Source organism: Chroicocephalus ridibundus, chromosome 4, assembly GCF_963924245.1.
Source record: "Chroicocephalus ridibundus chromosome 4, bChrRid1.1, whole genome shotgun sequence".
In the NCBI taxonomy this organism is placed as follows: domain Eukaryota; kingdom Metazoa; phylum Chordata; class Aves; order Charadriiformes; family Laridae; genus Chroicocephalus; species Chroicocephalus ridibundus.
Window position 1 is genome coordinate 72,371,583 of NC_086287.1, and position 122,525 is coordinate 72,494,107.

At 54.0% G+C, this 122,525-nt stretch overlaps 6 protein-coding genes across 22 annotated transcripts; 3 read left to right on the forward strand and 3 right to left on the reverse strand.

Moving 5' to 3' along the window:
* Positions 1–17,369: 17,369 nt before the first annotated feature.
* CFAP263 (cilia and flagella associated protein 263) lies at positions 17,370–30,421 on the reverse strand. Of its 7 annotated transcripts, XR_010070944.1 has the most exons (10): positions 29,475–29,590; positions 28,980–29,106; positions 27,508–27,669; positions 26,420–26,575; positions 25,901–25,981; positions 25,197–25,361; positions 24,433–24,540; positions 23,715–23,870; positions 22,065–22,204; positions 17,370–17,609 (listed from the first exon to the last, which is right to left on the reverse strand). XR_010070944.1 is itself a non-coding variant. In XM_063334133.1 (9 exons), exons 2-9 carry the CDS (start codon positions 29,070–29,072, stop codon positions 22,142–22,144), a joined length of 984 nt encoding a protein of 327 aa, XP_063190203.1. In that variant the 5' UTR covers positions 29,073–29,106; positions 30,322–30,421; the 3' UTR covers positions 21,968–22,141. The 7 variants fall into 7 exon arrangements, 6 of the variants coding, with proteins under 6 accessions (XP_063190205.1, XP_063190204.1, XP_063190206.1 ...); XM_063334133.1 differs by lacking the exons at positions 17,370–17,609; positions 29,475–29,590 and adding an exon at positions 30,322–30,421 and having other exon boundaries at positions 21,968–22,204; XM_063334130.1 differs by lacking the exon at positions 17,370–17,609 and having other exon boundaries at positions 21,968–22,204.
* A 7,487-nt stretch (positions 30,422–37,908) lies between these two features.
* On the forward strand, positions 37,909–65,698 carry CSNK2A2 (casein kinase 2 alpha 2). Of its 3 annotated transcripts, XM_063333938.1 has the most exons (12): positions 37,909–38,126; positions 38,395–38,506; positions 49,074–49,175; positions 50,024–50,074; positions 56,239–56,298; positions 58,421–58,504; positions 59,530–59,640; positions 59,851–59,952; positions 60,274–60,374; positions 61,064–61,212; positions 61,414–61,507; positions 64,961–65,698. In XM_063333938.1, the coding sequence occupies exons 1-11, from the start codon at positions 38,023–38,025 to the stop codon at positions 61,488–61,490; spliced, it is 1,053 nt and encodes a 350-aa protein (XP_063190008.1). In that variant the 5' UTR covers positions 37,909–38,022; the 3' UTR covers positions 61,491–61,507; positions 64,961–65,698. The 3 variants fall into 3 exon arrangements, with proteins under 3 accessions (XP_063190008.1, XP_063190006.1, XP_063190009.1); XM_063333936.1 differs by lacking the exon at positions 64,961–65,698 and having other exon boundaries at positions 61,414–62,941; XM_063333939.1 differs by lacking the exon at positions 64,961–65,698 and having other exon boundaries at positions 38,050–38,067; positions 61,414–62,941.
* A 6,191-nt stretch (positions 65,699–71,889) lies between these two features.
* CFAP20 (cilia and flagella associated protein 20) lies at positions 71,890–82,950 on the forward strand. 2 transcript variants are annotated; one of them, XM_063334059.1, is made up of 6 exons: positions 71,893–72,127; positions 78,538–78,617; positions 79,653–79,764; positions 80,123–80,311; positions 81,488–81,598; positions 82,473–82,950. In XM_063334059.1, exons 1-6 carry the CDS (start codon positions 72,044–72,046, stop codon positions 82,476–82,478), a joined length of 582 nt encoding a protein of 193 aa, XP_063190129.1. In that variant the 5' UTR covers positions 71,893–72,043; the 3' UTR covers positions 82,479–82,950. The 2 variants fall into 2 exon arrangements, with proteins under 2 accessions (XP_063190128.1, XP_063190129.1); XM_063334058.1 differs by lacking the exon at positions 82,473–82,950 and having other exon boundaries at positions 71,890–72,127; positions 81,488–81,607.
* A 6,636-nt stretch (positions 82,951–89,586) lies between these two features.
* MMP15 (matrix metallopeptidase 15) lies at positions 89,587–95,513 on the reverse strand. The gene is made up of 10 exons (XM_063333941.1): positions 94,755–95,513; positions 93,418–93,566; positions 93,044–93,166; positions 92,624–92,931; positions 92,228–92,389; positions 91,884–92,107; positions 91,603–91,741; positions 91,220–91,370; positions 90,986–91,101; positions 89,587–90,725 (listed from the first exon to the last, which is right to left on the reverse strand). Exons 1-10 carry the CDS (start codon positions 94,887–94,889, stop codon positions 90,274–90,276), a joined length of 1,959 nt encoding a protein of 652 aa, XP_063190011.1. The 5' UTR covers positions 94,890–95,513; the 3' UTR covers positions 89,587–90,273.
* A 298-nt stretch (positions 95,514–95,811) lies between these two features.
* On the reverse strand, positions 95,812–101,309 carry USB1 (U6 snRNA biogenesis phosphodiesterase 1). 5 transcript variants are annotated; one of them, XM_063333942.1, is made up of 8 exons: positions 101,181–101,309; positions 100,895–101,046; positions 100,587–100,770; positions 100,050–100,103; positions 99,705–99,889; positions 98,771–98,876; positions 97,835–97,918; positions 95,877–97,553 (listed from the first exon to the last, which is right to left on the reverse strand). In XM_063333942.1, exons 1-8 carry the CDS (start codon positions 101,276–101,278, stop codon positions 97,454–97,456), a joined length of 963 nt encoding a protein of 320 aa, XP_063190012.1. In that variant the 5' UTR covers positions 101,279–101,309; the 3' UTR covers positions 95,877–97,453. The 5 variants fall into 5 exon arrangements, with proteins under 5 accessions (XP_063190016.1, XP_063190013.1, XP_063190012.1 ...); XM_063333943.1 differs by lacking the exon at positions 97,835–97,918 and having other exon boundaries at positions 95,873–97,553; XM_063333944.1 differs by lacking the exon at positions 99,705–99,889 and having other exon boundaries at positions 95,882–97,553.
* Positions 101,310–101,411: 102 nt separating this feature from the next.
* Positions 101,412–111,145, forward strand: ZNF319 (zinc finger protein 319). 4 transcript variants are annotated; one of them, XM_063333949.1, is made up of 2 exons: positions 101,412–102,134; positions 103,994–111,145. In XM_063333949.1, the coding sequence occupies exon 2, from the start codon at positions 103,995–103,997 to the stop codon at positions 105,657–105,659; it is 1,665 nt and encodes a 554-aa protein (XP_063190019.1). In that variant the 5' UTR covers positions 101,412–102,134; position 103,994; the 3' UTR covers positions 105,660–111,145. The 4 variants fall into 4 exon arrangements, with proteins under 4 accessions (XP_063190019.1, XP_063190017.1, XP_063190018.1 ...); XM_063333947.1 differs by having other exon boundaries at positions 101,412–102,124; XM_063333948.1 differs by having other exon boundaries at positions 101,413–102,134; positions 103,622–111,145.
* Positions 111,146–122,525: the final 11,380 nt, after the last annotated feature.

Consider the following 122,525-nt stretch of genomic DNA (forward strand, 5'->3'; position numbering starts at 1 on the left):
AGGGAAGGGATGCCATCCAGAGGGATCTTGACAGGCTGGAGAGGTGGGCCCAAGCAAACCTCATGAAGTTCAACAAGACCAAGTGCAAGGTCCTCCATCTGGGTCAGGGCAATCCCAAGCACTGATACAGGCTGGGCAGTGACTGGCTTGAGAGCAGCCCTGAAGAAAAGGACTTGTGGGTGCTGGTGGACAAGAGGCTCAACATGAGCCGTCAGTGTGCACTGGCAGCCCAGAAAGCCAATCGTATCCTGGGCTGCATCAGAAGAAGTGTGGCCAGCAGGTCGAGGGAGGTGATTCTCCTCCTCTACTCTACTCTGGTGAGACCCCACCTGGAGCACTGCGTCCAGTTCTGGAGCCCCTACTACAAGAAAGATATGGACGTGCTGGAACAGGTCCAGAGAAGGGCCACGAGGATGATCAGAGGGCTGGAGCACCTCTCCTATGAAGACAAACTGAGAGAGTTGGGGTTGTTCAGTCTGGAGAAAAGAAGGCTCCAAGGAGACCTTGTAGTGGCCTACCAGTATCTTAAGGGGGCCTACAAGAAAGCTGGGGAGGGACTTTTTAGGATGTCGGGTAATGGTAGGACTAGAGGGAATGGATTAAAACTAGAGCTGGGTCGATTCAGACTGGACGTTAGGAAGAAGTTCTTCACCATGAGGGTGGTGAGACACTGGAACACAGCCCAGAGAAGTGGTGGAAGCCCCATCCCTGGAGGTGTTCAAGGCCAGGCTGGATGGGGCTCTGAGCAACCTGCTCTAGTGGGAGGTGTCCCTGCCCAGGGCAGGAGGGTTGGAACTAGATGATCTTTAAGGTCCCTTCCAACCCTGGCAATTCTATAATTCTATGATTCTAAGCCAGCAATCACCCTCTGTCAATACAGTGTAGATACTGTTTTCTCTATCCGTGTCATTCAGCGTCATCCCATCAGTGTTGCGGGCCTGCACCTGGCATCAGCGGCATCTCTGCTGCAGCTGCATCTCTGCGTTCTCTTTACTACCACATTATTGGTTCTGAAGGGAAGCTTAGAGTCCCTGTGCTTCTTTATACATGAGGTTAATTTATGGTGGGGACTCAGTGACGTGCTGGTCATTGTTCCGTGCAGTCACAAGAGGATGTACATGCCCCATGGCCTGGGAATGGTCTTCATAAAGCCCGAGTCTCTTGCTTAAGATTCATATATCTACACAGGTTCCAACAACATGGTGACTCCCATCTATTTCCCAGCACAGCTAGTGAAACGGTGACGAGGTATGCCCTGATACAGCTCCCAGAATTCCACAGAACAAGCTGGGGTCTGAATGTTAGAGCAGATTGGTTTTTCACTAGACTTTACACACAAAAATGATGGGGTGTTTCCCTTCTTTCCTCCCAGACTTGTACTGCTAGCCCCTGTTCTTTGCTATCACTTGGATTTCCCAAGAAATTCACACTGCAGACATCATTAAGAGGCTCCTGGAAGTGGTAAGACAATGACACTACACCTAAACCTGTCAGCTTCTGAGGCTCTCCTTGGACAGTAACACTTCTTGTGTTGCACCATGACATTCGCACTGAGGTTTACGTAGCTCCTGTGGATACTGACGTTACAATTGTGTCAAACATCACCTTATCACACGGGCATGTTTCTCCTGACATTTGACAAGAAGCGGGAAGCTATTTCTGATATTACAAAACTATTTTCTTAACTCGACCGCGCCCTGGTGGAATAAACAAATGTCCCGCAGACTGCATGTGCACGCTGCTAAAATTGCAGCAATCATCAGAGCTGTCTACGTTTTTTTTTCCTTGTGTTTAAGTCCAACAGTGATGCAATTATGTTGTGAAATAATGGCAATTTCAGGCATCACACAGTGGTATTTTGCTAATTGTGGGGATTTGACAGTCCTTTCTAATCCCTCTCCCCTTTTTGAGGATATTTGAATGGAAGTTACCATTTGATCATCACGGATTAACCTTTAAAGGGGCTCTTGAAGGAGCTGGCAATTTCCTGGAGGTGATGTGAAGTCAGTGGGACTCTCACCTCCTGGCAATGAACAAGACTAAATGAAGTTCCCTGGTCTAGCAGCTCGTCACAGATGCATTGGCCCAGCCCGGCAAGGCTGAGCGTGGTCCGTTGTCATGTGCGGGGGGGGGGGGGGCATGCTCTGAAACACCCGCTGTGAGAAGAGTTCTTGCAGTAAGATGTTGACATCTCGTGTTAGAGTTGGTGATGTGCTGGGAGGTGCACCAGCCTCCGAGACCTTCACGGGGCGGCTGCAGCGTAAGCGATTTCAGTGTCAGTTAATTACACTTGAAGACGTTGTGGTGGTTGCGGTGTCTAAACACAGAATAGACAGAGATGTGGAGTGACGCCTCAGGACGCGGTGACTTTAGTGGGAGGGAATCAATGAAGGGCTTTGAAGTCTCTCCTTGGTTTCTTTGCAGATGTTTCTCTTTCTTCTCATACCGGTGCTGTTTCAACAGGTGTCGGGTTTTTGTTTAATGTTAAAACCCAGGGATTCAGTTGTCACATATAACAAGGACTGCTGGGATGTAGTTCTTAGCACCTACCATTATAGGACAGTTATGGCTGACCTGCGCCACTTTATTCTCCTAACCGCCTCTGCCACTACCTTAATGCTTATGTACCGTAGAAATGGCTCACTTTATCATATCTGTATTTATCCTCATCTCCTTAAACACAGCAGCTGCCCCACAGGTGACAATTCCAGTGCCTGCTCAGTGTAAAGAAAGGGCAGGGAAGACACTGGGATTGGGGGTGCTGCCTGTCTCATTTTACGGCCTGCTAGATCACCCTTTGCATCTCTGCGTCTGTTTTCTCTTCCCTGTGAAAGGTTGTAACTTCTTAAGGTACTTTGGGATCTACGGAAGAAAAGCTTTGTACCTGTGTTAATAAAAATAATTATTTCCCATACTTCCCATGGCAGTCTCCCAGCAGCTGTAACGCAGCTTGCCCAGGATCCCCTGCAGAATTTCTCTAGAACCCTTTCCGCCAGCAGCGTGGGCAGCTGAGAACAGTAAGGAAATATCTGTTTAAAGATTTTGGGGGGGTATAAAAGTATATTTTTCATGCCAGTATAAGTTCGATATGGTCCTCATAAAGCCCTCGCTGTAATAAAGCACTTCCAGTCGCTCTCCCTGCAAGCTGTTCGCTTCAGCTGGCAACCTTTTTCACGCACGAGGGTGTGCTGTGGATGCTCCTCTCTATTAATACATCCCAATGGAACTGGTTTTGTGCCTTTCTGTCCCAGGTAGAGAAGGCTGGAGGACTTTGTCCTGCTGCCATTGGCCCATCCTGCTTATACAAGGGGATCTCAATGGCGCAGGCTTTCCCATGGTCCGCGGGGCAAAGGGAAAGAGCCACCCGTGGGCCATCAGCTGTTTGCCAGCGCCAGCACCTCATCAGGCCGGATGGGCTCACGTGCAGCAGAGACTTGCAGCTGTGTTTTCTCATCATAGCGGACACAAAATAATGGGTCACTTCACAGGGTCTTCCAGCCAAAACTGTGTGTACCTCCGTTGCTCTCCATTTTTTCTTTCAGTTGGTTTTACCAAATATACGTTAATCAATGAAGCTTATAAATGCAAGCAAATAATGCCTGTTTATTTTCTTTGAGCATATTCTACTTCGTATCGTTGCTAGAGGTAACGCTCTAGTCTATTTCATTTATTTCTGCAGGCAACGGAGTCTGCCTTGCTTACAGAATACATCTGGAAATCAGCAGCAAGGCCAATCTACATGCTTTTTGTTGAACGGCTGGTCAGCTGTATGTTTCTTAGAGAGTACATCTTGTAACATAAAGCAAAGGAGGCCGAGGAATGAAGCGCGTTAGTTTTTTTCCCTTCTAAATGCCGTCAAATACCATTCATTGCGCTTCGTGGTAGCGTTACTGAAATGCCTTCGTACAAAATACCGGTATGAAAACCAGTGGATTTCATGGAGTCTCTGCTTAGTGTCTCCTGTGAGAATCATTACTTTGGGTAGGGATTTTCATCAGTTTTGACAGGGGGGCAGCGAATCAAAAGGGCTTGAAGAGGTATCAGTCCTTTGCACTAGAAATGCTTTTTTGGAGTATTTTGCAGTGTTTCTTAAAACGTGCCCTGGAACTTAATTCCCTCGTTGGAAAGCGTTTCATTTCCAGCTCTTCCCTGGCTTCTTTTTGGGCTATTGTCTCCTGGAAGTGTAACCCTTCAGTGGCTTGGGAGTCAAAATGGGATATCTGATACAGCACTGTTGTATGCCTTGCAATGGTCCAAAGGAAGGAGACTTTAAAGTGCCCTGCCTAAGCTGGGTGGTGGTGGGCTGCACTGGCTGGAGCACGTGCCCCACGCTCACAGCCAGCCCCACGCAGTGACTTGTGACACAGCCTGGAAGAGAACACACAGAGTCAGGGCTGAGAAGAAGCAGCAGCATTTCTTAGAGTGGGAGAGAAAATCCCAGCACTATCTAGGAGCCATGTCCCTGCTCCAGACACTTGTGCAGGAAGAACCATCCCACACCTGAGGGAACCACGTGTGTTATTTCCTTCTCCTCGATTTTTATTCTGCCCTGTTCAGTCATGTCATTTGCCCAGCACGAAGCGTCTCAGCAGTTCCCCAGCTGCTGGCACCATTCTTCCTGGGTCTGCAACCGTTACGTGGTAATTTATGAACGAAGCTGCTGCTCAGGAGGAGTAAGGGATCTTCTGCTGCTGCACCTCTGAGCCCTGGTGGCCTCTGTGGCAGTTGATTGCCCTCACAATCATTTGTATTATTTTAAGTGGACTTGGGCCCAGACTCAACAACCAATTTAATCTCTGACCTTCCTGCTGAAATTAGTGGGCCGCAACAGTCATATTGACTTTAGTGGGATTTATCTCCTGTGATTCTTTCATCACTCTTCTCTGGATCTGAGCCTTTTCTGTTCCATATGACGTGTACAGGGAATGAGCCCAGCTCTGCCATCCCTGCTTGTTGCACAGTGCTCTCTGCACACCCTTAAGGTGGTTAAATTCCATGGTATTTGTGAAAGAGTGCTAACAGCTAGGAGTCTGCGTTGAGGGCACGTAGGAAGGCGTGCAGGCTGCATGCCGTGCTCTGGAAAGCTGCCAGACGTTGAATTCACACGTGGCGTCTTCCCTGGGTAAGCCTCCATCACCTGCTACCCCTGTCGCAACGGGAGGACTAATTTATAGGTGGCCTAGGTAGAGCCCTTACACGATTGTCCTGACTCTTAAGGCAATCCCAGCTTTTACACACAGGTGTGAAGACAGAAATAACTGGCACTGAAGGGTTGCAGTTTGCCTTGGAGAGCTGCAGGTCTTCTGTGAACAAGTCTTGTTGATTTGGGGGAAGCAGCTGCCACCGTTGGCTTGCCTACCCCACTACCTTGGGTTTACCCCACTACCTTAGTTTTATGCCACTACCTTTTACACCGCTGTCAAGACAGGAGAACTGACTCGCATTTGTGTGCCCTAACGTGCCGATGGGATTCAAAGGAGCTAATGTTCTCGTTGTACGTATGTTTTCACCACTAGGTTGCATCTGATTCCCGTCGCTGCTGCCTGCCTTTCAAGCTGTGCACGTACAGCGGATCACAATGCCAACAAAATCCAGACCTGTCGTTGTATGAAGGTTGAGCCGGGTGCTGTATCCATCAACAGGTTTTCTGAGAACGTGTAGTCAACGGTCTCTGAGAGAGCCTAGTCAATGGTGGTGCCAGGCAAAAGAAGCGAGAGCACCTTGTTTCACATCAGTGTTTTCTCTGACGGCATCCGCCCACCTGCACGTTTGCTTTAACAGTGCAAAGTGCACCTTGATATCGCATCCGATTGTGTTTCATTATTTTCCTCGCCCCAGCGCAATGCTTCAGCTTGCTTATGGCTGGACTCAATGATCTCAAAGGTCCTTTCCAACCATGAAGATTCTACGATTCTGTGATTCCAGGGGAGGTGGTGGTAGGACGGATACCTAACGCTCTCTTTTCTGAGGGCTGCGAGGAGCAGCTTTTACCATTTGTTGTTTTCTTAAACTGTTAGTCTTACAGTGAGGGTCTGGCAGATGTTTCCTCTCTGCAGTTTGCCTAGCTTTTTCCTCAACTCCAGCTCGCTAAATTCCTTTCTTTACTCTGCCTGAGACATGCAGCAGAGGACCCTGCCCAGCCCCGCAAAGGGCAACACCCTTCACAGTGTCGCAGTTTGATTTTAGTGGTGTTTTCCCCTTATCTGAAGGATTTTCCTGCTCCTGTGTTTCTGCTGAAATACTAGGTGGTGTTTATCACTCTTCTAATCATGGCAAGTTTACGGTATCTCTCCTTGTTCGCTTCCTTGCAGTTTTGCAGCGTTTAACCTTTTAATTACATCTTTCACTATTTTTGTCCGTGCCAGGATACCACAGGATGTTACGATGGCTGGTAAAGTCGCTTTTCCAGATTGCTGGCTTGTCATGGCGTTAGCCTCTTGTGCCTTAGAACATGCGCCTTGTGTTGAAAGTGCCCTTTCCGTATCTCTGCTTTTTTCTTTTTTTTTTTTTTTTTATTTCAGCCAATGACAAGATCATTCCCCGTTTAGCACAGAAGCAGAAAATTGCAAACCCTTTCAGTGTATTCCGAGGAGATAGCCAGCATCTCAACACAGCAAGGTGCGGAGAACAATGTGCCTGCCCCAGCCATGCCTGAAGCCTGCCAGACACGCACCAGGTCCAATTAATCCTGCCTTACACAGCGCTGAGCTCAAGCTAATGTCACCTCTTGGCTCAGGCTGGCTGTGACTTCCAAGTTTGCCCTGCTTTGGGCAGGACACGGGGCCCAACATCCCCCAAATTGTCCCATGACTCATTGCCATGCTTACACGGCTGCGTGACTCCCAGGCAGACTGTGGCTTGTGTAAACTCTCGGGTCATTATCTGAGAATGGGCAATCTCTTGAAAGAAGGTTCAAAAAAGCACCCAGGGAATTCCTGTCCGATCCAGAGATGTGTCAAGGGAATTACCTGGAAGCTGGAGTTTAAAGCCCAAAGGCCCAATACCTCCATTTGCCTTTCCTCTGAAACCATTTCTAAAATGGGTTTTGTACTATTTCTTATATCCCTCTGCATGTATCAGCAATACTGGCATACAAGTAATATCTTTAGTCTTGTGTACCAGTGTTCATGCTAGGAGTTACAGTGGTATATTTCATGATAACGAAAGTGTTACAACTTTTACACGCAGGCGAGGTTTGGCTGGATAGCACTTACCGAATGTAACGCTATGTTCAATATACTAACATTTCCGTACTGAAGGCCCTGGGCAGATGTGTTTGCCATTAGCCGGTTCACTTCATTGAGGCCTTTTCTACTTGAAATTGCAAATTCCGTACCCATTTGCCGTCACCACAGGGCATCCCCCTGTCGTTCATGGCTGGAAAAGGGGGCTGAGGCACACGGGCAGAGAGTGAAGCCGCCTTCCCTGGCCTTCTGCCCTTGAGGGCTCTCTGTTCCTCTCCCTTCCAAAATTATCTCGTTACACACCACAGACCCACATAGCCTCGCAATTTACTCTTAGGACCTTGCCCTCTACTGGTCTGTGAACTTATTTATATCTGAACCATTTTTGTTTGTCATATTTTATATTCATGTCGTATTTAAAAGCTTCTCGTGGTGCTTGGCCTGCAAACGGATGCTTTAAATCAAGCTGAGGTAACTCTCTCTGTAAGAACAGTTGCTCTGGAAAGGGGCACGTTTATATTAGATTATATTAAAACTGTGCTGAAGGTGTGGAATTGAACCAAGAGGGAAAGTTTCTTTTTGTTGCCTGTTTCTCCTATAAGTGGCAAATCATTTCACCTGGCTCATTATTTATTTTTCTTTATCGGTACTTTCGCTCCTGCCTCCATTGCCTCGCAGCATTGCCGCAATTTGGAGACTGGCAATTTCGTCATGGTAGGCAGTAAGGTGTCTTTCACCTCTTGCGAAAAAGAGCGTGCTGCTGCTTCGTTTGGGATGAAGCTGCTAGGTGACGTGTTTTAGGTTCGTTAAGAACCGTAAACCGGTCTTCAAACAAGAACACTGGTTAGCTGGTACAGCGTGGTTTGACAGATCTCTAGCATGACTGAACGCTGCCTTAGAATTTAACAAGTCAGATTTGGTGGGTAATGCACGTTTGGCCAAAGCAGGATAAGGCTTTCAGAAGAAGAAGTCACGCGCCTTGTGTATCTCACATTTGGCATTGTCATTTGCGTTGCTGCAGAGAAGATCCTAAACGTTACTGAGAGGGTGACAATGGCTGTGTACGTATCGTGGTATAAATGGCTTCAGCTAATACACGTTGTTCGCGTTAGGCATAAGAATTAACTTTTGCTATCAATACTGTTTCCTCAGAAATAGACGCTTGATCTATGCAAGTAAGGTATGGACAAGATCCAAAAACCCTTCCCTTTTTAGCTGGGTGCATAATCCTGCACCTGGTACTATTTTAGACTCTGTTTCTTTTTTTCCATTTGCATCCCCATACAAGGAGGTAGATCCGTGAAAAAAAGTGACAGAAGACTCTAAATGAAGTTTACATTTTTAGCCTTTGCTGGATTTTCTCTAATGTGAGCTCCTCTTCCAGCCTAATTGGCTATGAAAAGCCAGACATCTCGGTATGACTAACAGGTGATAAGGAGTCAGCAGCTAAACGAAAATGAGCGTACATCCAACTGCCGATTCCTCGGCTGGAGCTGAAGTCATTCAGAAGCCTACTGCGTTTCACGTTGGGAAAAGCCACTTGCGATAGAAAGTTTTTAAAAAAAAAACCAAACCCCAAGACAACACTTTCTCAAAAATTCATTTTGGTTGCCCTTGTCATCTGTTTGATTTTGAAACGTTTATCTAATTTTCGAGTGAACATTTGTGTCTTCTTTAGGGGTAGCTGAATTCATTAGACTTTTATACTTTAGCCAATAAAATGCCATTAATATATGTTAATGCTGTTTGCACCTATATGTACAACATGTATTATGTATTTATACATTCTTTACATACATATTTACCTCCTGTATCACTAATTGGTCTATTGAAAAAAATATATTAAAACATTAAGTGTTGATGGCACAGATGATGTAATGTGGGTTTCCACAGAGAACAGGAACATATATTGACCTAAAACGGGAACAGGATCTGTAATGCATTAAAGGAACGGGGTTTGACCTGAGATTAGATAGATATGGATATTTATGTAAGACATGATGTTAACAAAGTTGATTTTGTTCTCTCAAGCAGTGTCGCATTAGTCGAGAATGCTGCCCTTTGCTTCCAAATGCCGTTAAAAAATTGTAAAATGCATTCAACCTGGTTAATACGTAATGTTGATATTGCGGTATGATTACTTTATATGACAAATAAACCCCAGGTACAGCTGCAGCGGGTGATGGGCCGGGGCAGGGTGCAGGCCGGAGCTGCCCCACTCCCCAGCCGTGGGGCAGCGGGATGGGGCCGAGGCGGGAGGAGGGGAACGCTGTGCCGAGGCAGCGGCGGTCGATGGGATGCTGCTCAGGACATCTTAGGCTGTGTCACCACTGTTCCGTCGTTTTCCAGGGTGCAGTGAGGAGCTCTGTGTCCTTGCTGTATGCTCTAAGCCAAATAGATACCAGGTGTTAGCGTCTGCTCTCCGGGGATGTTTGCTAATAGAGCGCTCTCCAGCTGGTTGCCGATGGGTGACTTTTAAAAATAACTGCAACACAGGACGTCACAGAATCCATTAACTTCAGGATTTGTTATTATCCCTAAAACAACAAACATTTTAATGAGCTAAATTACAGCTTTGACAACGATGTATTTTAGAAAATAATGACTTGAGCCCTAAAAGTCATGAAGCTGGCTTAGAAGGCATAGATATTTTTTTCAGCAGGTCTTAAGATTATTTTTTTTTAATTTTCTTCTGATGCCTAATTCTTAACAGTTTTTAAGTTTTCAAAAAGTACTAAATTTTTTTTTCCCCCTACTGAAGCACGGCACCAGAGCTGGAGCTTTAAGGAAGCCAGTAAATATTGCAAGATGGAAACACACCGCGGTCTTCTAAATCCTGACTGTTCATTATTGAGGCAGTATAAATTAAAGGTAAATTTCTGATACAGACACAGCGTCTAGAAGAACTGCAAGATTATAGTCCCCAGAGTATGATCAGGAGGTGCTTTGTTTGGATGCTTCATCCTCTTTCACCACTGAAAGCATTGTCAGGAAGATTAAGCTTTTACGTTCCTGCAGAGGCAATGACAAGGCATTGTGTGCTGGTACCTCTCATCTAGCAGACGTTTGTCACCTTGACTGATGAACCATTCTGGTTCTCTCAGGCTGCCACAACTTAAAAGGGAAGCCGGGACTGGTGCCATTTAAATTACAGACTCTGAAACCTTCAGCCCGACTGTCGTGCTCCGCGGCGGCGGCACCAAACGCACACCACAGGTTAGGCATGCCTTCAGCCAGGCGCGGGGGCTGCCGAGAGGCATTTCCTTTTGTCCTTCTTGGGAATACCTACAGCCAGCAGCTAATTTCCCTAACACTTTCCAGCACCTGATTTTGCTGAATTCTAAAGCTGACAGTTTTTAGGGGTTTTCTCTTGGTGCCCCGGACGTCAGTCGTGCCTTCATAACTAAGCCTGATACACCTCCGTGGCCGAGAAGGGCCAAAAATTATTTACCAGCTTTAACTTAGGTGATTTACCACATCAACACTGTAGCTGTTATCTTGTGTTTGAAGTCATGGTCTCTAGATAAATATGGAAAAAAGAGGGGATACGACTATAGGAACACTGACATTCAAATTGGCGCGGTTCACAACAAACAGCAAGCGCTGCCTTCATTCCTGGCTTCCAGGGTGGCTGGGAATCCGGCGTGCATACAGGAAGGTTTTCAGCTGGGCTGTCGTAACCCACCCACAAGCAATTTGATTTTTAATGCACCTTTATCTCACCCATCCATCCATCCATCCATGTCCATCCGGTAGGATGGGTGTGTGTTTTCTCTGGAGCTACGTAACGAAGCCTGTTTTTACTCCTCCTCTCCTGGCAGGAACACAGACTCATGCTTGCAGCTGTGGCCCAGGTGGGACACCCCAGCCCACAGGTGGCTGGGCAGGTACGACACCGGCTTCTGCACGCGCCGGTCACCAGGCTCTGTGTTTGAAAGATGAAATACTACTGCTGGCAAATCAATAACATTAATCATCATCATCATCATCTTTTTTTGTAGGATTAACTTGCTGTGGGTATGTCTGTCTGTCTGCTGTGTGACTCTGAAAGGCTGGCTGGCTTGAAATTTGACTTGGAGGCATCGTAATTAAACCTTGACATCTGAAGCAATTAATGAGCAAGCTTTACATTTTAGCACAGTCTCAAAGGAAGAGCAGGGTGCTGACAGAAATGAAATAACTTTGTTAATTTAAAAGCATCAAACTTTCTGTAAGCGTGTAGCTTGCACTGCTGGGGACAAGCTCTTCAGAAACAGCACCGTAGCCCTGGTAGTCTGAATCTTGGCCCTTCTCTAAGGAGGGAGTGAAGGGGGGAGTCTCACTGCAGGAAACCGAGGGCAGGAGATAGTGTTCCCCACCAGGGAATGCATCTTACATCACCATCTCTGCCTCTTCCCCCAAAGTCTAGGGAAGGTCCCGCAAGCCCAGGCTGTGTGAGCATCTCCAGGAGCTGTCTGGGAAGGAGGCAGATTCCAAACCACTGCTTAATGTTCCAGCTGGAAACTGGATCTTATTTACACCTATAAATAGCCAGGATATGTTTCTTTCCATTAGTGCCTCTGGGAGACTGTTCCTCGTCACATGTGGATTCAGAAAGGTAAAGAACGATCACGTGTTTTAGCCCAAAAGCCTCCAGGAGAGAGACATGGTCACCTGCCACCCAGCGACGGCCGGCAAGGGGGTACACGAGTCAGGATTGCTGCCGTTGTACTGCTTAAGCAGTGTTGAAAAGGCAGCAGCGTAAATACCGAGCCTTTTAAGTGACAAGGTCAGGACTGGCAGTGTCTGTGACACTCTGATGACGACTCACTCCCTACAAAGTCACAAGCATTTTCTGGAGGACCCTTGCGTCAATCACGTGGTGATAAGAGCTTTTGCTGAGCTTAAAAGAGTAGTTCATAAAAATCAGGGTCCTGAGGCCAATAAATTGGAAGCCAAATAAATGGCCTCAGATGTTTTCATGGCATCCAATAAGTACTCAGCACTCACGAAAACCAGGAGCAAGTTGCGTGTTTTCAGTGCCCTCAGTATGGACAGGGAGCCTAACTTAAGAAAGCAGTTTTTCAAGTTCTCCTCCTCCTGTATTTCCGCTGCGTGCAGAGGAAGAGGTGCAAAGGGGGGGTTAAAACAGATCTTGTATCAAAGCACACAGGTCTAGGCAGCACGGGGAGGTTTAGGCTTCGTTTCAGGTGGCAGTTCAGAGCAGCCTCCTCCTCAGCTCCATCGCTCAATGCCAAGGTCTAAGAAATGGACGGCATCTCCACAAGTCACCCAAGCTGTTGTGCAAGATGCTCCCCCAACTCGTTTGTGTGTGCATTTGGAGCAACCCCTTCGCCTTTAGAGGGCTGGTGGATATTAACTGCGTTATCTTGCTCCGTGCAATTAATCCTGATGTTAATGACTTAGCAGTGCACTTGGAACAATTCATCGAGCTTCTTCCCGTTTTTCTGTGCTCTGTGAACTGACATGTCTACAAGCCTCTGCTGCATCCCTATTGACAAGTGGCAGGCCAGGCTGGATGCATTCCTTCTCTCGGCATGTTTCTGTGAGGTAGGTCACAGTAGAAGCCATCCTGGTCATAGCCGTGACCTCTTATTCATGTAAACTCAGAGCTTTGTGTGAAGCAGCTCAGATTTTGAGATTCGCTCTAGTTGCCTACGGATCCCCACCTAAGTTGGGTGCCATGTGCTGAGATGGGCGCCTAGACCAAGGGAATAAGGTTTGGGGCTGTGAGTTAGCTAGCAAATGGTTTTAAATACTGATGTGAGTTCTAGTGAGAGGAGTCACATTGCAAAATAACACTCGAGCTTCACGGACTGATTAGATTAGCACTCCAGCATGCTTGTGTTAGCAGTGCTGAGTGGCCAGGTCCACGCTGCATTAGTAGCTTGAGTGCTTTCAGTTCTTGATCTTCTGCCCATGCTGACAGTCTGCTAGCTTGGGTTCAAAGTAAGCTTTGGATTAACCTAGAAATGTCAATGGTTAGAGGAGAGACCTTTAGCTGACCTTTGAAGTAAATTTTTAGTTTCCCAGGACCTGGGAAACAGTGGCTGGGAAACGGCGTGGGGTCAGTTAAAAGGTAAGTACGCCTGGGTGAAGGTGGCGCTGCGGCAGTTCAGCAAATGTGAATAGGCTGTGCCACACTCTGCCTCCCATGGCAAAGGAGCCGGTACCCAACGGCGGAGAGATGTTCCCCAAAGTATCTGTGCACTGCGTCTTGGCCCTGGCCAGCTTTCTGTCACAGGCGATTAAGTGTGACCCTATTCTGCAGTGCAAACCATTGCTTTAGTCATCGGATGCTCTATCAGTCATCCATGTCTTCAGATATCCTGCAGCTTTGCAGGTGGTAGAACAGCCCAATTCCCCTCCCAGGGATTAGGGATACATCACGCAAGAAAATTTAGGGAGCTCTCACATCCTCACGTGAGGCTGTGAGACGAGGCAGGGATGTAGGCAGGGATGAAGGCAGAAACTGGAAGGGCCATCGGTCTGCATGGCATCTCCTCCTCCTAGGACAGAAGAATTTGTAGCACAAATTACACCACCACTGAAACCAAGAACATCGCCTTGTGACTTCCAGCTATTGCTTTGGGGGAGCCCCGGGAAGCCAGTGGTGCCCCGGTCCAAGGCAGAGGGTTAAGGAGTGTTAAGGAGACTTCTCTTTGTATACTCCTGGTCCTTGTTGTTTAGACCAAGGTGATGGGACCATCAGAAAAAAGAGATGAACATAGCTGGAAAAATCACACTTGGGACAGACATCCTGGCTGGCCAGCTCAGGTTTGCTCCACTCGGTGGGAACAGTGCCATAGGCTGGTGGCCCGACAGAAGCTGTGAATCTCAAGGCTTTCCTTCCCCTTTTAAATTCCTTTTAACTTGTGTTTCACTCCAATATGAAGAAATGAAGTTGCACTAGCACCGGGTCCTTCATGCTCACTCAGCTGCGCCTCACCTGCTATTGCCAATAACAGACATGATCACCCAGGACAGATCAGACAGATCTGGATCTTGTCTTTTCCAGTATCTAATTGCCATCTCACTGAAGACGTTCCGGTTTGGGATGTTTACCGCTATGCTATCTCAGGTATGGATAGATGGACATTAAAGAGGGGAATCTGCCAGCAAACATAGATCTATCAGGCCACTGATCACAGAGCTCTTGCTACTGTTATTTTAATGATATTTAATGATAAAGCACAAAAACTGTAGTTTTAGGCTGATAGTTAAAACTGTTAATACTGATTTTCTGACATGAATAAGACAGGCAAGACCGTGAAGGATGGGTTTCAGGATGGAGCGCTCCGTGGCATTATCATTCCTGCTGCATCGCGAAGAGCATCCTCCGTTTCTGTCACAAAAACCAGCCGAGCATCCAGCATCCCTTGTTTGTAAGTCCATCAGGATGGCACCTCCTTGTTCTCTGGAGGCTTTGTCTAACCTCTAGAGCTGCTGGAGAGGTGAGAAAACATAATCAGATCTTTGAGCCACTTGTACCTTAACTTCAAGTCTCAGTGAGTGAGACCCGAGCCAGCAGGGTTTTGTAACCAGCCCGGTGAGGGTGGACTGGGTCACCCAAACCGCGATGAGCCCACCGCTAATTTGAAAGTTTCTGAGCATCGTCTGGGGACAGATTTCCTCAGTGCAACAATCTGTCAACCAGCGATGATTTCTGAGCGCAAAACCTGTGGCCACCTGCAATCCTTCCCAACTAATCTCCTCCAGCCTTTAAAAATAATTTCAAACTCTTTCCATTCCCACGATGCCTGTAAATTTGGCAGCTCTTGGCCATGTGGGAAGGGAAGGACCCTTTCTTTCTCCTTTCTGTGCTAGCCTGGTAAAATTTTAGCATTAATGTTGGTTTTAATTTTTTTTATTACGAAGCAGACAAACACAGAGCCCTTTGGCAAGGGCACCCTTTAGAAATAAACTGAGTCATCATCCTTATAATAGAAAAGCTAATTCAGTATGGATCTGTCCTCCAGTTAAGGGCATGCACATCCCTTAGAGAATGGTATTACCGACTGGCCAACTTCTGCTAGGAACCGCTTTTTGCTTTTCCTGACAGATCTCACTGTCGAAATGGCTTTTCGTGACCGCTGCAGTAACACACTCGTGCGGGATCAGCCTGGCCCTGGGCCTTCTGATGGTGCCGCTGTTCTTCTGGGACTACCACACCATCCGCTGCCAGAAGCCAGCTTGGAGACTGTTTGTCCTCTGACCTGCCCAGAACCTATTTGCCCACTGCTTTCTGTCTGCCTTTCTGCACAAAACACAGCTGGCAACAGAACCCCAGATTTAAAGTACCCTTATCCTTAGTATGGAAGAATCTACCGAGGCTGTAAAACTACCAGCTGGTTACAGAGAGAAGAATAAAGAACTGCAGGTTGGTGTCTGTCCATAGTGAAGGTGAGGGAGCTGAGCAGAGTTGTGAGAGCTGCAAGGATCTGTGTCTTGGTCACTTCTCATGTGTGAGTGGCTGAAGGTTGGCTGATACCTGATCTGGAGTAAAGCCTCCCGGTGAAACATTAGCCCACTGACCCATGTAAGCAAATCTGAGCTAGTGAGGTGGGTTTATCCTGGATCAGATCTTTGCACCATTGTTATAATGTTGAACAAAGGCCTCCTCAGACCCTTCCTCTTCTGATATGGCTTTCTTAATACCTTCCCTCTCTTTTTATTTGCCATCCTCTGTTCTTATTGGGAGGGAGGGATTTCGTGTGGGACACCACGGGAAGGGGTTTTAAGGGTCTGCTGATTCCAGTGTCCTTCAAAAGGTATTGAACCAATTCACAAAATGTCCCTTGGGTCACTTGGTGCCCTCTCCATCACCAGGCTGCTCCGTGCAAACTCTGGCCAAAATGCTCCACTAAGCTGCTACAGCCCATGCACTGGGGCACCCCGGGTCAGGCCAGGGAACAGTGCCCTGCCACAGCTGCTACAGGCAACAGCCTCAATGGTCTTTGCGTGTGCTTTGGTAAAAAAGCAAGGTTCCCATCCAGAGATATGTTCAAGCCATGGAGCTGGCTAAGTAAGCTGTGCAGCAGATCTCCTGTGTAACAGCTCTACTTGCCTGGAGTCAATCACTGCTGCCCGCAAACAGTCCCAGGCCACCTTCTCTGAGGATGGCGAACACCATCGTCTCTGGGTGTTAGATGGGTTTGCTCATGTTCTCACTATCTGCTGAAATGAATTCAACCAAGAGGAACATGCTGGTGGCCTCGTTCTGCGATGTGTGCTGGTACCTGACCCATCCAGACCACGCGTGCCTTTGGCGTGGGAGCCTCCATTGCAGCTGCTGCTTCCAGCACAGAACTAAAACCATCCATCACAGCCTTGGAAGTCTTATAGGATTACTCATATGTGGTTCAAGTCTTGCCTTGGAGACAAATCTTCAAGACCTGAAGGCACTAGTGGCCAAAAGTTGTTTTCCGACAGAGTTCCTCAGCAAAGACAAGGTGCATCGTTCCTGCTGGGCAGCCAGCCAGAAGGGTTATCACCAGAAGCCAGGAACCAGGACATTAGTGCTAAGGCCGGCAGCAAGGGGAGCAGTGTGGTCTGGAAACACAAAAGGAGAAGCACAAAATGCCAAGGAGATGATTTCAGAGACGTGTCATTGCACAACAGGGAACCGGGCTTGGGGAAGGAAGCGGCACTCAGCTCTCACACATCTCACTGTGCGTTGGTAACGCAAGCTTTGATGGAAGCCTGTGCACCGGCGGTGTTGCAAGTACCACACAGCATTTGTTTTTTCTAGGTGGCAAACTGAATGGACGTATTCCAAAGGCTGCGAAGGTCGTGTTCTACAGACTGGTTTGGCTGGGTTAGTGTTTCACTGCAGTCAGTAGATGTTTATCAGATGCTTTTACTTGTTAAATTTTCCTTGGTAGTGGGAACGATCCAGCAAATAATATAAATGATGGAGCACGAGGAGACATGCAGCCAAGGAGATCAGTTGTTTGGCTGGATCCCCTCCTGCACAAGAGAGGCTTTGTGCAAGCTCACAGGAGCCCCGTGTTCAGCTCGCTGTGGGCAGAGCTGGAGGCAGGCTTTGGGCTTTCTCTCCATGCAGAGTCAGGCTGGCTTCGTTAACCATGGGGCTTAAAACTCATTAGTTCCGAGGTTGCGGCCAGGCTGCTGGGAGGCTGTGGTTTCTCACGAGAGGTGACCGTCTCCCTGCAGCAGTGGCAAGGAGGCAGCTGGTCATTTGGGAAAACAGAGAGGCTCATCTGGCCTGAGCGAGGGTCCTGTGCTGCCCGTGAGAGCTGCCATGGGGGTCATGCGTCTCTGGCAGTGCTGACCTCCTCTGAGACGTGCAAAGTGGGAAGGGACCAGTGTCACCAAGCTGGCTGACAAACAGCCCATGGGTCAAGGACATGGGTTGGTCACGGTTCCACCAGCATCTGGTCTCATTCAGGTTGTCTTTGACCCCTGTCGATCCAGATAACATGAAATAAGTCAAGTCGTGCTCACAGTGAGGCAGGTACCAGGCACCTCTGGCTCAGCCAGCGTCACTGTCAGCTGCCAGCGTCACCTTTGGAAACCTGTTTGCATCATGTTGGAACAGCCCAGCTGGTGACCAGGCACCGGCCTCAGAGCAACACCCTCACGGGGAGGGCAGGGTGAAACCCACCTCCCCGAGATGTTTTCCTGGCTCTTGCAGGGTTAGGTGGCCCCTTCTCAACTACAAACGGGCCTTGGGATCATCAGCTGCCTCCCAGCTGCTTCCCGTGGCGTTTCAAACACAGCATCACAAGAGCCAGGGATAATACACACGAAAGGCCCTTCTCAGTGGGACCAGAGAAGCACTAACAGAGTTATTGTAGGAACACAGAGGAAGTACTGAGTTTCCTATATGCAGGACTGGCTATATCTAGGGAGAAGAGAACCGTAAAAAAAACATCCAAGGTTTCCCTGGGATGCCCATCCTAAACATGCCACAGCATGCCCTTGCTAATTCTGCATATAATGAACATGTATTCAAATGCTGGGAAGAAATCAGTTGAGCTAACGCTGCCCTAGTCTACAGAGATTTAGACAAGCACTCAAACCTGGATTTCCCGCCAGCCTTCTCCCCGCACTGTTTCCCTTCTCCTTGGCTGTCCTTATCCCCAGTACTCCAGAGGGCACCCAAGGCCATGGTCTGGGCACGTGCATCTGCAGCCACCACACATCTCACCGGGGAGAGGAGCCATCCAGGGATAACCTGCTGGGAGCGTGTCAGCCCTCCAGGATCCACAGTGACGTTCCTTTCTGCCCCTTGCCAGCTCCTTTCACTCATAGCTATTAATTGCATACAACAGGGTGCTGCAATTTCTCTTTCTCAACAGTTTTCTCATCCTTGATGAGAAGAAGGAGTTTTCACATCCTTCACACCATCCCACCTTCTCTGTCCTGCTTTCCAAAGGCACACCTGGTCTTTCATGAGCTGGGAAGGGCCTTCTTGTCCCCGCCGGGACCTGCTCACGGGAAAGGCCAGCTGCAGGCAGCTGTGGCCCGGTGGTGCCCCTGTAACAGCTCCTGCTGCCCTCCAGGTTCCCTAAGCCCCCTCCCCATGCATTTTGGGGTCCTTCAGTTTTTTATAAATCCCCTTAAGCAGCAACAGAGCTCCTCCTGCCTCTTGCTGCCCTTGCTTCTGCCTGCAAGTGGGACCAGGGCAGGCAGAGACCCCAGTGGGCACGTGGAGAGGAAGCTCCTGAGCAGGAGAGGCTGTCCCAGGGAGAAACGATGCAGCAGCACCCAGGGCAGGAGGAGCTGTGCCTCAGAGACCCTTGCTGTGCGGGCAGATGCACTGTGAGAGCCTCCAGCAGCCCCTCCGCTGCGCAAGGAATGCCAGCAGGGCACTGCCAGCTGGGCTGAGCTCATGGAGCAGCTTGTACCACATCCCGCTGCCTGGGCACCCCACAGCATCGGCATCCCAAGGCAGGGGGCAGCACGGGGCCAGCAGGGCATTGGCGGGGGCATGATGGAGCAGGCAGAGTGCAGCAGGATGAGGCCCGTGGAGAGGGAGAGGGTGGTAGCCAGGAAGTTAGGGATGGGCCCATTGCACCTCCACGTGTCCCTGCCTGCTGGCAGGGTGCTCGGGGTGCGCAGCACCCACGACTAGTGCAAGGAACCAGCCCAGCGCACTCAGCATGAGCGTGACAAGCACCTCCGGGCCAGCTGCCAGACAGCACCCTGCACACTGTTTCCCCCTCTCCCCGCAGGCAGGCAGAGAAAGGGGGACCCCGGCTCCCTGGCCCCAGCTCTTTGCCCAGCTGGGGCAGTGTGAAGCCTCACGCTGTGTGTCTCCGTGCCGTCCCAGCATCTGGTGAGAGAGGTGGCAGGACGTGACCCTCACGCACCATGCACCATGCCACTGGCTCGGCCCCATAGGTGAGTGAGCCTGGGCAATGCTGCCATCAGTCCTAGGCAAGGTTAAAGCTCCGGACAGCTGCACCAAGGGACAAGGGGGCATTGGAGGGAAGAGGGGGGGCGGTGGGAGAGCACAGGGCCAGGTGCACCCAGTGACACGCCCCCTGTTTCCCTGCAGCCTGCAGGACACAGGCCAGCCTGTCCCCCTGGAGATCAGTGCAGGAGTTTGTGGCCACAGACCAGTTCCCATGGGTGGTAGTGCAACCTCCTGGCCTTTGGCTCCATCCTGAACGAGCACTGGATCCTCAGCGCTGCATCCAGCCTGCAAAACTGGTCTGTGCCCTTCAAGGGGCCCTGCATCACCCTGGGCAAGGCTTGGGAATCAACAGGGAATAACACCACCTCCCAGTGCTCAGGAGGGTCTTGTCACTGCCTGGCAGCTGGGTGAGCATCCTTCAATGAGAACAGGGGGCAGGCAGCACTTGCCCCAGGCTTTTCCTTGCACCCAGTTCCCTCCATCCCCCCGCTGCAGGCAGCAGGTGCTGGCCTTGGGCTGAGCACTGTAAAGAGGCAATCAGAGGGCCAGCCCCAGAATGCAGCCAGCCGTTGTCATCCCCCACGAGGACGTTGGCAAGGTGACACTCTACAACACCGCTCGCTGCAGTTCAGCCCACCTGCTTCCCCCACGGAAGCCTCTCTGCCTGGGGCCTCATGAACTGCTGGGTCTCGGGCTGGATCCGTCCCACTGCAGGTCACCTCTGGCTCCTCTGGCAAAGAGCTTCCTCTGGCAGGGCAGAGAGCCGTCTTCCTTCTCCCTCCTGGCAACAGTTCCAAGGGGAGGAAGGGGAACAGGGCTTGTCCTTGGAGGAAGAAGCACACACTGGTCACCCACCCCTGTTTTTTGGAGGCCAAGGGCTGCCCAGAGCCACAGGCTCATGGTGGTCCCTCGGCCAGGCAGGGGAAAGAGCTGCAGCGACTTCCTGAGGATGCCCTCCGTGGTGGACGTGAATCCCTGCCTGCCGATAAGGATTGCTGCAACCACATGCTGCAGCCACAGGGACGCCAACAAGTGGCAAGCTGTTTAGTAAGGGATGCAGAGCATCAGCCCAGACCAGGCAGACATTTAGCCAACCTGCCTCCTCCTCATTCTGCTTGTCTCCAACTCCCGGCTGGGAGAGCAGCCAAAACACTTGTTGGGGTTCTCCTGCTCAGTCCTTACGGGAAAAGATCCCTTCCGCACAGCTTGCAAACAACAGGCATGGGAGACTCTCTGAATGTGTGACACCCGTCTCTGCGTGACCTGTGGGGTGACAGTCTCCCTGCAGGGTGGTGGTGCTCCTGGGGCCTCCAAGGGCCTTTGATGTGGCCAGGGTCAAAGATGCTCAGGAGGCAAAACCGAGAGGGGTTCCTTGTGGTACGTACCAAAGGATCGGGCGTGGGGCTGGGCTGATGGAGGCATGGGCAGCCACAGGGAGCAATGCTGGTCACTTCATCTGGGACACACAGGGACATCATCAGCCCAAAGGCAGCCAAGCCCGCTGAATCAGTGGTGCTGTGCTTCCAGTGATGATAAAGGACTGAACTGCTGTGTTCTGCTCTCCTCTCAGCCTGGTGAAGCCCACAGCCACTGAGAGCCATGGCAGGAGGGACACTGCTGAGACACAACCCGGCCTGTTTTGTCTCTCAAAAGGGTGATGCTGGCAACCCTGTCAACGTGCCAGATTAGAGGGACTGAGAAATGGGGTCCTGAAAAGCATTCTCAGTGAGGGCAGCATGAGATGCCACAGACCGTTCCTGTACAGCCCACTGTCCTCCTGCAGCAACCGCATCTTGGCCACCACCGAGAGGACAGGGCCTCCTGCATTCCCCATGCTAGTCAGGGCGCGAGCTGATCTGCAAGCTCCACCCAAACAGTGGGAAAAGGCTTCCAGACCAGCGGTGAGGCTATTTCAGGAAGTTGGTTACAACCCCAAGAAGGGACAGACAGACCTGAACTCCTCTGAGGCTTGCCCCGGGTGCTTGGGAAAGGGGTAGCTGCTCCCTTCTTGCTGTTTTGTTTCTTTAGGTAAATGAAGTATCCTTTTGCAATCAGAAAGCCTGCTTAGTTCATGTATGCCACGTTGAAATGATTTGCCCTATATGCTCACACTGCTCCGCTCTCTCCTATTGTCGGCGCACGCTTGGAGGTGTTGAACTCTCACATCTCCCAGGGACAACCAGGGACCCTCTGGTTGTTCCCGCACTAAGTGATCACTAGGGCTTGCCCAGGGAGAAAGGACGGTTCCTATGAACATGTCAGATTTGATCACCAGAGAATAACTGCTTGTGGTGACGGAGGGAGGGGGCAGCACCCAGAGCAGAGCTGGCTGACCTAGCAGGGCCTGCGAAGGGGCCAGGCAGCTAAGCCTGGTAGAAGGCACCACATGCTGGGACAGATCAAAGAGATGGCCTCACAACAGAGCCATGGGTTTCTTTATCATTTCATGCAGAAGTGGTTTCATCTCACTGCAGCTTGCAGGGTGCTACATTTACCCACTCGACAGCAAACATCCCCACAGGGCTGGCTCCTTCTGCAGCTTCCACTGCCTGCCTTGCAGCATCGGAGAAGCCTACTGCTGGTTACCAGACATCTTGACCTGGTTCCATGCTCTGCGGTAGCTTTGCAAGGTCATCTGCAAAAGGAGAACAAGGAAGGCCTTAATACATTCAGACAGCAGTGATATGTTGTTGAGAAAGTGGCAAGGTTGGAATCTAGCCTGGCCTGAGCTTCTGTACTGCTTGCCCCTTCATCCCCTGCTGCTCCCACCTGAGATTGGTGCTCGCTGTGGCACGCTGAGGAGAGCTCCTGCAGGTCTACACCAGCTTTGGTTTCTCCCTTGAATGCCACAGGAAGCCTGGAGACCACACACAACAGCACTGTATAGAAACCTACAGCCCCTTGCATGGCAGCAGGGGCGTTGGACATGCCCTGCCACAGAGGGGCCAGCAAAGAAAACAGGTTTATAGCCTCTCTCTTATTCCAGGGCCAGCTACAGGTTCCTTCTTTAGCCCCTTGAGCCCTTGCTGCTCTCCAGCTCCCAGAGGCTGGCAGGACTCTGGGCACTGCTGCATGGGCAGCAGGCAAGCCAGAGCCTGGGTCTCCCAGTCAAGGGGAGCAGCTGGGCGAGAAGGGATCTGCTTGCACAAAGACAGGCCAGCAGGCAGGCTGCCCACCGGCTCTGGGGCAGTCACAGCCGGACCACTATTTCTGACCTCACAGCACTGGCGCTGATGGATCAAGCCCAAATCCACACAGTTCTGACCCCTGAGAAAGGCTGGACAACATAAGCCCTGCCACCCGACTGGGGTGCTGGGGGGCTAAGTGCTGGACGGGTGCAAGCCCTGAGCCTTCCCTGTCACAGCCACAGCTAAGCCCATCTCTGCTCGAGGGCGAGCAGGTGTCAAGGTACAGGACCACACTATCTGTCCCGTCCAACTCAGCCACTTCTCTCCCCACGCTGCTGTGCACATGGGGCAGGGGTACAGACACGACCTGCTACTTCCAGGCTTTGACTACACTCCTCTGTGTTATCTCTTCATCTCCTCCCAGGCTGCAGGAGTTGGGGCAGGAGGAGAATCAAAGATATTCTTGCAACTTTGCCATGCGCTCATGGGTCTTGGCTAGCCTTTCCTTATCAGGGAAGCATCAAGATAAAAGGGAGTAAGAAATGTCTGAGACCATCAAAGATGACTAAAAGCACTGGGGAGCCATCGGGGGTGCTGGAAAAAGCCGGTGCAGCTTACATATGCGGAGCTGGAAACGTACCGGGCTGTCATACGTCCCCCTCTCCTTACACCCACGAGAGGTTTCAGTATAGCAAGAGCCCAATGGTGCTTCCTGTCCAATTACAAGCTGTGTCCTTGCCTTGGCTTCCCCTCTGAGCCCAGTCATTAAAATTCAGCCTCCGTCCTCAGGGTAGGGAGCAATCGCTGCTCCGTAAACAGGAAGAGCCTCTGGCTCTGCCAGGCACCAGTGAAACCACCACGCAAGAACGCAGGTGTGGCTTCCCGGGGGGTCAGGAGCGAGCACTCCGGTCCTCAGGGTGGCTGCGGGTGGGCAGGCACAGATGCAGCTCCACCGGGACCCAGCACCGGGCTGGCACATGGTCCGGACTCCCGCACACCCAGCCCGGTCTCACTCACCTCGGCAACTGCCGCCTTCCTCTCCCAAGCCTTGAGGCTGTTTTTGAGGTCAGTAACAGCCACCTTCTTCTGCACGTAACTCAGCACAGAGGGGACGCTGTAGTCTGAGAGCTGCTTCCGCAGCTGCCAGTTCACGCTCTCAGCTTCAGCTCGTTGCTGCCAGAGGAATAGCGACAAAGGGCAAGGAGATCCCAGGGAAATGTCCCTCTGCCAACTGGTGGACAGAGGGACCAGAACTCCGGAGGAGCAGGCAGGCAGGATAAATTAAACCCTCAGCACTGCAGGGGGAGCAGTGGCATGCACCCACCAGTGCCTCCATCCCTGCCAGGCAGCACTGCTAGGGAGCCCCTTGAACCCGCTTCCCAAAGCTTTGGTGTCCCCACCAGGCTGTGTGTCCCCAGACTGCATGACAGCAGTGCCGCTTCTCCCTGGGGAGGACGCTGCTGATGAAAAGTTCAAGGAAACAGAATTTCAAGAAGGTAGGGGCATGTCCCTGTGGAGCCAGGGCCAAAATCCACAACGTGACCTGTTCTACAAACTTGCCCGTGCTCCCTGGCACCGGCAGGAGCCCTGGGACTTGCTCAGATCCAGAAAGGCACACAGGTATCTAGGTAGGTGCTGGGCCTCGAATGGGCATCAGTATCCAACATACCACAAAAAGTACCCCCAAAAAGTCCTCCCAAGTGAAGTCTCAGTGCTTCCCAAATCACTCCCTTACCTCCTCCACCAGAGCAGCTTCTCTTTCAATTTTCCCCAGCAGTTCCTTCCTCTGGGAGATGTCCTTCATCAGAGATGTGGACATTTCCATGGCATCCTGCAGCTTCCTCTGGAACATGAGAGCAGGACGGCATCAGCAGGCACAGCGGCAGCTCCCAGCCACCTGCAATACTCCTCCAGCTTGGTCTCAGGGGAGCTCTGCGGCACTGCTTGTCCCCCGCAGAAGGCAGCCTCGTGCCCTGGTCATACAGCCACTGCTTCGTTATATCCTCTGTGACACCCTGCGGCACAGCCCGTGGCACAGCAGCCAGGGTTTAGGACTTGGCCAGACAGAACGGCCGATCAGAGAGAAGCAAATACACCCAGCTGAGAAGCACTTTTCACTGACAAGAGCAGAGACTCAGAGTGATGGCTGCAGCTCATGACATCTTTTCAAATGTCACAGGTTATGTAAGAAATGTATTTTCCTATGCAAGTCAGCACCAAAGCTCTTCCCTACTAGGATTTTCCCCTGGGGTGTAAAATAACCATGCTGCAAAGCATCAACCCCGTTATCAGGCTGCAGCCAAACATGAACGAGGGCATCACTGCGTTTGGTGTGTCAGGCAAACCCCTCAACCAAACTGCTAAGTCAGTGGGAAGGCAGAGAGGTGCTCGGCACCCTCTGACCGAGAAAGGGAAAGATGCAGGAGCTGTTAATCAGCTCACGTGTGACCTTCAAAAAGAGGAGAAAGGCAAAACAGAGGTCCTGGGAGGTTCACTCACTTTATAGAAGTTGAGGACTTGGACAGTCTTCCCTGAGGTTAGTTTTAGCTGCAGCAGCTCCTGGTTCTTCTCATCAATCTTCTCCTGGTACTGGGCATTTCTAACCTGCAGCTGCTGCAAACGGACCTCACAGAGTGTCTCTCCCATCTGCTCCTTCTGCAAACCCTAAGGAAGTAGAGCTGTAGGTTGCCGACCAAAGCTGCATCCCAAGGGAGAGAGCTTTGCTCTGTGGGGAAAGCAGACCTGAAGAACACAGTCTTCAAACCTGTCTGCAAACCTGGGGCTTGGGGAGAAACATGAGACACAGTGTGCCACTGAGCAGGTGCTCTGTGTCCTGGCTTAGAAGGTCCGAGCAGCGCAGACAAGTCCCCTCTGGTGAGGCTTCTGCCATGCCAGCAGCAGCCAGTCCCCAGGGAACTGCTCTGATCCACCATACATTTTTTCCACAGCACCAAGGGCACAAAGAGATCTGCCAGCTTCCACTCTGTGAGACTTCTGGTCTCATCCCGTGCACGCAGACACGTGCCAGGTCAGAACCTGGGCAGAAGATAAAGGCAGCAAGGCCAGGAGCAAAGGAGGAAGGGGAGGAGGAGAAGGGCCATGCACGTCTACACAGAGCATGCCCTGTGTCTTCACTGGGCTGTACTCCTTTCATTCTTCAAGGGCCCATCTAGTTCCTGCTTCTCCTCAAGGGCTGCACACACCTGCCTGAGCTGCTGCTGCAGCTTCTTCTTGTAACCCTTGAGCAAATAATTTTTCAAGCACAACTTCTCTCTCAGCAGATCCTAAGGAAAGACAGCAGATTAAAGTGGAATAGTAGAGCCTGGGAGGAGAAAGAGCACCCAGACCCCACTCCTTATGGTGCGGTTCCCCTTCACCTCATCCGCATTGTAGCCTTCACCGCTGGCTTAGAAAGGAGCCCAGCGAGAAACACTGCTCAGCATCACCCTGCCCCAAACACAGGGACACAGCCATGCCCTTTCCCAGGCTCGGCTAAGAGCCCTGCATCACCTGTGCTCGCAGCTGTGCTGCAGCTCAGCAGCCTGACGAGCACCTGGGCTATGTAGCGCCTGACAAGCATGATAAGGGCTGTCCAAAGGAACTTGCTAAGACAGTCTGAAAACCTGCTGTAGGCCACACAGGAGTATGGGAACTAGCATGTTCCTAACCAACATACTTGTTAAATGACAGACCAGCCTCAAAATTTGCCATGGTGGACTGACCCTCTGGCGGTTCTTCTCCTCCATGTATCTCAGCAGCTTCTCAGAAGCTATGATACTCCCTTTCTTGCTGGAGATGGTGCTGATGATGTCTTTCTCAAAGTCACTGATGGCTTTCTTAACATCAGCCCACCAAACATCTGCTTCTTCTATGACTGCCTGTAGAAATAAAGACACGTAACAGTCCAGAGGTGCTAACTTCCCTTGTTCAAACAGCTTCGGGAACAGAGAACAGCAGAAAGCAGCAGGCATGCTCTCTGCTAGCATTACTAGCATTTCTCCTGTGAGAGCACTGAGCTTCACCCTGTGCAGCTTGGGCACATGATGCAGGCTCACGCAGCACCACTACTTCACTGACTCAAAGAGAACGAGAAAAAAAATCTTTCACCTGCCTGAACTTCAACATCTATTGCTCCATCCTGTCCCACAAACATCGCCAGTCTGACAAAGCCAACATAAGACAAATTACCACCCTTTGTTTACCGCGTATGCCCTGTGGCCACACAGAGGGACAGGTTGCCTGCTTCAACTCTCCTGGCCACTGCAGGCAGCATCAGTGGTCTGAACTGAATGTAGAGGTCTCTCCTTCCCCGAAAGCTCCCGAGCATCTTGACTAGGAGGAGGTCTCGGCAGCCAGCACAGGGCAGGCAGAGATGGCGATACAGCCACAAGGAGCCTGCAGCAGGAACGCAGTCTTGGGGACTTGGAGCGCTCTCTTAAGAAATCCCAGAGACAGCAGAAAGGCAGACCCCGGAGAGGACTGCATGGAGCCCAGCCAAATTGGGGAGCTTCTGGGAGCTTCTGGAATGAAAAATATGCCTGGCACAAATGGCACACCTTCAAGAAGGTGACAAAAAGGAGATTTTTTCTTTCAAGCATTGATTTCTTCATCTCGCACAGCAGGTCTGAGCTTCTCTACCTAACAATATTCCCTTCGCCTGTATTATTGCTAGTTCCTGCTATAATAAGATCCATCTTTAAAGACCGGGCACCTCTGATCTCTGCTGCTGTACTTGCCTTCAAGACAGTTCTGACTCCCACTCTCTGTCTTACCACACCTTGGTGATCATAAGGGTCCTGGACAGCCATACCTCCAGGTCCTGCAAGGTCTGCTCCGAGTCGTCCTTCAGCCTCTGAATCTCATCCTTCATCTCAGCCAGCTCCCGCTCAGCCAGCTCACATTTCTGCTCCGCTGTCAGGCCTACAAAATAGTCCGTCGCCCCATGCAACTTGGATTTGTACCTGCCACGTGTCTGCAACAACCAATGAACAACGCAGGTGCCATTAGAAAGCCCGCATTGGCCAACTGTTGCTGCATTTTCCTGTATTCAAAAAGAAAATAAGCTCAACAGTCACATTAGAGGGATTTCAGCTTACAGCAACGACAAGGAGGCCTCTCCAGAGGAGAGGTAACTCAGGGCCACACCTGGGCTGACCCCATCTGTCCTCTCATCTGCCCTCAAAGCCCTCCTATGTAAGCACTTTCGGTTCAATTCAACAGGCAAAACCAGGACTAGAGGTTAAAGCCAATGTGACAGCTTCACGTGGGCAGGTAAAACACCTCTTTGTGGCCATGATGCTGATTGCTGTGTAGGACAGATGGGATCTCCGAGCACTGCCTGGGTCAGACGCCCTAAGGAGCTGAGCTTCCTGCTGGAGTGTGCTCTCGGAAGAACTGACACCGCTCTGGAGCAATTCCCAGTGCTGTGGGGACACATCAAGGCAGGCACTGCTTTTCAGAGGGCAAGTGAACCTGGCCCAAGGCAAAGTTTCTAAGGGCTCAGCCTGGTACTATCCAGAAAGCAGCTACTTTGGACTCAGGCAGGTGCTAAAACCCAGCACAGGATGCTGGCTGAAAGGAGCTCCGCGGCAAAGACTCCAGAGCTTCTGTTCACTGTGCCTCTGGCAAAAAGGTGATGTTTGGGCCAGGAGGTGAAAATCTGCTCCAAAAGCCCGTTGACGGCTCCAGCGAGAAGGAAGAGAGCAGTAGGACCTCAGTGGAGGTACCCGAGTGTGGATGCACACCGCTCTGGGCACGCATAGACTTCCCCAGGAGGGAGGAGAGCATCTTGTCACAGACCTGGCACAGCCTTGGCCAAGTCTCCTGCTTTCTCGCGACCAGCCTCCCTATTTGTTTAACTTCTACTCCAAATTATGCTTGGCGGGGCGGGGGGGTTAACTCATTCCAGATCTCCCTGGCACTCGATGTTCAGGAGGGCACACACAGGGAAGGGACAGCATCAGGTGGAGGAGGAGAAACCAGAAGGCAGCCTGGCCTTTGCAGAGTGCAGGCAAGGCCTAAACTCTTACACCCGCAAGTCCAGAAGCACCGTTTTGCAAGCAGGTGTCTGGGTTAAGGGCTTGTCGCTGTGAAGACCAAGCGCAGAGGGCTGTCGGGGGACTTTCTCCACCCCATGTCAACGCGGGGAGCTTGCCTGCTGACCTCCCGTCAGATGAGCGCCGAGATCAGGAGCTCAGAGGGGCTGCGGAGGGAGGAAGCACGGCGACAGCCAGACCCGAAAACCCAGTCCCTGCAGTCGCGCAGCCGGTGTCCTGCCGGTACCTGCGTCAGCTCCGGTGGGGCATCGGGCGCCTCCGTCAGCAGCGGGAGCAAGGGGCCGGAGGGCTCCATCTTGCAGTACCATTTCTCAAACATTTCCACCTCAGTTCGGAGCAGGGCATTGGCGTAGCTGCGAGGAGAAGGGGGTCAGGCTGAGCCAAGCGCCGTGTCAGGGGGGATGGCTGAGCCAAACCGGGCGACCACAGGCAACAGCGGCCGGCCCGACGCGGGTGGGAGGGCCTGAACCAGGTCACCCCGGCCAGGACACAGGGGCTCGGCCAGACCCGCTCCTTCCTAGACCCGAGGCAGCCGGCAGAGCCCAGGGCGCAGCGTGCGTCCCCCCCGGGGGTCTGGGGCGGGAGAGCCTGGGCGCAGACCGACCGTGGGGACCACCGGCGCCTCTGGGGACGGTGCCCAGCGCGGGGGCTGCCGGGGGCACCCTGCCCGGCCCGGCCCGGCCCGGACCCCCAGGCCCCGTCCCCCCCCGGCCGCCCGTACCGCGCTTCCCGGAGCTGCGCCCGGAGCTGCGGCAGCGGCAGCGCCGCCAGGCCCCGCTCCGCCATGGCGTCTCCTGGCAACGGCCGGCGGGGGAGGGCACGGGACACGGGGGCGACGCGGGGACACGGGGCGGACGTGGGACATGGGGACAGGAGGCGTGGGACGTGGGGGGACACGGGGCACAGGCCCAGGGGGGCATGGGACATGGGGACTCATGGGGGATGGGGGGACAGGGGGCGTGGGGACGGGGGGGACAGGGGACGTGGAGGGGTCATGGGACACGGGAACACGGGCGGGCACGGGACATGGGACATAAGATATGGGGGAACACAGGGACAGGGGGAATGGGGGGACATGGGGACAGGGGGCATGGGGATACACGGGCACGGGACAGGGAACACGGGGACATGGGGACAGAGGGACAGGTGTATGGGGGGACACAGTGTCACAGGGACAGAGGCGGGACATGGGACACAGGGCATGGGGGAACATGGAGACGGGGGAATGGGGGGACACGGGGATAGGGGGCATGGGGCGACATGGGCCCATGGAGACACGGTGGGACATGGGACACAGGCCATGGGGGGACAAAGGGACAGGAAGAATGGGGAAACATGGGGACAGGGAAGCATGGGAAGATACAGGCATGGGAATAGTGGGCATGGGGACACAGGGGGACATGGGGACACTGGTGGACATGGGACATAGGGCACAGGACATGGGGAGACATGCGGGGGGGCACAGGAGACATGGGGACACATGGACACACATATGGACACACATGGGGTCTCATGTACACACACATGCACACGTGCCAGGACACATGCACACGCACATGTGCACGCACCCCACGCAGGGTCCGGGGGGTCCTGCAGCCTCCAGGGAGGGGGAAGGTGCTGCTGGAAGGGTGCAGGGGGAGGCAGCCCCAGTGACACAGATGTCCCCTGCCCGAGGGGCTGCAGCAGGTGGGGGCGGGGGGCGGTCCCTGAGCCCGTGGGGAGGTGCCTGCGGTACAAACGCATCTGCAGGGGGCTGGCCAGAGTGACACAGGGGGGTGTGATGACGAAGGGGCACCCCTCCAGGGGTCTCCTGGGGTGCACATCGCTCCTGGTCCCGCAGTGCCCATTCCCAGAAGCTCCTGGTCAGGCGCTGCCTCCCAGCTCCTCCTCTCCGGACACGCTGGACAGGATCTGATGGTCAGCCGGGTGGCAAACCCTCTGGAGCTCACTGGGGGCACCTGCACCACGATGGGGCTTTCTCTGCCTGTGACGCTGCAATCTGCCTCTTACACGCTCTGCTTTATCACAGCCTGGCTGTAAAACCGGGGGGGGAACAGTAGCGCCGGTCTTGAAGACAGCCGCCCAAAAGGAAAGCCTAATTTTAGGAGCTTTGGGAGCATGTGGAGCATAGTTTCGAAGTGTCCCTGTGGCTGGATCCAGACCACGGCACAGCGATGTGCTTTGTCTTCCTTGCGCTGGATGCTCAGGACCAATTGAGGCGGGTGGCAGGTCTGTTTAAATGTGCAGCTCTCCCCTGAAAGTTGGTGGTGTGGCCAGTGATGCATCTCCACTGCTTTTCTGGGATGAGGGATGCAAGTCAACCTAATTATATAAACGGGGGAAAAATCAATGCCCTGGCAATGCCAGTCCTATTTCTGGCCAGAATATGTCAAAACTCATCTTCAAAATGCATCTTGAGTCATAACCGCATCCAATTCACGGGAGGAACCATGCTTAACAGCCTCCTCGGGTGCAGGGACAGACACACCTCACTGCAGGATCTTCATCGCATACAGAACTCAATGCCAGAAGTGAGGCATTTCAAGACAAGGAGGAGGGGACAGCACGTATGTGGCACAGCCTGGAGGTCCTCTTTGCGTGCAGGGTGGGACGGGGATCCCATGAAAAAGCTTAACACGGGGTCATGAATTAAAACCTTTGTTAAAAGCAGTGCGTGTGTGAGGTAGCTGATTAAGACCACCAAGTTAATCGTAACACCAGGCTGTTGGTCTCTGCACCAGCCCACACTTTGTGAAGCTCCAATATGAGGCAGACAGTATTTCATTGTTCAGCTGAGTGGGGAGAGGCAGCTGAGCGGCCCAGAGCAGCCATGGTCAGGGATGGCATTTCTGAAGAGTTCAGCAAAGTTGTGACGGAGGTTTTGCAGCTACAGGAAGGTGGGGGGACGATTTTAAGATGTTTATACCTCCGTCCAGCTGCACAACGCTTTTCAGAGGTCAGCAGGAGACTCAGCATTTCTCTGCCAGAAGGTCTGGCCCTTGCCAAACACCAGGCTCCAAAGTACTTTCAGGACAAAATCTCCAGGTGTTTTTAATGGCTGAAAGCATATTTTCCCTGACTTTGCTCTGGGAAACAGCTGGACCTTTCTGGCCAGATTTGAAAACAGTAATAATAATAATAATAATAATAATAATAATAATAATAATAATAATAATAAAAACCAGCTCACTAGCATTTCAGAGAAAGTAGGCAAAGCTTGGCAAACTGCCCTGAAACTGCAAACAGGGCTATTTTGCTGCGGGAAGTGCCAGGCAGCATCAGAAACCAGCAGTCAGCCCCGTTTGCCCCAGACGGGCGGCCAGGGCACCAGCTGGAGGAGCTGGCAGAAATCAGGCTGGCACGCCGGTTCGGTAGCCTGCCTGTGTCCCAGTGGTAAAGCACCGAGGAAGATGTCACCGGTGACAAAACTGCTGACAACCTGATGTACTCCACCAGGAAAATGATCCTGCAGAAAAACGTTAGCCAACTCGATGTCTGAGCGGCACACTGTGGAATGCAAATCTCCCTTTTAATGCAGGGTTTTACCCAGGTGCTATGCAGAATTTACCAGGGGAGAGGAAGGCAGCCATGCAGCGCTGCAGGTCCAGCCGTCTTGCTCTGCGAAAAAGCCATACACACACGCCAGTATCATGGCACCACTTCAGACCTGTGACTCAATGCCATTGCATACACTGTCATTAAGTCTAATTTATGCAAGGGCTGACTGCTTTGCTGATCTCTTCCAGGTGCTAGATGATGTTCATCTTCACTCTGTGGTCCTGATAGGAAAAGGCCAGTAAGCTGGACTCCAGACATGGCAGACTTCCCCAAATCTATAAGCTCTTCAGAAGGGATAGGCAAGGAAGGAGAGGCGGGAGTGTGGCTCTGTACATTAGGGAATGTTTTCATTGTATAGAACTAGATTCCAGTGATGATAAAGTTGAGTGTTTATGGGTAAGGATGAAGGGGAAGGCAAATAAGGGAGATCTTGTGCTGGGAGTATGCTATAGACCACCCAACCAGGATGAGGAGACAGATGAAGTCTTCTATAAGCGGCTGGCTGAAGTCTCGCAATCGCCAGCCCTTGTTCCAGTTGGGGACTTCAACCTGCCGAGTATCTGCTGGAAATACAACACAGCAGAGAGCAGGCAGGCTAGGAGGTTCCTCAAGTGCGTGGGAGATAACTTCCTGACACAACTGGTAGGTGAGCCTACCAGGGGAGGTCCCTCGCTAGGCCTACTGTTCACAAACAGAGAAGGACTAGTGGGAGATGTGGTGGTTGGAGGTTGTCTTGGGTTTAGTGATCATGAAATGGTCAAGTTTTCAATACGTAGCGATGTAAGGAGAGGGGTTAGCAAAACCTCCACCCTGGACTTCCGGAGGGTGGACTTTGGCCTGTTCAGGACACTGGTTGAGAGAGTCCCTTGGGAGACAGTCCTGAAAGGCAAAGGGGTCCAGGAAGGCTGGACGCTCTTCAAGAAGGAAATCTTAAAGGCCAGGAGCAGGCTGTCCCCAAGTGTCACAAGATTAAAGGTGGGGAAAAATGGCCAGCCTGGATGAACAAGGAACTTCTGATGGGACTTAGGAATAAAAGGAGGGTTTACCACCTTTGCAAGAAGGGACAGGCAACTCAGGAGGAGTACAGAGATCTTGTTAGGTTATACAGAGAGAAAATTAGGAAGGCAAAAGCCCAGCTGGAGTTCAACTTGGCTACTAACATAAAGGACAACAAAAAAAGTTTTTATAAATACATCAACAAGAAGAGAGTCAGGGAGAATCTCCATCCCTTACTGGATGCGGGGAGGAAAGTTGCAACCAAGGACGAGGAAAAGGCCGGGATACTTAATGCCTACTTTGCCTCCGTCTTCAATAGTCAGAGCAGCTATCCCCAGGGGGTTCAGCCTCTGGAGACAGAACATAAGGATGGAGAGCAGAACAACCCACCCATAATCCAGGAGGAAGTAGTCGATGATCTGCTTCTGCACCTAGACGCACATAAGTCTATGGGGCCGGATGGGATTCACCCAACAGTACTCAGGGAGCTGGCGGGAGAGCTCACCAAGCCTCTCTCCATCATTTATCAACAATCCTGGTCAACAGGGGAGGTACCAGATGACTGGAAGGTGGCTAATGTGATGCCCATCCACAAGAAGGGTCAGAAGGAGGATCCAGGGAACTACAGGCCTGTCAGCCTGACCTCGGTACCAGGAAAGATCATGGAGAGGATCATCTTGAGTGAGCTCTCACGGCAAGTGCAGGGCAGCCAAGGGATCAGGGCCAGCCAGCATGGGTTTAGGAAAGGGAGGTCCTGCTTAACCAACCTGATCTCCTTCTATGACCATGTGACCCGCCTTCTGGATGCAGGGAAGGCTGTGGACATTGTCTATCTGGACTTTGGTAAGGCCTTTGACACCATCCCCCACAGCATTCTCCTGGAGAAGCTGGTGAATCATGGCATAGACAAGTGTACTCTTCGCTGGGTTAAAAACTGGCTGGATGGCCATGCCCAGAGAGTTGTGATTAATGGGGTGAAATCCTCTTGGCGGCCTGTCACCAGTGGTGTCCCTCAGGGCTCAGTTCTGGGGCCAGTTTTGTTTAACATCTTTATCAATGATCTGGATGAGGGGATTGAGTGCACCCTCAGTAAGTTTGCAGATGACACCAAACTAGGTGGGAGAGTTGATCTGCTTGAGGGTAGGAAGGCTCTACAGAGGGACCTGCACAGGCTGGATGGATGGGCCAAGGCCAGCTGTATGAGGTTTAATAAGGCCAAGTGCCAGGTCCTGCATTTCGGTCACAACAACCCCAAGCAACACTACAGGCTTGGGGAAGAGCGGCTGGAAAGCTGCCCGGCAGAAAAGGACCTGGGGGTGCTGGTGGATGGCCAGCTTAACATGAACCAGCAGTGTGCCCAGGTGGCCAAGAAGGCCAACAGCATTCTGGCTTGTATCAGGAACAGCGTGGCCAGCAGGAGTAGGGAAGTGATGGTGCCTCTGTACTCGGCACTGGTGAGGCCTCACCTCGAGTGCTGTGTTCAGTCTGGGCCCCTCTGTACAAGAGGGACATTGAAGTGCTGGAGCGTGTCCAGAGGAGAGCTACCAGGCTGGTGAGGAGTCTGGAGACCAGGTCATATGAGGAGAGGCTGAGGGAGCTGGGCATGTTAGGGGAGACTTCATTGCCCTCTACAATTACCTGAAAGGATGTTGTAGAGAGGTGGGTGTTGGCCTCTTCTCCCAAGTGAATAATGACAGGACCAGAGGAAATGGTCTGAAGTTGCGGCAGGGGAGGTTTAGATTAGATATTAGGAAGAATTACTTTACTGCAAGAGTGGTCAGGCACTGGAACAGGCTGCCCAGGGAGGTGGTTGAGTCACCATCCCTAGAGGTATTTAAGAAACATGTAGATTTGGCACTTCAGGGCATGCTCTAGTGACAGAGATTGTAGGGGTTGTTGGTTTTTATTTTGGTTTTGTTTGGTTGGTTGGTTTTGGTTTTTGTGTGTGTATGCTTGGACTCGATGATCTCAAAGGTCCTTTCCAACCATAAAGATTCTATGATTCTAAGGACAGCTGATTTTCCTCTCACTTTGCTAAGACAGGTTAGGCAGGAGTCGGTGTCGGGCTTGCCCTGTCTCTCGAGTGCCCTGGGGGAGTGAGCATTTTGAACACATCCTCCTCATTTCCCAAAGAGCCTGCGGAAGTCTTACCTGGACTGCATTTGGTTGGGACCCAGAGTATAAATTCTTGTTGGGTTTTCTCCTCATTCAGCCTCAGGTACCTGGAAGGCTCACTGGTTTTTGCAGTGCACAGTTGACTCCGTCTTTCCAGGGATACTTTCCATTGGTTTCCCCAAAGCCTCGAAGCCCAGTCCTCACATCAGCTTTAGCCCTATGAATCCAGAGCCCTGTGGGTCCTTTTCCTTTCTTAGCACCCAAAGGAAAAGAAAATCATCTCTTTATGTGCTTCCATCAGGGAGAGCAGCCTAAGGCTTATCTCCTCTGTCTGCCGAGTGCTGCTGTTCCCATTAATAGCAATACCAAGCAAAATAGCAAAATCTACACACAGTTTGAAGGCTCCAACCTCACCTTGGTTTTGACTTAAAAGTGCACACCTACAGAAAAGGAAGGACAGTGGTGGCCCTGTGACCTGATGGCTGGAAAGGCTCCTCAGCAGCCAGCATGAAACTTGCCTGGAGCCAAGTCTAATTTCCAGCTGAGCCTAAGCTGATGTTTGGAGGCCAGCCAGGAGCAGCACCAGAGGAAGACCAAGCAAGCGGTGTCCCGAGCTCTGCTCTGTCACCTCATGGGCTAGTGGCTGGTGCTGAGCCCTGGCTGCACCTGGCTGGCGTGGGCCTGGGGAAGGGCTGGAGTTGGCAGCTCCCCTGGGACGCACCAGGGAGATGAGGGCGTAAGGTGGGTTCAAAAGCGGCCCAGAGGGTGGTGACTAGTGGCACCAAGTGTAGTTGGAGGCCGGTCACTAGCAGTGTATGCCAGGGTCCAGTCCTGTTGGGAAGGAGCTTTTCTGAAAAGGCCCTGGGGGTCCTGGTGGACACCAAGCTGAAAAGGAGCCAGCAACGTGCCCTTGCTGCAAAGAAGGTGAATGGCCCTCTGGGCTCTGCATTAGGTAAAGGCCAATACATTAGGCCAGTCCAATCATCTTCATTAATGATCTGGGTGATGGGGCAGGGCGCACCCTCAGCAGGCTGGCAGATGACATCAAAGTGGGAGGAGTGGCTGGTACTCCAGAGGGTCATGCTGCCATCCAGAGGGGCCTGGACAGGCTGGAGAAATGGGCTGACAGGAACCTGCTGAAGTTCTCCTGAACTAGTAGAGGTGCAAAGTCCTGTCCCTGGGGAGGAACAACACCAGGCACCAACATACAATGGGGGCCACCCAGCTGGGAAGCAGCATGGCTGAAAAAGACCTGAGAGTCTTGGTAGACACCAAGCTGAACATAAGCTGCAAAGAAGACTAATGCTGTCCTGGGCTGCTTTAGGCAAAATATTGCCAGGAAGCAGAGGGAGGGGATGTTTCCCTTCTGCTCAGCAATGGTGGGCCAAACCCTGGGGTGCCATGTCCAGTGCTGGGCTCCTCATTATAAGAGAGACAGGGACATACTAAGGAGAGCCCAGCGAAGAGCCATGAAGATGACTGAGGGACTGGAGGGAGGGTACAAAGAAGATAAAGCCAGGCTCTTCCATGACCAGAGGCCATGGGCACAAACTGACACACAGGAGGTTCCCTCTGAACATCAGGAGGCACTTGCTCTGTGAGGGTGACCAAGCACTGGTGCAGGTTGCCTGGAGAGGCTGTAGAGTCTCCATCCATGGAGGTATTCAGAAGTCATCTGGGCACAGTCCTGGGCAGACAGCTCTGGGTGGCCCCACTAGAGCACGTGGTTGGACCAGATGACCTTCAGAGGTGCCTCCAACCTCAGCCAGCCTGTGGTTCCATGAAGTCCCTCCAGAGGAACACGAAGCCTTTCCTCCATCCAAGGTCCCACCTTGGGAGTGACAAGAGGTGATGGAGCCACAGGGGGAAATGATGGACAGCGACAGTGGCTGAGGCAGGTGATGGCGAGGGTGACGGTGCAACAGGGGACTGACCGGGGCTGTGACAGGACTGGTGGGGGGGCGTGACGGGGGCAGCGGAGGTGACAGTCTGCGATAGGGTGTGAGGGGGTGACAAGGGGGTGACAAGGGGGTGACAAGGGGGTGACAGGGTGCGACGAAGCAGCGCTGGGGACAGGAGAAGGTCGGGCGGGTGGCAGGGGATGGCGAGGGGCTGGGTGGCGGGTGACACGAGGCGGGAGGAGGAGCGGGGACGAGGGCCTGGCGGGGGAGCGACACTTGCGGTGGTGGCGGGGGGCGTGACGCGGCGTGACGCTGCGTGACGGCAGCCGCCCGGCGAGCGGGCGCCGCGGGGCCGGACCTCCGCGCCGCCGGGGGGCGCTGCTGCGCGGCGGGCGGTGGCGGGCGGGCGCCTCTCGCGGCGCCTTTTCCGGGTTGGCTGCGCGGCGCTCGGGGCCGGCCCAGGCTGCAGCCGCCGCCGCCGCCGGCACCGGGCCCGGGCCTCGGCACGCTCCGCGCGGGCCCCGCGCCCGCCGCCCCCGGGCCGGCCCCGCCCCGCCCCGCCCCGCCCCGCCCCGCTCCGGCCTGGCCCTACCGCCGCCCGCCGCCGCCGCCCTCCTGCGCGCCGCGCCCCGCCTCGCCGGCCCCTCGCGCCGGCCCCGCGCCCTCCTCCTCCTCCTGCAGCCGCCGCCCGGCGCCGCCATGCCCGGCCCGGCCGCCGGCAGCCGGGCGCGGGTGTACGCCGAGGTGAACAGCCTGAGGAGCCGCGAGTACTGGGACTACGAGGCGCACGTCCCGAGCTGGGGGTAAAGCGCCCCGCGGGGAAACCCACCCCCCCACACACCCTTCACAGGGCCGGCGGCGGCCTCGCACCCTCCCGCGGGCCTCACGGGAAGGGTTCCCTGCCCTTCCCCCTCCCCCCATCCGTTCTGGAGTGTCCCCGGGGGGCTGAGGTTGGCTGGGTGTGGGGGGGAGGGGGCTGGGAGAGGGTCCCCCTTCCTCCACCCCGCCTCCCTCCCGGCCTGCTGCCCTGTCAGTCATCCTCCTCCTCCTCTCTCCCCTTGGTGCCCGCAGTAATCAGGACGACTACCAGCTGGTTCGCAAGCTCGGGCGGGGGAAGTACAGCGAGGTCTTCGAGGCCATCAACATCACCAACAACGAGAGGGTCGTCGTGAAGATCCTCAAGGTGAGTGTCCCGTTGATGGTGTAGGGGCTTGCGGTGGCTGGAATGCTAGGGAGAGAGAATCTGGGTTAGGCAGGGCCAAAGGGCTGTTGTATCTTCTCCTTCTCCCCAAAACTCCCCGATGTCTCGTTAAGAACATTGGGACAGTGGGCTTGGAAATGGATGTGGTGTCCCATGTGCTGTAGTGATGTTTTGATGTCTCCACCCCTCCTGCCCTGCATAGCTCTGGGCTGAGAGCTCCTCTGGAGGAGGAGAGTGGCGAGTCCTGACATTTGAACAGCGTTGCATGTGCTGCCTGCATTTGGTAAATCGTATCTGGCAATGCCTGTCTAAAACAGCCCAGGGACTGCCATGTCAACAGGAATGTGAAGCCTGGAGGGGGGAATCCTTCTGTTAACCTCTAGACATCTGGCATGTGGCCCTTTCAGAGCCAGGCTGTGGGATGCTCAGCAGTCAAAAAAGCAGGCAAAATTTTATATTCAGTCTTTTAGAGGATCTGACATGGAAAAGAACTTCACTGCCGGCAGGCCGAAAACACTGTGGAAACTTGAGGAGACTGAGTGAGGCTGGCTGAAGTTTGGCAGCGTTGGTGGCCTGTATTCTGGTGTGTTGACCCTGGTGGGGTCAGGCTGCAGGGACCTTTGTGCAGCAGTAACAGGTTGTCATTTGGGGTGGCTGAATGCATGGGTTAGCCCCTGCAGGGCATGACTTAGTGTGTTTGGTGTTGAAGCAGCAGGCTCACAGCGAGCTGTGATAACTGTCCAAGCAGCAATCTGCGTTGGTGACCTATGGGTTGGCAGGGGTGATAAAAAAAAGGTAACTGAAAAGCTAGAGTAGAGGTGCTTTTGGTTTTGGCTTGGCTGACACTTGAGTCTGTCACTTGTTGGACTAGCAACATGTGTCACTTGTTCCCCAAGAGCACGTGGGAGCTGATGTCCGACCACGGGTGTTCTAAGAATTTGGGTACACATTGTTTTTAAGTAGGGGCAGGCAGGAGTTTCTGCTGCGAGAGAGTAGTCAAAGGTAGCCAGCGCAGAGCTGGGTTTTACGGCAAGGTGGCTTGTGGCTAGGCTGGGGACACCGTGCGCTTCTGCATGCTGCCCTGAAGCTCCTGATGGTCTCTTCAGGGCTGCTGTGGTTTGTTGAGACCCCAGATCTTGTCCCACATAGAAAGGCACCACAAGGCTGAGAAGAGACTACAGGGAAAGTCATCAGAAGTCTTCCTCCTTGCCTCTTCCCAGCCTAAAGGGCCTCCCCTGGAGCAATGTTCCTCTCCCTGTGGCAGCTGAACTCTGTCATGTCTAGGGAGCCTGTCAGCGTTGGACTGTGAGTCAGCTGGCAAGAGTCATCTGGGGGTGGCTGGGCGCTCCTTCTCCTTGGGGCCTGAATGTGTTGCCTTAATGCCCTGAGAGCAGGGGACTGGATTGTCCCAGATTTGAAGCGGATGGTGTTGCCACCAGTTCCCCTGGCTCCCCCCACTTGTATTAACATGCAGATGGCATTCCTGTGAGTGAGCAAGGAAAAGCAGAAAGTCCAGATAAATAAAGATGAACTTTCTTCTCCAGAAAGTGGGTCAGTGAAAAGTGAGTTTCAGAGCACCATGTTGTGTACGTTATGAAAACCTGTGAAGTGTGGCAATAACATCACTCTGATCTGTGGAAAGTGCTTCTGGTTTCCTGTAGCTAGACTTAAACTTAATTGCAAATGTAGTTACATGTATCTACAGTGGAGCCCTAGCAAAGAGGCTGGGTCTCTCTGCTCCTCCTAATTCAGGCTGGATCCTCTGAGGTGGGAAACGCAACCAAAAGTCTTCAGATTTTTGTGTGGCTATAGGGGTGGGACAAAGGGGAAGACTGTTGCTGGGCGATGGATGCGGCTGTTTAGCACAGTTGCTCCTTCCTCTTTAAGGGTTTTTTGAAAGGACAATTTATGTGATGTGTTAGAGTGATTTTTTTTTTTAATTTTTTTTTTTTTTTTTAGCAAGAGTCACCATTTTAATATCTGCACCTCATGGGAGGTGACTGGGTGACTGGTGTCTCTTCCCAGCCTTGCTCTTTGAAGCAGCTTATCCTTACTGAGCTCAAGTTAGCATGTAGCAAGTACTTCCCCTGCCTTTTTTTCTCCCCTTCTTTGGTGTTGTGCTACCTGAACATCTTGTACCCTCCTCCAGAGAGGTCAGGAAATTTTATCACCCTTTCTCTGATGCAGAGCTGAGCCACAGAGATTTCCTGTGTGACTTTGGGCAAGTCCCTTAGCCTCAACAAAGCTGAGACTAGAGCGCAGGTCCTAGTCTACTGCTGCATCAACAGATAACTGCTTTTCCTCTTCTGGCGGTCACTTGCCTTGTTTGTTTAAGTGCCCTATGAAGACTTTAGCATTGGACAAGGCCAGGGAGCTAATGGCTGTGATTGGTATCACAGCGCCTCAGGCCTTTTGGGCTTGCATAAAGCAAGGTGCCCCATTTCCCAGGGCATTACCCAGCATTACCTTTCTGTTCTGCTACCCCGAGTGCAGGATGGGCATAATCCTGCAGGAAAATGGGACGCTCTTGCCACTAGTTGTAGTCAGCAAAGAAGAAGAATTAAGGTCATGCAGATGACCATAACATTACCATTTCCTGGGCCAAGTGCCTTTCTTTGCAAATATGATGCTCTAATGTCACTTTTCCCAGGAAAATTCTGGAGCCCTTTAAAAAAAGGCAAACAAAGCAAGCAGGTTGCTTCTCACTCCACCGCAGCAAGACATCAAGACACTGCGTAGGCCAGTTTGTGCAAAGCAGCAAGGTAGAAGCCCTTGTTTGCCATGCAGACACCCCATGCCAAGCACCCTCCAAAAGCTTTTATCTCGAGAAGCAAAGCAGAGTACAACTCCCCGCCTTTTCAAGCTGTTCAGGGAGCAAAGATTGAGCAAAAAAAAAAAGCCGTGGGGCTGAAGTCATCTTGATAGGTAGTGGAGGACTCTGCACTGTGCTGACCTTCCTACCCCTCTGGAGTAGCAGGGCAAGAAGTTAGCCAGGAGCTGTGTTCCTGCAGTGCCCAGCTGGTATAGGAGGCTACTGTGGGCTTTTTGATCCGGCTGGCCTCGGTACAGCTGTGGGCTTGCTTCCTACATGCGTAGGGGAGGGCCAAGCCGAAAAGAGGAATGTGTGAACATGTCCTATACATGCTTTTGTGTCTTGCTTAAGTCTAACACTAAGGTTTGACTCCCAGGATGAGGTCTGACATTCCTCGGCATCTAGAAAGGAAGTTTAAGACATCTTTGTTTCCAGTGAGTCGTGTACCGTCTACATCCAATGCAGGTATCTAAAGTACAGCTCCGCTCTTTCACATCTAACCACATAGGTTTAGATTTTCAGTGGACTGCTGAGGTCAGTCTGCAACATTTGGGGTGTCTCTTCGGTGAACTTCTCAGTTTGCTTTTCTGCTAATGCGGCTCCAAAGTGTCTGCCAGTCTCCTGGTGTGCCTTAAAAGGGAATCCTCTGTTCTGGGGTAACAGTGTTCCTGGGGGATGTGAACAGCATTGCAAGTTGCCACTCTGAAAGCCAAAGATAAACTTTCCAGGTTGCATGTAACTTTTGTGGGTTATCCTTTGTGGCAAGAATGTTGCTGTTAAAGTTACCTGCAGTTATGGCTGTTTGTGAGCCTCAGCTGTCCCACAGCGTCCCTCACAGCCTGTTCTCATGTACCGGTTACTGCCATCGGAGTGTCCGCTCAGTACGGAGTTTACAGCATCCATATTGTCAGCTCTGTGCAGGAGTCCTCCTGCTTTCCTGACGCACATATGCGTCTATGTACGCTCTAGTTGCCTGCGAAGCATTGAACCCATCACGTAAAGAGACTGTTTTGTCTCCTTGTATGGTAGCTATCTGCATAGGCACAACACGCAGGCGGAGGTTAGGGGAAGAATGCAGTTACACGGAGAGGGACCAGCGAAATGGAGGCTCTGCAGCAGTGATGAAATAGCCCCTTTCTCCTTTGGTGGCTTTTGTCCCTCTGTGCTGAGTCCATGGACTGGAACTTTCAACCATGTACGTGGTTTCACAAGTGCATTCTTGTTTGTTTGGCTTTGGTTTTCCCTTGTTCCTGTTCCCCCTTTTTGGGCTGTGTGAACGCTCCAGAGCTCCTGCAGTGCAGGCACTGCTGCAAGGGCCTTCCAGTGTTGAACTCAAGTTGTCGCTCTAGTAGCTAGAGAACCATTTTTGGGGAGGTAGCCCTGTGGATCCGGTAAAGTTTCCTCTGTCCCTAAAAGCTTTAGAGCCCACATAGATCTGCATATTCTAGATGGGGGCCGAAATGACTCTCGTGCTGGTGTGCAGAAGGGATTGCATGGGGAAATAGGACTGGATGATGTTGGCCCCTCAGGCTGGAGCTTTTGACTGCATCGATGGCCTTCCACCAAAGCCGTTCAATGCCTGTTCCTGGTAGCTATCTGTGTCTCTTGCTCCTCCTGCATTTGCATACACTGAATCAGCTCTCCCTGGCCCACTTACTCCTCTGGCAGTCTTGAAATGAGCCCTTTTGCAACAGTGCCAGGTACACAGCTCTTCTCTTTTGAACACCAGTTGCCCGCACTGAGCTTGGCACAGTTGGCTGCTGGAGTCCAGCCTTGTTTGGAGCAGAGACCGGCTGAGACAGTAGCAGGTGTCTCGCAGAGGCCTGGAGATGCAGCTGGTAACTCTCGCTGTGGTGTTCTAGCACCAAGGAACTGGTGAGCTGCGGAGCTGCGGCTCCTGTGAGGAGGAGGGTGAGTTACAGCACTGCGGCTGTTCGCAGTGGCCAGGGGCAGAGTCCGAGGGAAAGACTCTCATCCCTTGCGGTGGTAGTGGGGGAGATCGGGGCTTGGTCCTTGTCCGTCTCCCTTTTAGTTGACTGCAGAAGACTGTTTTGGAATGCACTATGGGGGGAGGAAAGGCATTATGAAGGATAGAACATCACTGCCCTCAAAACATGTTCTGGTATATTCTACTGAACTTAAATAAAAAAGCGAAAGTGCTTTATTAGTTTCAGGGTAGTTTCCCCCCCCCCCCCCCCTTCTTCTAAAATTCAAGAGCAGCTCGGGAAAGTTTGAATTCCCGTAATGGAAATGGTAAGATGCAAACTACTGACAGAGTATTAACACAAGTGGGTTACTTGATTTTGTAGCTCTTTTGAATACAATCATTTAGTTTCCCAGATGATGTCTGGCAAAATAAGCACTGCTGCTCTGAAGCCAATTTTCCTGTTGAGCAATTGGCATTGCACTTTATAGGCCGATTATTGTGATCCTTTCGATAATACTTGCTAGAGACGAGTAAGCTTCTATTGTCAGCTTTTAAATGTTTAAAGCCTGTCATAAGGATGCTGCTCGAGCCTTTTGCTGGTCCTGGACGTTGAGTGTTGAGATTTCCCGGCTCGTTCACTGGAAGCATCACGGTGTTTGCAGGCTATTGAGGTTTGGTGAGCAAAGAATAGATCTTTTTCTTTACGGGATGGTGGAATAAATTACTTTAGTTTCTTGCGGATTTGTATCTTTTGACTGCTGAACCTTCTCCCCTGCTGCGCTAACCCCAGTTCTTTTTCAGAGCACCTGCTGGGCAAAACCCAGCACCTTCTGTGACTCCTTCAGAGGAGCACGTGTGCTCCTCAGCTGGCAGTGTGTGTGCGCTGCCTGACTGCCTGCTTTTGGATAACGTAAAATGCTTTTTATGCTTTGGATTTAACTTGGATTTCACGTACCTTCCTGGTCACTACTTTTCTTTCTCGGCATGGAAATGTGCAGAGAACCTTGTGTAACAAATTTATTTTCTATCTTTGCTTGAATTCAAGCCACAGGGCCCCCAGGTTGTTGGGGAAGGCTGGAACTGAAGCGTCTGACAGAACAGTGTACTCCCTTTGCTTTAGAAACCAAGCGAAAAAGATGATTAACCAGGCAGCCATTTATTCGTTCAAGACAGGAAGTGATGGTTGCAGCCTTGTATTTAAAGGTTTATTTTAGCAAACAATGTTAATTCTCTCAGCTGGTGTTTGTTGCAGCTGGACGCTTTCCCTGCTTACAAGTTCACGTGATCTCATGGAAAATGACCCAGGATCTGATCTCTCGTAGAATCATAGAATGGTTCTCTCGGTCACAAACAGGTGTTTTCTTCTGCATCTACCTGACTGCAAAGCAACTCCTTACCCCATTCCATTTCTCACCTCTGCAGAGGGATGGCATTGCATGATGCTCCCCGATCTGGGACAGCGCAAGCCACTGTCGGTACCTCTTCTGCCTGATATTCAAGGGGATTGAAGCACCCTCATGGGATCCCTTTGGCTGGCAGGGTGGGAAACCTGCAGCAAAGGGTGGGCCAGCTGGGGACAGTCGCGTGTGAGAGCTGCGAGGTCCAGCAGAGACCATCCTCATGGGGCTGGAGGTCACCTGGTCCCTCTGCTCTGGGCGCTCAGCGTAGCGGACAGCCACGAGCTGCGTGTTTTGTTTCCACCGTCTACAGCCACCTCACTTCCAGTTTGCCTGAGGAAGGAAGCAATTTCCTGGGAAACTGGAAAACTGGCTTGTGAGAGACAGTCGTGTTGCTCTAAGGGTACTGCTGCAGTTGAAGTAATTAAACCCCTCCCAGTGTAGACACAGTTAAACTGAGCCATGTCTTTTAGCCTGGTTTCCTATGGAAACGAGCCTTATGCAATCCCGCTGTCTGTCAGCCTTTCTCCCTCTCCTCCCAGCCAGTAGTTTTTGCACTGGTTGGCCAATTTCAACCAAATGCGACAGAAGTCTCCAAGCTGTCAAGTTTCTACAGATTTCATGGAAATAGGTGTTTCCATAGAGCAGAGGGACTGTGTCGGAGCCTGTCTCAGAGGGAAAGGCTACAGTGAGGGTTTGACTCGTGGTGGTTGCTGGAGAATCCCAGCATGGAGGAAAGCTTTGAAATGCCTCTGCTGTGGGAACAGATGGAGTTGGAGTCTGCACCTGTATAAAACGTTGCCTTGCAAATGCAGGCGGATCAAACTCTGGAGCAGTTAATTTTGTCCAGGTGCCTGCTCCGTTTCTCTGCTGGAAATCCACCTCCCAGGGTGGGGGGACTGAGCCAGGTAGGAAACACAACCTGAAATGCACCGTTCATACCTGGTTTAATGAAATAGTCTTAAATGAGTACTGGTAAAATAGTCTGGCTGCAAGGGCCAGTGTTTTAGGAAGCCACCCCTGCTGGGAGAGGCAGATGGTTGGAGGCCATAATAGCTTCAGTTAGTTCACATTTAATCCATGTGTGTTTGGAGTCATCATCCTTGGAGAGACAGATCAGGTGACTCTGAGAGACAGTTGTAGCAACCCAGACTTAATCCTGGTGCTTGGAGGATATGCTGCTGATTGCCTGTGGTTTCAGCAGCATTGGGGTCTGGGGACAGGAGGGAAGTCAGCAGAGTTTCTGTAGTTGTGAGCAGTTAGCTCCAGTGCAGTCCTGGCTGTGTGCTGGAGCGGTTTGCACCAACGTGCTTGGCTTGCCAGATGTAGGAGCTTGGGCTGGGACTCAGTTACTGGGCAAAATCTGAGCCCTGGTGATGCATTCTTGGGTAGCAGACAGCAATGGCAGTTGTGGCTGGAGCAACGGTGTGGGACAACATGTGGGTAGGAGGTGGCGTGTGGTGGGTAGGCTGATAACGGTGAAAGCTGCGCGGGGTGGAGGCCAGCGGTCGCTACTGTTTTGTCCTGCAAATCTGAAGTGGGGAAATCCTCCATTACCTTGCATTGCTCTCTGGGGAAACTTCCAGGCAATAGCTTTTCCTCTGACGACGTTACTTCAGCCCATGGCATTTCTTCCCACCTCATCCCTATTTACCTAGGGATGAAAAATCCCTGTCCTGACCACTGGCTGCAGGCGGGGAGAGCGCTCTGACAATGCACTGCTTACCATCCTGCAACGAGCACGGCTTCCCATGCCCCCACCCTGCCCAGAGGCTTGCAGGGCCCTTGCCCCAGCTTGCAGCTGATGTGCAGGTAGTGTAGCCGTGTGCGGACAGCCTAGCCCCTGCCACTGCAGCTTAGCAGGAAAATGTGCAAACAGCCGGCAGCTCTTACCTCTCCCTCTTGCTGAGCCAGTGTTTGCTGGAGTGTCCTCCCCTGGTGATGTCGGACATGCTGCTGTTGGCGATTACCTGCAGGCATTTCGTTAAAAAGACAATCTTTCTTCTCTCCTTTTTTCCAAAAGTCGATGATTCTGTCTGCTTGTGTCTTTTAGTAAGTGTATTGTGGGTAGGGGTAGATTTCTGGTGGAGATCACGCAGGACATCGTTTTCCTATCCTGAAAAAGGTGGAAACCTGTGGAAGTGACTGGAAGACAACATCGTCTGCCCCAGTGGGAGTGGTGGTTGCTATGGAAGGAGAAATGGAAATCTCGGAGGGATATCCTCCCCTACCTAGCTGATGCAAAAGGCCCTTGAAATAACTACAGTACAAAGGAAAAGGTATTTCAAGAGTGGGCTTTGGGTCCTCTTGGCTGTTTCAGCTCCCGATCGGGTGCAAGTGTGGCAGCAGAGAGGCTGTGATGCACGTCTGTCAGCAGCCAGACTGTTCAGTGAGCGCCTTCAGGACATCAGTGCCTCAGCTCCCTCTCTTTGAAGTTCCTTGGAAAACAGCTTGTGTGTGCATCTGCCTCTCTGGACGAACAGAGTAACCAAATTACATCCTCTTAATCCCATCTTGGCCTTCTGGTAAGATCAGTGCATGTGGGCCACACAAGGGTGGTGTCTGTCCCCATGCTGACATAAATGAAATTAGTCCCTAACGGAGCATCTTCCTCTCGGGTTCAGAAATCCGTCCCCCTGCTCTGGCTGCTTCTCCGTGTTTGTCCGACCTCCCACTGGCTCCAGCCATGTTTGGGTACTCCTTGCGGCTGTTAGTTGCCCCCTCCCCAATGCACCCTGCCCTGTGTTGCTCCAGCTCTGGCTGACAGCTGCGGTAGCCTTGCTGCTGTTTTCCACAGTGGCTTTATGAGGTGCTGACGCTCCCTGTGCTTGTATCAGTGTTATTTTTGGCACTTTGCTTCAGGCTGAGATCTCATCTTTTGGCTTGAAAGTCTAGCTCCTGCCTTTTAACTTGGGAGAGAAGGGCAGGATTCGAATCCGAAGGTTTCAGACACCTGAAGAGTCTAGAAAGACAGCATATTTTATCACTTATATAAAAGGCTTATTTTCCCACTATATAAAAAGCTTCTGTTCCTTCTTCCATCTGCTCGTACATTCCTGCGAGGGGTCTGAAACCAGGGATTGCCTTGGATTCGCCTGCAATGGGAGCATGAGTTGCCCCTTCAGCACTCTGCAGCCATCATCGAAGTGGGAGGCTACAGCAAAGGTGAGGTGGCGAGCATGAGCTGTTGAGCTCTTGGGCTCCTTGTCCTTCACATAGACATCTGATAACATGTGTCACTTTGGTAAGGTGCCTCATACCTCTTTGCCATGCCCCGTTACTCCCTTCCTCACACACCAGACTGTGACGGATGGAGAATGTTTTAGAAAGCTGAATGTCTGGAGAGGAGTCTTTTCATCAGCAAACCTCGCAGAATAGAGCAAGGGCTTTACCACTGCGTGCAAGATGTCTCTGCAATGCTACCAGTGGTGCAGGAGGGAGTGTTCCAGCTCTGCAATGAAGGGCTGCTAGACTCAGTGACTTGTAACTGGTAATGTCTGCACCGGTCACTAGCCAAGGCTCATTAAAACAGTCTCATCTCTTAACCGCTCTAAGCTGCCTTTCCTTTCCAGCAAGTGCAGAGCCAGAGTTGTGCTGGGAGTGGGTGAGTTCTAGAAATGGTTGTTCCTCTGCGTTGAAGTGAACCATGGGATCAACAGAGTGTAAAAGCTAAGCCAACCTCCAAGCCCCTGCCTTGGGAGCAGCTGTTCTTTGTCACTCCGCAGAGTGATGTCCAGAGAAAAGCTTACTTTGCAAAGGGAGTTCCTGGGACTGTGCAGATTCAAGGAGGAGTCAAAAACTGTTTAAAATGTCTGCAGGCTTTAAAAGGAATCATGGTGTATGGATGCGATGGCATGCTGTGCGGTTGGGTCTGTGCTCTTGGGGTGGTTGCAAAAGATGCATCCCATAATTAGGCATAGCGGTGTCTGAGCTTACTCGAAATCTTGGTGTTGGAGAACTTTCAGGTTGTCATTTCATTGGAGTGAAGTACTCATTGGGAAATGGGTTGGGATCAGGAGTAAAAAATTGATTTGTGCCGGTAAAAAAAAAAAAAAAAAGCTGAGATATGAGGTCCACCATGCTTGTCCTGTGGCTGTAAATGCATAACACCGGAGTGTGCTGAGATTTCCATGCAGCAGTCCAAGGCAGTTTTAACCACAGTTACTGGAGTCCCAGTTACGTTCCTCTGGAGTGGTTTGATTTTCCCCTGATGAGTGGAAAGCTTTCACTGAGGAGAGGGAGATCCTAGTTCATGCAAGGTGTCTGTCTCCTCTTTGAAGCTAAAAATGTTCCCTTGTGAGGGTGGGAGCAGAGAGGGGAGGGGAGGCGATGTGATCCAATCAAAATCGGTGGCAGAAATCCGTGTTAATTTCTGAAAGGACTCTCACTTCTAATTTCTTTTGTCTATTTAAGCCAGTGAAGAAAAAGAAGATAAAACGCGAGGTTAAGATTCTGGAGAATCTACGTGGTGGCACCAACATCATTAATCTGATCGACACTGTCAAGGATCCAGTGGTAGGTGGCTGTGTGTCACAGGGTGTGTGGTGGGCTTGCCTCCCTGGCAGCTGCAGGCGCAGGGCAGGCACTGCTGCGTGACTTCTGCTTTCAGCTCAAGTTAGGTGCTGCCTGTGCCTTCGTCCCAGCCAGGGGCACACGGTGTCCAGCCCATGGGGGTCTCCTGAGGTGGGTGGGTTTGGGTGGGCTCATGTTTCCCAGACTCTTTTACACCCCTTCTGTGAGTTTCCCATGGCTAACAGGGGAGAAGTTTTGTAGCCCTACAAATTTTCTGTAAGAAAGCAGAGCCCGTAGCCTTCCGGCTTCTGCCTGGCGTCTGGAACATAAGTATCTGCCAGGCCAATTTGGATATTAAGCACTTTTCATCCTTCTGGTTGCTGTCCTGCCCAGTGACCAGACGTCATATCCTTTGTCTGCATTGCCACAAATATCCCATTCCCGGGAAGTTTTCTCTGGCTAGCAGCTGGCTGGGATCTGTGACTCCCAGACAGCTGGCAGCCATGGAGAGAAAATGACGCTGCTGTAGTGTTGGCAGTCCTGGCTGACCTTGCTCCTGTGATGGGCTGCAAGGTCTTAGCCCCTGGTGACACCTTTTGCCTTGCCCAGTGCTATCTTTGCTCCATGGCATGGGGAGGAGCAGCACTGGCCAAAAGGCCGTGTTGGTGCTCGCTGTGTGAGGTACGAGTGGAGCTTGCCCCTGCCTGCTGCGGGAGCAGGGCTGCATTTCTCTCGCTGTCCTGCTCCCACCCCACTCTCCGCAGGAAGCAAAAGCTTTCCCAGGTCTCTTGGAGCGACAAAAGGTCAAGGGGGTGTTTTAAACCGTGATTCTCTCTCTCTCTCTCTTGCAGTCAAAGACCCCTGCTCTGGTGTTTGAGTACATCAATAACACAGATTTTAAGGTGAGTCTGCCCGAGTGTGGAAGGGGGAGGCTCCCCATTTCTGTTAAGAGTGCTGTGATCTGGGGTTGTCAGATGCTCCTTGAGAGCTGTGGGGGGAGTTTGGGGCTTTCACTTATGTCAGCTTCACCTTCATTTCCCCATGTAAGTCAGAAACCTGTAAATAGGCTCTAGATGAGAAGGAATAAAAAGCTTGTGTGCTGACTCTCCTCCCAACTTTGAGGAGTGAGTTCAACAGGTTAGATATTCTTACTCTTCTCTCAGTTTAGTAATTACTGCTGTGCTGTATATTCTGCCCGAGTTAATCCCTGTGCTGTGATGCTGTATTTACAGCAGTGCAGTTGATGGAGCAGGTGACGCTGATTTGTGCTGGAACCTTCAGACCTGGGGACTGTGGGGCGTCAGAGGCTGGAGAGCACGTCTCCCATTGCTGGTGGGCCTGGTACTGGGGGAGTGAGCACTCTTGAATACATCTTAAGAGCTTTTCTGCATGTCTGAGGCTGCAGGGTATTCCCCTGGCTCTTCTGATGCCAGGGGAGCTCCAAGTGGTAACACTCTTTCGTGACACAGGGGGTCCTGTCTGAGCACAGCTACAACTGCCTGCGCTACCAAAATGCTGCTGGCTGGCAGCAGCAACCTGATACATAAAAGGGATATATAATTAGCAGCCACACCTATTTTAATGGTTTCTTTGCTTCCCCCATGTGAATCTTTACCCTAAGTCATTAAGTCAGTGGTGGAGAATTAATTGAGCCATTGCCATTGGAAAGCCAGCAGCCATCCCCTCCCGCGCTGTTTGGAGATCTCTTTTGTTCCGTGTTATGGGGTGGTGCTTTTTTCTTCCTGTCTGTGCCAGTGCGTTGGGTAGGTTGCATGCCTTGTAGCATGCAGCTTCGGCAGATACACCAAGCACCCAGAGAAGGACCCTGGGTCCGTGGTGGTGGTGGGTAGGAGGTAGCTCATCAGCTGGTCCGCGGGCCATCTCCCCTGCAGCCCCACACTCTGCAAGGCGGCACGTGGTTTTTTTTCTGTCCCTGGAGGGTTGGTCTGGAGAGCTGAATCCTGCTGGGTGGGACCCCGTGCGCAGCCAGAGCTGCAAGCATGCTGGTGGTGGTAGTCTTAATGCTGTTTTAATCTCGTGTAGAGACTTACTGCAGAGTCTGGAATAATAGTAACTTGCAGCAGCGTCTACCCTGACAGCTCTGGGCGGGGAGTTGAGTGCTGCCTCCAACAAGTAAACAGGCATGAGTGCTATGTGGTGACCTTTCAGGGCTAATTAAAGCAGGCTTCGTTTGTCTGGGCTTCACTGACATCAGCTGGGCTGTTCCAGTGCCGCATGTATGTTGGGAACGTGCCCCTGTGCTGCTTCTGGTGACCCAGGGCCTCTTCGTAAGACTGGTACTGGAAATTTTTAACTATTTAGATAATGTTTGTTTATTTATTTTTATTTGCTTATTTATTTTTATTTTTAATGCGTGGCTCAAGATAAAATAGTTTGCTAGGACAGCGGCATATCTTTCTGAGGATCGCTTTGGTGTCTCCTAGTCAAAATGTGGTTGCACCACCTGTCACGTCCTTAGAAGAAAAAAATTATCATCGAAGCTATTACCCAGTAACAGAAATATGTTCATGGAGCGGAGTGTTAAGTAGTAACTTGAGGCTGGTGGCCAACAGGGACTCTTAACTGAAAAATGCAGGGCTTGGAGCACAAGGGAGGCCATCGGTCCCAGTCACGCTGAGAGCTGACACAGTCACAGTTGCAGCCAGTGAGGAAACGTCAGTCTGGCCACAGCAGAAGTAACGGTGCTCAGCTCTGACTGTTGTGTTAGAAACAACTGTATGAGTTTGCCGCAGATCATTTTGAGGCCCCTAGGAGAAAGCCTGGGTCCTCGAGGGAGCCCAGATTCACAGCTGTACAAGTCCAGGACAGAAAATATTGATGCTTTTGATGCTGATTGGTACAAGGCAGGAATAACTCATCTTGGGAATGCAAGCGCGTCCCCCAGGGCATGCGGTGTGGCTGCTCGTGTTCAGGCATTATTTGTAACCTGAATTTCACTAGCTACGCGTGGGGCGTGGGGGTTATTTGAGCTACGCTCCCATGAGCTCTGCTGCCTATTTGGGTAGGTTCTCGGGGCTGCAGCTAAACTGGCGGATTACAGAGCTGCTGCGACTCGTGGGTGCCTGTGGATCTCTTCTCCTATACGGAGCCTCCCAAACTGTCTCTTCCCTTGCTCTGAAGTGCAGCTGGAGAGCACCCAGTCGTTGTCCCCTCTGCTCCACAGTCCTGAGCTCCCCAGGCAGCCAAATTCTGCAGGAATTAAGTGCCGCATGAGCTAATCCGGGTGACAGGGACCTCTTCTCTTTGTTTTGAGGGTCTGCTGATCTGTCCATCTCTGACTTGACTTCTGGATTCAGCAGTACTGATGAGTACCATCAAATCACCTTCAGGGGGTGTGAGGAGGTTCCCAGGGCGGCTGTGTACTGTGCTGACTGCTGTACAGGATTGCCTTTTTCTCTGTCCTGTTGGCAATAGTTGCTCACAAGCTTGGATGTCTCCTCACTTGTCTCCTTTCTGGCAGTTTCTTTCCCTCAACATTATTATTTTTTGCTTAATGTTAGTAACTTTCACCCTGTTTCCCATTAAACGGCAGGACACTATTCATGTCTGTGCCCCCATGAAATTGGCTGCTGGGTTTCCTCAGCTCTCTGTGCACGGGCAGAAGCTGCAGTTCCATGAGGCCTAAGCCATGCCTGTGGACAACTCTGGATCAGAAGAGCAAGCTTGTGTTCCACAGGGTTTGGCTATTTTTAAATGGCGGTATAAACAGGAGACTTAGGTGATACCTCCCTGGAGCTGATTACAGTTTCTTAAATTACCCTGCTGGGTCCCTTCTGAAAATGCTGGCTCTGTACTCGCAGGGATGATGAGTTGGAACCAGACTAAATGCGATTCTGCTGCGTGAGGACAGCAGCTTGTGTATGGGGCTAGTGTTTCTCTTCAGACCTGCTGTGGTGCTTGTCATCCGTGAGCACTCGAGCTACCTGCAGTCGTCTTCCTTAAACGATAGCTGCACTGAAGCGCCATGCAGTCAATTGAGTAACCGCCAGTGAAATTAAATGTCTTTTGCTAATTGGTTTCAAACTAGAAATGGTCTTTCAACCACCATCAGCTGTCACGTATTTTGTGTAGTCGGTGAGCATACCTGGTACTGTGCCTTTCATTGCCCCAAAGAGGCAAATCCCTGGAGAAAGAGGTGGACAGGGCCAGGTCTCCAGGAGCAGCGCTGACTTGGGTTTGCTATTGCGTTCTTAAAACGCATTAGCAGGTTTGCAGCTGAAGAAGAGGAGATGGCCAAGGAAGGTGAGCAACGAAAGGTTGCTTCAGGATGTTCAGCCTGTTGGAGTTGTGGGGGCAGAGGGCTTTTGAGTCAGATCTTCCACTTTGCATGCACCTCAGTGAACTTTCAGGCCAAGTTCCTGTGAGAGAACTGTGTGCCTGTGTTTTATCCTTGTACGTCCAAGCTTATTTAAAAAAAAAAAAAAAAACAAAACCAAAAAAACAGTTGTTGCCCTGAATAAGTGATGCAGAAGTATGAAAGATTCTCTTCCCTTGCATGGCTGCGGAGGCCAGGATGCTTTGAGAGCCGTTTCCCTGCACCCCAAAGCAGTGTCTCAGCCCTCCGACGGTGCCTCGCAGCCATCCTATTGCTCTGCAGATGCTGCTTGCTGCACGTAGCCAGCTGTGTTGCTCACTCAAGGGAGAAGAATAAGCGTTTAACTCCTGTCAGCCCCATGGAGAAGGGAGGCATGTCTCTGCCTCCTCGGGCACTAACAGGATTAGTTTACTTTTGGTTATGTGATGCGTGCCAAAATATCACGGAAAGCTGGAGAGGAGTGGAGACTGCTGGTGGGTGAGTGTGGCCTTTCCTCATGCTCTCTACGGAGCAAGGAGACCAGCCCAGGTCTCCGAGGCCTTGTATGATCCTGAGTGCTGGCAACCAGCTGAGCATGTATTTGAGCTGGGTCTGAGTGGTCCCCACAGTGATGTTTCTGATAGTTTTACTCCGAAGAGCCAGCTGTAAGAGCAGGGCATGGGACATGTCTGCAAAGGAGGTGTCTGTTGTCCCCTGCTAGGCTGGGCTTTTGCCCAGGGATTTGGAGCTCACTGTCAAAGCCTTCTTGGGGCAGCTGTAGTGTGGGACCTACTTGCAGTGGAAACCTTGGCTCTGTTCTTCAAAGCCTTCTGTAGTCACCAGCCGCCTGCAGTGCGAGGGGAGCACGCTCCCATAGGGACTGTTCCCTGCAGCGAGCGGAGACAGGGTGCTGCTAGCCACGCTGTTGGCCTTGGGCACAGTGAGAGGGTCAGAGGTGCTGGTTTCTAGGGAAGTCTGCTGAAAGCTGGTTGCCCAAAGGCTGCCTCTGCTGAAGGCTATGAGTTGGAGAAACGGAGAAGCATTGTGGGCCTGAGAAGAAAGGCATCAGTGACCTCTGTTCCATCCCCTCCCTGCTTCCAGGCAGTGAGAGGCAGAGGAGCCAGGGAATGGGGAAAACAGGGTCTAGCCCTGTTCTGCCACTGCCTTTCCTGCCCTCCGCCTTCCCCAGGTGCATTGATGTTGCCAGGTGAAGTTGAACAGGGTGGTGATTCCCAGAAAGACATGTTTTAAGCATCTCTGTCCCCCCATAGTGCTTGTGACCTAAGCAGGCCATTCAAACAAACCCCTGGACGGGCTCAGCTGGCCTCTGCTGGCCCTGGGTTGTACATCGGAGCTATGCACAACCGAGTCGGGAAATCTATCCCTGCTGTAGCTTGTGGCTATGTCTTTTTTGCTCCCTGCTCACTTGTCTGCTTCAGTGAGTTGCTCCAAAGCGTTAGGATCATCCTAGCTCATGAGAATACAATGCAGCTTGTGTCCTGGAGGCTGTTAAAGCTCTGCATGTGTAAGTGACACTTGGATGTTGTCAAACGATTTCCCAGAGCAGTATTGGGGTTTTGGCACTGTTTGGAGCTGGCCCTAAGTAAGGCAGGATCCTGAGGACCTCAGCATGGGCCTGGAGGGGATCCGGGGCCAGAGCTGCTTTCTTGGAATGTGAATTTCAATCCCTTGCTCTGGGATTTTTCCTGAAGCTGCCAAGTGGTGCCCGTGGTGGGCAGCTGGCTCCAGTGCTGATGCAATTGGTGATTGGACTGAGCAGTGAGGCAATCCTTGTTTGTAAGAAAGGGCAGAGAGGTCTGGTCCTACTGCTGCCCTCTGAATGTCCTTCCTTGCCCTATCCTGGCATCTGGCCTCACTTTCTCTAGATGAGAGCACAGCCCGATGGGGTTGGGTTGGCAGCGCTGCCAATGACAGGCATAGAGCAGAAAGCAAAATTGGGGCCGGTTGTGACCTGACGTGGGAGCAGCAGGATGATGAGTTCTCCAGTGATGGTGCTGGTGGCATGGTGCAAGTTAAAGTGCACCCTGGATCTTTGTCACTTCTGCATGAGTAGCCACAGAAGGACACAGAGGAGAGTGGTGGATGTTTGCTGGCAACAAGCACTTCCCTGAGACTCCAAGCCGTGCGCTCCTTGGCCCTACAAGCATTTCTGTCCTGTTGAGCTGCATTAGCCTTTATCCTGGGATAGAGGGGAGCCTCCACGGGTCTGAGGCTATCTCTACCCATTTGTGCTTCCCCTCCACACGCTTCTTTAGGTTAATGCTTTCCTCTCCCTGCCCCACCTTGAGCACTTAGAAGCCTTGCCCACGTGTTCCCAGCCTGCCTTCTCTGAGTGCTGTTACCCATGTTGTCAAATCTCCGTGATGACTTTGCATGTGAACAGAGAGTCAGGATCATCTGTGCCACCTCCAGCGTGCTCTGAAGGGCTTGCTGTCTGCTCCTTGGACAGACAGCCTGCCTGTCTCCCACGGGAAAGAAGTCGTGACAGGTCTGAATGATCCCAGTAGCATTTCACGGGAGCTCTAGCATCTTTTCTGGGTTTCCTAGCGTGTAGCCCTGTCAGGTCAGAGACCTGGACAGCCTTCAGGAGTGGCAGCATTCACAGGGGAATCTGGAATGGGGTCAGTGATTGGAGGCAGGTGGGATGCAGGAAACGAAACTAATCCATATCTGGAGTATTTATTTTTTCTTTTTTTTTTTTTTTTCCCTCCCTCCCCAAATCTGTTTCAGCAACTGTACCAGATCCTGACAGACTTTGATATTCGGTTTTATATGTATGAGCTGCTGAAGGTGAGTGGCATTGTATATGGCAGTCTGGATGGGGAGACCAGGAATGAGAGTGGCAGTAGCGGGGCTGTGCTACTAAGTGGTTACTTATTTCATATGTTCAATGCAGAATCCATGTCTCATAACCCAGGAAGGTCTGGGAAGACATCTTGTTACCTGGCTTGTTGCTATGAGGTATTACAGCCAAATTGGGGACCTTTGGTGACCTCCAAAGAGTCTCTGATTCTCTGAGGACTGTTCTTCCCTCGTGAAGCATTTGTGATTGTTAGTCACCAGGTAGGGCTGTGCTTGTTCTCCCCGTGTCTCTAGCACCATTGGGCTGCTATGAGGAAGATCGACTCCCTCCCATCCAGATGCAGTACAAGCTCCGAGGGGCGTTTGCAGGGCTGGGGAACCGAGGACTCTTTAGCATGCTAGGGACAGCGGAAGAGAGGGATTGCCAGCTCCAGGCTTTCTTCGGCAGTATTCAAATGCAGCCCCAGAAGGTGACTTCTGCCCACTTGGTCTTAGACCCCTCTGTCTCTAGGTGGGGGATCTAGGCTACTTCAAGAAAAAGCTGACCATCTTGGTGCCCTGTGGTCACAGAACCCCGGGGATGTGGTCTTGGGGAACAAAGCTTCTGGTTATGCTACCTGTTATGTGTTGATATAATGCTGGTATTTTCCTTTGAGACCTCCCAGCCAAAGCTTTCCCTGCCCCTCTGGTGAAGGGCGAGGGCTGCCTCCTCTTTACTAGCCTAGCTTCCACCTCCATGTGGAAATGCTCATGGAGCCCTATGGCAGATCTGTGAGACCTGCTGCGCTGCCCCTCTGGGGTCTCTGGCTGCAGGACATGGGACCCAGCAGGGCGTTAGGGAGAGCTGACAGGTTTCGGCTGATCGCGGGGCTGCTCTGTGCTGACCTGCTGGAGCAGCAGCTTAGCTGTGTTGGGTCCTAGCAGGGCCTCGGGACTTCTGGGCTGGCACTTTGCATGTCCCCTGCCTCTGGAAATGAGTGGTACAGGCTAGGGAAAGCCCTTTGTGCTCCAGGACTTGGTGACTACAGGAGACTTCCTGAAACAAATCTAGTGGGCTTGGTGGAGGCACCTGTCTGCAAGGGAAACACCTTCCTACTGGAGGTTGGAGGGAGCCTGAGGCAGCCCAGGATTAGGGTTGAGGGGTGACGAGGTTTAGATGATCCAGCCTTGAGACAAGCAAGACACTAGAACAGTCTCATCTCTGGAAGCAGTTTGTCCAGCCTGTTATAGATCTCCTGTACTGGAGATCCCAGGACCACCATTTGCTGTGACTCCTGGTGGTTGCGAAGCCACGTGTCATTACAGGGATATTCCCTGAGGCTTTGCTGTGATGGAAGCTGCCTCCTCTGTTTCCCACTGTGGCAGGGGCCCAAGGACGGTGCTACTTCCCTGGCACTGGTGTCTTGGATATTGAATGACTGCAGGCTATACCCTCCTTCCATGCTGCTGGAGATCTCAGAGCATCTGATAAGTGGTGACGGATGGATCTCCCTCCCCCTTGGAGATGACAAAACAACATTCTCACCCCCTTGCTCAAGGGAACAGCTGCAGGGGTGGGGGTGAGTGGTGCAAGGTCATGGAGCTGGAGAGCTTATGTGTGCTCCTGCCTTCAAGCTTTAAGCAGCAGGGCCCTCCCTCGCATGCCGTCACCTGCCTTTTGTAAGCGCAGGTTTGGCTTAAACGAGCAGGGCAGAGGTAACTTTCTAGCTTAATGTGTTTCCGCAAGTGGAAACCTGCACTGGAAGGCCATAAAACTGTATGCATGTAAGAATCGTCCCCTTCTGGGGAAGAGAGTGTGGCCGAGGAAGCACAGGGCTACCCAGGTTGGAGCGTTTGGCTTGTCATCAGGTGGGCCGCCTCTCTGCATCGAGTTCTTCAAAGACTCTGCAGGGAACACGATTGTAGGACTGTACTGGGACACGAGGTCAATAGTCTTGTTGCCAGCTTGTCACTTCATCGTGCGCTGAAAATGCCAGTTCCTTGTGCCAGGGTTGTGGCACTTCCTCCTGGACAGGGCAGCCTTGCTCCTGGCCGAGAACTGTCTGTTATATTGTTAGTGCTGCGCCTGTGCTTACAGACGTGCCTTAACGTGTGTGCCTATGTCTGCCAGGCCCTGGATTACTGTCACAGCATGGGGATCATGCACAGGGACGTCAAACCCCACAACGTCATGATAGACCACCAACAGAAAAAGGTACTGTGGCACCAGGGCTTACAAGCAGTGTTTTTCCAGGGAAACTTGAAACTTTGCCACCTGTAGCCTGGGCAGCTGGGCTTACCCCTTTTACCTTTATTGTCTCCCCGCACCGGGTTTCTTTGCTGAGAGGAGCAGGCCTGGGCTGTTAATCTCTGCTTGGGGAGCTACGGCAGTAGGGTGTAGAGGCCCTGGCCAGAAGAAGGGTGGCCTTGTCTGAAACACACGTGGATATTTTCACTTAGGGAATTTTAAGCTCTTCCTGTATTACAGCCAGCGTGTCCTGCAGTGGCTTCCTCACTTCTGGGGCATGCTAGTTAGATCACAGGTAACGTTGGTTTCCCGCTTGCTACCGGGAAATGGGCAGCACAGGGAGCTTCCCCACCCCGTCCTGGTACTCGTACCTCGTTGGGTGGTGTGTCTCCCTGTCTGCCCAGGGATTTGCAGCAGCTGGTCCCCAGGTCCGTCCCTCTCCGTCAGCGGTGGCTGGGCAGGCAAGGCAAGGTTTATATGGCGGGGGAAATCTCTTACTAAACCTGCTGTCTGTCAGTAACAGGGAAGGTCGTCCATCCCTGTGGCTGCAGAGGAGATGGTCTGCCTTGCAGGATGTGGTGGGGCCCCCTCCTACCTCCTTTCCTGCTCCCAGTGAAAATCAGTACTGCCTTCAGCCCAGCCCCTCTAAACAGCAGGATAAGGTTGTTTTTTGCCCATTCCCTAGTATGCAGTGACCTATCCACCATAGCTGCTGGTGCTGGTAAGGAGCCAGTTGTCCAGCAGTGACAGTGTGCTTGGACTCAGGAGGCAGGGGATCTCTCTAAGCTGGGCTTTGCCTCACCAGCTAGCGAGGGGGGAAAGGGAAGAGCCTGACCAGAGCACTGCTGAGAGCATCTCCTGTCCCCGGAGTGCCTCCCGGCATCCTGGGCTCCACACTCGCATCACAGGATTGAGAGGTTTGGCCAACGTGGCTTCACTGAAGTGGCTCGTACTGAGGCTCCTGACTCTGTGTCTCTTTATCGCATGTTCAGCTGCGGCTCATAGACTGGGGTCTGGCCGAATTCTACCATCCAGCTCAGGAATACAATGTCCGTGTGGCCTCTAGGTACTTCAAAGGACCAGAGCTCCTTGTGGATTACCAAGTAAGAGTCTGCCTCCTCCTTGCTAGCCAGTGATACCACTTGTGGTTGCACTTTGGCTGCCTTTGGGTTGTCTGGTTTTGCCTGCCAGGGCATTGCCTGGGTTGGAAAGAGGCTGGCTGTGAAGTGGAAAGGCTGAGGCCGCCTGTGTGGCTGGGGAACCGGGCTGTGGTGAGCATGCCTTTTCTGACAGCTTCTCCTTTTTCCCCTCAGATGTATGACTACAGCTTAGACATGTGGAGTTTAGGCTGTATGCTGGCAAGCATGATCTTCCGAAAGGAGCCCTTCTTCCATGGCCAGGACAATTATGACCAAGTAAAGACTTTGCTACCTGGCTTGTTTATTGAGATGTTTGTCACTGCCTTATCTCTGTGTGTATAGTGGGGAGGTTCTGGGGATTGGACTGCCAGGCTGGGAGGATGTTGCTGTGTGCTTAGTTAAGCCATCTGGGATTATGCCTCACTGCCTTGTGTAGGAGACTTGTTTTCTGCACATCTTGCAAAAACAAGTTTCAAGGGAGATATTCCTTCCATCTGGGATGTTTCCAGAAGGAGAGCTCTTAGATTTGGGCAGCTCTGCCTCTGCGAGAGGGGTGGCCTGCCCTTCTGCTCTCTCTCAACATGCCTTTTGTTCCAGCTGGTTCGCATTGCAAAGGTCCTGGGCACAGATGAGCTGTATGGGTATCTCAAGAAGTACCACATAGAACTGGACCCGCACTTCAATGATATCCTGGGCCAGTAAGTGGAGAAGTGAAATGCAGCCTTTTTTCCTTACAGCACAGTGAGGGAGATAAGTTGACGTCCATCCCCTTGAAGGACTCTCAGCAAGGGCCTGCTTTGATCTTCTGGGTCACAGTGCTGCTTGCAGGCTTCCCATCTGGCTACTTATGCCATCTCAGGAGGCCACTGAAATGCAGGCCGTTTCCTTTTGCCTCTCCCATGATCCGCGAGACATCCCCTCTTTCTTCCTTCTGCTTGTTGACATCCTGGGAGTGGAGATGTAGGCACTGGAGTTGAGTGTGGGACGAGGGGCTCAAAATTTCCCAGTTGAGATTCCTGAGTAGGATGCGAGGTGGATGGGATAGCAAGGACAGCTTCTGTGAGACTGGCTGGCAAGCCAGAGCACCTCTGCTCCCAAGGGTGTCGCCCTGCATGCCGTTGTCTAGTCCCTGTAGGCAGAAGGGAATGTGCAATATTGTGCCTTTCCCAGGTGCAGGACATCCACACAATTGTGTACCTAAAGAAAGAGGTGTTTCCCCCTTTGGCAAGTGCTTGCTGAGCAGTAGCTTGTGCAAGGAAGAGCTGTAGGCAGTGTCCATCACAGCTGTCTCTTCTCAGAAGTGGATAGTGGCAGGTGATTTCCCCGGGGACCTCTGGGTAGCGCTGTGCTGGTCAGAGCTGGCCAGTGACAGCTGGTCCCTTTGCAGGCATTCCCGAAAGCGCTGGGAGAACTTCATCCACAGTGAGAACAGACACCTGGTCAGTCCTGAAGTCCTAGACCTCCTGGACAAGCTCCTGCGATATGACCATCAACAGAGGCTGACCGCCAAGGAGGCGATGGAGCACCCCTATTTCTGTGAGTCTGTGGAGAAGCTGGGACCAGCTGGGATGGAGAGGGGTCTTGGGTCGCAGGGGCAAATTCCATCTCCCTGCTCTGCGAAAGCCTTAGCAGCGGTGTGGGTTTCGAGGGCAGTTTCTCTGGAAGGGTTTGCCAGGGTGGAGCTTCCGCTTTATTAAATGCTGTTTCCCCTTCCTGCCTGGTCTGTGTCTCCTGCAGATCCAGTGGTGAAGGAGCAGTCCCAGCCCAGCTCAGAAAACGCTGTGCTGTCCAGTGGCCTGACAACAGCACGATGAAGACTGGAAAACGACGGGTAATTCAAGATGTTTACAAATAAAAGCAAAACCTTCAGTCACACAGTGAAGGGAAAAGAACCAAGGACCCCCCCCCCTCCTTACCCTCCCCTTTATACTCGGCAGAAATCTAACCTTGGTGGGGGGGTCATAAACCTCAGTTCCTCTCTGGTGGTTGTGGTTAATGTAACTCTAACCCTGTGGTACCAAAGCCCTGGGCAAATGGTCTTGCAAGAGCTAAACATGTAGTGATATCCCCAGGGCTCAACACAACTGATTCTGGTTCACATCTCTATAGATCCTTCTCTTCCTTCTCAGTCCAGCCTTCCCCGCCACGCTGGTGGGGACAAATTGGTCGTTCCACCATCAGCCCTTAGCATGCCTCTTTCTAAACATGCCTTTCTGACTCGTAGACTGGATGAACCAAATTCAGGCTGGGGGTCAGCAGGTGCAGCTCCGTTTTGAGATCCAAGTCCTACTGCTCACTCTGGGCTCGAATTTGGCCTTCGAATTCCAGTTTCAATTGTGAAGGCCAGGGGCGGTTGGGGGGAGGAGGGAGGTTATCAAAAAAACAACCCGCAAACCCAGCAGCATCTCAGGATTGGTTTGAAGCATTAAAAGGAAGGCACTGATCCGAGTTGCTGGGGAGAGGTGAGATCCTCCCTCCAGGTGTGTTTGACAAAGGCTCGCTCTGAGAAGAAACTCAATAGACCTGCTTTGGAAACTTGTGAATGAGGGCTGCTCTTGTGGCAGGAGTGGGGAGGGACTATCCAGACTTTCCCACCGAGCTCAGGAAAGTCGGTGTTGCAAGATTTCTTGTGATAGGTGTGCAACCACGTACCTCATGACGTGGCTCCCATGAGAATTCGTGCCAGACGCAGACTTGTGCCAGAGCACAGCTCTGGAGCCGTTTGGTCCAGCACCGCAGGATGGAGGAGTGGGGAGGAGGCCAGGGAGGAGAGCGCAGGGAGGGGGAAGGATCAGCAAATGGCAGCATGGTCCGTTGGGTAGGGGGCTGTGCAGCTACCCATCCAGGACTTGGGATCCCACGTAGTGTTTTAACAAAGTCAGCCTTTTGTTGAATTCCAGGGTGCCGATCCTGTTGCGGGGGGTGGGGGGGGTTCGTCTTGCGGGTTCTTTCATCAGATCCCTCGATGGCTTTGTAGCCCCACGGTTCACAGTTGCCTCCTCTACTTGTTCTGTGTGTAACTTCATCAAGTGGTTCTGGTGACACTCAAACCTAGAAGCTGGAGATAGTGTTTTCCCACCAGCACCTAAACACAGAATTTCCTTCTGCGGCATTGTTGAAATAGTTAATTTTTTTATAAGGTTGCAATGTTTCTATTCAAAACATCTGTTTACATTCCATATTCCAATAAAGTTCTATTGGCATCGATAGCAGGTCAATCCATTTGTATAATTCACTGAAACCAATAAATATCTATACGTCTGAACGTCTGCCATCTCGAATCTATGGGATAGCCAGAAAGGGTGAGAGCTGGAGGCGTTGCCTCCTCGAGGAGGCCGGGTTGTCTCTTCCAGCCCCTCTTGTCTGAGTATTTTGGGATCTCGTAGTCTTTGGTTGCGGTTCTTTGCGCCGTCAGCCCTGAGAGTTTCGCTGTGACAGATTGCCTCTGCTTCCCCAGGGCCGCAAAGGAGGTGCGGGGGTTCGGGTCCGGCGGGGAGCTGGCTGTTGTGGTATGTGGGATTCAAACAGCTGGCGCCCACGGTAGCGGGCTGTCAGTGATGTGGCTGGTCGGAGAAGTCAGCGATGCGGGACTGGAAGCTGGGCGTTCTCCACGTCCATAGCCCTGTGCTCATCTCCTCTCCGCCTGGGTGGATGGCTTTTTCTGAAGCTGGGCTGAGCAGGGAGTAGCTCTTCTCTCCTCCCCTGGGATGCGGCTGCTGCTTGAGCTCAGTTATCGGTGTTTGGGCTGAGGAGCCAGCTGTGGTGTGTCTGCCATGCCACGGGGCCCTCGCTAACATTAACTGTCCTGCAGATGCTGCTGAAGGCTTTGGTGAGTGTTTCCAGCCCTTTTGTCCTTCCATTGGCCTGGCCTGGCCTGGCCTGAGGGCTGTGGGGGTCTCTTAGGCTTTTAAGCTGCGCTGATACCAGTGAGGTTGGTTGGGGGTTTTAACATCAATTTCTGATGTTAAAAACTGATTTTAAACAGGTATTGAATTGCTCCGTTGAGAAGAGGCAGGGGTGGATGTTTCTCATGGGCTGTAACAAGTTGCTCTGGGGGAAACTTGCCCATTTTCCAGCTCTTTGTGTGTTGGCATTCCCAGCTTCCAGAGAGCTAAGGCAGAAGCGGGGGGCGAGGGGCGTGGGGGAGAAGAACGGGTTTGGTATGGGAATTTTGATAGGCGAAAAATGTTGGTTGTTGTATACGAGGGCTTGACCGTGTCCAAACCCGACGGTGGAGCTTCAGGAAGTGTCAGTTCTGTAAACCTCAGTCAGGAATTCTTCCCTGGTACCCTCGAGCAGAGGAAGAAAGATGCTCTTCCCAGCAAGTGAAACGAGTAAATGGCTTTTTCCCTGGCTGCAATAACCAGAGAGGCTGGAACAACCTGCCCCCTATCTCCCCACATCCTAACCCCAGCTCTAGGCTCGGACGAGCTGTGACAGATTCACCCTGAAGGGAAAGATGGCCTGAGCAAGCGTAGCCCGGGAGTGAGGAGGGTGCGGAGTCTCCTGATCCCAGGGTGCTGCGGATGCTTGGCTGCAGCTTGGGCCAGTTTCTCTCTGCACCCCTGGGCCCTTCCAGCACTGGGAGCAGGAAACCCTGCTCTCCTCTGGACCTCAGAAAGGCCTCGTCCTGCCTGTAGGGACAGCTGGGAGCTGGAGAAGACAGTGTCTTGTCCTTCGGAAGGAAGGAGGCTGGCGAACGTGCATCTTCGTATGCTTTCTCCTGGAGAAAGTTGGGAGAGTCCTGGCGTGTGTCCTGGACTTTCAGCTGGCCTGGCCCCAGCTTTCTAGCAGAGGTGGAGTGGAGGTTTGGCTGAGCACCTTGTGAGTGGAAACGCTCAAAAACAGAACCACGGCAGCCATTGAGGGACACCGTAGGGGAGGCATGTGGTGCCTGTTGCAAGTGTGATGTGGCATGACGGGAGCCTTTAGCTGGACTAGAGAAGATGTTTGGGGCAGTGGAGGGGCGCTAAACACAGGAGGTTGAGGAAAAAGAAGTCCAAGCTCGTGTCTGGCTGCCCACGAAAGCCCTGCTTTGCTGGACTGTGTCGCTCCCTGGCCGTGCTCGGCCCTGCCTTCCCCCCTTCTAATGCAGGCTGAGGATCCCCTGCCGTCCCCGCACCCAGAGCGGCGTGGAGGGTGCGGGCAGGCCTGCCTGGCAGCGGGGTGGCAGGACGCGGGGCTGTGCACCCAGCTGTCTCCTTGTCACCCGGGGCCGGAGGCGCTCTGCGTCGAGCCAGCGGCGCCCTGCGATGCTCACTTCCCTCCTCCCGTCTCTCCTCAGGTCCGATGCCGTTGCTCCCAATTTTCCATGAGCAGAATGAGAACCAAATCAAACATCCTATCGGCGCGTGTAGAGTGACGGCGGGCAGACAGCGCGGCGCGGGCAGGGCTGAGAGCAGGGCAGCGCGCCTGCCTGGATGGCACTCGCCTCTGTGACCACAGCCCTTCCCGCCAAGTGTTAAAGGTTCTTCTGCCTCTGGTTCCTTGTTGAGCTCTTCCTGACCCAGAAAGCATGGAAACATGAAGGGTGTGCAAAGCAGTCGTCGGGTAGTTGTTCCTTCCTCCGCTCTGGCTGTTCCCCCCTCAGTCTCTGATGGACCACAGTTAGCCGGCCTGTGCCCGTCTCTGCCAGGGCACGGGGGTGGCAGGGAATGTAGTGTCACAATGGACCGTTCTATATTACAGTTAAAAGAATTCTATATTGTTGAATAAAAGTTTTAAAAGAAGCCTACAAGGAGGAGTGTTCAGTGGGAAGGGAGCTGTGGGGCAGAACCAGCCCTGCTGGAGGACGCTGGCAGTGTGAGCTGTTCTCTGTGCCCTGCTAGGACAGGCTGGGTGAGGGGAGCAGGAGGAACCAGTTGTATGTGATCACCACCAGCAGAGGCAAAGGAGCCACTTGCCGCCTTTGGGGGTGTCCCTTCTTATGCCCCCAAACTCTTCTGGAGGTGCCTGCCTGGATGGTGACCTGGGTGCTAATGCTGGTACCTAATGCTGGTACCTGCTTTTCCCAGCCCGTGGAGCGTGGGCAGGGCCCTGTCTCTGCACCCCGGGAGCTCCCATCTCTTCCTCTTTCTTGGGCCAAGACTTTCCTCCTCCTCCCCAGCACCATCGCTGCAAAGCCCTGAGCTCCTGCCCATGGGCCTCTGCATCGCAGGTGTCCCCTTAGAGACGCAGTGCTTCACCAGCAGCTCTCGGGAGAGCCTGGCTGTGATGCCGGTGGTTGTTAAAGCTGGGCTCTGGTCTTAGATGTTAACGGACCGCTTTTTTCCCTACAGTATTCCCCTGTACTGAAGCTGCCCGGGCTAAGGCTTGACTGGGAAAGATAGCCCTGTTGCTCGTTCCCAGGGAGGGGAGCTCAGGTAAGGTGAGCTGTGGAGTCCTGCCAGTGCAGAACCACGGAGTGCTGCTCTCGCCCGGCCCTGGGCAGTAGCCAAAGTGGAAATGCAGGAGTGAGCGCTCACACAAAGCCTGAGGGTGGTACAGGTGGGAATTTGCCAACACTGTCCTCATGCATTGCCCCTGGGGCTTGCCAGTATGGGGCCAGATGTGGACATGTACATCAGGTGAGTTCATAGAATCACAGAATGGGTTGGGTTGGAAGGGACCTCCAAAGCCCATCAAGTCCAGCCCCCCTGCAGTGAGCAGGGACATCTTCAACTAGATCAGGCTGCTCAGAGCCTCATCAAGCCTGGCCTTGGATGTCGCCAGGGATGGGGCCTCCACCACCTCTCTGGGCAACCTGGGCCAGTGTCTCACCGCCCTCAGTGTGAAGAACTTCTTCCTAATGTCTCATCTAAACCCGCCCTGCTCTAGTTTAAACCATTGCCCCTCGTCCTATGGCTACATGCCCTTGCAAACAGCCCCTCCCCAGCTCTCCTGTAGGCCCCCTTCAGGGACTGGATGGGGCTCTAAGGTCTCCCCGAAGCCTTCTCTTCTCTAGGCTGAACCCCCCCAGCTCTCTCAGCCTGTCCTCACAGCAGAGGGGCTCCAGCCCTCCCAGCGTCTCCGAGGCCTCCTCTGGCCCCGCTCCAACAGGTCCATGTCCTTCTTGTGCTGAGGGCTCCAGAGCTGGACACAGTACTCCACGTGGGTTCTCACCAGAGCAGAGTAGAGGGACAGAATCCCCTCTCTGGATGTGCTGGCCACGCTTCTTTTGATGCAGCCCAGGATGTGATTGACCTTCTGGGCTACAAGTGCACATTGTTGGCTCATGTCCAGCTTTTCACCCACCAGCACCCCCAAGGCCTTTTCCACAGGGCTGCTCTCTATCACACCATCCCCCAGCCTGTACTGATGATGAGGATTGTCCTGACCCAGGTGTAGGACCTTGTACTTGGCCTGGTTGAACTTCATGAGGTTTGCTCGGGCCCACCTCTTCAGCTCGTCCAGGTCCCTCTGGATGGCATCCTGTCCCTCTGGCCTGTCGAGTTCGAGGTACTGGTGCTGTAAGGCAGGGCTTGGTCCGTTGCCAAGGCACGGTGTAATGATAGCCCTGCTGTATCCAGGACTCTGGTGATCTCTGGTGCCTAAATTCAGCAAGACTCTTTTTTTTGGCCGGTGTAGATCTGGCCAGTGCTGAGAGCCTGTCCCTATGGGGAAGAGCCCGTGGCGGAGTCTACCTGAAGTCCACACGTGCTGAGCAGAAGCAACACTGTGCATGTATGCCAACCTGAGGTCCCTGCAGCACAGAGGCACATCCAAGTGCTGTTTCTACCTCACCCATCCCTCTCCTGATGCTGTTGGTTCATGCCCCCCGTCCCCACCTCCTGCCTGCTGCAACCCAGGTCCTCTCCAAGTCGATAGCTCATCTCTAAAGGATGCTCTTTTTAATTGTTGCTTGTCAGAAATAAACTTCTTTACCTGCCTGTCTTTTGTCTCCAGTTTGTGCAGAGTCAGAAAGGTTTTGTTCATTTTCGACCCTTGCTCCACCGTGACATCCATTGTGCAGTGATTACACCAAAGCAGCATGTCCTGCTTCCTTGGCTTTCCCTGCCAAAGAGCTCCGGCGCACGCTGGCACTGTTCCCTTCGGCACCCACTGGTGTTTACACCCCTGTACTCTTTTGATCCCCTGCTCCCCAGCAGCCTGGCTTCGTCTTCCTCCTGCACTGCTCGGAGTTCAGCCAGCATGAGGTCCAAAGCCTTCGGTCCAGGTTTCCTCACCACCCAAAGCCACTTTTACACCTCGCCTCCCCTTATGTGTAGTGGCTATGGATCTCCTGCCCAGTTCCTTTTCGGTTTCCTCATTGTAGCTGCCCTTCATCCAGTCCTGCTCCCGTAAGAAAATCCAGGCTGGGAGAGACAGCTGGAGTCATCCGGACAAATCCTAGGATCTCGCACTCCTTGCTTCGTTCTGGTTTTGGCCACGCAGTGAAGCCTTTTGGCTCACTGACCGGGCCCGATTCTGGTTTTACTGGTCCAAGCACTGTCCTTTCAGCTGGCCCGCTGGGCCACGCAGCCCACCCGAGGCATCTGCTCTCCAGCAACGGCTCAAAGCCGAGAGGGTGACGGTCCAGTTTAGGATTTCCCAGGCCGTGAACCTGGAGTGTGTGCCCCAAGGCAAGCACAGACTTGGTGATACCAGAGAGACCTGCTCTGTTTTCCTCCAGTAACTGCACCCGACAATGTGAAACTTCAGAGGAGCAGTGTTTCAGGAACTTCCTGAAGATCTTATTCCTCTGAAGGCATCAGATGGCCGCGAACTCTGGAGGGCAGGAAATGCTTCAGTGGACAGTTATTTCTGGAGTGGGCAAGCTCTGCTCACTTCTTGGACCAGATTATTCTCTTAGGATGGGCCTTTTCCTTCACCTGCTCCCCAAAATCCAATTGCTCTGCACCCTGGGAATTGGGAACAGGGATGGTGTAACGTGCCAACATCTTCCCAGAGGTCTTCCAGGTGGATAACATCAGTGTGTGAATCTCATTGAAATACACCTCCCAGAGGCCTCAACTATTAATGCGTGTTAACGTCTCATCAGGCTTCTCTGCTTCTGCCCTCTCCTTTAGCCCATACATGCCCGGGGAAGGAGAAGAGCCAACAGGTATTATTTTTCGTTAAAAATTCATTGAGAAATAGGGACAATGTGAAACCACAACGTATTTCCACGTCCATCACTTGCAGCAAAACACGACATCGGTAAGCGGAGAGCGCGTGAACGAGCAGGTGGTTCAGGAACGGCAGCTGGATATTTGTCCCAGTTGTCCCCTACCATCTGATTAAGGGAACAAGTTATTTAATCGTGCCATATAAAGCGTACTCCAACCCACTGACTAAATATAGCAGGTCATTTCGAAATAACGCCTTTGCTTTTTGCGTGTCCCGCTTGTTTGTGCGAGGAATTGTAGATGGAGGAGAAAGTGCTGCCAAGCCAGTCGCTGCGAAGGGCTGCGCAGTTGGGACAGTCGGAGCGTTTGTAGCCCGGGGGGAGAGACAAGCACGGCCATTGGACACCGCCGGAGCTGTCAGCAGGATTTGAACCGGGCATTAATTAGCAACGAGAGCTACACGGGGGCTGGAGTTAAACTGCGGGACCATAAAGCTGACGCAGAGTGGTAATTTTCGTGCTGTTTAGTGTCTGTACGTTGAAAATAGATGCTACAGGTGTTCTTACAGCAGGAAGAAATGTAATATATTTCAGTTTAAAAATGTAATTTCCAGCCCAAGCTGCTCCTGTTAAGTCTCTTCAGCTCTGCAAGGCCCTGTCTGTAGGCGAAAGCATTTTCACACCGGTAAAGCTGTACATCAGCCCTCCCCCCCGCCTTATATTATCAAGTGTGATAAATGATTTAATCGCAAACAGGATTCCAATTAGAATTTATAATTTATTAAAGGAACAAAGGCAAGCAAACAGCGCTGGGTGTGCCGGGGGTCTCTGCCCAACCAAGACACACACCTTACAGACCCCATTTTTGGTTTATATCTCCTATACTAATACATATTCATAACTGCCTCTAAAATGGTTGGCCCTTGCCAAAAATGGGTGTATCCCCCCTCTTACAGGTCACTATGCAGATAACAACAGGACCGGTTTAAGTTGGTATTCTAGAATGTTCGCCAGGTGGCTCCTGCAAAACACAGACAGGACAGACACACCGTCTTCTCTGCGGCCAGACAGACAAAACAATCAAAGGTCACACTTCACCCTGTGGCCCTAACACTGTCCACACTGACACGAATCAGTTAAGCACATTTCACATCAAGGTACTGCATTTTACCCCAGTTCACAAAAAGAAAAAAAATTTAAAAAAGAAAAAAAAAAGCACATTTCTTTGCAGTCATGCAGTAAGAGACGAGGGCTGTTGCTGGCGGAGTTATCTCGGAGCAGGAAGATGAACATACTCCAACAGATAAACCTTTCTCCAGGAGGCTAGGCCGGAGCCGAAAGCACTAACGATTTAAAAGGAGCGAGTAAAGAGCACGAAAACGTGGGGTTGTACAGCGTACGCCACCGCTTCTTGCTCGTGCTCAGGTAAGGGCGGTTGGCGGAGATGAGCTGCCTCCGGCTGGTGTCCCTGTGCCACGGGGGTTCCCTGGATGCATAAATGCTCCCTGGGCAGGGCCAGGGCTCTGCCCACCCTGTGCTCCTCTGCAGGGAGCCATGCGAATCCTGGCTTCACCAATGGGCATCACCGACGGGCATCACCGATGGACCTCAGCCAAGGGCAGAGGCAGCGTTTTGGCTGGAGCAGCGGCAGCTGGTGGCGGGGGGGCAGGGAGAGGGCACACAGCCCCGCCACGTCAGCCATTTCTCACGCCCATGGGAAGCTGCTTTGGTTTCTTGCCTTTGGGAAAGTTGTTTTTTTTTTTTTCCCAGAGGTTCCCTCGTCGTGCACCTCTATTTGCTGGAGCAAATACGTTCGTACTCGGTGCTGCATGTGCTGCGCTGGGTGCCCCCGCGGACGCCGGCGGGGGCTGGACCTGACACAGCCCTCTCCCGTGGGGCTTCTGCTGTGTTCCTGGGCCGGGGGCTGGTGCTTCTCCGGGACGGCAGAGATGCCTCTTTCCGCCAATCCCAAAATCCAGATCTCCCCCTGGGCACAGATCACCTTCCCGAGGTGGAGAGCCCGACACCGCCCTCCCGGCATGGCTTGGAGCGCCCAGTAGAGCATCACTAGGTGTTGCACGGATGGTGCTGCTGTGTCCGAGAGCTTCCGTGCCCCTTCGTGCCACTGCTCTGCCTCACGACGGAGATGGAGCAGTTCTGGCCTGAAATGCCATCTGAGGAAATGCCACCGTGACAACAAGCATGAGGCAGGACAGGGACAACCCCCCACATGGGCTGATGCGCAGGAGGCTCCTCTGGAAAGCATGGATTCGCAGATGTCCCAGCAATTTCTGACTTGACGAGGCAGCATCCTCTGGCACCAATGCGTCCCTTTTAGTGCCGCATCAGCACGCAGCAGGAACAGGGAGTTCCCAGCTCATGGCCGCAGCCAGCGCCAGCCTCAGGTGGCATCAGAAATGGCTTGGTGGAGGGTGGGACATGCCCACTGCCTTCGTGTGACTGAAACATCCCTCCCTTCCACCCCTATCGAGGGTGGTTGCCTTTCCCTTGGCCGCAGAGGTCCTGGAAAAGGCCTGGCCATGTCTTGGAAGACCCGTGTCAGGTGTCCATGGATGGATGGATGGATGGATAGGTGGGTGGATGGATGGATGGACAGATGGACGATGGATGGATGGATGGATGGATGGATGGATGGATGGATGGATGGATGGATAGGTGGATGGACAGATGAATGGACAGATGTACGATGGATGGATGGATGGACAGATGGAGTATGGATGGATGGATGGATGATGGACGGATGGATGGATGGATAGACAGGTGGATGGATGGATGAATGGATGGATGGACAGATGGAGGATGGATGGATGGATGGATGGGTGGGTGGATGGATGGATGGGTGGATGGACAGATGGATGATGGACGGATGGATGGATGGATGTCACCTGCTGGGGCAAGTGACGGCTGGGAGCCGGGGAGCAGGCCGGGGCCAAGGGAAGCAGCAAAGTGGAGCAAACGCTGCGGGGACACTGGGGTCCTGTAAAACCCGCGGGGGCACAAACAGGGACCCCACGGAGGAAAGGGCCGCGCCCGGGCTGGGAACGCCCCCAGGGCGGGGACCTGCCCCGCCCCGGCCCCGCCCATCCCCGTTGCCATGGCAGCGCGCGCTCCCACAACACCTCAGCGGCAGGCGGAAGTAGATCCGGCGTCAGCCGAAGGCGCGGAAAGTGGTTCCCTGGTGACGGCGGTGCTGCGACCCGGAAGGACGGAGGTATCCTCGGGGCTCGCCGTATCCTTGCGCAGAGCGGCGGACCCGGCGGCGGGAGAGCGGCGCCCGGCCCGGCCCGCCGCGGCCCCGGCATGTTCAAGAACACGTTCCAGAGCGGGTTCCTCTCGGTGCTGTACAGTATCGGCAGCAAGCCGCTCCAGATCTGGGACAAGAAGGTGAGGCGGCGTCGGGGGAGCAGCGTGGCGGCTCGCCGCCGCCGCCCGGGGCAAGACCTGCGTGGCGAGACGAGGGGCCGCGGCCCACGGACTGGGGCCCGGGCACCCGTGGGGCCGCCCTCGGCAGGTTACTGGTAGCCCCCCGGAATTTTGGTTTGGTTTTTTTTTTTTTTTTTTTTTTTGGAGGGGAATGTGTTACTGTAAAAGTATCTTCTTTTCTACCTTCGCTGAGCAGCAGAGCCCCGCCGGGAGAGCAGGCCAGCCCGGTGTCAGGAGATGCAGCACGGCAAGAGGCTGCAAAAAGTGTCAAACACAGGAAACAGGCAGCAGAAAACAAAATTACGCTTCCCCGCGGTCGCTGGGTGTAACTGAGATGGGGGGGTCTTCTCTCATATATGACCTACTGTTAAAATAAGCTTGCTAAAGGTATTTAAAGGTAGGCCATGTGGCAGCTTTTAGGGTGTACAAGAAATCACGAATGTTTGATCTGTTTATTTTCCCTTCCTACCTGTTTCTAGAGTGGCTCTGTTTAGGGTCCTCTGCCTTCTCCCAGGTACCTCGCATCAGGGTGCCTGTATCAGGACATTTGGAGGTGTTGAGATCTGCTGCTTCCTCCCTGTTAACAAACTACCCATGGTTGTGTTTCTGCCTAAAAGTGATTCTGCAAAACGCTTGTTACACTCTCTGAGAGAAGGCTCCCCTCTCTGAGGTTACGATGGGTACGCGGTTACTTGTGCTCAAACCTAACCTGAACTTCTTGTGGTTTCCTCAGGAATGAAAGCCTTCAAGGCAGTTCAGCAGACAGCAGTGTTGTTTGACCTCAGTGGGCTCACGTGAGCGTTTACAAGTCATGGAATGGGGGACAGGCAGCACAGACCCATCCCGTTTCCCATCAGTGGGGTACCCACGCAGCTCTGAGAAGAAATGGGTTGCCCCACGATAGCCTGGCTGTGTGCATGTGCCAGTGTTGGGGCTTTTGCACAAATATTCGTGACTTTAAAAAAGGATCGGCACTTATTTGGATTGTGTGAGGACAGGGCACGTTAGAGACTCTTAGACAAAGGGATGTAGTCTGCCTTCAGCTTGGATGAAGCCACGAGCAATCTGGGCTGACCCTGCTCGGGGGTGGAGGTTGGACTGGAGACCTCCTGAGGTACCTTCCAACATGAATTGGCCTGCGCAGGATGATACTATTGCAGTTGTGCAGCTTGTGGGGTGGCCAGCAGGAACTCTGCTTGCAGGGTGGACGTAAGCAGCGGTCCATTCAGGTGCCATAGTCGCTGGATTGGCCAGAAAGAACTGTTGAAAAATGTTCTTAGGAACAGCAGCTGGGTGCGCAGGCCGTCTCCATCGCGTGCTGTAGGTCTTGCCTGTGGCTGGGCTCCTCTGGCACTGCCCGGAGGCAGCCGCCCTGTGTCCTTGTGAGCAGCAGGGCTGTGTGTGGGTCCTCTTCCTCACTCAGAGGTCTGTCTGTCCTGAGGAAGTGCAGCCAGCTTGGGGGAGCTTGTTGTGAGGATCACCCTGCTCACAAAGGTGTGGCATGAAACCAGAGTGGGTTTTCTGCCTGTGGATATCAGCATCGCTTGCTCTTTCACCTTGCTTTTCCATTTAAAAGGAGTTGGGCTGGTGGGTCTGTAATAGCTTTGGCATTCCTGATCTGACACCCTTGGTGTATTTGCAGCAGCAGGAGGCAAAGGGTGGCACTTGGAGCATCTTGCTGCCTTGGAGCTGAGAAAGAAGAGTACCTCAGGTCTTCATTCCACTGTGCACGGGTGTCATCTCCCCTCCTCAGCCCCTTCAGAAAATCCTGCTCGTGCTGCTGACTGGTGTGTTGTGTAGTGCAAAGGCTAGGTGAACTCAGAGCGTGGGGAAGTGCCACTGATGGTTTGGGTGCTGATGGCCTGCTGCAAGCAAGGAGCTGGGTGCTAAGTTGCTGATGAAGCCTCTCTGGCCGGAGGCAAGAACTGTCAGCAGAGGGGTACACTGGCAGGCCTCAGGCAGCGATTTCACAGAATGAGTAGATGTCCAGAAATGGTGAGGGATTTTTCCAGTGGGTTGGTTTGTTTGTTTGTTTATTGGAAAATGATGATATGTCCAAACCCAGACATCCCAGGAATGGTCCAGCTCTGGCATCGCCACAGGAGGGGGTTAGGGTTGGGGCTTCTGGAAAAATCTCTTTGCAGTAAGTGATTGCTGCTCTCTTCAAGGGTGCATAAAATGCACCTGTAGTTTTGGTGAGAATTGGAAACGAGGGATTTCATGTTCTCCCACATCCTAGGTGAATGCCCTGATTACTGTATTCATAGCTGTCCTAATGTGGACTCTCTTATCCTTGCAAAAAGTACCAGCAGACAGCGACGATTATTTATTTAGTTAGTTAGTTCTTAGGGAATCTCAAGCTTTTGTGACATGGGGAAAACCATTTCTTGTTCGGCCCTAGTAGGATGTGCACTGCTTGTACTGATGGAGACAGTGTAAAGTAGAGGCTTCTTCATTTGATGTAGGTGTAGAAAGGGGGCACTGGAAGCTTTTCCTTGTTTTTCCTTGTCACCTCCCTCTAAGTAGTAGGATACAGTCCTTCCCTTCTCCCTCAGGGGCTGTAGGTAAGCTCTGGGCAGGCCTTGGCAGCAAACCCTGCCAAGCCCAGTCTGTCCTGGCTGCCAGCATCCTGTCTCGGGGGACTCCGGCAGGACTGAAGTATCCAGACCTTGGTAGGAGCGCGGTGACTGTCCCACTGTCCCTGCAGGCAGAGGTTCTTCCTTCACCCTCATCTGCAGAGAGCCAGTAACTGCTGGCTGTGCTCTCTTCTCCTGCCTTTCAGCACCGTGTGTGCCTGGTTTGGAGACCTGTTTGCTAGGTGTTTTCTGTTTGCCTTCCAGCACTTTGTTGTTCAGAGCCCTCTCTTCATTCTTGCAGCGTCCTGCCACCATGGTCCCCCTGCTGATGCATGGAGACACACTGACCAGTCTCCCGGGGACTCGCTGACGCTTTTCTGCACAGCAAATGGGAACGGTTCAATGAAAGTTGTCAAACCTATTGATCCTCTTGCTGATTTCTCCATATTCCTTCTGCTGGCACATCGACGTGGAATGTCATTAGCAATTTTAAATGCTGTTGGGAGGGCGCAAGGTCAGCTAGTGTTCAATGCCTGCCTGAATGTCAAATATGTGCTCTGCCACCAGGATGCAGATTGGAATTTCCCTGAAAAGCATGGCCAGGATCAAGTCCCTGTGAACTCTCTTGCAGCCCTCCTCTGACTCGTTAGCTCTCTCGCACAGCATCCTTGTCCAGGTTGTCCCAGATCTCTGCATCTCGAGTACAGCAGCTCACTCCTCCTCCCCAAACCCACATGCGCCAAGCAATAACAGCACAGCCAGGTCACTCCTGCATTTGCCTCCTCTTTTGCCCCTTCTCCCTTCCTGGGGGGAGGAGGTGGCATAAGGGCCTCCTGCCTGTTCTGGACCCACTACTGGCTTTGAGAAGTGCTGGCGTGTCCCAAGGTGAGAGCGTACCCATGCCTATGGTAGTCTGGGCAATGGTGCTGGCGTGTTTCAGCTTGCTGTTGCTGGCACAAGCCCATCGCCTAACAACGGAGTGGCCGGCAACAATGCGGGAGCGAGCCTCCAGAGGTCGGCCTTGGACCGCGGTGTCCTGTCTGCCAGCGGGTGGGCGGCTGGGCCTGGGGAGGATTACCCCTTTCTGCTTTTCCTCTGGTCTTTGTTACGTTTGACTAGTGTTGCTAGCAGCAAGGGCAGCCTCAAGAAGCATGTATCTTCAGACACAACTGTCTGTGAAGCTACTGCTTCCTCCAGACTCTGTGAGTTTTGAGGTTCGCATCTGCAAAAAAAAAGCTTTTCCAGTTTGTCTTTAGGCAGCAGGTACCTTCCCAGTTATCCTGATTCAGAGAGTATTGGGCATTTGAAGAACTTTTTATTTTCTAAGAGGGCTATTGCCCTTTTTTCCAGCTTCAAAAATCCACCTTCTTAGGCATAAGATGTCTAGAAAATATTGACCAAGTAGAAATGTGGAGTGTTTTGTTTAGATTTCTAAAATTTTCTGAAATCTTTTTATTCTGAGCTTCCATGAGGTAGGGGAAAGCCCCTGAAGACTGGGACCCCTTGCTGAGTAGTGACTGCAAGCACGGCATGACTGTCCCTCCTGCCCTGCACCGCACCAGTGCTGGTGGCTGTGCCTGATGGAGCCAGAGGTCACCTCTTGGTCTGTGCGAGCTGGTTGGGACGGGACCTCCAAAGCTGGCAGGGAAAGAGCCGTGCTCCTCTGGCTGTGACCAAGACACGTCCTCCGTCAGGGAGGTGGTCCTGGGGCAGGCAGGAGGCAAGCTCAGCCTGCTCTGGGGAGCCGGGCTCTGGAGTGAGCCGAGGGGCTGAGTTGGGGTGTTTGGCATCACTGAGTCCCGGAGAGCAGCGCTTTGAGCCACTGTTGGTGGTAAGCACTTCTGATGCCGTTCGGCCTTATCTTACTGAAATGGTGAGGCTGCTTGGACTTCTGATCCGGCTGGTGCTGGATGTCATGCTCCAGATGTCTGTGTGTCTGTCCTGCCAGCGACAGCTGCAGGGACATGCAGACAGGCTGGCTTCTGTGCGAAAGGGCGACCTGGCCACTGTCTCCCCGCAGCTGGGCAGTAGGGCAGCTCGCAGAAACTTATACTGAGCTAGGCAGGACTAGGAGGAGGGGCTCTATTGCAGTCTGGCTGTTTTGTACTTACCTCCTGTCTTATTTGCTGTTTTTCATCCTGTTTCTGGCAATGCTGAGGAGGAAGAGTGGCTTCTTTTCATTGTCCTTGTAATCTGGGGAAGGAAAGCCTTCACAGGCTAAGGAAGGGGACCTGGTTACAGATAGAAACACTGCTGACTAATTGGTTTAGCTGGTTTTTGTCTTGCTGTCCTCTCCAGAGAAGCCTAAACCTGAAGCTTTTTCCCTCTGTGGAGCCATAAGCTGTCCTCAGTGAAAGCTGTTTTACAGTGGTGTGGAGGCAGGCTTTGTTGTGCACTACTGTCACCTGCTTAGGCGGGGATATTTCCCAGTGTTAAGTCTGCGTGCTGTATCCTCGTGGCTTCCAGCATTTATTTTCCCATATGCCAGTCACTGCTTCAAATATAGAGGGGCGCGTGATGCTTCCGTGGGGCTGGTGATTTTATTTAAGATCCAGACCTTGGGCAGTTGATTTCTCCTGAACAGACCTATAAATCCCTGGGAGCTGCATTTGATGCAAAGGGGAGATACGGGTATCCTGTAAGGATCCTCTCTCTGAGCTTCGTATTTTCTAGAAGTATCTGTGTCGGCTTGAAGCAAGAGTTAAGAGCAGCCTGGCAGGGTAAGCTGCAATCTCATGCTTATCACCAGCAGCCGGGGGATCCAGGCTGAGGTTTCTTGAAACTGCTTAGTGTGGAGAGGGTCCAGGGGGAGTGGGCTGCTCACAGGGCTTGTCTCTTTCTTCCAGCAAATGTATGCAACATCACCCAGGTAGGGCCCTCTGAAGAAATGAACTTGGAAGATTAATTGCTAAACCTATAAGTCATTTTGTAGCTCATGACTGGAACCATCCCATTAGAAGCTTAATGTATCCTTTATATTAGCAACGGTGATAGGTGCTAATGAAATTAATTCATGGAGCCGGAAGGAGCATTGCAATTCGCTGATCTAGCATTGAGGAAGAGCAGAGGACTTAATTAGCAAAAGTGCCTTTTAAATGGAGATAAATTTGATGGGAAGTAAGCTGCTTCATTAAAATAAAAATAAATCCTCAGACCCTGGGATTCAGCCATGTTGCTTGTGGAGAAAAATGAATTTGTGTTGGCTGCTGGCTCTGGCCCTCTCCTCCCTGAGCTCTGTGGGGAGCTGGCTGCATCCGAGTAGCCAAATCCGTGTGCCTCTCAACAGAGCAGATGATGGCTCCGCGCTTGCGTATGCTGTAATTCGGAAGGATTTCAAGCAAGCTCTCCCCTGGTCCTGCTCTTCCACAGAGGCAGTCAGCCATACCCAGCAGTAGAGACTAAGACCCTGTGGTGACCGGTGCTGGTCCCTGTATTGCTTGTACTTGTTTTTACCCCTTACCCCACTCTAGTTTGATCTTGCTCTGACACTGTTATGTTTGTTTATTTGGGCCTCTAACGTGAGGCTTGAGTCACTTGTGTTCACTGTAGCGTATTTTGATAAATTGAAGTCTTGCACTCGGTGTCCATGCAGCATGCTGGGCCATAAACTCTTGCTTGGAGTCAGGGCGCTCTGGGGTGGTGATTAAAGCCTTGGAAACAGCAATGTCCAGGACAATAGGAGCCAAGCAAATGTAGATGGGTCCTCCTGGGATCTTTTCCCCCTCTCTCAGTGGAGCTGTGGGCGTTGTTTCCCTCTCAAGTAACATCTGTGCTGACTGCCTACTCTTCTTCCAGGTGCGCAATGGCCACATCAAGCGAATCACTGACAATGACATTCAGTCGCTGGTGCTGGAGATCGAAGGAACTAATGTCAGGTAAGGGAGGGTGTCATCTTCTGCTCTAGTGTGCCCTGGGCACTTGGCCCTGGAGCAGAGTGAAAGATGTCGGTGCCCAACAGACTCTGCTGCAGTCTCTTTGTCAGTAAAGTAAAGAATACGATACCCCTCCATGGCATTGTACTGTGCCTTTCCCTGGACATGCTTGCAGAGCTCTGTGTCATCCTCAGTGGGGCTAAGGGACAAAAAATAAAAGCAAAGTCCCGTTATTTTTCCATCACTTGGGGAAAGCAGCTCTATTTGAAACCCGGTCCCCAGGCAGTGCTGCCAATTACTGAGAAAGCAGCACTCCGCCTTCTGCGTTTTTTATTGTCTTGGGCCTGCTCTGCTGCGCTCCCCACGTGACAGCTGCTCTCCCGACGGCAGGAAGATCAAAGGGAGATTTATGAGAGGAGTTGCTTATGGTGCTTCACTTAGCAACCTCGTCTCCATCGACCGGGGAGAGAGACGCCAGCTCCATGAGCGGGCTCAGAGTCTCCAAGGCTTCTCCAGGGGTGATTCAGAGCATGGCGCTCCTTATAAGGGCAGTGGAGACTCCTCTCCTGCAGACAGGCTGAGCCAACGCTTCTCTTCCTCGCAAGATGTGTTGATACAGAACTTGCCAGGCGTGATGTGTACTTCTAGGGCTCATGACCTCTGTTTTCCCAGCCATATAGAGCACACAGGGCCTCTGCTGTGCTCTGGAGAGCTCTACCTGTTCAGTCAATGGTAAGAGGAGGTTGTGTCAAGAAACAATGCTGACATGACCTTGAAACTGGGGAGGTGAAGGTGTTCAGGAAGGTGTTTCATGCCCTGGGTGAGAAAAGTGGGATTTGAAATGCATTCTTAGGGCCTTTTATCTTGTTCTCGCTGCAGCTACCTCCGAAACTCTCCCTCCTGTTACAGGAAGCCTTGCTTGTTGTTCTCAGCAACAGCTGTCTTTTTCTGCCTGTCCTCGAAGACTGCGTTAGGTCAAGGGAGAGACTTGGGACTCAGGCTGTGTGAGATCCTAAAGTGTTTTTCTGTCCTTCTCAGTACCACGTACATCACATGCCCTGCTGACCCAAAGAAGACCCTGGGCATCAAACTACCTTTCCTAGTGATGATCATCAAGAACCTGAAGAAATACTTCACTTTTGAAGTGCAGGTGAGGAGCGGGGAGGCCCCTCCAGAGACCAGTGAGGAAGGTGCCAGGGATCTCACAGTCTTATGCTGGAACTTGTCTCAGGCAGCGTGTCATCCCCAAAACAATTTTGCTTTTTTGAACATGTGATGCGTCAAGTCTTCTGCTCTGGGAGCATCAGTCAGCTTACAAGCACGTTGTTGTTATTCCTGAAAATGGGTTTGTTTCTTGTGTTAAAGATACTTCTGCTGTGAAATGGAGGGGTTGGGATTAGGAGAGCCCTCTCTCAGAGGCGGGTAGAGCCGGAATCTGGAACAGCTGCTGTCTCGGGGAGCTGTGGGCCCCTGATGCCTGGGTTAGCAGCCTTCGTTCCTTGCCCCAGGTGCTGGATGACAAGAACGTACGCCGGCGTTTTCGGGCAAGTAACTACCAGAGCACGACTCGGGTGAAGCCCTTCATCTGTACCATGCCCATGCGGCTGGACGATGGCTGGAACCAAATCCAGTTCAACCTGTCGGACTTCACACGTCGGGCTTACGGGACAAATTACATTGAGACCCTGAGAGTTCAGGTGAGAAGCAGGCGCGTCCTGCCCACAGAAACCAATGGTTGGTAATCTTCCCGCTGGTTGGGACAGCCTTGCTGTATATTGGGAATCCGGGTTTCACCCTGACTGGCTCTTTTGCCAGTCCTGCTCTTTGCAGAGCACTGCGGGAGGGGAGCAAAGGCACAACCGAGGCAGCAGAGGTCTTGGTGCTGCCTCACTTCACTGGACGAAACTGGGATGAAGGAGCCCATTTCCATCTTGTTTCTCTTGCTGGCTGTCAGTTAGGGTAAGAGTTCCAGTCCCCCTAAAGTTCCCCGCGATGTGCCACGTATCCTGCTGGGGGGAGATCTGCTGGGAATTAGCCATGTGCTGCCTTACTGCCCAGATACACCAGACAGCCACTGGCCAAGTGGAAGCCTGGCTCGTAAAGCCCCGGGGTGTTATGGTGTGTATGTAATCCTGGTCAAGCTTGTTTCCTAGTGCAGATGGAGTGACTCTGCCTTCACCGAGCCCCTCGGACCAGAGCTGGTGCAGCGTTTGTTCCTGCTGAGGATGTGACGCTTTTTCCATATGCTAGGGATTCATGCTTGCTGTGTCCAGTGGCACGTGTTATTTTGAGGAATGCCTGTGTGCGGAGTGTGCCTGTGCTTTAGTATGGTGGGACTGCTGCAGTTCCTTGTGGGCTTGCCCTGAAATGAGCAGGCAGTCCACTGGGAAATGTCTGCCTTCTCACATACCCATGACGGGGACTGGGGCAACTCCTTTGCTGCCAGCTGATAGTGGAGGCAGCGCAGGCTGGACAGTGTCATTCCTGACCTCAGGGAGGCCCTGAAGAGGGAGTGTTAAAAATGCAGCGAGCTGAAGCTGACAGTGTTGTAGCAAATGCTGATATCAGCAGAGAAGTGGAGGTGTGTTCATAGCAAAGAACCCTCTAAGCAACTAAGGTAGATCTCAATTTGCAGAGATGCCAGAGCTTGGCCGAATCTCTCGAGCCAGCTTCCCTCACTGGAGAGAGCATCTAATGCAAAGCAGAGGGCATGGGCCAACATTTCTTCTCTGATTCCTTGTCAGACTCAGAGAGAGGCAGTGAGGGCTTTTCTCCAGCTGCTGAGCCAAGGAATCCAGGCTGTTGCAGGACAGCGAAGCTGGATGTGGAAAGAGCATATGGAAAATGGACTGACTCTTTGTTTTGACTCTCAGATCCATGCCAACTGTCGCATCCGACGAGTGTATTTCTCTGACCGGCTCTACTCAGAGGATGAGCTTCCAGCTGAGTTCAAGCTGTATCTGCCTGTCCAGAACAAGGCCAAGGTGAGCTAGCAATGGGCAAGGAGAGTGGGAGCAGCAGCTGGGCCAGGCTAGCGTTCCTCCTTCTGCTGCCTTCACAATCCAGAGTTTCTTCTAGCCACAGAGCTCTTGCCAGCTTTGGCCACCGGCCAGGGAGCACCCTCGCTGTTGCCAGGGTGAGCAGTTTGTTGGGGGTGCCTTGCTGAGTGGCTTTCCTGCCACATGGACATTGTCATTCCCATCTAGAAGCAGTGAGCTGTGCAGCTGCTCCCCATGTTATTCCTGTTCGGGTTGAAGGACTCTGGGCAGGGTGGCAGCCTCCTGGCATCTCTCCGGAGCTTTCAGCTGTGACTCAGCATGGTGGCTTTGCTCTTCAGAGCTAGCTGCAGCTCCACACTTTTCTTCCAGGAGAGGTGCTGTTTGTGTCCCTCTAGCCCGAACTTGCTCCCCTCTGATCTCTTCCCTGCCCAGTGCAGACGATGGTGCTATGAGGTGGGAAAGGCATCAGTGAGGTGGTGGCTGCCCAGCAGGAGGTGCCGACCTCTGCTCTTAAGGTGATGAGAGAGGATTCCCTGGCATATCAGCAGCAGTCCTGAGGCTTGGGAGGAAGCACTTCTTTGCCAGGGCAAGCTTGTCCCAGTGCAGATGCTGCTTCTAGCAGAGAAGATTCCTGGGCAAAATCTCAAGGAGCTGAGGGAGGATTTTGGGTGCTGATCTTAGTGGGAGGTAGAAGGCGGTGTTAGCAGTAGGTGACACCTCTGGGGAACTTCCAACTGCCTTCTGGGCTGTAGCAGCCTCCTGGGGGTGTCTGGGGAATGCTTGGAGCCCTCACAGTACAGTTGTCCTGGTGCTGCCGAGTCTAATGAAGTGTTTCCTTTCTTCTCCCTGTTCTATCCAGCAATAACACCACACTCGGAAGAGATGCAAGAAATGTTTGGAGTCAGTAGGAAAACAAAAGCAGGCGGAAGAAAAGGCCCTGCTGAGACCAAGTTTTAGATCAGCTCACCTTGCCTGGGGTAACTTTGATTCATCTGGTATTCCTCCTCTGGACAGGACACAATTAACCATGTAACAGGTCTGGGACTATGTTGGTGTGCAAGTTGTACAGAATCGGAGTTTGCCTAGCTGTTCTAAAGTGCTGAGCCTAAACACCGTGAGTGGCCTGGTACCTGATCTTGTGTTGCACAGAGCCTGCTCCAAGTGGCCACTGTGCCTCCAAAGAGAACACTCAGCAGGAGTTACGGGGTTAAGTGTGCCCTCTTGAAGACACCAATTTTATTTTTTTCCTTTCCTTGTTTTCCATCTCTTATTTTATATATGCTCTAAATATGGACTTAATACTCACTTTTGGAAAGTTATTAAACATTTGACTTCTGGCTTCGTCCTCCTTTGATGGATCCTTTAACTTGCACATGTTAGTGCTTCAGAAAGTGCTGAAGAATTTTTTTAGGGAACCCAAATGTTAGAATTTGCCTCTGAATTTGACTTTGTCAGCCTCGCTGTTTAAGGGATAGCACAGATGCAAACAACACAAGAGAGGAAGAATGGTAAGGTTTTCATAGAGGAGATGGGATCTGTCTCCAGTTCACAAGGTTTGTGGTACTCTACCTATGACAAAATCTCATGCTGTTCGCTTTTAGTACATGGAAATGGCTTTTTCATTCTCTTCTTGCTTGAAGCCATTTTCCCGGCAGTGACAAATTGGCCCTACCTGCCTGTTAGGACACCGCTGTGTTCGCTGTGTAGTTAAACAGCTCACTCCACTCCGCCTCTCAGCTAGGCCTTTTAGCAGCTACTTATAGCAAGAGGCACACAATAGTCTTCCAGCTGCCAAATTGTCCCTTTCCCCAGGGATCAAAGGGGAGGTTTAGCAAAGCAGCATAACAGGAGCGGAAGTCTTTTCCTGTGCTGAAGCTGCCCTTCCCTGCCTCCAACCAATATGCCTTTGTTGTGGAAAGGCTTGCAGAGGGGAGGCTGCAGACCTCCGCCAGTAACAGAGAGAGCCTGGCAGTTGCTGATGCCTTTCCTCGCTGGGGCCGAGCCCTCCACAGCGACTCTGGTGGGTAGATACCAAAGGCGGGTCCTGATCCTTCCCTGGTGTTGGGCTGCGCAGTGAATTGGGAAGACTTCACTCTTCTTACTGTCCTGTAAAACAAAGCTGGGCTCTCCCAGGACAAAGAGAGCCTGTTGGGGGACATCTGCCCCAGATTCTGGGTTTAATCCTGCCTGTTGGCGCTCCACCTGGTTTAAAGGTTTGGTACGTCTGTGCACCCTCACGGGCGGCAGCTCCTCTGTGTGGGCTGCACTTTACCTCTGTGGCCAGCTCTCGGGACACCTGTAATGCAGCTGCCTGATTTGCACTTCTCAAGCTAGTGGGCTTTGAACTGGAGCTGCTGACCCCATGCTGCCACGTGGTGCTGGATTGCACTTGCCGAAGGCTTTCTGGAGAAGAACTTTCCAATTTTCATAGCACCCGGAGAGCTTGGTAGCTCTAAGGAGCCAAGCCAAGGAAGCCCACATGGGAAGGCGCCATCCATCTTGCTTTGACGTTCTGTCAAGGCTTGGCCGGACTTGAGATTTGTTAAGTGGAATTGTCCTGTATTGTGTGCCAAGGATCCGCATTAATGAAGTCCATGGTGAGGCTTTCCTGCCATGTTTGCAGCTTGCCAGGGCTGGGGGAGCTGCTAGGGGAATCCATCCTTTCCCACAGGCCCGCCCTCATGAGCATGTGTTTTTGGCAGTCAGCGGTGGCCAAGCACTCACCAGGAGCTGCTGCTTTTCCCTGTCCCACTGGGGCCCATGCTCCAAATGAGTGACCTTCGTTCATTAAGAGGGGCTGGGCTCCCCAGGGCCCCAAACTGGCTGCCTCTGCGGAGAGATTAGGTGGGCCCTGCTGCCAATTCCTGCCTGACCTCTAGGAGCTGTGCCAGCAGTTTTGCTGGAATAAACTCCCAGCCTCAAACCCTTACATCCATGCGCGCCCTCTGTATGTTTTTTAATATGAAACAAAATATTGCATCTTCCTGTTTACATGCTGCACAAAGTGGAGCATCATCAGATACTGGCTCTTTTCCTTAGGGCCAGACAGTGGGGGATTTAGGCCGTGTTCTTAAAAAATCTTCCTCTTCTAATCCCCCTCTCCCATCAAAACTTTAACTGTGAGTGAAGCTCTCCCTGTGGGAGAAGAGGATGCTGCTGGCAGCTAGGCCACAATATCACAGTCATTTCCTAGAGTAAATGTGCACCAGCAAAACTCCTGCGACGAAGCTCCCAGCTTCTTGCTGCTTTGGACACGCCAGCCGGGACGCGAAGCTCTCCTATGTGGAAAGAGTGGAGGAAGGCAGGAAGGACGTGGGTAGAGAGATGGGAGGCTGCCCTGAGGACGGCTGCTGCCTGCGTGCTCCCGGGGCAGCCCCAGCTAGGTGCGAGGGGTGAGCAGAGCAGGGTTCTGCTTCAGTGCAGGCAGCCTGCGGAGAATAGGCCTTAAATATCTCCTCGTTCGCCTTCCTGCGGGTGGCCTGCTCATCCTTCCTGCTTAAGCCCTAATTGCAATGTCTAGTGGGAGAGAAAGGAGTCTTTCTTTGTGGGGAGCCCTGGATTCAACCTGGGGCAGAGTGGGGCCTGCACAGAGGTGAGTTTTCCTCGCCTCTGCTGGATTTTCACCTTCCTCTTCCATTATCTGGGGCAAGGTCCTGCACTTGGGCACTTGATCAGGACCCAAGTGTTTTCTACATCAAAGGCAAAGGTTCTCTTTGAAATCTCAGCTGCTGAAGGAGGGTTAGTGCAGGGGCTGCAGCATCTCAGAGCAAGACCCGGGAGAGTGACCCTCCTTGGGTTGGACCAGGGACCAGACATGCTCGCGCTGAGCTGGAGCAGCTGGCAGGCACCGTGTGGCGCAAGCCAAGGCTGGGACATCCCTCGGCTCCGGTGGCTCTGCCTGGGCAGGTGGCAGTGTCTGGCAGGGGAAACAGGTGACAGGGTTTCCCTGGAAAGCTTTTGTCCGCTTGCTCTGCTACTGAGGCAGAAGCAGCCTGGGTGAGAGTCCAGCCCAGTGGAGTGGCAGGATACTGATCTGGGCTTCTGTCCCTGCCTATGGCCTTCCCTTTACTCTGTCTTCTTCCTATTAAGTAGATCCTGACACAAAGCATGGAGCTCTGATTGTGGAGGTGATATGCAGGAATCAAAAAAAAAATCTGGGCCAAACTTTGCTCCTTGCCCTTTCTGCCCCCCATTCTGCATCTCCCTGGATGTCCTGGGCCAAATGTTGTCGCCTTTGTAGAGGGATTGCACCTCCAGGGCGATGGTAATCCTCTGCAGCTGCTCTCTACCATGGTGGTGCTGGAGGGGAGGGCAATATTTATTTTGAGTTTTGCCATTGGCCACCGCCCAGGAAAAATGAGTGACGGTACTGGGGACTTTGGCCACTTCTGCAGGCCGAAAGAGCTGATCTTCCTGCCCCGCTGGCGCCTGTGGGAGAGGGGTGAGAGCTTCCCCCAGCAGGCTGCAAAATGGGACCACACAAGCGAGACTTGATTTGGATGAGGGAGTGAGGGGCTGTGCACCCTGAGAGCTACCCTGGGCTGGGCGGGGAGCCCATCACCTCAGAGCCGCTAGAGGTGAGATGATGATGGACGCCAAGTTGTGCTGAAGCAGACCTGCAGACTGTCTGCTCCACCATCACCCTTGCATTGCCCCTGTGACCCCAGAAATGACTTTCCTCCCCGTGAGCTGAAGGGTCTGGCACCCCGGGGAGCGGAGCTGGTGGCTGTGGGGTGGGTGCGAGGCGGGGGTGACAGGCATGAGCAGCGCACGCGTGTGCCCGGCTCAATGCATCCCACCCAACAGCAGGACTGTGCTGGCACCGACCCCTGCACCCCGAAGCCTCAGTCCTGGCCTGCAGCGAGCGCAGGCAGCAGGCTCAACCCCTCTCAGGGCCCCACAGCTCTTCCCTCTGTCCCCGGCGTCGTTTCCTCCGGCCTTGACGCTGGCTGGTCGCTGCTCCGGCGTATCCCGGCCCCAGTTCTTCCTCTGGGCCGAGCCCGGCTTCCTCTCTGCTTTCCCGGTCCTCTCCTCAGCGGCGCGTGGGGGATCATGCCCTGGCTTGCATGGAGGAGGCAGGAGGAAGCGTGTTTTTCTCCTGTGACGGTGCCAAGCAGGCGGAGAGAGCCCCTGCCAGCCCTGGGGGATCACCCCATCACCCGTGCTCCAGCGGCGTGTGGAGCCCCGTGCCGCCGCGGCCAGCACTGCCCCGGCGTGGCAGGGCCCGGAGGACGCTGAGCTCCTGGGGTCTTTTCCAGGTCGGGCTTCTCTAGCCTATTTTTGGGAAGCTGGGAGGATCCACCTGGAAGCTGCCAGGATCCACCCCCGCCCCGCGGTGGGCTGGATGCTGGCAGGGCTGCCCAGTGCCTGCCAGGGCCTGGCTGAGCGGGACTTGGGCTCCCCCGAGCCACAAAAAGCCCTCTCCCTTGCAGCAGGTACATCCCTGCCCTCCCTGGAGGTCTTGCCATCCGTGGGTGGCCAGAGGCGAGCTGATCCCGCTGTGGGCATGCAGGGTAGAGCGAGAGCCTCCGGCAAAGAGCCTGGGCTCCGCTGAAATGCTGGGCTTTGTCTCCGGCAGGGTTGCTCACTGCTGTCCATGAGCGTTTCCAGATGGCCCAGGGCTCCTGGCGCCGGCTCCGCTGCAGCATCTTGGGAAAAGCGGGAGCGGGTGGGAAGTGATCTCCCAGCTCTCTGAACCCCGGGCAGCCGGGGCCTCTGCTCCCAGCGCCGCTAACTCCCCCTGGGGAATTGCTCCCAGCCCCTGTCCCACCCTGAGTCTGCAAGGAGCCCCCTGCCCTGCCGAGGGACTGCCCAGGGAAGGGGATGCCGTGAGCCTCTGGCCATCCTTGGCCGGCTCAGCTGGCTTCCCCTGCAAGCCTGGCATCTCTCCGGGTACCAGGCCTTGGGGTCCCCACCCCTGCATCCTGCCAAGCCCTTGGCGCCCCCGGGGAGACGGGGGAAACACAGCTGCCGTGGGAAATCAAGCTGTTGTCGGAAATGCATCTGCCACGGGAAGTGCATCTAGTGTGGGAAATGCATCTGCCGTGGGAAATGCATCCGCGCCGGCCTCGGGAGCTGCCTTTGCGGGGGCAGGGAGCAGCAAATCCCATCCAGGCTTTCCTCCTGCCTCGCCTTTTTGGCCAGGTTCGTGCCGTTCGGTAGCTCCCGGTGCTGGTTTGACCCCCGTTCGGGGCAGGCTGGGGGTGCCGGGCTGCCTGCAGCAGGGCTCCCCTTCCTGCAGAGCTGTGGTTCCTCCCACAGCCCCGGGGAGGACCCACGCAAGCACACATCTGGCCAAAATGGTCAAAAACGAATTGAAAGGAGTTAAAAGCCAAGGAATGTGACCCAGCACAGCCTAGCTGATAGAATACAACAGCCCCGGAGCCACTTGGAGACACACACACACACACACACACACCCCACCACCCCCGATTCTTCAGGGCTTTTCTCTGCCTGATTTTGGCTTCTTGCTTGGCTGCAGCGATGTGCTGAGTCTGAGCCAAAGTGTTTCCCAGGGAATCAGCTAACGGCAAGGAATTGCTGCCCAGCGTGGGCAGGGATGGAGGCTGGAGTAGGGGATTGGTGGCCCAGGCCACCGGGGTCCTCCTCCCTGCCCCCCCAGCGCCGTCAGCCCTGGGAAAGTGGGGCGAGAACCAGCATCAGTGTTTCCCTTTTAAAGTAATTAGTGGCTGAGGAGTAGCTGGGCGGCTCAGGGTAATTTAGTGCCGGGGAAGTGGCTGCAGCCGAGCCTTGGGCACAGAGCCAGCGGCTCTGGGTTCTGGGGAGGGGTGGGGAAGGATGGTGATGGTGATGGTGGGGCACAAAGGCTTCGTTCCCACCCATGGAGGTGCCCTCCTGCTGGGGCCGGCAGGGCAGGGATGGGGGCATAGGGGCAGCCAGAGTCCCAGGGAGGGGGGAGCAGGTCAGGGAAGGGTTGATGCTCCAGCACCGAGCCCCGTGTCACAGCCGCCTGCCCCGTGGGAGCGCCTGGGCAAGGGTGCCGTGGGGTGCCAGGCTGCCTGCTGCTGGAGGAAGCCTGAGGAGGGAAGAGGATGCTGGTGGGAATCCAGTCCCACAGGGAAACCCCCCCCACGCACACACACTCCACAGGGTCAGACCCACACGTCCCCTGCCTGGCATGGGCTGCCCCACCCCACAGGTGTATTTAACCGCACCAGGCCTCAGCTGCACCCGTGGCTCCAAAGCAAACGTGGCCCAAGCTTGCCACCCCGGCGGGCATCGCCAGCAGAGGGAGGGAAGGAAGCTGCCGTCTCCATCCCTGCCGCCCGCCGCGGTCAGGTTTTTCCTTCCCATCAACGGCTGAGCGACATTTTTTTCTCTGGATAAAGCCCATTTCCCGCCACCCTCCCCTGGTCTCATCTTTCCCGCTCCCACCAATTATTTCCCCCGTATCTCCGCAGCGGTCGCAACTCCTCCGGCTCTCCTCCGCCCAGCCAACGGCGGTGAGACAGGATACGGCCACCCCCTTCCCCCCCCACCCAAGGAAAAGCTCCGGGATGGTGCAGGGACAGGGAGCCGGAGCACCCGGTAAACCAGCTGCCAGAGCATCCCCGCACCGTCCCCCGGCTGCCCAGGGATGGGAGGTGGCTGCCCCCGGGCCGGAGTGGGGTGCTGGCTGGGGGAGAACAAGGCCGGCTGTGTTCCTGGCAAGGCCGTCGCTGCTGCTGTGGGAGCTGGTGAAAGGCAGCTCTGTCTGCTGCTGGGGGGGGGGGGGGGGGGCGGGGAGAGGGGATGCTTTCGCTGACCACCCCCCTCCCCCCAAAATGGTAGCCCCAAGGCAGGGGCCACTGTGGGGACATCGCCGGCCATGCTGGTCCCTTCCCGCACATCCCCTGGCTCGGCCCCCCGCAAGGTACCCCTGGGCAATCCCCCACTACCACAAAAAATCTGCCAGACCTCACGCGGGGCTCCTGCCCCCCTCTCCCGCGGCAGAAAGGACAGCACCACAGCTCTCCACGCACCCGACCCGTTTAATACACGTACAAGGTGGCCGTGCCTGCTGCCCTGCCCACAGGACCGCCTGTCCCCAGGGCTTCGCCCCGTGGCAGAGGCAGGGGCTGGGCTGGGCTGAGCCCATGGGGGGGGGGTGGGGTTGCAAAGGTGGAGTGTCCCCCCCTCGCGCTATCTTTAAGTGCCACATCCCTGCGGTTCAACGGGAAACACGGACGGGAGCTCGACCCTCCCTTCCCCCCTTATGCTTCCCTGCAATGGCAGGTGCCAGCAGCTGAGACCTGCCAGCTCACAGCACTTGTGAGCAGCCCCCAACCCACTCACCGCCCCACGCAGCACAGCCACAGCACATTCACGGGGGGAGAAAGGGACCCTGCTGGGACCCTGTGGCAGAGGCGGGCGCAACACAATGGGTGGTAACCTGAGGGTCACAGCCAGGGACGGGGGACAGCCGCTGGGGAGCAGGCAGGACCTGGATGCCCTCCAGCCCCGCCACGACCATCCTCCAGTCCCAGCCCGGCTGCTCTGGGGGGGCTGGGGGGGGAGCATTCCCCCGTTTTCCGAGGCCGGAGCCATCAAACAAACCCAGGGCAAGAGGGGACGAGGCCGTGGGGAGGGGCAGGAGAGGGGGAGATCAGGTCCATCGTTAGCACCATGGTGGTGGGGGCAGGTTGGGGAGGGAGCCAGGGTCAGACCCACTCCTGCAAGGAGCGCTTGCAGTACAGGAGCATTCGGGGCGCGCCCTTCCTCTGCATCTGGACGATGACGTAGATGAGGCCGAGGATGCAGAGCAGCAGCACCAGCAGCACCAGCACCATGACGACGCTCATGGTACGCGTGTACTCGTCGATCTGCACCACCACGTCCACGTCCCCACCTGGCTGGTGGCCGCCCTCGCTGTAATCCTCCTCATCTTCTTCCTCCTCCTCCTCTTCCTCCTCCTCGCCATCGGCCCGCCTGTCCCCATCAGGGTTAAAGGGGGGTCGGTCCCCATCGGGCCAGCGGGGATGGGGGTCCGGGACCAGCTCCATGTGACAGCCCATGAAGTCCCGTAAAATGGATTTAGGATAACCTGGCTCCGTCTTGAGCCGCTCGTTGTCGAATTTCCAGTACTTTGTGCCTCTGTAGAAGTAGGTGGAAGCTGGGGGGGGGGGGGCGAAGAAGATGAAGGTGAGGTGTAAGTGGGCAGGCGTAGGGCACCCCACAACCTGGGAACCCCTGCAGGTGCCCAGGACAGCAGGTTTTACTCTGGGACCGGTGAAATTCTTCAGAAAGGGCTTCAACCACTGACTCCCGAGCACCCTTCTGGCCTCCACCCTACATGGCCAGGCCACCAGAGGGGTGACCCTATCCCCTCTGGTCCCCCCCTGCCACCTGGCCCTCTTCTCCTCCTCTACTTACAGGCGTCCGGGCTGAGGAAGGCACCCTTAGGTGAGGGAGGGATGCCCGTCCAGACGGAGATGGGCTTCGGGTACCCAGGGTCCACCGAGCGGGTGTCTTCATTAAAGCGCCAGTATCTGGAGGAGTGAGGTGGTGAGCAGGTGAGGAGCACGAGGGTCTCTGCCGCCTGCCATGCCCACCCCTGCCAGGGGCGAGGAGGCAGCAGAACAGGGGGAGGACCCTGGAGCCACTCACCTGTCCCCACGGAAGAAGAAGGTGTGCCCCGTGGGTTCCCACCAGATGGCCGTGTCGATGCTGTCGTAGGGGATGCCCTGCCCGTAGGTGACCAGAGGCTGTGGGTACCCGGGCTCCAGATTGGCTTCTCGGAAGAGCCAGTACCGGTCACCTGGAGGGGGGTGGAGAATGGGGATGAGGCGGCCATGCTCAGCTGCTGTGTCAGGGACACATGTGGACAGGGTACGACGCCTGCGGCCACCCCAGCCCTTGGGAATCAGGCAGCGGCTCTGGCTGGGGAGGGGGATCAGGATGGCATGAAGCCAAGCAGCTCTCAGCAGTCTGGAGGGCGCACTGGGGTCCCCCCTCCACCTCGGCCCTCCCCCCCCAGTCTCGCCGCTCACCTTTAAAGAAGACGAACCTCCCGTCGTGCCTCTCATAGGCGGCATCGATGTCCCCAGGGAGGCCCCGCCAGAAGTGCCCGATGGGCATGGGGTAGTTGTCCAGCACCCGGTTGTGTCGGACCCTCCAGAACCACCGGCCCTGGTGGGAAATGGGGGGTTGGCAGAAGATGGGGGGGACACAGGGACACAGTCCCAGTGCCAGCCATTTCGCCATGGGATCCTCCCACCCAGGGACGCGCCACATCCCCAGGGAAGGGGCAGGAGGGTATCCTGGCAGGTACCTTGAACACAAACATCTCCCCACGCAGCACTGCCACCGTATCGAAGTTCCCATCGCAGATGTTGGGGCCATACTGGTCAGGTCGGTCTGGGCTGCCGGGTTTGGGGGGTCGCTCCGGTTTCCCCGGTGGGGGCGGTTTAGGGGGTCTCTGGTCTGGCCTGCCAGGTCTCCGAGGTGTCACGGTGGGCAAAGGCTCAGTGGGCTGAGGGTGCCCATCCGCGGTACCTGGATGGGGCGGCGAGAGAAGGGATGGCGTGATGCAGACCAGCAGCGCAGGTGCCTCAGTTTCCCCACATACGTGCCCAACATCCCACCTCTGGGCTGATCCCCCACCCAGCTCCTCACCGTACAGCTGTTGGATGCCCTTGAGGTCATCCTCAGGAAGCTGGAAGTTCTCCGTGTCCATCCACTGGTAGAAGGGGGCCATGATAGCGCTGGGGTTGCTGGAGTGCTCCAAGCCCAGCGAGTGCCCCAGCTCGTGCACGGCCACCAAGAAAAGGTTGTTCCCTGCAGGGAGAGGCACCATCAGCAAGACGAGGTGGAGGACATGACGCATGGGGTGGGTCTTTGGCCCCAACACCCTGTGACGAGGGTGCTCTGGTGGGAGCTGCCTGCACCACCGTGGTGGAGCTGCTCTCCCTGCCACCCCCGCCCACGCCAGCGCGTCCCCCCTGCCCTCAAACCCAGGGGCCCACCAGGCTCGTCCGGTTGCCTTCACCACCTCCTTGGCCCTCAACTCACCAGAAACATCTGTGTTCTCCAGCGTCCAGGGCTCATCTGAGTCGAAATGTGTGTCCCCCCCCATGCCAGGACCAGGAAAATAGGCGTGAGCCAAAAACCCCCCGACGCCGTCGAAGGGGGAGCTGTCTCCGTGGAAGCCAGAGGCAAAGAGCACCATGATGTCGGCCTCCTTCTTCCGCTTCTGTCGGATTTCCTCGTAGGGTACCTCCCGGAAAGCCAGCGGCGTGGCTTGCTCCCACACCCGGAAAGCTCGGCGGACGGCCTCGTACGAGTGGTACCGACCCAGCTTCTCCGTGTAGTTTTGGATGCTGGGGGTACAGAGCTCGCTGGGGATAGCCCGAGACAGTGCGTGCTCCCCAAGGGGGTCCATGGCTCTCCACGGGTCAGGGAGGGGTGGGAAGCCCTGGAGATGGTGGGTACCTGAAGGTGAGATGGCTCTGGCTCCAGCGCCGCCCCGTCAGTGCGTACCGCTTCCGCCGCATGTTGGACTTCATCCGCGCCCCAAACTGGTCCGGGACCCCGCAGCGGGGACGTTTCATCCACCTGCCAGGAGGGCATCGAGCCAGGGCTCAGCCCACCGCAGCCAAGGTCCCCAAGGGGTTACAGCAGCCGCAGATGGCGAGGGAAGTGTCCCAGCTGCAGGGGTGCAGCCCCCAAAAGGGGAGACACAGCTCTCGTGGGAGACAGCGCCTGCATTTCCAGGTGCAGGCAGAGCTCCAGGGCCGGCAGGCAAAGCCCAAGAGCGGGGAGCAGAGGTGCCTTCTGCTAGAGCAAGAGGACACGGAGAAACTCACGCCTTGGTCTCCTCGTCCAGGACGCCGGTGACGGTGATGCCGTAAAACTTCTGCATCTCGGCAAGGGCGGAGGAGAAGGTCTGAGCCGAGCGCATGGTGGACATCTGCCGGCTGGGCTGCGGCAGGTAGCCGTAGAGCCGCAGCCATGCCTGCGTCGGGGAGAGCCCAGTGTGAGGCGGCGGCGGGGAGCGGAGCTGGAGCCCCCCGGGGCAGACGGCTGCAGGATGCGGCCCGCTGCCCCTCCAGCCCCGTCCCTGCCGTGGGGTGCGTGTGCCAGCTGCCGGGGGGCAAACACTGCACCCAGGCAGGCAGGGCAGGCAAGCCGCAGCACGCAGCAGGCAACGGAGCCCCAGCCCTGCCCCACAGAGTTGGGGGGGACACTCGGATCCAGGATGGGGGGGTGGCAGGGGGCTGTCAGCCACCCTGACCCCCAGGGAGAAGGTGGTTGTCAGGGGGCCAGCCTGGCCGCCTGCTGCCCTCCCCCAGAGGTGTCCCCAGGGGGGCTGCGGAGGGACATGGGGCCAGTCCCACCCCCACCAGCAGCCTGGGACCCCCCACCCCGGCCTCCACCCACAAAGGGGCTTCTGTCCTGCGGGGTGGGGGGGTGCTGGGGTGCGCCGGGTCTCTTCCTTCCTGCACCAGCCTCCGCCTCCCCTTGTCTTTTCTAATTAGTTTTTATTTTTATTAGTGCTTCTAATTTTTCTATTTTCTTTTTTCTATTATTTTTCCCTTTTTAGTTTTATTTTTTCCCCTTATTTTAATTTTCTAATTTTTTTCCTTTTGATTTTCCACTTTTCTCTTTCCATTTTTTTTTGTTCCTTTCCCCCCCATATTTTTCCTCCTTCCATTTTTTTTGTTCCTTTTCCCCAATATGTTTTTCCTCTTTCCTTTTTTTCCCCCCCCTTTTCCCCACCAGTTTTTTCCTTTTTCACGATTTTTCCCCCTTTTTCCACTTCTTTTTCCAAACACCCCCCCCCCATACCCCGATTTAATGTTTCGATTTGGAGAAATTCATAATTTTTTACCCCCCGCCCCCAGGCAGGGTGGCGAGGCAGAGACTTTATCAAAGGCCCTTTCACCCCCTCCCCCGCCGCGGCCTGGCGTGGGCACAAAGCGCTTCCTCTCCCCCGCCGGTCGCTGCCCGTCGCCCCCGGGGGAGACCCGGACCTCCCCCTCGGACACCCCCCCCCTACACCTCCGGGCCTGCACCCTGCCTGCACCTGCGGCGGCCAGCGCTGCCTGCCCTCCGGCCGCAGGTGCAGGCAGGGCGCGGGCAGGGGAAGGGGGGGGTGTCCCAGGGGAGCCTCCCCCAGCCCCGCGCCGCGCCCCCGCCTCACCTCCGCGTTGATCTCCTCGCCCGTCGCCCCCGCCAGCAGCACCAGTCGCACCAGTAGCACCAGTAAGGGCGGGAGGCGGCCGGCCGCCCGCAGCGCCCCGCCCGCCCGACGGGGGGCGCCCCCGCCTCCTGCCATCCCGCGTCTGCCGCCGGTTCGCGGCTGCCCCCCGGCCGCGCCGGGCCGTGCGGGAGCTACGCCGCCCTCATGGCCCGGTACCGGGCCGCCGCAGGGGGCTGCGCACGGTGCATGGGCAGGCGCGGCCCGTCGCCTCCCAGCCCGCCTTTGTGCGGGGGGATCAGGCCGGCGGCGACCGGCACATGGGCGGCCACCGCGGCGCGGCTCGGGCCCTGCCCGCCGGGAGCGGCGGAGCGGCGCGGAACCGTGCGAAGGGACGCGGGCGCGGCGGCGGCGGCGGCGGCGGGGCTCGGCGGGGAGCGGGCGGGGCGGGGCCGCGGCGGGCGGGGGGCGGGAGCGGGCGGGGGGGCGGGGCCGCGGCGGGGGGGCGGGGCCGCGGCGCGCTCCCACGCGTGTCACAGCCCCGCAACCGCCCCCACGAGTGTCGGCAGCCCCATGCAGCCCCCACAGGTGTCCCAGCCCCGCAACCGCCCCCAAGGGTGTCAGCAGCCCCACGCAGCCCTGCAGCCACCCCCATGGGTGGCCCAGCCCCGCAACCGCCCCCACGGGTGTCAGCAGCCCCGCACAGCCCCACGCAGCCCCGCAGCCGCCCCCATGGGTGTCCCAGCCCCGCAACTGCCCCCACGGGTGTCAGCAGCCCCGCACAGCCCCACGCAGCCCCGCAGCCGCCCCCATGGGTGTCCCAGCCCTGCAACTGCCCCCACGGGTGTCAGCAGCCCCGCAGCCGCCCCCACGGGTGTCCCAGCCCCACACAGCCCCCACGGGTGTCAGCAGCCCCATGCAGCCCCCACGGGTGTCCCAGCCCCGCAGCCGTCCCCACGCCCGTCTGCAGGCAGAGCACGGCCCATGGCACGCAGACCGTGCACGCCCTGCGCGCCACTGTGGGCCGTGCCAACACCCGCCTGTCCCCAGACTTTGTCCCCGCAGCCCTGCTGCCAAGCCCCGGCTGCGTCCCCCAAAGGCGGGAGCGGGAGTCCTGACACCCGCCGGAGGTACAAGGCTGGGCCGTGGGCCAGGCTGGGCCCCGCCGGGGAAAGAGCGCAGCCACCAGTTGAGCATTAACCTGGCACTGCTGGACTCGGACCACAGAGAAACCGGTCGTGCCAGAGCCAGTTTCACTGGAAGTCCCCAGGGGCTAAATATATCCATCTTTGTTTGCTTTTCCTCCACCAAAAGAAAACCCGGGGGTGTAATCACACGCCTTATCACGCAGATCCCCATCCCAGGAACCAACCGGCTACAGGCTTAACAGAATTTTGTTAAGGATTTTGAAAGCCGGCTCTGGCACAGGCGTTGGCAGACCCCACGGCCTGGGCCAGAGACGCTCCCACAGCCACGACGCTCCCGGGGCTTTCCCGTGTGCAGGGAAAGGCAGCACCAAGCTCACAAGAAGCATCTGCAAGGCATGGCCTCATCCAAAGTCTGCGGGAGCTGGGCACGTCTGAAAGGGAACGCTTGAAGTATACCACAGACACAATTTTATGACACGAGGAAACAAGATTTTTACTGCTCAGAAGTCCTGAAGTCTTTCATCAGACAGGCACAGAATGAAAGATTCAGGGCAGCACATCGGCATCCTGCTCCGAATACTCGAGATGCTGCTGCCACCCTCCCGTCAGGAACAAAAGGATTAAAATGGAGCTTCTCCAGAGGGCCGACATCCAGCCAACAGTCCCCAGGGTCATCACAGCACCCGGGGTGCTGTTCCCATGGGGAAGAAGCTCGGAGCCCGGGCAGGAGCTGCGGCACCTTGACTCACCCGTGGGCATGGCCCTTCCAGCTCAGGAAAACGCTGACAGTGCCCTCTCTTGGGCTTGCCCACGCACGGCAGTGAGCTCCTCGGGAGCAGCAGCCCACCAAAAATGTCCTGGGCTCACGGCACGCACAATCTTAAACCAAAGCTCTTCTTTTAGAGCCAGCCCAAAGCACTGAAACGCAAGGGGTTTACAACCTCTCTCCTCCAGATTTCATCTTTTGCTGTTTGGCAAAAGGATCGGATAGCGAAATTTCTCTCTAGAGGCAGCAGCAGTGCGAGAGGGATGCAGAACATGACTCAGGAACTTGTCCTGGCTTACAGCTGGGAGATGCTCTGGTGAGAGTCCAGCTCCGTGTCCTCGCATCCTGCTACTCAAAGCATGCTCACAGCCTCCCGACAATCGGTCAGCGCTACTTCCAACCGCGTGAGACACTTTCCCTTTAGCAAAAACCTCCCACGCTACCTTCTTCCTCCTTCCCGTAAGGCATCTATGGCTTTTATAGAGAATATTTTTTTTTTTTTAAAAATCAGCAAAATTAGCCACTGTGGGATGGCTGGAACCGCCGGTGCTGACAGCAGCACATACAGCAGCGAGAACGAAACCCGCTACAAACACACATTTCTTCATTCAGCAACTCAAACTTGGAAGTAGCCCGACTTGAGGCCACAAACACCCCCGAGGTGCTGAGCAGGCAAGAAGAGCGTGGGAGATGCGTGACAGCCACTTGGGGCTGTGCTGGAGAACAGTCCTTGGTTCAACGCCAGGGTCTTTGAGGCTCTCAAACGCACAGCCCCGCTGGCCCCTACCTCAAGGGGAAGTAGAAGTACTTGTTCCCCGACTTGCAACGGACTTGGTCCCATTGGACACGCAGCAGGAGCGCCGCATCCTCAAACCCATCCACGATGTCCTGGAAAACAGATGCAGGAGTCAGTACGAGGAGAGTGGATCTGCCAGAGGATGGAGTCGGCAGCTCCCTCTCTGAACCCAGTCAGGGACAAGGCTGTTTGTGGCTGGAAGCCTCCAGAGGGTGATTAACTCATGGTCCCCCCAAAAGCTTCTCTTTTTTCAACCCAGTGAAGTTTGTCTTGCTCAGTGAAGAGAATTTCCCACTCTCTGCCCTCAGCGGGGACATGTGGCTGGACACCAGCTCCGCTCTGCCCCTGCTCTCCACACTGCGTGGGGACGCACCTGGAGCTCCCGCAGACACTGCCCTTCCAGCCTGCCAGACATGTCCCCGACGCACCAGGCCAAGCTGATATGGAACGACGGGTCCTGAAGACAAAACAGGGATCAGATCGTGAGAGCTAAAGGAGCTCAATGCACGGAGCCGCAGCAGGAGATCTGGTGTGATGCTGGGATCGCAGAGGCAGGGGGATCCCAAAGGCAGGGGGATCCCAAAGCTGGAAGCCACCTCTGCCAGCTCAGCAGTTGCGGAGCTGATACAGGCAGTGCTGGAGGCGAGACGAGTCCTGGGCTCCCCATGCCAGCCCTCTTGGGCACCAGTGTACAAGGATGCCTGGTTCCCAGCCCCACTGCGGTCAGCTCTGCAGAAGCTTTTCCAACCACACAGAGAACCTCTCACGGACAGTCCTGGAGAGGGTAGGTGGGTGACTTCTGAATAACCCACAAGAGCCCCCTGCTCAGCTCTGGAGGCAGAGAAATCAGGGTTTGGCCCTTCAAAGCCCCAAATGTGTCCCCAAAGCTAGTACCCGATGCTGTGGGAAACTGCCCAAGGAAGAGGCATGAGCATCGTCCACATGGCTCACCCTAAGGCCATTCAATCCTAGGACAACCCTGCTTCCACGCAGAGCAGGGCAGCAACTGTGATGTACACTTTGGCCCTTTGCCCCAGAGACCCGATCCTCCAGAGGCCACCAGACAGTTACCATCCTCAGCCTCCTGCACAGCACGCGACACAGAAGTCAGACTCGCGCTAGTCCCATTCTCAGCAAGAGAACGGATATTAAGGTGTTAAGTATGAGTACCACCAACTGGCCCAAGGAGACCATCTCCGAGTCTAACCTCACCACTCCTGTTTATTTGGGGTGAACACTTCATGGATCTCTGGTGAGGAACCAGACGGTGTGTCTGGAGCGGCAGGGAAGTAATTAGGAGACCACTCACCTTGTAGAATGTGGGAAGGTCAAACTCCTCCAGAACTCTGTCCACCTCCGAGACCAGCTCCAACAGCTGGAAATGCCCAGCAGAGACCTCCAAGCCAATAAAGGTCCTAAAGAAAGAAAAGGAGAGACAGCAAGCACCCTTTCCTGCTGCAGAAAGCACCTCTGCAAGCATACTTAGCCCTGCATTCCTATCGGGCAAATTTCCTACCCCCTAACAAAAGCTAATTTGAGGAATGCCAGGTTTAAGCATTCAAGGACGACGACCGCATTCTGAAGAAAAACAGAAATAAAGATGCGGTAGCAGGGAGAAGCAGGACTGGACAATACACCCCATAGATTTACTGGATTAACTCAGCACCTTTTGGGATGTGAAAACTCATTTTCCAGGCAAAGGATGGACTTGCCGGGTATTTCAGCGGGGCGCCGTGCCCATGCGGGAGCTGCATTCAAAAAGCAGAAGTTGCCAGAGGGGTCTGACGGCGGGAGGGGAAGTGGGGAATGGGAAGTACCAAGCTGGAGAGACGTGACAGAGAGGTACCTCCTCAAGGACTGTCTGGATGATGCTTTCTGGACTCCAGGAGGAGAGAGGAAGACTAACTCTCATCCAGGACCTGCCTCATCCCACCCATGACTATCGTGGGCTGCCATTCCCAGTAGATTCAGCAACTTTTCACAATTTTAATCACCTTTGCTTTGACATTTAAACTACTTAATTGCATTCAGTTGGGATCAGGCTTCCAAGCTGACACCCAGGAGAACGAGCACTGTTGGAGCTATTTCTCTCCAGCTCTTAGAAGACCTGCACTGCAATTTCACAACCAGCACTGCTGCCAAAAGAGGTGGCCCCCGGCTCCGCTTGCCCCAAGCCGCTCATGCATGCAGGGGGGTTTGCGAAACCACAGAACAAACCAGATGGCGGCGAACGTGGCTGCCACCTTTTAGCTGCTGGGAAACTGCAGCACAAATCGAAGCCCAGCAGACAGGCCTGCCTCGGGTCATGTTGTGAACAGATCTCTTCTCTCCAGAAGAATGAAATCCTCCAGCCTGAGGTTCACCCACCACCACCGAGACCAACGGCTTGCAGAGAATCACCGCTGAAGCTAAAGATTTGCGCAAGTGGCTGGGGAAAGGTGTGAAACCTCTGGATAATAAGGTGACTGCACGCTGCCGCATCACACCGCTCAGCCCAACCACCGTGGGACAGGCAGGATGACGCTTCCCATCTGCCCAGCACCTTGCCCAGCGTCCTCCCCAGGCAGGCTGCCCTGCTGCTTGCTCACCTGGTTTTGTTCTCGTTGGTGTAAACCTTCACTTGGTCAGCCACACAGAAGAACCTGAAATAAGAAAGATTCTATTTCAGTCAGTGGGAAAAAGAGAAGAAAAGAAAAAAGCAAATAGGGAGGGGACAGGATTTCTACCAAGCTGTGGAAAGATAAAGGCAAATGCATGCCGCAAGCGGCCCAAATCGGTGCAACCGGAATCTTTCTGGGCTCAAATTAATCCATTCCCCCGCCCCGGTTTCCAGCCCTCTGAAGCCCTGACAGGGACAGAAGCCCTGAAGCAGCTGATGCTCAGCAGGTGCCTGAGCCAGATGTAAGGAATGAACCCACCCGTGGTTTTGGGGATGGCGCAGCTCTGGCCTCATCCTTGAGAGCCGGGACCTGACTTATCCAGTGCTGGATCCCGAGGCAAGGAGAAAAACTCCCCAGGGCTTTACTGCTGCCAGAGATGGCTTCGGGTGTGGATGCTGGCGAGGCACAAGGCCCGGGGAGAGGGCAGGGTGCGAGGAGCCTCTCCCGGGGCTCCACCGTCCCTACCTGTGGAAGGGGGCCAGGCGCTCCTTGAGGGAGCGGACGAAGGGGTCTATCCAGTGGTAGCGCAGCACCACGCACTGCGAGAGGCTGAGGTGGAACTCCTCCATGGCAGCCAGCGAGGCGACATAGGTGCGAGCGCGTGAGACCAGCAGCTCCAGCAGCTCCAGGAATTCCTCCTGGACTCTGTCTGCGGGGCAGTGCCGTCAGGGCCAGGTTCCCCTCCCCACACCCCGCGGATCCCCACCGGGGACGGCCGGGTCCCGTGGGACTCCCGGGGCCCCAGCGGGCTCCCCGCCGTCGCCGTTACCTACAGGGCAGGTAGACGTGCGTGGCCCAGCTGCCCCGCTCGTGGGGGAAGCGGCGGACGCGGCCGCCGTGCAGGGAGCTGTCGTTGCTAACGGTCTCCTCCGGCTCCGGATCGCCCGGCAGGCCGGCGGGGACGGGCAGGCGGGGGCGGCCGGCGCTGCAGGGACAGGGGAGGAGGAGAAGGAGGATGAGGAGGAAGAAGGCGGCCGCGCCTTCCTCACCCGGCCCCGCTGGCTCCCGCCGCACCCTCACCCCCTATCCCGCGCGAAGGGCCCGTCCCGCCGCACCCACCTGGCCGGGGGAGGCCCCTGCGCGCCGCCGCCCCGGCGTCCCCCATCCTCATCCTCTTCCTCCTCTGAGCTGCTGTACCCCACCAGCGCGGCCCGCATAGCCGGTGCGGCCGGCCTTCCTTCCTTCCTTCCTTCCTTCCCTCCCTCCCTCCCGCCCTGCCGGTGCCGGCGGAGGCGCTGTTGTCGGCGCGGCCCGGCAGGGGGCAGCCGCCGCCGCCCGCCCCGCCCCGCCTCCTCCGCCGCCGCCGGCCCGGCCCGCTCCGCTCTCCTCCCGCACCGCGCCGCCGCCCGCCTCCGCCACCGGCGCCCCCTGCCCTCCCCTACCTCCCGGGTGCCGCCGCCACGCCAGCGCGGGGCTCGGGCGCAGCGCGCAGGCCGCGGCCCCGCCGGCGGCGAGCGGGCGGGCTGACAGGGGCCTCCCGCCGCAGGTGAGGGGCCCGGCCGCCGCTGCCGCCCTTTGTGTGGGCCTCGCCGGGGCGGCCCCGGCCGGGCAGGGAGCCCCCGCCCCCCACCCCACCGCAGGGCCTCCCGGCGCGGCGGCGGCAGCAAAGGCCTCGGGGCGCCGCCGCCGCGTTTGTCCGCAGGCCGGCGGGGCCGGAGGAGGCGTCCCATGGGGAGAGGCGAGCGGCGGGACGGGCCTGGCCGCGGGCTGCGGCGGCGGCGGCTGGTCCCCCAGCTCCCCGGCCGCCCCCGCGCCCCGGGGCCCCGCCGCGCCGCTCCCTGAGGCGGCCTGGGCCCGGCTGCGGGAGGCCCGGACAGCGGGAGCCCGGGCAGGCGGGAGTCGGAGCCGGCCATGCCGGAGCGGGCCGTGCCGCGGGCCGCTGCTCCAGTTTGAAAGTACCTCGGCTTTCCCGGCTTCTCTCCTTGAATGGTTGTCGCTTCCCACCTCCCACGGAGGGATGAGTTAGGCTCGGAGCTGGCTCGGGTACCCGTGCAGAGCCCTCGGTAAGCCAAGGTTGGTATCTCTTGCTCTCCCCAAGCTCCCCCTCCCCGTTGGGCAGGATGGTTGGGGATGCCCTTGCTGTTGGCTTGCTCCGGCCGTGGTTCATGTTGCCTGCGGGAAAGGTGGCGGCTGGGCTGTGCTGAGGCTGCATATCCCGTTGAGCTTAGGTGCTAGGTACCCTAACTGCCAGCCCTCCCTTTGCATCGACGGTCTGGGTGAGCTGCACAGGAGAATGAGATCCTGCGTACTGGGAGGGCTGCTATGGGGCCTTTGGGCATTCTTCCGCCCAAAATTGTGCCGGCGGACAAAGTAATGCAGTGTGTCCATAGGCAGAAGGGCGGCCCGGCGCTGCCCAAGCTCTGGGGCACGATCCAGTCTCAGCTGGGCGGTGGGGGAGATGGGGACACTGGTCAGTTTCTCTGATGCTCCTTATCGCTTAGTTTTGAATACAACAAACCTGGAAGGCCAAGGTTTTACTTACCCTGAGCGAGGGCAGGTGTTTCGACGCAGAAATGCGTGTGTTCTTGCAGGATTAGGGGCTTGTGGCCCAGAAGCACTGGCTACTGCTGCTTGCCAGGGCCTGGACCCTTCCTCTCTCTTGAGGTGTGTCGGCACTGCTGCTATCTGCTGCTCACTGGTGTATTTACTCTTCTCTGAGTTGATATCAGGTTTTACTGGACATCTCTAGAAAGACTGGAACTTTTCAGTGAGCAACAGCGCTGTGATGCTCTATAGTAAGGCCAGGCAGCACCTTTGGTGTAGGTTGTTCGACTCCAGGGGACTTTTATTCCATGGTTTGGTAGGAGGTTCAGCTTCAGGTTGCTTTAACACTTCTTATGCCTTCACAGATACTGCTGCATGTGATACCTGTGGGTTCTGTGTTTTTTCTGTGGATAGGATAATGTTAAGGGCAAATCTTCCCTTGAGCGCTCTGCCTCTTCCTAGTCTACAAGTGCTGCGCAGAGAGGGGGAAATCTCTTACATGCATCCCTTGGGTAATGTGCCCAATACGAGAGTTGCAGGAGGAGCACAACTGCTTCACAGGGGTGTTTCAGCTGGGGTGGGATCAGGTTGGGGTTTGCCTTGATATCTGTAAAATCTCACCCTGTAGCTTCTTGATTGCACAGCATTTGGCGTACCTCAGCCTGTGCAGAGGGACCAGTGTTCTCAGCCAGTGCCCCCAGTGGGGCTGGGAGATCCAGTGATTGACAGCATACTGGGCTGGGCTGACTGGCACCCGGGCAGTTGTGCTGCCTCTCGGGTGAGCACGCTGCTCAAACGTGTGCCTGGCTGCGGCCGGGCACAGCACGCCTTATCCCAGGCCCTTCGCACAGCAGCAGCACGGGGGGCTCCGGTTCCGGTTAGCTCCCGCACACGGGCTTCCTGGTAGCTTTGCCGGGATGCGGGAGAGTTTTTAAAGTGAGCCATGGGGGGAGGTTGACTGGAGAGTCGCCTGTCTTTCCTCTGAGACCTGATATGAGCTGTCTTCTTCCTTGCAGAGCGAGCTGCCCCCTGGGCCACTTCCTTCACCCTTTACAAATGTGAGCACATCACAGCCAGTACGGAGAAGGGCCTTCTCTTGTCTTCAAGGCACTTGCTTCTGCCTCCTGTTCTTTTGTCCAAAAAAGAAAAAGCCAAACCAAATCAGTCCACAAAGAACTTGTGCTGATCTAAGGAGGAGGCTGTGGAGTCTTAGTCACCCCTTTGCTTCCCAAGATCTTGGCTGTGGGCTGGATTTTCTGCCCTCGACTTCAGGGGATCAGCTAAGGGGAATCAGGATCTTGGATACTTTCAATTTTGGTTTTTACTTGGACCCTTTCAACCAAGAAGCTGAAGCTGTCACTGCTAAAATCCCGTTTTTTTCTCCCAAGCATGTCAGAAAGCTGGCAGCAGCCACAGCAGCAACCACAGCAGCAGCCGCCGCCACCACAGCAGCACCACGCTGGGGCAGCCGCCCTCCCAGAGCACTCCATCCCGCCCAGCACTGCTGACAACCCCTTGGGCTGTGCCGTCTACGGCATCCTGCTCCAGCCAGACCCCGGGCTGCAGCACCACCAGCACGCCCCCATCCAGGCTGGAGAGCCGTCCCACAAATGCGGTGTGTGTGGCCACGACCTTGCCCACCTCTCCAACCCCCATGACCACCAGTGCTTGCCAGGCCATGACCGCTCTTTCCAGTGTACCCAGTGCCTGAAGATCTTCCACCAGGCCACTGACCTCCTCGAACACCAGTGCATCCAGGTGGAGCAGAAGCCCTTTGTGTGCGGTGTCTGCAAGATGGGCTTCTCCCTCCTGACCTCGCTGGCGCAGCACCACAATGTCCACAATGGCAATGCTATGAAGTGCTCTATCTGTGAGAAGACCTACAAGCCTCCCGAGGCGGAGCATTCGCAGCCTCTCGACCCCTCGGAGAAGCCCTACAGCTGCTCCATCTGTCAGAAAACCTTCAAGCACCTCTCGGAGCTTTCCCGGCACGAGCGCATCCACACGGGTGAGAAGCCGTACAAGTGCACACTATGTGACAAGAGCTTCAGCCAGTCGTCCCACCTGGTGCACCACAAACGGACGCACAGCTCAGAGCGGCCCTACAAGTGCACAGTGTGCGAGAAGACCTTCAAGCACCGGTCCCACCTGGTGCGCCACATGTACGCACACTCGGGGGAGCACCTCTTCAAGTGCAACATCTGCGAGCTGCATTTCAAGGAGTCCTCAGAGCTGCTGCAGCACCCCTGCACGCCCAGCGGGGAGCGGCCCTTCCGCTGTGGCGAGTGCCAGAAGGCCTTCAAGCGCCCCTCGGACCTGCGGCAGCACGAGCGCACGCACAGCGAGGAGCGGCCCTTCAAGTGTGACCTCTGCCAGATGAGCTTCAAGCAGCAGTATGCGCTCATGCGCCATCGCCGCACGCACAAGGCCGAGGAGCCCTTCAAGTGCAACCTGTGCGAGAAGGGCTTCGTGCAGCCCTCGCACTTGGTGTACCACCAGCACGTGCATGGCATAGAAAACCTCTTCAAGTGCAACGTGTGCCAGAAAGGCTTCAACCAGTCCTCAGAGCTGCTGCGGCACAAGTGCGTGCAGAATGCAGAGCGGCCCTTCAAGTGCGCAGTGTGCAACAAGTCCTACAAGCGGGCCTCAGCTCTGCAGAAGCACCAGCTGGCCCACTGCGCCGAGAAGCCGCTCAAGTGCACGCTCTGCGAGAGACGTTTCTTCTCCTCCTCCGAGTTTGTGCAGCACCGCTGCGACCCAGCCCGCGAGAAGCCCCTCAAGTGCCCCGACTGTGAAAAGCGGTTCAAGTACGCCTCGGACCTGCAGCGCCACCGGCGCGTGCACACGGGCGAGAAGCCCTACAAGTGCCCCTCCTGCGAGAAGGCCTTCAAGCAGCGCGAGCACCTCAACAAGCACCACAGCGTGCACGCCCGGGAGCAGCAGTACAAGTGCATGTGGTGCGGGGAACGGTTCCTGGACTTGGGCCTGCTGCAGGAGCACAGTGTCCAGCACACAGCCGAGGGCACCTACCAGGTGGCCGCCTGCTTGCCGTGAGCCTCCTGTCCCTCGGTGGCTTTCAGCTTGCATGTGGCACTCCTGAGCCTCGGCCTCCTCTTCCCTCTCCTAGGTTGTAGACGGCCTCCAGCAAGTTTGGGGGAAAGGGGAGGTACAGTGGGCAGGCAGGTAAACTTTCCTCCGGCCTCTGTGGTTGATACACCACCTGTATCACAGGGACGACAGGAAAAGCTCGAAGGGGTGGAGAGGAAAGGAGGGTGGTGGGGAGAGGAAACGATGTCTGTAGTTGCCTGGCGTCCCCTGGACTGTAGTTTGTGCTGTACCTGCAGTTCCAGTTCTGGGAGCTCAGCTGCCTGCTGCGGGCACCAGCCCTTCGCGTGCGGCCTCTTTCCCCTGCCCTGCCTGATGGGGTCAGAAGGGAGGGCTGGGCAACTCTCCTCCTGGAGAGGGCTCAGGAGCAAGGCAAAGCCAGCTCTCCCTTCTCCCAGGGTGTGCGGCTCAGGGAGAAGTAGCAGGTTTCCGCTGCTGGGATCTCCCAACTTTCTTGGTCCAAGCTCAGTTGAAAGGACCATTTCAGATCATTAGCATTGATTGACTGCCCCAACCTCCCCTGCTCTCCCTCTTTCTAGAGTGTAGAAAGGGAAAAGCCATGGGGCTGCACAGCTCCAAAAAGCACTTTGGCATTGCTGCTTTTGCAGTTGCTGGCTGTCACGCTCTGCGAGGGTTCTGAGCGAGCCTGCCCGCCCCTGTCCCTGCCAGCAGCACGGGGTAGAGTAGCAAGCGCTGCGCCACTACCGGAGAGCATGGCGAGGAGAGCCTCCGTGCCCTACTCCTGGCGTTTAAGAGCTGCTTCCCAAGGGGCTTAGCTCTCCTGCCAAGATGCGCCTCAAGGCCCCTTCCCTCTTTGCACCACTTGGGCCATTGGCATACCTCCAGGGGTGTCAGGCAAAGGGTCATCCCAGCAGTTCGAACACTAAAGGGTGAGGCGAACACTACTAATAACCTACAACTTCGGAGACGTTACCATCACTGATGGTAACCCATGCCTGCGCCAGGGGCTTGGTCTGATTTGCTGGGGGAAAGCAGAGCGAGCCAGGAGAATCCTTCCTGGTCTGCGGGCTCGGCTACACAGCGAGGGGAAGGTTAGCAGTGGGTGAAGGAGGAACGTACTTTTTACCCCCCCCCGTCTTGCAGGAGTCCTGTTTTACTCCTTTACTCCTTCTTTACCTCTTCTGTATTTTTCAGGTTTTGCACAGTTCTTGTAAACATCACTTAAAAATAAATTTCCCCTAGCAAGGTCAATGCAGCCTCAGGTGTTTTCCTCTGCAGGATTTTGCTGGTTTCTCACAACCAAGAGACCCATTACAGGCCAGTTAGATGCCTTGGGGGTTGAAGGCATGCTTAATAGGTTGCCCACCAGCCTCCCCCTCTCCGTGGAGATACAAAGGTGTTAAATATATCCATCTTGGAGGTATTCAAGCCCTGTCAGGATGCGGTCCTGGACAACCTGGTGTAGCTGACCCTGCCCAAGCAGGGGGTTGGATGAGACGACCTCCAGAGGTCCCTGCCGGCCTCAGCTCTTCTGTGACCTTGTCTGGCTCCCGTATGAGGAAGAGTGTTGTGATGAGCTGTAATTAGTGAACAGCAGCCAGTGAGTTGCCCGTGTGCTGCACAGGTGATTAGGACAAGTTTAATAAATGTTGTCCATGGCAAGTAGAGAAATACAAACCTTGCAGAGCGTTGGGCTGTGCCTGCTTTGCTGGTAGGGAATGCTCATCTGAAAGGTGGAGAAAGGTTTTTTGCCCCCAGTTTCAGCACAGTGAGGGGGAACGGGGTGTGTTTTTGGGGGCTGGGACGGGTAATGACAGGTCTGACCCTGGGGCTGAGTCTTCTTTCATGTGCAGCTTTAAGGAGCTTAAAGCAGACCTTGCTATCTGCTGCCCAAGGAAGAGGGACCGATAGTTATCGTACTTCATGCTCCCTCAAGGATGTGGAACTTCCTACCAAGTTTTCTGTCTGTGTTTCTTTTTGCTTTTTTTTTTTTTGCCTTTTTTTTTTTAACGCAGTTTGTTAATATTCATTAAAAACATACTGTATAGTTTAACTTGATGTCATACTGGATCTTTAAAAAAAAAAGTGATAACTTGGATTTTTAAAAGGCTCTTTGGTTCTAGGTAGCTGGTTTTTGCTGTTTAATATGTAGTAAGTTCAGTGTATGCTTTACTGTAGGAGTAAAAATGAGGAGTAAAACCAAGGAAGGCTAACCCTGTCTTTGCAGAAGGGCTTGGTGGGTGACCGAGGCTGCGAGCGTGGGACCGGGGCCAGCCAGGGAGCGCGGCACCCCCTGACCCCTTGCTCTCTTCCTGCCTCAGGGCCATGGTTAGCTCTGGTCTTGCCCCAGGCAGCCCAGCACTGCTGGCGCGGGTCCCACAGAGCCATGGGTTCAGCACTTGCCCTGACCGCTTGAGCACAGCACCGGCATCCAGGATTGGTGCCCGGAGCTGGGAGCTTGCAGAGAGGCTCGTCTTTAGCAAGAGAGGAGCACAGACTGGAGGCTGCTGGAGCCTCGGGGGAGCAGGGGTTGTAGCTGTATTTCTTTCTGGGACAGCTGCTGGCTAGAGTGAGGTTTGGAGAAATCACTGGCATGGCCCCTGAGGGGATGTGCCGTGCTCTCTTCCCTCCCCAGGGCCCCAGGTGGCTGGACGGCCTCAGGTGCTCGGGGCAGAGGAGTGTGGTGGTGGGACCCGGACAGAGCTCTGCACCACGTGCTGGCCACAGAGCTGCTGGATCCTGTTCCCTGGGTACCAGCTGGGCACAGGGACCGTTGGGGAGCATTTCCCTCACGCTGAGCAGCTGGGAAAGCCCTCGGTGTCCCAGCAAGGAGCTCCGGCTCTGCTTAGGATGTGGCAACAGCCAAGCAGCACCGTGGGCAGAGGAAGCATCATCAGGGCTGTGTGCTTGAGGGCCCACGCCAGGGGGGAGAGGGGATGCTGTGGGGAGCTCAGCAGGGACCAGCACAGGTCCAGGTCATCAGCCAGTGCCTGTGAGTAGGTGCCTCCAGGTTGGAAAACGTCTTGATGTGGCTTTAGAGCGTCGTTAAGTAGGACTGGCTTGTGGGCTCATGGGGATTCGGTCTCTTCATCTTGTTTGCTGCCCTGCAACAGCCCAAATCCAGTAGAAGCCCATGCTGGCTTCTGCTGCCAGACCTTGGCGCTGGCAGGTGGGGGACCTGTGTGGAGCAGGTGGCCGAGCAGCCTCCGAGAGCCTCGGGTATGTTTATTTTCGAGGGAGATTGTCTAGTTGGAAGCGGCTGTGTTGGGTACCCGGGGAAGCAGGTCCGTCTCCGTTGCTGTGCCTTTTGGTCATGTTTTGTACCATGAGGTGAGAGGTGGTGGAAGTAGCAGGAGGCACATGAGTGTCAGGAGCATGGTGCTGGGTGGGGAGGCAGGGGCTGGCCCGGAGCACCGATGGTTGTCCTCCCTGGGCATTACACCATGAAGGGCTCTCTGCTAACTGCTGGTTTTTCCTTTGCAAACCAAAGAGCAGTTGTGGCCAAAGCCCCTTGGGGAGTAGAACATGTTTCTACTCTGTCCCTGTGTTGTACTTCCCCTCTGACGTTTATTTCAAGAGACTTTTGGGCTGCTTCATGCTGCTTCCGCTTGGGCCTCGCTCACCGCCCCACAGCACCCAAGAGGGTCGCCGTGCTGGAGCTGGTGTGGCATCAGCCCCCACGGCAAGTGCTCGTGTGTGTCTTTGAGATGTGGTTGCCAGGCTGCCGGGGGATGCTCTGTAGGGCAGCGTAGGGGATGGTCCCTCCCGATGGGCTGTTCTCTTCGGCAGGCGGTTCGAGCGTGGGATACCACTGGGGAGGTGGCGGGGAGGGTTAGGCTGGCTGGAGGCGGTGTGGATATTGTCCAGAAGATAAATTCTGCTCTCTAGGGTTGCTGTTCCTCTGGCTTCCTGGGTCCAGAAATAAGGTAGTCTCTTACCCGGGCTTTTTTCCCCGTCTTCGCTTCCCCTTACCCTACCCACAGGATGCCTTTAGCTGTGTCCCAGCCCCTTCCCCTCCACGGCTCTTTTGCTTATACGTTTATAAGACCTTCTAGGCTTCTCTGCCCTTTGTTCAATTCTTTACTTGCAAGCGGCGGTTTGGTTTTCATCCCTTTTTCCATTTTGATTGCGGGGTCTCTTCCCCCTCTCCTCCCCCCACGCCCCCAGTTCCTCTTCCAGGCTGGATCCAGGTGGTACCAAACCACCGTTGACGAAGTCAGGTGTTTGGCACCCGAATCTTGCTGGAATCCAGTGGGTGCTTCTGGTCCTTCCCCCTCCATGAGGCTGTCCGTCTCGCTGATACCTGTGGCCTGGCAGCTTGGCTTGGCCGGATCGTGTCCGTGGTACAGCTGGCTCTGGCAAGGGAGTTGAAGCCAGGACCAGGAGCCAGAGCAGAGCTGGAGGAAATGGGCACTGGGGTGACAGTGGCCATTTCCATGGTGGGTCCCTTTGCCACATCTCCAAGGCTCGGGGTTAAGTCAGTGAAGGGCTGTCAGACGTTCCTGGGAGAAGTCATGGCGCTGGGCTGGGGTTGGACTGCTCAGTTCCCTGGGGACACCCGCTGAGTGGCTGCATGCGTCAGGCAGGTGGCCGAACCGAGCGAGCTGTGGTGTGGACACCCCTGATCCCGTTGGTATGCCCAGGTGGCCCTGCCAGCTCGCCGGGGAGCAGACGCCGTCCCTGCGAGTTGGGTGGGAAGAGGTGCACGCTCTGGTCTTGGGGCCCATGCGCTGGGGCAGGTGGCGAGGGGGAAAGCGTCATCTGACAGTGGTTTGGGACCATCTCTGGGTGCTCAAGCCTGGCCTTGCACTGTTTGGAGGGAGGAGAGCGCTTTCTGTGATTCCCTTGGGTATTTACCATCAAGTCCAGGCTGCAGCCAGAGCCTGGCTGTTAAGCAAAAAACCACCTTTTTGTTCTTCAGAGCTTGACTCTTCCTTTGTCAGGCAGTGAGTTCATGTGTGGGAAGGTTCCTGCGCGTGCAGACAGAATGCTGAGATGCAATATCGGCGGGCTGGTGAGGTCTGGGGACGGTGGCTCTCCCCCTTGGCCCTGGTGAGCCCAGCTTCTCCCCAGCCGCCCCCGCAGTGTCTCCCGGCAGCCACCTCCGCCGCTTTCCGGATGTGAAGATGCTGCTCTCGCAGCGTGCCCGGGATGCTCAGCAGGGAGGGAGCTGGACCATGGGGCTCATCTCCGAACGCCTCCAGGCCACGGGTCCGAGGGATTTCGTGCCCGGTGAGGTTCTCGGGCTCCTCCTAACCTGCACTCGTGCCTCTGGCAGAGTTCCCAGGGCCATGGGAAATCGTGGCCAAGGATGGCGAGGTTTGTGTGGCTTGCAGTGCCTTTAACACTGCTCTCCGTGTGTTTCTAAGATGATACTCCATGTACGTGTGTATATATATTGTATTAACACATCCCGCTCTTCTGTGTGAGTGTCAAATGGTTTTGCTTTACTAATAAATTTATAGTTATTTATACCTTCCTGTGGGCGTGTAAGATTTCTGGAGCGGAGGCCATGTGCCATGCGCTGCCTCCCCTGTCTGTCTTTGTGCTCTGTCTGGCTCCACTTGGTTGTTTTTTTGATTGGGTTTTTTTTTGTTTTTGGTTTTTGGTTTTTTTTTTTCATGTTTCGTTTCTTTCCCCTGAACCTTTTTGATGGAGAAACAACGGTTCGTCTGCTTGGTAACCAAAAGTCGAGAGGCGGGGTACGGGCAGGCTCCCCGGGGCTGAAAGCAAACGCAAGCAGAGCCTGCAACGGGGTTTTGCCCCTTGCTGGAGGGGCAGAAGCAGGCAGGGTTCTCTGCCTGCCAGAAAGGAGGCAGAAGTTGATGCATGTTGTGCTCTGAGGACCCCAGCCCCACACACGACTTGCAGCTTTCTCAGAGGTGTTTTTGGTTTTTTTTGTTGGCATCCCCCCTATGCCGGGACGGGAAGAGAGGAGCCCGCTGCCTGCAGATGACCTGTTTTGCTCCATCCTGCACCCAGGCCAGGGGAGATGGGTGTTTGTATCACTGGGAAAACGCTTCTAGCTGAAGGGTTGGGAAGGGGATGGGATGCAAAAATGGGAAACTGAGGCAAGGGGAGCGGGGACAGCACTCAGCCAGGATCCTGCGGCCGGGGGATGTCTTGGCATCCCTTCTCGGCTGGCTGCTCCATTCAAAGCTCCGTAAATGACAGCGGAGAGGTGCTCGGGGGGAGGAGGATGCCCACATCTCAGGGAAGGGGCAGGACCCCCTTCCCCTGTGCCGATGCTGATACGGGGTCACCAGTCCCCCCGTGGCAGCTGTGCTGAGGGTGTTAGTGCCACCGAGCAGCATCGTGTCTGGTGGCAGAAGGACGATACCTTTCCCGGTTGCCCTAAGTTCTTATTCCTGGCTGGCTGATTTCCATGGGAAGGTGAAAAGTTAAACCGCGGCCCACGGTCCTAAGCGGTGCCCGCGTTTGAACTTTGCGGTTTGAGGAAACATTCCATATCCTCAGGGCAGGCAAGCAAACTGCATCGGCACCACCGGTTGCACGGGCTTTTACTTTCTCGCCTTTGATTTCCCTGCAGCACAGCAAAGCTGCGTAATTTTTGCATGTGCCAGAGCCCTCAGTTCTGGCTGGGGGGAGACCAGGAGCGGTTGGTGGGAGCAGCGTCCTCTCAGCACCTCATTAAGAGGCCCTTAAGGTGTGGTTGCTTTTACAGAAGACCTTACCTACTTGGCAGCTGTTTTCCATGCAGGTACCATCAATGATCCCTCCTGCCTTACCCCACAAATGTAAAAGCTAGGGACAGAAATTCAAGGCCAGCGAAAGCGGATGGAAAGTAGTTCTCCAGCACATGTGCCAGGAGCGCTGGTAGCATCGTCCAGGCGTAGAGCGGAATCTTCCCCTTCCTCCCCTGGGTTCCTCCTGGGCATTCGCTTGCAGAAATAAGTCTAAGAGTTATTGAGCAGGTCTGGCTCAGAGGCAAAGGGTCGCTAGAGCGTCCTTGGAGGAGATGCAGGTTTAGCCATCAGCAGGTGTTGCTTTTTCTGAACCCCTCGCTGAAGGATTTCAGGGGCCTGAGCGTGCAAAAGTCTGCTTGAAGCTGTCCCTGCATCGCGCTGCTCTTTCAGGCAACGTCGTCTTCTCAGGTGGGACCTGCGAGGTGGGACCTGGGCCAGGCTGTGCCCCAGGGGTGCAGCGCAGAATTTGGGTGTCTGCCACTTCCACCGCTGATACCACGGCAGGGGCAGCAGGTCGATTTAACGCCCTGCCTGTCCGGGAGCCACCGCTGCTCTTCGGGAGCTTGCACGTGGAGCTCTGGGGCCCACCACGGCCTGCTCCCTCTGCGGGGGAGGTTTTTCCTGGCGATCCAGGGTTTCCAAGGCATTATGCAGCAGCCCTCGCACCCTGCTCTCAGAGCCAAGGCTCCCCTGCCACCCCCAGCCCTGGCGCAGGGGTCAGCGTCCGTCCCACAGCGGGGAGCAGAGGATTTGCCCCCAGTGTAGAGACGCGCTGAAGTTGCCAACGGATTAAACTGAGGTGATTTTTTTTTTTATTTTTTTTTTGGGGTGCTTCAGCATCTCCTGCCCCAGCACTCAGCACCCCCAGCCCCTGCAGGCTGGTGATGGAGGCAGCATCCAGGTGGTGGCCATCTCCAGGCTCATCCTGCTTCCCGGGGCAGGCTGGGCCAGGGGAGAAGCAGCCGTGGCCTGTCTTCTTCATGTGATGATGGCACGTGTGTACGGGCCTTTGGCACATCAGGGATGCAGCTTGCCTCTCTCGCCCCTTAGCACCACCAGCCAGGGCTGCCTGGCCTGGGCTGGGAGCCCTGAGTCGTCTCCTGTCACCATGGAGGCTTTGCTGCCGATTCCTGCTGGGGCAGGGACAATTTTGCCAGCCGGAGTCACAGGGAGCAAAGTGAGAAGAGCTGAGGCTGGGTAATGGCTTTGGTAGCCACGAGGGCTGGGAGAGTGTGGCAAGCACTTTTGATTCATGTTTCTGCCATTAAAATTAGTGGCTAATGCTGAGGTCTAAGTGCTCATCACTCTGCTTCAGAGTGAACAGTATCTTAGAAATACAAGGATGCCTTTTGGTCAGCTTCCCCGGGCCCGGCGGGTGGGGAACAGGGTGTGATTTGGTAGACTGCTGCTCTGTGCCTCAGTTTCCCTGTCCGTGAACCAAAGCTGCAGAGGTCCTGCGCTGGGGCCAGGTAGGGTGGGTACCCGTTGCTCACCAGGCTGGGGACGCCCGCGGGGCCAGGGAAGGAGGAATCAGGCCAGGGGGCTGGGGTGCCACTCTGGGGAGAGACAGAAACCGAGGCCAGACGTCACACAGCAAAGCCGTGCCGGTACCAGCATCCCCGGGTGTAATCGCGGCTGAGATTAGGGACGATGGGAAAGGCTGGCAGTCACCCAGGGCCAGAGGTAAACGGATCAGGCAGCAATTGGCAGGCTCAGCAAGGGGAGGCTTAGCTCAGCCCAGCACAGATTTGCTGCCTTCTGCCCCAGATCCTCCAGGGTTGGGACAGAACCACATCCTCGGGCACGGCACCCTCAGCACAGCACCCGTGTGCCGCCCCACGGGGTTTCAGCAGCCCCGTTGCTGCTCATCTGCACGTCCCTGCGCCTGGGTGAGACATCAGCCCTCCCCGCAGCACTGCTGGGCTCGTGCCGGGCCGGTGAGTAGCTTTGGTGGCTGCAGGCATTTTGAGGATGCTCAAACCTGCTTGATGTTGGGGTTTTCTTTGCGTTATCCTGCACCAAAACCAGGCTGGCTGCTGAGAGCCGGGGCGTTCAGGACAGCTGGGTGCTGGTAATCCCATTTGCGGGCAGGGCTGGGCTAATCCTCGCGGAGCTTTGAGCGGATTGGGATGGGTGTGGGGGGTCAGTGGCGAGCTGTGGTGGCCAAGGGAGCCCATGCATCCTGGGGGTGGCTTCCTGGGGAGGCGGCAGTGAGTGAGCCGGGGTAAGTGGCAGCAATGGAGGCGAGGGACGTCGCTGGGGTTTCTGCAGGGCCACTTCCGCATATGGCTGGGAAGTTTGGTGCTCCACGATGGAGCTGGAGGCTGAACCACAGCAGGGGCGTGGGTCTGTGCTGGGGGAGCGACGGAGCGGGTCCGTGATGCTGCAAGGGCGATGGAGCAGGGTAACGTGGAGGGGGTTGAGCTGATACTGGAGGGGAGGGAAAGGCCGTGGTGGTCCCTGCTCCAAATGGGGATGGCGGGTCTGCGCCCCGCATCTTCTTCTCAGAGTCTGGGGCCCTTTGCATGAGCCCCGTGGAGCTGCCACAATGGACAGTGTCTGCAACACAGGGTATTGCGGCGGGCGCCACTGGGGGCAAATCCTGGCTGCTTATTCCCGTTTCGTCCAGCAACTAGTTTTTTTGGGGACCCACAAGTGTTTCTGCCTCTTTCTTGTTTGGATGTGCTGGAGGAATGGCCCCAGCCCTCTGCTTTCCTTCCCGGGCCAAGGACAGGCTTAAACTCCAGGCTTTTACAGCTGCGCAAGCTTATGTCGAGGGAGGAGGAGACCTCGCCAGTCGCGGGGGGCTTGCCCCAGCCCCGGTGGGCTTTCTCAGGGATTGTTTGGGCTCAGCAGTGTACACTGGCCCCAGGCTTCTTTAGGACCTCTGAAGGTCCCAAAGAATGGGTGGAAATGTCCCTGTGCTGCACAGTGCTGCTGGTTCCTGGGTCATTCGCAGCTCCTGCTGTTCCTGGGTCATTCGCAGCTCCTTAATCCCTTATACCCAGTGGGAAGCAAAAGGCAATTTCTTAATTGGTTTCTGGCCATCAGGCCTCCTGGGGGGTGTTTTACAGCCACCCAGTCCTGCTTCGGGGATGCAGGGGTCTGTGGGAGAGCTGAGCCTGCCCGCGGTGTGCCGGGGGCTGGAGGTGCCACATAGGGCAATGCTTTGGCCACATCCAAACCCGGCTCCTGGCCTTGCACAAAGTGGGGGCAAGCAAAGAGCTGAGGACGCACCCCCCTGCCCCCTCCCCGGGAACCTCGTCTGGCTGAGATTTAAGGTTTTGAGCAAGAGGAGACCAAGTGGCTTCCGGCCGATAACCTGCTGCCAGATGGGACTGGGGCCGCGCATTAACCCCGTATCCGAATGCCGTGTGACCTCCCGGCTGGGCAGCGCTGGGGCTGCCCGAGATGCTCCTGAGCAGAGTGGTCTTTGGAGGGGCGTTTGGGCAGAGCGGGGCTCCGCGGAGGAGCAGCGGTGAAAGACATCCCCAGGTTGAGCTGGGCAGAGCCCCCAGCCCTCGTCCTGTACCCAACCATGGGAACGCGCAGCGTCACTCGGGGCGCTGGTGCTGCGTCCCAGCCCAGAGTCGCACTGACGGGGGGGGCGGGGGGACGACACCTGAAAAGACCAAGTAAACAGAGCTCGAACAGCTGAATCCCTTCTCTGCAACGTCTTACTTTTACCTACTCCATCACCATCTCGGCAGCCGCAGCAGGTTGGCACTGGCTGCCTTTGCTGCCACCCCCAGGGCCCCAGGCAACTGCCTGCCCACCCCCAACCCCCCACCCCCCCGCCCCCATGGCCACCGCGGCCCTGGGCTGTGGCTGAAAGGCAACGGAGCAGAGCCGTTTCCTCGGGGCAGGAGGAGCTGATCTGTGTTGGGACGTGTGATAAATGATTTAATCGCAAACAGGATTCCAATTAGAATTTATAATTTATTAAAGGAATAAAGGCAAGCAAACAGTGCTGGGTGTGCCGGCGGTCTCTGCCCAACCAAGACACACACCTTACAGACCCCATTTTTGGTTTATATCTCCTACACTAATACATATTCATAACTGCCTCTAAAATGGTTGGCCCTTGCCAAAAATGGGTGTATCCCCCCTCTTACAGGTCACTATGCAGATAACAACAGGTCCGGTTTAAGTTGGTATTCTAGAATGTTCGCCAGGTGGCTCCTGCAAAACACAGACACGACAGACACACCGTCTCGTCTGTGATAGACACACCGTCTGGTCTGTGATAAGACACACCTTCTCGTCTGCGGCCATACAGACAAAACAATCAAAGGTCACACTTCACCCTGTGGCCCTAACACTGTCCACACTGACACGAATCAGTTAAGCACATTTCACAATCCCCCATTTTCTTTTTCTATGGCATTGATTCCTGTTTTTGTACTTGCCGAATGGGTATTAGTTTTGAATCTTCTTTTGTCTTTAGTATCATCAGGGAAAGAGTTTTCTCTTTCCCTGGTTCTGAATCAACAGGTACTGTAGCTATCTGCATTCCTTGTATAACTGAGTGTATTAGTCTAATAAAACAAGGTATAAAACATGGAATTATTAACAATCCTGCAAATGTCCCCAATATAACAATCCCGATTTTAGTAAGCCAATCACCTCCCATAAAGTTTTCCCAGAATCCTTCTAGGTCGACTCCAGTCCAAGTCTGAACTGGGACATGTGCAATTTTCTTCATTTCTTTTACAAGTTCATTTACAGCTTCCCCTTCATCATCAATTTCTAAACAACAATTACTAAGGTTAAACTTCCCACAAACACCTCCCTCTTGTGCTAGCAAATAATCCAAGGCTAAGCGATTTTGATACAAAGCAGTTCTCATCTTGGTATTTTGTCTCGCATTGTTTTCCATATTTGAGGATTACTAATATTGCTCTCCATAACCTCCCATGGCCATCGTTCACCTTGGTTTGTTCCACCACAAACATAACAATTAGTTACATTTAATGACTTAGCAATGTTTTCAGCAAGATTTACAAATAGATTTTTAGCAACTGTGGGAATTTCATATTCCACTCCTGTTTCTATTTCATGATAAAATGAGTTAAATAGTAGTCTGTGCTGTACCGATTCCCTTATTCTTTCTTTTATTTCGATATTATAAACCAAAGTCTGGGAACTTACCCGTCCCCTCCTAGTAGTTACTACGCACTGGCTGCAGTTGTTTGCCATAACCAGAGTCAAGGAGCTTACCCCAAATAGGACCAGAAGAGGTCCGGTCAGGGCCATAGTGATCGGCGGTCACAGCCCGAAGGGGTTGCAGCCCTTGGCAGACCTTTCAAGCCGCACCACTCGTTCCCCTCTGGTCTTGCCCTCTTCCTTAATCTTTTAAGGGGTAACCTTCAATCAAGAAACACTCTTTGATTAAATTGACAACAATAAAGCCTAACCCATGGTAGGTTATATAGGGGAGTGGTGGCCCCACAGCGAATGCACAAAAATTCTAGTTTCCTAGATCCTTGACTTCTTTTTTGGAAAATGATATATTTTAAAACATGTAGAACACTTTGCCCTTAAAAATAAACAACACCGTTTACACAACGGACTAAATTACCTTTCCTAATAGGTATTTATCCCTGTCCACTAATTCTACAGGAGTAGTTACAATGAAATTCCCACAGCAACTTAGCTTATGCTTCTTGATGAAGGTCTCTTTAAGTTCGTCTGATGGTTAGCTTGGCTTCTCCGGGCTCAGATGTGACTCTCCACTCCTTCACTGGACCTTTCACTTGCAACACGTGTCCATGCTTTTTCAGCAGTTCTCACAGCCGTTTCTGTAGTTAATAAAACAAGAAAAGGCCCTTCCCAGAGGGGAGATAAGGTTTCTTCTTTCCATGTTTTTATCAGAACCTTATCTCCCGGTTTTAATTGATGAATTGCAAATCCTAATGGTGGTGTTTGAGCCATCATCCCAATCTCTCGTAGTTCTTTTAACCTTTTTCCAATGGATATTATATATTTTTGGATACTATAATCTTCAACTACATTATTCCCCAGGGGCATCCCTTGGGAGTAAGGTATTCCATATAACATTTCATATGGCGATAATCCAGTCTCACTGTGTGGCTTAGTTCTTATGTTTAATAGTGCCAATGGTAGGCATTTCGTCCAGGACATCTGTGTCTCAATCATTAATTTAGCCAATTGCTGTTTTATTGTTTGATTCATTCTTCCTACTTTCCCTGAGCTTTGTGGGTGCCACGGAGTGTGGTATTCCCATTGAATACCTAATGATTGACATAATAATTTTATTATTTTAGAAGTAAAATGTGTGCCCTGATCAGAATCAATATACTGGATTATCCCATATCTAGGTATTAAGTGTTCTAATAAGATTTTTACTACCATCTGTGCCGTAGCTCGTGCTACAGGGTAAACTTCTACCCATTGTGTTAAATGATCTACTATTACTAGTAAATATTTTATTCTCCCTATCTTAGGCAATTCAGTAAAATCGACTTGTATTCTTTCAAAAGGTCTATAAGCTGTTTTCCTTCCTCCCGTGGCTGCTTGTTGAAACACTTTCTTGTTTACTTTTTGACAAGTTAAACATCCTCGCGTGATTTGCTTTGCTATTTCAAAAAATCCCAATACAGCCAAATTGTTTAAGGAAATGATCACTTATCGCCTTTGTACCCCAATGTGTTTGTGTGTGTAATCGTTCTAATATTTGCCTGGCATAAGCTTTTGGCAACATCTCTCACCTGTCGGGCAGCATCCATTTTCCCTGTTCTAACTTAGCTCCTATTTTCTCTAATTTTGCCTGTTCCTCAGGGGTAAATTTCTTCTGAGTCCTCAGGGCTGCTTCCTGGGCCTCTCTATCGGCGAGGTTATTCCCTCTGGTTTGATAATCTAATCCCTTTTGGTGTCCTCTCACATGTGCCACTGCTATCTCCTTTGGTTTTCTTAACGCCTTTAAAATTTTCACTATTAGTTCTTGATGTATTAGATTCCTTCCTTGGGTATTAATTAAACCTCTTTCCTCCCAAATTTTTCCAAAAGTGTGGACTACTCCATACGCATAGTTAGAATCCATAAATATGGTCCCGCTTTTTCCTTGTAATAATTCCAGGGCTCTACAAAGGGCATACAGCTCACAAGCTTGAGCTGACCATGATGGACTCAGAGGTCCTGATTCTGTAAGTTCTAAATTTTTATTAATTATGGCATATCCTGATTTTCTCCTCCCTTCCACCACACGGGAGGAGCCATCTACAAATAACACTTCTGCATTTTCTAACTCAGTATCTCTTAAGTCTGGCCTCACCTTAGTCTGGGTCTCAATTACCTCTAAACAATTATGTTGTACTTCCTTTGATGGCTCTCCAAACAAAAACTGTGCTGGACTCTGAGCAGAAGTCACCCTCGGTTCTAAATCAGGGGAGTCTATTAATATTGCTTCATATTTCAAGATCCGGCTGTCCGTTAACCATTTTTCTGCCTTTTGTTGTAAAACACTCCTGACATTGTGTGGGGTATACACTTTTAAAGGAGCACTAAAGGTAATTTTCCGAACTTCCTCTATTAATAATGCAGTAGCTACCAAAGCTTGGAGACAAGCAGGCCATCCTCTACTTACTGGATCAAGTAATTTAGAACAGTACCCCACAGGTTTTTTTATTCCTGCCCAGTCTTGAGTAAGAACTCCATATGCTGTCTGATTTGATGTATTCACAAAAAGATGGAAAGGTTTTTCTAAATCTGGGAGGCTCAATACAGGTGCTTGTATTAATGCCTTTTTTATTGCCTCAAATTTCTGGTCATCTTCTGTAAACCACTTAAGTTGGTTACTAGTTAATTTTTCATATAGAAATTTTACCTTGTCACTATAATTTTCAAGCCATGATCTACAATATCCTAATAATCCCAATATTTGCCGAACCTCCTTTTTAGTTTGTGGGGGTCTTAAAGATAGAATCCCAGATATCCTATCAGAATCTAGTTTCTTCTTTCCCTTACTTAGCCAATGTCCTAAGTATTTTACTTCCTGTTCTACAAACTGTAGTTTTGATCGGGACACTTTCAATCCCTTCTCCCCTAGAAAATTTAACAATTTAATAGTAGCTTCTCGGGTCCCCTCTTCAGTTTCTCCTGCTACTAATAAATCATCTACATATTGCAATAATTTTATCTCCTGGGGTAATGTAAAATCCTGTAAGATTTTCTCTAAAGTTTGCCCAAATAAATTTGGTGACTCCGTAAACCCCTGTGGTAATACCGTCCATCTTAATTGCTGTTTCCGTCCCGTTTCGGGGTCCTCCCACTCGAAAGCAAAATAATCTCTAGATCCCTCGTCCAGAGGACAGGCCCACAAAGCATCTTTCAAATCTATCACATTATACCAAGTATGTCTGGGAGAAATATGACTTAATAAAGTATAGGGATTTGCCACTACAGGGAATTTAGTAATCGTTCGCTGATTTACAGCTCTTAAATCCTGTACTATTCTGTATGACCCGTCCAGTTTCTTTACAGGGAGGATGGGTGTATTATGAGGTGACATACATGGTTCCAAGGTTCCTTTTTCCAAAAGTCTGTCAACTACAGGTTTTAATCCTTTTCGACCCTCCATGGGTATAGGGTATTGCTTGATTCTAATCGAACAATGTGGATCTATTATTTGAACGCTTATGGGGTCCATTTTTCTTTTTCCAGTTTCCCCTTCTTTATACCACACCAAGGGATTAATAGCTTCTTCATCCTGCTGTGTTAAAGTATATAATTTGATCTGCAGTTTGTTCCCCTGACTCTGAATGCTCCAGTTTAACTTCAAAATCAGATCCCTCCCTAGTAAATTGTATTCTGCTTCAGGGAACAAAAGTAAATCATTAGGACAAATTTTCTTTTCTGTTTCTACTTCTACATCTTTCAAGATAGGGACTTTAAAAGGTTCTCCTTTTGCCCCAACTACTGACATGTAATTCTTCCCTATCTCTATTCCTTTTGGAAGTTTCTGAATGGTTGATTTTTCAGCTTCTGTATCCACTAAAAATAAAACCTCCTCCTTATGGGGACCTATTAATAATTTTATCAAGGACTCTGTTGATGTTTAAGTCCCCAAAAGATATAGCCCCTGACACCCCTATTCTTCTTTGACCATTTTCTCATCTTGTTCTCGCTTACGTCAGTTCCTCTGAACATGTCCCCTCTTGTTACAGTAGTAACAGACAGGAATTGTGAATCTCTCCCTATGAGGCTGTCCTCTGGGTGTCTGCTCTATTCTTTTTTCCCTTTTCTCTCTAAACGGATTCTGATTTTTCTGACTTTCTTTTACTGCTGCTACAAAAATTTTTGTCCCTTTTCCTCAGCAGTAAATAAGATCCCTAAAATGGATTGTATTTCTTCCTAGGTATAAGTATTAGGTCCTAAAAATTGGTCTAGTTTTTCTGCTACTCCAAGGGGATCATCTAATAGGGTCCCCATTTCTTTCTTGAAATTCCTTACATCTGTGGTATTTAATGGAACTGCCACAAACCCGATGCCTCCCTGATTGCCTCCGAGGGGTACTTCTCGTAAGGGATATAGAGAAGCTCCCCCAGATGTGGCAGTTCTACTTCTCGTACATGCAGCCAGAGGTCGATCTAATTCCGGTGCTGTCGGTGGTGGAGGCAGGGGTAACGGTGGCACTGGTGGGGGTACTACGGCCCCTGGAGGGAGAGCCACCGTTGGAGGAGGATTGTTAGGATATGGAGGTGGTAAGTTATCCAGTGGTTCCCCTTTATCATCTTTTTCCTTCCCTTTTTCGTCTTTGTTTCCTTCTTCTTTCTCAGACTTTTCATCTGTTTTTAATTTAAGTATTGAAGCCGGAAAAGGACGTGAAGTCCTGATCCATAATCCTGCATAATCACTTTCCTCCTGACTAAAAGGTTCCTTTGAATTAACATATAGATTTAAGGCCTGGCAAATCCAGTCTTCTAAGGATCCAAAACCAGGCCAAAAGACATGTGGTTTTAAAGGTTTCTTCGGCCATTCAATCATACAATAGTGAACTAATTTTAATTTATTTTTTCATTTTCTGGGGCCCCTTTCATTCCAATTCCTAATCATTATTCCTAATGGACTTTCCGATGGTGTATCTGGTAATTTGCTCCCTTTCCTCTGGTCCTGGGTCTTCGATTTT

What these genes read in the sequence shown, in the direction of transcription:
- USB1 (XM_063333942.1), bottom strand. Translation starts at nt 101,278, where the DNA reads ATGCGGGCCGCGCTGGTGGGGTACAGCAGCTCAGAGGAGGAAGAGGAT. An exon ending in ACCTTCCCACATTCTACAAG is followed by an intron (nt 97,919 to 98,770) that starts GTGAGTGGTCTC and finishes TTTTGTCTTCAG; the next exon opens with GACCCGTCGTTCCATATCAG. An exon ending in AGTGTCTGCGGGAGCTCCAG is followed by an intron (nt 97,554 to 97,834) that starts GTGCGTCCCCAC and finishes TCTGTTTTCCAG; the next exon opens with GACATCGTGGATGGGTTTGA.
- CFAP20 (XM_063334058.1), top strand. Translation starts at nt 72,044, where the DNA reads ATGTTCAAGAACACGTTCCAGAGCGGGTTCCTCTCGGTGCTGTACAGT. An exon ending in ACTTCACTTTTGAAGTGCAG is followed by an intron (nt 79,765 to 80,122) that starts GTGAGGAGCGGG and finishes TCCTTGCCCCAG; the next exon opens with GTGCTGGATGACAAGAACGT. An exon ending in TTGAGACCCTGAGAGTTCAG is followed by an intron (nt 80,312 to 81,487) that starts GTGAGAAGCAGG and finishes TTTGACTCTCAG; the next exon opens with ATCCATGCCAACTGTCGCAT.
- MMP15 (XM_063333941.1), bottom strand. Translation starts at nt 94,889, where the DNA reads ATGGCAGGAGGCGGGGGCGCCCCCCGTCGGGCGGGCGGGGCGCTGCGG. An exon ending in GCGAGGAGATCAACGCGGAG is followed by an intron (nt 93,567 to 94,754) that starts GTGAGGCGGGGG and finishes TCCCCGACGCAG; the next exon opens with GCATGGCTGCGGCTCTACGG. An exon ending in GGGAGATGTTTGTGTTCAAG is followed by an intron (nt 91,742 to 91,883) that starts GTACCTGCCAGG and finishes ATTTCCCACCAG; the next exon opens with GGCCGGTGGTTCTGGAGGGT.
- CFAP263 (XM_063334130.1), bottom strand. Translation starts at nt 29,539, where the DNA reads ATGGCGGAGCGGGGCCTGGCGGCGCTGCCGCTGCCGCAGCTCCGGGCG. An exon ending in GCGCAGCTCCGGGAAGCGCG is followed by an intron (nt 29,107 to 29,474) that starts GTACGGGCGGCC and finishes TTCTCCTCGCAG; the next exon opens with CTACGCCAATGCCCTGCTCC. An exon ending in AAGTCCTCAACTTCTATAAA is followed by an intron (nt 24,541 to 25,196) that starts GTGAGTGAACCT and finishes CTCATGTTCCAG; the next exon opens with AGGAAGCTGCAGGATGCCAT.
- ZNF319 (XM_063333947.1), top strand. Translation starts at nt 102,048, where the DNA reads ATGGTTGTCGCTTCCCACCTCCCACGGAGGGATGAGTTAGGCTCGGAG. An exon ending in GTACCCGTGCAGAGCCCTCG is followed by an intron (nt 102,125 to 103,993) that starts GTAAGCCAAGGT and finishes TTTTCTCCCAAG; the next exon opens with CATGTCAGAAAGCTGGCAGC.
- CSNK2A2 (XM_063333938.1), top strand. Translation starts at nt 38,023, where the DNA reads ATGCCCGGCCCGGCCGCCGGCAGCCGGGCGCGGGTGTACGCCGAGGTG. An exon ending in GCGCACGTCCCGAGCTGGGG is followed by an intron (nt 38,127 to 38,394) that starts GTAAAGCGCCCC and finishes TGGTGCCCGCAG; the next exon opens with TAATCAGGACGACTACCAGC. An exon ending in ACACTGTCAAGGATCCAGTG is followed by an intron (nt 49,176 to 50,023) that starts GTAGGTGGCTGT and finishes TCTCTCTTGCAG; the next exon opens with TCAAAGACCCCTGCTCTGGT.